Genomic DNA, 144,179 nt, shown 5'->3' with positions numbered 1-144,179 from the left:
AGCACAAAGGTTTTGGGGCCCCACCTGTGGCCCCCGTTTACCCCCACACTCGCTGCACTACAGCCCCCGGTTACCGACCGAGCCCTTAACACCAGTCAGGAAATCCTCCAGCAACTTTTCTTTTTCACGGTAAATCGTGAATGTGAGAAGGGCCGAAACGGACTGAACATACAGTCACGAATAGGAGAGACAGAAACCAGTGGCTGCAGAAATTTTGAATAAAATTGTCTCTTCCTTCGAGATAACACAACGCCACCCCCCCCTTTTTTTTCACTTTTTTCCTTTTTTTAAAATTTGAATTCCCACGGGCCAGTCCCACGGAGCTTATCTGCAAAAACAAGTCAGCAGATAAATGATGGAACTCGCCAATCTATTTGTATCTAGATCTGTTGCGATTGTAATTTTAATTTTTATTGCTCTATTTGATTTTTCCAAATAATTTCAATGTTTATCTAAACACAAAAAAACCCTGTAGCCTTCCTTCCTCCTAAAATAACCCTCTCGTATATCGCTCACACTTCATTTAAAACGAACGTAAAATATAAAAAGCGTATCTTTTATTGTTATTTTTGTACTTTAAAACACATCTATGTAACAATCTCCTTTTTTTTTTTTTTTCATAATTCTTACTGCTATTTTCTCCACAAACATATGTATTTCACCTACTAGTATTCTGGATCGAATATTTTCTGTTCAATTTCGGTACTTGAATTTGCCACAAAAGGGATGCTGTACTTAGGTAGTTCTTTGGGGGAAAAAAAATTATTTACTTTGGTTTTAAGTTTCTTTTCTTTCTTTGAACTTTAACACATGGCGTTTACAAACTGTATAAATACGTGCCACCAAACTGTAACCAAAAAAGAAAAAAAAATTACAAAAAAGTGGAATGGTTGCTGTAGAATATAGAATTAACTATAGACCAGAACTGGACAGAAGGAGCTGGATGGAAAGAAAATAGTAATTTTATTGTAAATTATTTACGTCTGAAGTTTCTAGGCAACTAGTCGAAAAAATAATGAATGAATCGAGCGCTGAGCCCTTGCTACTAACTTTTGTTCTGAATGTTTTGGATATTTGGATGTTTTGTATTTATGTGGTGAGAGTGAAATATATTATATCTATATGATGACGGAATTAGGTGTATTTTCGTCTTATATTTGTAGCACCCAAACTGCCTTCATTTAATACGTGCACTGCAAAAGAAAAGAAAAAAAAGCAACAAAACCCTATCTCTACGTAACCTTCCAGATTTTTTTCTTTTTTTATTAAATTTAATTTTTCATTTTGAGCGGGGGGCTGTGAGGTCCACTTCGTACAGGGTGATTTCCCTCCTGGGGCAGTTTGGGGCATTCCCAGTCCCGTGCTCAGCTCCAACCCAGCCTTTGTAGCTGGAGGAGATCAGCCTATGGGCCTGATCTCCTCCTGTGTCCGTGTCCGTGTCCATGTCCGTGGCAGTGCCAGTGCCCTGGAGCTGCCCAGCCTGCCAGGTGCCACCCAGGTCTCTGCCACCCCGTGCAGGGCACTGCTCACCTCCAAACCTCTCCTGCCTGTGGCAGGTGTCGGGCCTGGCAGGCACTTGTGGATGCACACACGTGTGTGTGTGTGACAACATATAGATGTACAGGCATATCTAAATATACATGCACAGCTTGTGTGCACAAATACGGGTATTTATCAGTGTTTTCTAAACAGCTCTTGCTTTCATTCTGATTGGCAGCCCAGCCCTGAGGGTCTCTGCTGGGCAGCCAGTGCAGGGCAGAACCCCTGGTTTCCAGGAGCCCCCTCAATGCCCTGGCTCCCCAGGCCAAGCCACCTGCGGCACCGTGGCACCTGCTCTCCCCACGCCTTCGACTTGGCCACGGGTCCCTGGTGTGGCCTCCACTGGGCTCTGCCATGAGCCCATTCCAGCCAAGGCAGATGCACTCCTCCAGATTAGGAGGGAAGGATGCAGTGGAGATTCTGATTTGGTTGGTTTTTCTATAAATTGTGTAGAAATGATCTGGGGAAGGGCAACCGGGGTGAAGGAGGGGATCCCAGGTGACATTTGAAGAGGTGACATTGAAACTGCTGGTCACGACTGGAAAACTTCAAGGGGAGGGGAGGGAAAAGCGTTGTTAAAAAGAAAAGAGCTGAATGTGACAAAACAGATCTGCCAGGGAGACCCGGAGGGAGAGGATAGTTTTCAGTTTCTGCCTTGCCTGCCTGGACTGCACAGCATCGCCCGCAGCCCCGGACAAAGAGGGGAGCCCTGGCCTGGGCTGTCTTTGCCAAGGAGGGAATTGTCACCTCTCAAACCCTCCCTGGGCTCCCCTGCCAAGCATGGGGCTGAGCTCTGTGATGAATTTGTCCTGTCCCACAGGACTTTCCTGCAGTTGAGATGGGGCCATTTCAGTGCCCAAATTTGCTGCTGCATCGTGAGCCATGGGAACAGCAGCACAAATGTGTTCTGCCAGAGCTGTCTCAGGTGCACTCATCTAAAAAGAGGATTTCCCTGCTACTTTCTTTAACCAGAGATTGCAGGAGCATTCCTGTCCCCTCACACAGGTGCCATAAGCCTGTTTTCCCTGGTCGCTGGCCTGATCTGCAGTCTCAGGGCTGGAGCTGTGGTCAGTGTAAGCTCTTTGCTCCTCTTGTAAGGCAGTTTAAGCCAGCATCAGGCTAAATTGCTGACACAATAGCAGAAATCCTTATTTTACAACTTTGTGGCCCTCAGTATACATGTGAAGAGCTAGACATTTTTATTCTTATTACTATTATTATTAATTATTTCTGAATATTTAAAAGGAAAAAAAAAAGGGATGTGCCATGAAGTGTGAAGTAGTCTTGTCTAAGAATTTGAGTAAAATAAATACTTCAGGAAATTTTCTTTTTTAAAATTTGTTGTCTCCTTCAAATTCCACCTGTCCCACACCTGTGTTGGAGGCTGCTTCTGGGCTGGGGTCAGAGCAAAAGCCAGAGGCTCTCCAGTACCATGCAGGGCTATCACACTCTTGTTTCAGTCTCTGCTTGTGACTCAGGCCAAAACCTTGGAGCCCTACAGGGAGGGAGGCAATTTCTTGTTTCCTTTGAAATTTTCAGCATCTCAAAAGCATGGGTTTCCCGAGAGCCAAAACACCCTGCTTTCTGCAAAACAGACTAAAATATGTTCATCTGCATTTCTGTAAAAAAGGAGGGAATAGCACCTGTGTCATTGCATAGGACAAGTTAAAAATCATTCATGCACTCACCTACATACATAGTGATGTCTGAATATAAAAAATGGTTTGGTTTTGGTTTGGTTGGTTTGGGTTTTTTTTTTTTTTTCCAGCCACACCAAAGCTATTCTGAAGCTGTGTGCTGCCCAGAGACACTGCTTGCTTGTTTTCACTGAAATGCTGAGTTTCATCCTACTGGAGCAATGAACACAAACCACCTTCCTGAAGCTATTTGCTGCTGAAAGGCTTTGCTGCATTTTGTGCTCTATTTTTATTTGTGCCCATCACTGGGGCATTAGAACTCAAACACAAATATTTGGCTTATGCAGAGGGAGCATGTGTGAGTGTGAGGGGCAGGCATATTTAGCAGGAAAGCAAATAAACCAAGTATAAATCTATATCTCACATGAAATTTTAAAGGAAATCACATAAGGATTTCTGTGGCAGGTGGACTTCCCCAAACTTTCCCTTAGCAGCAGCTACACATAGGGCTTGGGGTGAGCAAGGATTTGAAAAGATAGAGTGCAGCATGGGTTATTTAAATTTGTTCACCTGAACTCAAGGAATATTTTCACGGGTACATGGACAATATCTCTCTTCCTGTGGCTCTCAGGAAGGCAAAACTCCCAGGATCAGCTCCAGAACACCCAGGGAAAATACAATTCAATGTTAGCCAGGTAAACGTAGGGAAAAGAGGAATCAGTCTATTTAGAGGATTTTTTCAAAAGCATTTGCCCACCCACCAACATAGACCCTGCTTTATTTGCTGCTCCTCCATGTCCCTCATGCCAGGGACTAGTGCAGCCTCTGACCACTTTGTGTCCATTTGCAATCCTGTCATCAGCCTAAGATACACAACCTTGTGACATGTAAAAAAACCCACGAGGTTCCTGATTTACTTCAGAGTATTTAATTTCTTTTAAGGAAAGAAAAACACTTCCAAAGAATAACTCTTGAACAGAATCAAGTCACAGTCACCAGCAAGTGTTTAACAAAATTACGAGGGAAGCTAATGTGAAATCAATTGATGTGATGCTCTCTATGCAACAGTCACAATATAAACTGTGACCCCAGACCACATCTGTGGCCAAAGTGCTGGCTAGCAGGGGCTGACATGAAACATTTCTGATTCAGGTGTTAGAAGTCTCTAACAAGCAGTTTACTCCCCATCTTTCTGCTTCTAATAATTGCTGAGCAACTGGAGCACAGTATTTATTTATTTTCTTTCTGTATGTAGTTGTTTGTGTTTATCCTATTCTTCATCTCTGTGTAAGTGACTGATTGCAGTTTGAATGCTGTCTTAAACTTTTCTAGTGGTGTGAGTTCCACAGCCAACCACACACAAAACAAAATTTATTATATTTTGTATAAAAATTTTCTACTTTTTGTTAACATGAATAGTCCCAAGTTCTGTCATTAGAAGTAGCAAAACAGATGTTCCCACCTTCTGCAACCACGTCCTTTTTAATTCCTTTACCATTTTACCTTTTCTTTGTCTCCTTTCTACATGAACAATCAAAATAATTTAAGCTTATTTTCATACACAGTTCTTGCAGACTGTACTTAATAGAACTGTTTGCCAAGAGGTGCTGCCTTATTTTTTCTTGTTCTCCCTGTGAAAAAAGTAAAGTAATAAATTCCCAGAGCTTTTTTCTCTTCAACTATCTGCAGCCCATTCTTCTGTTTGATCTCCCTGCTGTGAGCAAGAATGAAAACATCGCACCAGTAAGGATTTGCCCAGAACACAAACCTTTACTTGGCACTTGGTGTCATTGCCAACATGAGGAAACTGGATCACAGGCCTAATCTGATGAGATGCCACAGCCTGGGCAAATTAAGCAGGTTTTTTATGTTTCAGCTGAAGAAGAAAACTAAGGAAAGAGATGTAGCAGAGGGCAAATAAAACAGCCCAATCCACACAAGGCGGGTCCACAAAATTTGTCACAGAACCAGGTACATCTACCTAGTAGAAACCTCTTCTTACAGCTGCCACAAATGAGTGGTTTGGATGCTTAAAGAAGCACATCCAAGGTATGGGCAAAGGCAGGGTTTAATATGAATTTGTGGAAATGCAACCTGACAGAATTTGATGGCAAGGTTCACTCTACTATTTACCACACAGGTTAAAGCATAAAAAGGAAGATCAAATTAGAAGCAATTTGAAATGTTTTATGTGGAACCTGGGAAAGCAAAAGCAGGTAAAGGTGTAAAGGATATGGATGCAAAGATAAGGGTGCAAAAGAGTTTAGCAGCACTTAATAATTGAATTCTTTAACATTTACAAAGTGATTCAGTAGGGCTTACTACAATTATAACACTGACTTAACCACAGATTTGAGATAGTAACATTCATACCATAATCAATTCACAGGCACACAGGTAAAATGATGTGTACACCTATTTCTATGGGTGTGAAGGTATCTACCAAAAATTCCCCTCAGGTTCAGTGAAATACACCAAATCCCTTTGCATTTCCTGACAGGCAAGGGTTTCACTTTGAGGAATGTAGAGATGCAGTGGGGGAGGAGGGGGGAATCAGCCTCAGCCTCACTGTCAGAGGCAGTTCTTTGAGTATCACATCCTTGAGGGCTTGGGAGCTCTGAGAGGTGCCCCAGCCAGAGGGAGGTGCTGGTGCAGCTGCTGCAGTCCAGGAGAACTCAAAGGGTGTCACTTAGACCCACTATTTATAGGGTCACAACGTGGTTAACTTTGGCCATCAGTAAGTTCCCCTCCTGACCATAATCCAAGTCAATAACTGCTGGGCTTTTTGTGTAGTTTCCCAGAGTGCTGTGACAACGGTACCGTTCCACCCAGGCTGCAATTCACAATGGTGCCACTCCACTCAGGCCACAGTTCAGGTAAGTGGCTTACCAGGGTTTAAAGGATAATTGCTCATCCTTTGTTTCTCACTTTGTTTGGGAAGCTGGTGTTTCTGGTACTTTCCACCTCTACCATGCAAGAGCTCCTGGTACAACCAGGGTGCCTTGTGGCTGGACTGGTTCGGTTAATGGACACCTCACCTGGTTCCATCAAGGCTTATCAGGAGCTTCTGAGATCACAGAGCAGGCCCAAGGATGAGGAAGGGGGAGTGGATGCACCACCACAACAATCCAGAAGTACATCACTGAAGGTGCATAAAAAAATGTCTGTGAGAGTGATGGAAAACCAAAGGGAAACAGGTTTTCCAGTTTTGTCCCAGAAATAAAAGAAAATGAATGCTAACACGAATTTGAATTTTTCCTAAGGTTGGTATCCTTTACATATGAGAAGATTTTCTATTAGTCTAGCTGCACAGGGATCAATCCCGCAAAAAATTTGCAAGGGAAATCTTGTGGAGTTCTTGATCTTCTAAATTCCCTCCCACAATTTTGTTTCTCTTATTTGGTGGACAAGTAGAAAGAAACTCATGCTGGCAAAGTATCAAGTTCGCAAGTCAGGAGCTGTGGCTCCAGGGATTCAGATTGGATATTGGGAAGAAAGACAGCCAGGACACAAAAGAGAAAAAAAGGTTACTGAGGTCACACCTGGAGACAAAAATGCTGTTAGAGAGAGAAGCAAGTGAAGGACAACCTGGTGTGTGCACAGAAGAATGGAAGGATGTCCTCATGGCTTAGCCCCTAGTCTGAAATTAAGAGGACAAATTCTCATTTTTGCCAGAATTTATGTCTGATTCTAAGAGCAGTGCTGGTCATTGGTCAGTGAGTTTCTATCTGCTCTGCCTCTGAAATAGGAATGCTGAGGCTCATCTAAACCTATTCAGAAGGAGGTGTGAGTATATACTTGTACTTAAATGAAGCTGAGGCAAAATTGTGCTCAAAAATTTAACAGCCACCACAGTGACTCCAATTCAATGTTTGCAGTTATTACCTCTTGTCAGCCCCAATCTTTCTTCCTTTCTCTATTTTCTTGCCTGGTCTCTAATTTAAACCTCTAAAGTGTGTCTACCGCTAGATTGTCATAATCTCCTTGAGGCCTCTAAACAATTCCATAAACCAAATCCTAAATGGAAATTAGAAACAGACAGGAGAATAAAGTGGCTGTTGCCATAAAGAGCTAAGGAGGGATAAATAGGCAATCCAAGGCAGCCTGAGTGCATGCTCCAAGATAATCTCTGTATTTCTTTGGACACAGCATGGTGAACATCCTCAAGATCAGCTGATCACTGAGATGAATTAGCAAATAAGAGCCCATTACATCAGGTGTTGAGGAGGACTTTAATTGTGTTCAGGCTCCAAATAGGAAACTTTATACCATGTCACAGCTGTTAAAACAACAGAGTCTTATGGAAACAGTCTTGGATTACTGGCCCCATGGAGTGAAACATTTTTAATGAAAGGGATTATGCTTATTATTTCTTAGTGCATTGTGTTTTGTTAGATATTTTTACTGTCATTATTATTATTTACCAAGCTAATTGATACATACACATACTTAACCATGTTTGCATGCATATTTAATACTTCCTTCCATTGGTGTAATTTGAATGTGATCATAGGGAAAAAAACATTAGATGCATGAATCAGTTGCCCTTTGTTAAGACTGGGATCATAAGAAAGTTAGTGAGTTTGCTTCTCACCCACTTGCCAAGTGTCCTACTGCCTTTAGCTGATGAAATTAGATCCTTTGTCATGTAGAGTTTAAACGGTGTTTTGTGAGAAGATGAACACCATAGAGTGACTGCCTTCAGTCTTAATATAGGCCATTTGTGTTCAGAATAAATTTTCTTTTTTATCAGAAGAGCCAAGTGGGGAAAAAATCCAGAGGAACTGATTTAAACCTTTAAACATGGAATTTGTCTGTTGCAAAGGGAAAGCACCAGACTTGTAAGTTGCATTTCCAGTTCATCTGTTAGTCTGTATTTCATTACAAATTTGAGCTCCTGAAGTTTCTAAGTAGAACTGTGGCAATCTGACTTAGTGGCAAAGCTCCTCAGGGAAATGCCTTGTACTGTATGCACACAAGCAAGGGCTAAGTTTTATGTATAAAAGAAGAAATGATCATCTAATCAGGTAGTAGAAACTTTTCTATGGCACATCTCAAGTTCCTTAGAAGTATGTTCAATGCTGAGAACAAATATGTGAAAGCTATTTGAGCAGATTGGATAAATGGGTGAAAGATGAAAAATCAATGAATATGGTACTTACTATGAAACAGAATGATAAGAAAGAAACCAGGTAAAAAAGAAATATTTTCACTCTGATGTAGGATCTTTAAATCCAGCTGCTCAGAATATGTCTATAGAAATCTCTCCCTGCAAATAGGAGGTTTGAGCATGTATTTACCTTCTGCGGGCTCTGTGGGCCAGTGAGAACTGTTTCTGTGATGGGATGGTGTGACTGTCTCAAAACTTCTTCATGAGCCAAACTTGCATGCATCTGGATACAATCAGTACGGAACATAAGGCTTGAGCTTTATTTCTGTCTTTTTATCCACAGCTAAGACAATTTTTCTAATGTTCTAGGTAAACTTCTGCACGTACTTGTTGGACCATCAGACCCATAAATAAAAGTGGAAAAATACAATGCAACACTCCAGAGCACCAGCTCAGCTAAAAAGGTCTCAAGGCATAACAATTTCAGTCAAATGGTCTCTTTCTGCAAGAGTGCCCTAAGTGCCAGTGATGCTACAAAAATGAATTAATAGCAACATCAATATGATTCCTAGGATACCTTTATGTGTAACTGCTCACGTTCAGAGAGCAACCTGCTCCCGATGCACGCCCAGTCGTGCCAGGTGGGCTGATGTGGGACCTCACCTTGTCTCCACAAGGTGCCTGATGAAGAAAGAGCCTTTTCTTCAGGCAGGGCTGCGGGCTGGGGCTTCCCCCGCGGGCGGCGGGGCGCGGCCGGGCTGGGCAGCGGGTCCCGGGGCCGCTCAGCACCGCGGACAGCGGCGGCCCCACCGCGGGGCTCCGCGGGGCTGCGGATGGAGAACCCGCCGCGGGGCTCCGGGAACGGGCTGCTGCACCCGCGGGGAATCGCTCCCCGCCCTTGCAGAGCAGTTCTGGAGTCTTTCCGGCCTCGACACTGGCATAGGAAGGAGTTTGATTGAAAGGATCTGAACGTCTCACAGAATGCATCTGGGATTGCAAGGCAGATCTTGATAAAACCAAAATGAGAGGTCAGGGGTGAGGTGTCATGTCATGAATTCCTTTAATCAGGAAAGAGAATTCAGGAAAGGCAAAATTGTTCCAACTGAAAGACTTGGTTGCTGCAACACCCTTTTGGTACCACAGCACACATCTTCACCCGGCAGGTTTGCCTGCTCAGTTCAGCCCTACAACTCTAACCACAGAGTGATCTTCCTCCTGCAGCTTTGTATGCTGAGCATGATGCCACACGGTAGGAAATATCCCTGTGGACAGCTGGGGTCAGCTGTCCCAGCTGTCCCCCTGCCAACTCACTGGTGGGGTGGGGTGAGGAGCAGAAAAGGCCTTGACTCTGTGCAAGCACCACTCAGCAGTAACAAAAACATCCCTGAATTACAAACACTGTTTTCATCACACATCCAAAACACGGTCCCAAAGCAACTACTATGAAGAAAATTTAGTCTACCATAGTCAAAACCAGCACACCATGTTTCTTAGCCTCTATAATCCAAATGTACATTAAACACAATTTTGCCTTGTCACAGTTAACTGGAGCAAGATCATTTCCCTGACATCACTTAAAAGATATTTCTAAGATCTGTAGGCGATCAGGGTCCTTATTTAAAAGCATTAAATGTTTTTTCCAGAACTATGGTTTCATGTCTGGGAAACTTCTATGAGAAAGTACAACTTTACAACAAATTCAGTGGGGCCAGAATGTGCAGACTTTGGTTGGTCATCAGAGAGTTCCATTTCTACCACTTTGTTCACTTGCTTTCCCTTTCTGCTCTGCTCCCACTCTCATTTAGTTTATGCTGTAAGATTTGCAGGTAGAAATTCTCCCCTGCTACGCATTTGCATAATTAGACCAGTCAATAAGCACTTCTTTCATATGAATAACAATAATAAATACCTTTTCAATCCTTAAGAATATAGTAAACAGTGAAAGGTCTAAAGCAACCTGTTTAAACCCTTTAAAGAACAGTAATGCTAGTTTATATTAAACTCAAGATAAATGATAATTTTCTACCTGATCATTTGTTTTCACAGTTTAGAGGGCAGATACACCCCTTTCTAGATGCATGTGGGTACATTAGCACTGTAAAATACTCCTACTAATATCTGTGGGACTATTTAATGAAAAAAAAAATTTCCAGAGTTCACCTGTTTGAGAGATTCCAAGAAGTTTAATACCTGGCTGTATGTGAAAACGTGTGCTTCTGCTAAAACAATCCTCAAAACTGCCTGCACTCCATAGCTAATTGGTGTGGATATGCAGATAACACAGAAAAAAATTCAGTGGCAAAGAAGGTTTTGCAATATCTGTCTGTGCTGGCTACAGCAGTGAGTATCCCAACAGCAGAGCAAATCCAGGGACCAAATTTCAGTTTAAAGCTGAATATTTTTGTCTTGTTACTCTGAACTTTATCACATAAGATTTAAAAGAAGAGACTAATGTAAACATCCAGATCAGGGATTTTTTTACATTTTCATAAAGAACTATCATGTATTTCATTGCAAGTTCTTGATGTGTAAAAATCAAGAGATCACAAGTACGAGAAAAAGAAGAAAAATCAATTCAACTTATGTAAAATAAATATGTCTGCATCAGAATAACAGGACAAGGGACTTCTGTGCTTTCAAGGTGTGCTTTGGTGGTTGGTAGTATTGTGGGGATTACCCAAGTGTGTAGGGGTTGAGTCTATTAACTCTTGGTAGCCTGGGATGGGAGACCAACCAAAAATACATCTTGCAACAATGCTAGTAGGCAACATTTTCAGTCTTGATTAATTCAAGAGTTAATCTCCTGGTGAACTCCTGCAGTAAATTCCTAGAACTGGTGAGTTTTGCACCGCAAAACAGTGCAGGACTTGAATTCGGCCCTTTCCATAGCTACAACTGCGAATGATTTCATTATTATAATTAATGTAATGCTATTTGGTCTATGTTGCTGTGTAAGAAATATTCAGCTTCATGTGCATAACGTCCTTTGAGAGAGGGAAAGAGGGAATTGCACAGGCAGCACCACGTTTTCATGGGTTATTTTGCAAATAAGCTTGTTGAAAAGAGTCAACAGTAGTGTTTTTTAAAATTATAGAGAAAGAAGAGATGTCCTTAACTGGATGGAAATAACTTACCAGCCTTATATGACCAGCTGTTTTTTATGGGGACAGTAAAATTTTAAAAAGAGAAGTTTGAAAATCTCTCAGTGGAGAATTTCTATGCTGTATCACAGAGATGCATTAGAGAAGGCTGGAGAGAAAGCAAAAGGATTTTGAAGCCTTCAAGTACAAGACACCATTTAGCCAGTACTTAATACTGGAGTGTGATCCCACAGCCCCATTTACCACAAATTCTTGCTGACTGTATTTGGCAGCATAGGGACTTTGGGGTCAGGGTGCTCACTTTACAGTTTTGCCTTTGGAGTCTCAGAAGTAAGGAAGCATTTCCAACCTTGAGCTTCAGAAAGAATTTAAGAAATGCACAAGAGAGCCAACTTTTAAATGAACTGGAAAGATTTTATGAGGACAGAAGATCAACAAATGACCAGGACTCCAACTGTGAAAGAAAATGTGAGAAACAAGCACCTCTTCTAGTGTGAAATTGGTCTAATTCTTGGGGCCTTTAGAGTGGCAGTATCAAACAACTGGCCAATATCATGTACACTTTCTGCCATCCACATGGCACCAACTCCATTACCACACTCTGTGAGGCAGTCAAATTTGCCACAGGTTTGTTTAACCCCTCATTTCAAAGTGGAGATGGAGACTTTTTTCCCCCCTCACCCAGGGCTAAATGTGTCTTTCTTAATGCACCTGGAAGCCAGTCTTAGCATGCACCTCAGTGCTGCACACAAGCAACTGCAGAAAAAACCTCATCCAGCCAGGAGCCAAACAAAGTGGTGTTGCCCTTGCACCTGATCTCAAAGGGGGTTAAAAGAGAGGTGGGGACAGAAATTTTTCATGGTGCTGGTAGAGATACAGGAAAGGGTAATTATTTTAAGTATACTGAATAAATTTTTTACAATGCAGGTTGTCAAAGAGTGGCACAGGTTGCCCATGGAGATGGTGGATGCTCTGTCCCTGGAAACATTCAAGGCCAGGTTCAATGAGGCTTTGAGCAACCTGGTCTAATGGAAAGTGTTCCTGCTTATTGCAGTGGGGTTGGACTCAATGGCCATTAAAGAGCCCTTCCAACCCAAACCAGTCTGTGATTCTATGATTGCTGGGTGGTGGGTGCATCAGTGGGCAGGCAACTACAGCTGCACCTTGAAAAAGGCACCAACCTCAACAAAGCTCCGAGCAAGCTGCTAAGCTGCTGACAACCAATATGGGGCTCACAAAAGGGATGAAGGCTGGAACACACTATTTAGACATCAGATGTATTTGGTGGGTTTCATTTGGAACATCTGACAATGCATTTTTATAGTTTTGGGGGGTTTCTAGGTGTGACTAATGAAACAAACTAGAATTTTGTCAAACTCAGCCATGAATGACGTTTCACAGATCTATCATGCTTCTCACCCTGCCCTGCTTTGCACCATCACCTGGAGGAATAGGTGTCACTGGGTCTGCTTGCTGGATCTGCCAGTGCTCCCAGTCTGTGCTTGTGTTGTTAAGACTTCAAACGAATCTGCTACTGCAAAAAATGCAGTCTGTAGAATAATTCCTCCTTGTCCCTGAGAAGAAGCTCCTCCTAGTCCAGCTGCTTTTACTGCTTCATTGACAGCACGCAAGAGGAGCACTTTGAGGTGTGTGTGAGTGGTTGTGTCTCTCTCTGGTGGGCAAGGGCAGGTAACACTGCTCCTCAGTAAACAGGGACACAGATTTGTTAAACCACTGCTCTGATGCCCTTGCCAACACCAATTCCTACCAGATCCCAGTTCACAAAGCAATATTGATCATCTTTCTGAAGGGTGGAATTTCCACAATGATATTGTTGAAGGAAGGAGGAACATTTTTTCGAGAAGAGGTATTTCAAGGAAAATAACCCTCCAAGAAGCATTCATTTTCAAATCAGTAATGCACAAGTATGGCTAACTCACAAAACAGCAGCCAGTTATATATGCAGATTTCAATGAGGCTTTTAGGAGAAACAATGGGGCTGGTTTTAAGGTGGTTGGCCTGTTGAAGTGCATTTCTCTGAATAGATACAATGCTGTAGCACTGAATGGATTCAATAGTGCTGTCTCAAACATGGCCAGGAGTGTCTGGAAGTGGGTGGAGGTAGAAAGAGCTAGTGGGACTCTTCTTATGACTGACTCAGGCTGCCTCCTCCAATCCTTTCTTTGCCCTGGCAGGGGCCACGGTTTCCTTCCCCTTTCCCTCTGTGACAAGTGTCCTTCTCTGCATGAACATTCCCCATCTGGAAATAATAGAATGAAATTTTTAAAAAAACGTGGGCTTAAAAAATTCGGGCATAACTTTGTCTGAACAAGATATCTGGGTTGCAGAAGACTCTCCTAAGGGGAGTGAGTAATATCATGGCACCTTGGCTGTTTGAAACTGGGAAGGAAAAATACATACACGGATAGAATATAATGTAGGAATCAATCCTGCCTTGGCCTCTGTAAGGAAAACAAGTGACCTTAATGATCTATTCTCTCTCTAGAGCACTCACAGAGAAAGCCGTGCTCGCTCCAATTCAGCTGTGTGCCCAGCACATAACACAATGGACCTCACTCCTCGGGAAGCTCTAAGTGCCACTGAAATACAAATAAACAAGTTCTGCACAAGATGGTGAGGGCACCAGCAGCCTACAAAAAGCAGCTCTTGGGGGCCACACGAAGACTTGGAGTGGGGGGCTGTGCAGCAGGAGCGTTTACGTAAGGAAGTTCACTTCCCTTGCTGAAGGATACACTTCAATTCAAAATGCATGCCTCCTTTTTGCCATTATAAATTTCACATGCACACTCCTATATATGTCAAAATAGAAACACAATGACTGCAAGCTTATGGGTGACACCACTGAACAATGCCATAAAATGCGATACATGAGGCAGAAATATATAAATAGCTGCAGGCCATGATCTGCTCTCAACTGTTTATGTGCTGCTCCATTAATACTAATAGGAGTTAAGTGTGCAGAATAAAGTGACAGCTATCGCCCCTCAGCTCTGCCAACAGTTCTTAAGGTCCAGCCAGCACTTCTTGGTGCTACACTGCCACTGGGCTCCAGGGAACAGCACAGTCCATCTGCTCTAACACCGTGTAAGGTATTTTTAAGATGCCTATCTCCAGTCTCACTATGAGCTCTTGTGACATGAAAGCAACAACAACAATAGTAACAGTACATTCTTGGTGTGCTTGTACCTTTTTCAGGAGAGTGGTTCTTTGACAGAGGTTTGAAATGGAAAATGATGCTAAAAAGTGGATTTGGGTGTTCTGAGAAATGTCCTTGAAGTTTTTCAGCTGAGAAAGCCACAGATGATACATGGCATAGGACTACCATGGCAGTATTATGTCCCAGACATCTCATTGTTTTGGGGTTTTCTGGGGGGAATGGTAATATTTTTTTTCTTTTTGGTGACATTGTCCATTACCTCTCTGGGTTCTGAGAAGGAAATTACAAACCCTGCAGGAACAGCTTTGGGACAGTCTGCTCTCCGGGCAGTTAAAGAAATGACAGTGATCCATTGAACTGGATAGTTTTCAGGGTGTGTCACTCTCTCTTTACCAAATTTCTAAAAGCCAGGCAGCTAAAATACTCCCAGTGGCATAGAGATGATGTTCAGCTAACCTCTCCTTCTAGCTATTTCTCTGTTCCTAGTCCACATTTTCCAAACAATTTTCCAATGTGTGTTGGAATAAATTTTTAAATACAGCTCACCCAAACTTCACTCCAGCCTCCACTGCTGGCAGCAGAAAGTTTCTATCAACTTCAGATGCATGGAATCAGGCCAGCTGCAAGAAGTTACCACCATGTGAACTACTTGAAACTTTTATTTCTCCTAAGGCTGAAACACACAAGTGTGTGTTCACATATGCAGAAAAAAGCATGCTTTGCTCTGTCTGATCCACCTAGGGACAGATCCCATTTGGGTATTTTGCACACTGGGGTATCCTTGCTCTGCTGCAGTTGGCAATGCGAGCACAGAGCTGAGGTGTGGATGGAGGTGGCCCTGCTGCTCCATTGCTGGTGATGTTCTTTGCTAGCCCCAGCTCAGCCCCACACCATCACAGTCCTGCAACCTTAGAGACTAGATTTTTATGCAAAAGCAAACAGAAACACTCGTGGGCTTGGGACACTGTGCAGACACCACTCCTTGAGGGATTCTCAGGGACCTCAAAGTAGAGAGATGCTGAGACAAGGCATTTACTGCGAAATAAAAACTAAAGTCAGACCTGCAAGGTAGATTTGTTTCTAATCCACAACTTAAAGGGAGTTATTTCTCCCTCTTGCCCCTACTGTGCTGCCCACTGTGCAGGCTGGGTACTTAGGCTTGGCTCTAGAAGCAGAACTTGAAGCTTACTGTGCCTTTTGAAAGAAAATATCTGAGGGTCTGTTATATCTCTTTATTAATAGGTTTTGACTAATCCTCTATTCATTGATGTCCATTATAAGATTATACAGCTAAAATTAAGTTAGTACATACTGTATGTCTACAATGAATTCGATAATTGTGTGTTTCCAAAGAAAAAAAATTGTTCAACAATTATGGCTGAGATCAGCAACTGGCATCACAGCCTTTGTTGAGTGAGAAATATTGCTGCAGTGTGGCAGCTTTTCTTTGCCTGTACAAGTTAAACCCCCAAATCCAGGTTGGTTGTGCTCTCTTGGAAGAAAGATTAAGAAGTGAGTAGCATGCACAGGGTGCAAACACGCATTTTGAGGAGGAATCAAAAGCCCCAAGCTGGCACCAGTGATTAATATGGTGGCAGGAGCTATTCTCAGAGAAGAGATGAATTAGCAGCTCAGTTCAAGGTTTGTTTCTATCAATTGGACTTGATAGATGGCAGCAGGTCAGGAAGGCCAAGCAGTCCAAGGCACTACTGTTTTTTTATGAGGAAGTACATTTATATGATGTTGAGTTACTTACTTTAGTTTATTTTGTATCCAGGGCCTATTATCAGGCTTGACTGATACAGAAGTCTTCCATGCTTATGAGATGAGAAGATGAAAATAGCACGCCTAGTGTATTCTTCCTGCCTGATCATTACCTAGGTAGGTAAAATCTGGTTATAGGTGCTTATATGAGGAACTCTGAGGAAGAGCAAAAGTTCAGCATAAAAATAGGCAGCTAAGTACAAAAACAAAGTTAATTTTTCCAAGAAAAGTCAATACATTATACTTCAGCTAGTTGCACACTGTGCTGAGCAGGTAGATTTTAAGAGTTTTACAGGACACCTGTTTATAACTATAATAGCTTTTTGGTTTTAAAATCTCTCCCCTGTTTTCACAAGTTTTCCAAAGTTACCCTGGTCCTGGCTGGCTGGTCCTGCCCTGCCTATCTTTGCTGCTTATAAAGCAATTCTCTTGGGGGTTGGCTTACCAAAACACACAGTCACCTCTGCAGCCCCCACTCAAGCAAAACTCATATTGACTCAACCACACTTCATAGAAATAAGGTCTGCAGAACCTGGCCTTCCCTCACAGCCAGAGTAATATGTCTCATTGAAAGGGGAATCACTGAAGGAGCTGCTCCAAAGAAGCCAACAATGACAACTTCCATCCCTCTGTCTTTATAGAGAGTGAAACTCTGCCCTCGTCAAAGTCAGGGACACAATTGACTTTGACGTACAGAACCAGAAATCTCACATTTTTAAAAGATTTGATATGATCTCTGCAGATGCCTACAAGAGCTGCAAGACCATCACAAATGATTTCCCTCTCTGAATATGATATATTGAGCTGACTCATGCCACTCACATTAGCTGTTTCTTCATAAATCCAATCTTCCATTTATGTCCCTGGTATATATATCAGACCTGAACAGGTGTGGATTTTATTTTCTTGCACTTAGTAATAGAAACTGATAACTCCCAGAGCAAAGGATGCTTTTAAGACAGTGCTTTCACACTTTAAGCTGGGGGCTCTGATGAAACATCATCTACCTTTTTCTCAGTTACTTTCTGCCACATAATATTTTGCTTTCATTCTAGATTTTTTGTTGGCAATTCAGGGGATGCAAAGCACCACAAGCTGGTTAAAGGGCCCCTTACAGAGAGAATTTCCCTTTGGAACAGTAGGTAAAGGCATTCCCTCCCAAACCCACACAGCCTCTGAGCAGTCAGCGAGCCTCCTATAAACCAGGGAAGAGCAAACAAGGAAAGAGAGGAGTGGATCAGACCAGGCAGCTCACTGGTGGAGCAGGTCTGGGGTCCTGCTCGGCATGGCCTGGGTGATATCTCCCTTTCACTCAGTTCCTCAGTGAGAGTGATACCTGCCTCATCCAAAGATAAAGGCTCTTACACTTCCTGAATTTAAAAAAAAACAAAAAACCCCAAAACAATAAAAAAAACCACCTCCCAAAACCAACAGTAAATTATGTGAGATTTAAATAAGAACTAACCATTTGGTACTTTGAGGCCTATATTTTAGGAATATAGCAAATGGGACATTGTTCACTAACAAGACAGCCTGGACTCAGCATTTAACCCCCTGTCACCGTGCTAGTGCTGGCAGTACCTCGAGACAGCCTGCCAAGGTAAGCCTACACAATTACTAGAGCTTAACTTTTATAGCCATAAAGTGTCAGATGGTGATTTGTGGTTCCAGAATTGCTCTAAATATTCTTTATTCTTGTCCTACCACTCCAAAATCTGGAGCAATTCAAAGCATTGCGGGTAGCTGGAGCTCCCAGTTTCCTTCCTCGTGATTGCACTGCCTCAATGAGATGTTGTTGCACTGTGTTTAACAGTAATGGTGAACACTAAATCCCTTGCTACATGCAGTATCTGGAGTGACATTCATGTAACAGCCATTCTGAATAGCAGATCAACTTGAAAAAAAAGGCAAATTCTTTCTTTCCTATATCCATGAAAAGAAAGAGAGATAAAGTCCTTTTATTTTATGTTACTTGCTATAAACTGGCCCAGCCTTCATAATCACACACAGAGACAGAGCAGAGGGGGATAAACACAAGTGATGTATGTCTCTGTTTGTAGAAAAGGGGGAGTACCAGAAAAACAACTAGGAAAAAATCCATTATGAAAATATTTTAAATTCTGTCAGCTTTTGCCTTTGTCAGGGAAGAAGTAAAATGCAGGAGAGCATGATATTAAGATGCCACTACCTAATAATTTCTTGATAATTGCCCTTCAAGAGCAAATGACAATGAAATGAGTAAGGTAGAGCTTTCACCCTCTCTATCCTGATTTAGGCAGTATGCTTTGGTACACACTTCCTTTGAGTAAACAGTACCTATAGTTACACAGGATCTATTCTCCCATTGATGTGCCAGGGATTTATGTAGGTGAGTCCCATTAATGTTAATGGAAGTTATGTGTGTAATTCCCCTTTTTCAGCAATGAGAGAATAGACCTTTATGTTTCTAAAGTAATTACAGCCTTAGCTCTGGCTAGGCTGTTCTCCCCACCCTCCCCCCTTTGATAACTTCCTTGCTTCCCTCCCCAGCATTGACTCTGGGAGAAAAAAAAGGGATAAATTCCTCCATTCAGAAAGGAAAATTGGAGAAATAGCTGAAAGGTGAAACAAATGTAACTAGATCCACTCATTGTGTGAAGGAAATGCAAATACAGGAAGCCAATCCACATCCACTACCTTTGCTGTGCTTTTGGGGACAGATGTAGATTGATTTTCCTTAAATTGTGTATTCACTGGGTATTCACTGTTTTCTGGGCATGTAGGTTATTTAGAGAGAACAAGGGTGGGTTTTTTGGTACTTCATTGTTAAGCAGTTTTAGAAAAAACGACACGTTTTGATGCTGCCAGACTTTTGCAGAAAAAGGTAAAGTGAATAGAGATTTTGGAGAAGGAACTATTGATTAACAAAAAACCACTCTTATTATCTGAATCTGAGCTGGGGGATGGTGTATCCCACGTGAGAGGTTTAACATTCTGGAGTTTTGTAAGACCCCCTTTAGGAGGTTTCTTAGCCCTGGGTTCAAGGCCAGCAGGTTTCAGAGTGTGTGCTGTATGTAGGGTCAAGCCCCCCCGACACCCCTCCTAGATTTTAAATATTATGTTTATGTTCTGTACCTGATTATGTGACAGATTATCTCTGAAAGCCATGTGCCAGCTTTTGTATTAAACCTCCTCATTTCTAAAACACAGATACCAGTGTTTTCCATTTAGAAAAGGACAGTAGAAGTTTATCTCATTGATATACCCAGAGTGTGCAGAGAACACCTGTAATATTTACTTGCTTGATCTTTCTAGGCATTTCTGACAATAAAATCATGGCAGCAATATTCTGCATCCTTCTGGAGAGATCAGGTTAGTTTTGCAGTGCTGCTGCCCCCATTTTGATCCCTGCCATTGCTCTCCAAAGATGGCCCAAGGCCCCTCACAAGGGATGGGGTGCAGTGGGGGTCCCTGCGTACCTGGCTCGGGCTGGGGGAGGACCCTCGAGGCTCTGTGCTTGCTGATTCTCTGGCTGCTGGTCCTGGTGTGCCTTTCTTCCCCCACCACAGCAGCTGGCATCACGCACAGCACGGCCCCTCCTTCCCAGCTGCCCGGGTTTGCCGGTTGCTGACATTCACAAAAAGAGGAACAAGGACATTTTTTGCACCCTGGAAATGTGCTGCCCTCCCCAGCTCTCTTCTGCCGGTGCCTCCAGCCAGCCTCGCTGCCAGAGACACGTTTAGAGTGAGTAGCATCCTTTGAGAGCCGGTGTAAACAGGTGTGAGTGTGCTTGTGATTTCCACCAATGTCCCTCAAAAGCCTCAGATGCAAATTCAAAAGCAAAAGCTGCAACTTTAGAAATTCCTGGAAGCTACGCAGCAGACAGCTCAAAGTTTGGTGGGTGCACCAACAGGGGCAAGGAATGCCACTGCATGCTCTCACTCCTTTTTCATTTTTTCCCTTTTGTTTAAATTCTTTGCTTCATCTTTATTTTCACAGTTGCTGCAGAATTCAAGGGGGACAGACGGGTGCCCATCAGGATCTGGCCCTCATTTAGGAATCCTTCTATTTTACTAATCTCCTGCAAAAGGAGTTATATTCTTGTGGTTCTCTGCCACCTGGCAGGGATAACAGAAAATATCCAACAGTTTCTTATAGGCTCACCCAGAGTTTAATACCCCTCCTGCCACATCAGGAGAAGAAAGGAGGAGTGGGTGGAAACTTTTTTAAAGTATCAAATCAGTCAAAATGCTGATTTATTTTCTTAAAAGCTTGGTGGAGATTAACCCCTGTGACATTTACAACACACATACATTAACTGGATTGAAATACCACTAGAGCTGTAAATCTGAGGGGGAGTGGAGGGAAATGATTGGAATGGGGAGAAAAAAAAAGTTTGACATATTCACTATACACTCACCTCCCGAAAGAGGATGGAGAGGTTTTCAGAGGCTGCTTCTTTCCCTGTTACTTTTTCTTACAGTGCAGCAATACTGAGGGGAAAGTACAGATTCACACACCACCAGCAGCAGCTCATCAGCAAGGCTTCATCTGAAAGCTCTCTCTGAGCAGCCCAGTGAGAAACATGAAGCATTTGGTGCTCTGGAGCATTTACTTTTCACTCCCCTTGAAAATAAATACTATTTTTTGAGGTTTCTAATGATCTGCTGTGGTTTTCAGGCACAGCCCTTTCTTTGAGGTAAGGTTTGTTTTCCGCTCTGACCCTGTGCAGTGCCAGAGAAGCTTGTGGAGCTGGGGGAGACACAGAGGGGTTTGCAGCAGGATTTTTTGGGTTAGTTTGTCCAGTCTCTTCTGCTGCCTCAATTCAGGCAACTTCTGGGCTGTTCTATATTGAGGACTTACACGGATGACCCTGGAACAAGCCCTGCTCACTTTACTCATGTGAATAATCAGTTCAGTTCAGGAGACAGCATGATTCACCTGAAGATGACTCAGAGACTGAAGTCTAGGTCTACAGAGTTGATTCTGATTATTTTTATTAAAGCTCCTCAAACAGGCCACCTTTTCAACCAGTGATGCTCTGTGCTTGCTGAGCAGCTCCTCCAGCACATCTTAGGGGGTGCACATGGAAACACTCACCCAAACCCTGCCTCCCTGAGTCCCTTTCAGTTTTTTCCTGCCTTTGCTTTCATTGCCAAGAAGTTATTTGAAACAGAAATAAACCCATGAAATAACCAAAATTATTAAAATACATCTGTATATTTAAAAAGACAAATATATTGTGGGAAAAGGAATGTTATCAGACTTTTTACACTGCATTGAAATTTTAACATTTCCCTTCATTTAACTTTTCCAATTCCAAGGGAAGATTTTCTAGCTTGATCAGCTTGTTTTTCATCCATTTTTAAGGTGTTTTTGTGGTCCCACCTTATTTCTGAGATATACCTTACCATACCATTTTCAAGCACCTGATCCAGAAAATGCCATGCCAGAGACAGAGTAATGTTATCACGACGAGAGCAGTGAATCAGCCATTCAAATCCAAAAGGCACCTTGAGATTACTGAACAAGATTAAATTCTGATAGCTACCCTTTCTTAACTTGGCACTAAAATATACTTATGCTTTTATATGAGCCTGGAAAATGCTAACAATGTGATTTGCAAACTTTAGATGCCCAGAAGTGCTGTAGGAGATCAGCAGGAGAAGGCAGCAGTTTTTGCTGTTCTCTCCAAATGGATACTCCACATTTCTTAGGCGCTTTGTGTTCGGGGGGTTGATTTGTTTGTTTTACAGTAATTGTGCAAGAATTATGTCTTTGTCTTACCTTCCAACTCTAACCATGGGCCCCTGTTCTTTGAGCAGAAAATCTCTGCTGATTAAGGAATCTAACATTTTATATGCCCTTTTTTCCCCCCCTTGTACTGCAAAAGCTCATGACAAAGTACATCTGAGCAGTTGTTCTTTGGTGAAAGAATTGCTACTGTAGCTTCCTTTCTGTGTACATTGGTGTGCTATGGAAGCTTTTATTACTGGGTTTTTGCATTCAACACCTTGAAACATTTCCATGAAAAGAGTCTCCTAAGTGTTTTGCCCTTTCCTAGAGCAGTATCTAATGAAAAGTAATCATTATGAGCAAATTCGGAGATGAAAATATACCAAAGATATCCTACTTAAAAACTTGCATTCTACAAGATCATAATAATACGCACAGACTGTATATCTCTCTACTTTATCAGGCTGTGGGAGGCAAACTCCTTTGACCTATGAAGTTGATCTGTGAACTGTGTCAAAAAATTCAAAACCTCACGGTTGAGGTTTGTGCATTCTATTAGCATAATTTACCACCCAAGCTGTAAATGTACACTTTGCACAATGGCATGCTGAACAGATAGCATTTTACAACTTCCTCAGGGGGAGTGTTTATATCTAACATTTCTTGTGTACATTTGATTATAAGTTTGCCATAATAGCTGCCTTTTTTCCCTTTTCCCGTCCTTCCCGTCCTCCCCCCTTCCCCTGCCCCCACCCTAGTTGCTCTGTAAGTACCTAATAGAAAATGTCCTCTCTCCTTCAGGTCCTGGATGCTTATTTGTGCCACATAATGGGCCAGCAGAATCCGTAGGGAAACTAACTTTGGTCTGGATTTGCCCACCTCCTCCTGAAGAGGACAGAAGAAGGGATGTCAGACCCTTGGGTTGCATTTGGGTTCCTTCAGCTCTCCGAAACAGAGTTTGTGCATTGGAAATAACAAAATGGAAGAAGCATCCAAACCTGAAGCTGAAATATAAGAAGATCTTGGCTTTTTTTTTTTCTTTTTGGATGTGTGTGTGTGTGTGTGTGTGTGTATGTGTAAAGGGTGTTTGTAGAGCTTACTTCATGGTTACTAAAGCTTTGTATGACCAATTCAGAATCAGCAAGATGATGTGTGCCATCCCCCCCCCTCTGCCGTAGCCCCTCTGGCTACACCCTCCCCTCGCTTTTTTTTTTTTTTTTTTTTTTTTTAATTCCTGAAATTAAAATGTGTTGGAATGCTCAGTGCTGCTTTTCACTCTCTTTTCAATGGGCCCTTTAGTTTTTCACACCAAGGTGTCCTTTGGGGTGCCAGGTCAGGCTACCAAAACAGCTTCTAGGAGGGGATTAGGACCAATTAACATCTTTGTACACAAAAGCCACTGGCAGCTGAACAGGCGGCCTGGTGGCCTGCTCGGGAGCTGCATTTTAAATAGGGGCCTTCTGTACTTGAGCTCAAGTGGGAAGAGGCGGAGAAAGTTTTTATTTATAATTGAAAATGCTGCTCCTGGATAAAGTCTAATGAAAGGCAGAGTGGTGTTCAAAAGTATCTAACAAATACCATTTGAATATTGGCCTTTATTGTATGATTTCCATCAAGGATAGCATAACAATATAGGCATTTCTCCTACATATTGAGATGAAGTGATTTTTCTTGTAGAGGAAAACAGCTTCATCCACACACTGCATTGGTCCTTCTGGTTCTCATTTCATGTTTTAAATTCAGCTTTACATTGAAGACGCCGGGTAGGATGGCTACTCAGGAGTGATATATTTCCATAAATCTGTTTTCTGCCCTTCATCTACCTGATCCACCAAAGCTCAAGTCCATGGGAAAAAAAAAAAAAAAAAGAGATAATTGAAGTATATGCATCAGGATGGAGGGGGGGAGTCCTACAGGGAATCACAGTGTTTCATATGAGTAAATTTGCATTTATAACCCTTGGGTTTGTGCAAAGAGGGAAAAAAATAAAGAGCTCCGAGTCTGAAGTGCTGAATTCAGCTGAGTCAGACCCCTGGCAAAGGTAATGGCCTTAGCAGCTTGGCCCTGGGTGCTTTGCACCTGACTTAATATCTTTACTTCTGCTCTGCTTTGTTTTCATTGCATATCACTTCTAAATCATCACTCCTGCAATCTGATCAGGCATTAAGGAAAGGCAAAGGGAAAGAAATATATGGTGTGAGAATTACTATGGTACGAAACCTAGCAATTTACAAGGGGTTGTAAGGGGGAGTTGTGTGAACTCACAGCAATGCCATAACACCTGCAATGAAACTGATTTCTGTGTTTTGAGGATGAGCTGCTTTCAAACACAATATTTCTAATCACTGCATAAGCATTCCTCCTCCCCCTTTCACAACAGTAATAACAGGACACTTTTGTGTACTTTTATCACTTGGATAGAAAAGTAATTTCTAGGAGTTTCCTGACTGTGTGTTTGGTAGGGGACAGATTCATGACAGGAAATAACAGCACAAATGTAATAAGTTCACCGGAGAAGCGGGTACTGACATCCTGACTGATATGATTTCAAATCAAGGAATTATAAGGTGGAAGGATGGTGCACAGAAGTTTCAGAGAGGTTTGCAAGTGACTGGCTGAAAGTAAATCAGACAGAGATCAGAACTTCAGTCAGCCTGTGCTGGCTTGGCCTCACTGGTGCACATGAAGGATGCAGTCTGCTAGAGCAGCACTGGAGTAGTCATTTGGCACTGTTTTATTCACATATTTTTGGTAAGCAACAAAAATATGGATTTCTCTCTGGGCTGACGTGAATAGAAAAACCCTAATCACGATCATTTTCAACCTCCTGGTTTATACAAATAAAGAGAGATTCCACTTAGCACGACGTTCTGCAGCAAACATTAATACACTCGCTATGTGTGGCTTTGCTCCTTCCTACCCTCTCTTTAGTTTCAGATACTGTATTGTATTTCTCCCGACATGTTGATTCTACCTAATGTTAAATGGTAATTGGCAGTAGTATAGGTGGGGAGAGAAACATTGTTATATTTTGTTCATTTTTCACACTTCAGCAGTTATTCCTTTCTCTCCATGGCTGTACGCTTATTAGTGTATGAAATGCAGGTGTGTGGGAAATGGCAAGCACACATTGACAGGTTATTTTGTTGGCCACTGCCTAATTAGTAGCATAGTGGATGCACCCTGCTAAGCTTTAGTGTGGTGCAGTAGAGCTGGTCTGTTCTAATTTCCTCACAGCTTTGATATTCAGCAAGAGATTGACGGTTAGCACAAAGAGCCAAAGCGCGACGGAGGCCTGCAGAAACAATGGCCCTTCTTGCTTGTAGACACCACAGATGTGAGAGAAAGCTGACTAAAAACAATTGGCCGACACTGTCTAATTGTCTCCAATGTCAGCATCATTAATGTTTTCCCATGTAAAAAGTAAAAGGCCAAGGTTGTATCCTCCCTTTATTTTGAGTCACATGATTATGTAACTTACTGAGATTCAGATTAAGTGTTAATTGTATTTGTGCAATAAAGAAACTGAAGCTACCTTGAATTTAATGAATATGTACTTAATTAATTTTGACAGCCTTTATCTTTATTACCTATTGAATAATCACAATCAGAATTAATAACATTTATAGGCAATTAAAATTACAGCCTATTTAATGATAATATATGTTTACATCTTTTGCTGAGATACAAATTATGAATACTTATTAGCAAAGAAGTTGTTTCCCTGCCAGGAGGGTTTCTTGTCTGTGTTAACAGCAACAAACAACAATAATCAGTTCAATGTGTAATAGTGCCTTTCACATCAGACAATCTCCCAAAGCACTGCACAAGGGCACATGAGAAAAGGCTTCGTGGAATTTAAAGGTAATCACTAAATGGCAAAAATTGTAGTGTGCCTGGAACAAATGCTTCAAAATTACATGCAATAAGACAAGGCCAACAACATTTGAGCAGTTTCAAAGCTTTATTTTCTCACAGAAAAAATAATGAGAATAAAAAGGGTCTATTGAGGATGCAACATCAAACTCCTTGCTGACCCACTAATACCAGACCAAAGATTCAGCAGCTACAAGACAGAATATCTTCACTGGTACCAGCATGGCTGAAAGCCTTTTGGCACTGAGATTTTACACAGAAATCCTAATTCCATGGTACTACAGCAGGAGCACAGACACAGCTCTGATTCTATCAGTGCCCACAAGAGTAGGCAGCTTGATGTGATACAGAGGAAATCATACAAATAAAGATGCTTTGGAACAGTGAGTCCTCTCTCCCACTGCCCAGGACTAGCAGGGAGTCATGGCAAAACTAAAAGAAAAAGGAAATAGGTTGTCCAAAGAAGGAAGGAGGATCCAGCCTGGGGTTTGACAGGTATAACTCAAACCACCAAATGCACCAGAGAGAACCCAGCTGGTGCATGTGCCCACAGAGATGCTGCACACACCTGCACACACACACCCACTGTATCAGTCTGCACAAGCCATTTTACTCTTTGAATGTTTGTTTTCTTAACATCTCTCCCTTGTCTTTGTCCCACCACACAGCCACTGTCCTCAGAGCTGCACAACTTTCACTAAGTACTGGGACTTTGCATAACCCAGCTCAGGAGAGAACTGGGTCTGATACCAGTGACCTATGAGAAGTAAGCAGCTATCTCACCAGGCCTGACCACATGGCAGTGTGATAAGTCCCCATGAAGCCAGGATTCAAAAGATGCATGTCCAGACTCTCATGCTCAGAATGAGCTTTGCTTTGCTTTCCCAATCTGCCATCCCTCAGTGCCCACCTTGGTTTTGAAGGGAGAAGCTTCTTTCTCACTTCTGGCCCCAAATCATCAGGCACAGCCACTTGAAAAACCTATGTCAGCAAAGTAATACTGAGTGCCTAAAATCTCAGTGCAGGAGAGAGCAGGGGGCTGGGTGATAGCTGGGTGACACCCATGTCTAAATCTCAATGCCCAACACATCGGCTGGTTTATGCTAATTAAAATAAACAGACCAAACCAAACCAAATAAAACCCCAAAACGCCAAACTAGTGAGCTAGTACACAGCCCTTGTGTTATTTCATGTATTTTGAAAGTTAAAAAGAAGCCCTAAAAATGCAAGTATTTCTGTCTCAAGCCACAGTGCCTAAGAAATACCAAGGGCCACCTCCAGTGTAGTGCAAATACGGCCCAGCAAGACGACCTAGCCCTGAGCAGCAAGGTTATAAGCCAGGCTGAACCTGTTGATCCTGGGGACAGTGATTTCTTCCTGGACTTCATCTCTTTATCAGCATAGATACAGCCTTTGTAACAACTTCTGAATAGTCAACCATTAGAAACCAGCACTGACTTCAAGGTAAGATTCTGCCAACTCCCTTCTTGCACAGGGAGACAAATAACCGGTTACTGCAGGGCATCGACAGAACAAATAAACAATACATCACTTTACAACAGCTACTGTGCATGAAATCATTATGTTATCTTATAAAATCAATCTCTATATATTGTGATGCTATTTGTTAAGTTGTGAAGGACATAAACAGTAGTTTCACAACCCTGATTGCCTGCTGCATTCTCTTTATTCCAATGCAAGATCTGCCTCTTAAAGCCCATAATTCATCAACTTTATCACACTTAAGACATTGACTTCTCTTTTCCATCAGGCATAAGGAAGTGAATCATTCATCCTTTATGCAGCTGTGTGCTCTTACAGGTTCTTTCTTAAAAAAAGTGTACTTGGTTGTATTTAAGATAATTGAGAGCTCAAAGACATGTTCCTTCAATCTAGGGTTGAACATTAACCTTTCCTGCACTGCAAAGCAGATGCAAGGAGGCTGTGCTACTCACAGAGCTACTTAGAAAGTGCAAACCAGGAGCAGATTCTGCCTGTAGCAGAAAGTGACCAGCGAGTCCAGGGTGTGTTTGACTTCTGCTGGAATGACAGCCAAAGGTGAGACCTTGCAGACTGTTTTACAACTGATTATATTCAGGAATTTGGGGGGGTTTACCCACTATAAAGGTGCTGGTGTTCAGTCCTAGCCAAGCAGTAAATTTTCAGTTATTGGCTGTATGATGTTTTTCTCTACATACCCAACAGTGTAATGTACTGCAGGGTGAGCATGCCTGAAAGCAAACACAGAGTGTCCAGAGGAGCTGAGACTGTGCCCCTGCATCTGTAAGTGAATACAAGACTCCCATTAAACTGGCAAGTTTGATGTATAGGCCAGTGATGAGAGCTGGAACTTGTCATACACCAGAAGTACTGGCCCATGGGGAGGGATGTGCCTTGGTGTCCAGCCATGGGACATCCCCAGTGCTCCCAGTGCTGCACAGGAAACACGGGTTAAGCACGGCCTGCAGCACAAATGCATTGGTTAAAGCACAGCAGTAGGCAACAGCTGATTGAGGAGAGCTGCCCAGCATTACTAGCCCAGCCACAACATTTGTTCTTGCTCTAGAAGACATTCCAATTATCCTTTTCTCAGATACCACCTACCTCAGAAGCCAGGATTCCTTTAATTGTGGTTTGCATTAACAAGTATGAGGTATCAGCTTGGTTTTCCTCAATTCATTTACTGGCAAAGGATAAACTACAGGGCTTTGCAACTTCCATGGCATTTTCTCTTCCTTGATGTGTCAGAGTAAGCAATGTACTACTGAATGACTTGTTTGAAGTGAAATTATGCCCTTATAAACTGCCCTTGTATTCCTCAAAGAGATTCAGTGGCTGCACAACACACCCTGTTATAGCCATACCTGACAACAAAATGACAGGTGGTGAGCACTTGGAAAAAAATAACGTGGTCTTAAAAAAAAAAAAAAATCACAGGTTTTGTCTGAAGTGTACATCTACAGAAAAAAGGTTTATTTTACTGCAGGACACTTTGAAGAAGTCTTTAGCAGTGTCTTCACCATCTGCATTGGGAGGCTCTGATCTCTAGATGTTGCTGCAGGATACAGCAGCTAGGAGCTTCTGCACCTAATGAATCCTATTGTTCTCCTTAAAAACCATTGGGATTTTTGCAATACACTGAATTTCCTACCAAAAGTACAAACTTTAAGCTATGTTTCAAAACCCAATCCTCCACAAGTACTCCCCTTACCTGTTTCCAGCGCCTATTTTATCTTTTCATTCAGTTTTTACCTGAATGGATTTTGTTTAACTTAATAAAAGGAAGTTTCAATAAATGGCCCTGTTTCATCCATTGCTATGGTACCCATCAGGGAGATCAATATATGAAATAAATCTCAGTAGAAATAAGGAGGCCAAAGAAAAAAAAGTAGGTGAGTTTTGCAGTTTCATTCATTCAGTCAGATAATGGTAGTCTGCAGTGATGTATGCAAGAACAACAGAATCGACTTGTAATCCATTATGAACCAAGGTGTTAGCTTTGCTGCATGGTCTTGTTTTCATTTTTTAAGACTTCCCAGTGGCTTTTAGTACTTTACATCTTCATTAAGGATTTTAAAAGCAAAGATCTTTGCTTACATTTAAAATACTTTCCTGGTGCTGTGATGAACACAACCACTTGCTAATGGATTTCTGAATGCCATTTTCATTATAATATTTTTATAAGACCCCTCTCTTCTTCTATTATTACATTTGCTTTTGTAAAGTGGTTTAGACTGCTCATCATGTACTTTGGGTCCTTTAAATATTGCTCCTGTTTACCATTATGGCCGATAGTTGGTGTTTTATTCATATAAGAATAAAGCCATAATCCAGTTTGTATTTGGCAGCTAAGTGAGTTTATGCAGAATTTACATTTATCCCCGGGATGGGTTAGGCCATCCTTCAGTATGAATCAGTAACACAGTTAACTTTAAACTATATACATGTAATACTGGCTGAGGCATTAGTCAATGCAGTCTTTCTATTTGTGAGTGCCCAGGGGATTCCATAATTCCATAAACTTGGCTGCATGGGATAAATGGTTATTTAGGGGAGCTGAAATACTGAGAGCTTCACTGGGGTCTGTCTATGAGCAAAGGGAGGATGGAGCCCTGCAGTGTCCCTGCCTGCCTAGAGACATGTGCTAAGAGCTGGCCCCTGCTCTGAGCAGCTGCCAAGACACAGTTGTCTCAGTTAAGGCATTTTTGGGTCATTCCCCGTCCCCAGGCAGGAAGATCTCCCACTCAGACATCCCTGCTGGTCTACAGATCTAAAGATGCCCTTTATTCAATCAATCAGACCACAAACCTGACTCCAGTCCAGCAAGACTCCACCAGCCCAAAAGCCTCTCCTGGGGCTGCTTTGCTCCAGCCTCTTGAGGCAGCCCTGCAGCTCAGGGGCTGAGAGCCCAAACCTCCCTGATCCACACAATGGCCAGGAGCTGTGAACAACTCCTCCACCACTGCTGGCCATGTTTGACTTTTGGTGGCTTCTCCAAGGTGTCCACTAACCACTTGAAAACAGTGTTAGATTCTCTCCTGACCTACTTCAAAACAAAGTGGGAAGGTAATTGAGCTGGTTAAAACACCAGTATTTCAACAGCAGGCTCTCTGTCACTGTCCTCTACTGCACTCATCTCTCTTGATTTAATTTCATGGGGGATAGAGCTGACTTTTGTTCCTTGGATATAGCTATCGAAGTTTATGTCAACAGAGATGCACTTGTACCTCAAGTAAGAATAATCTAAAATGAACATGGTTCCTGGCAGCCCAGGACACTGAGCAAACCTATGAGGAATGACTGCTGTAAATATCAGTAAAGTTGAGATACAGAAGTTTATTACAGAGCTCTTGCAATGTATTTTAACAAGTGTTTTTCAGTAATTTCTGCCCAAGTATGTCAACAAGCTGACATAGATGCTCAGGATTTGCTCCAATGGGTAGAAGTCAAGGAAAGAAAAACATTTCTTGGGCTTGATGAGTGTTATATTCTGCCTTAATGCATCTTTTAGCTGACCTGACAGAAATATTTCAGACCTGTATATCCTGAAAATCTTCTTTCAGTTCATCTGTGATATTTGTGCTGATAGCTCTCCTCTCTTGGACCAATGATAACAATGCTTTATAGAATTCCTGCATAGTTAAAAGCAGATGCTACCCTTATGAGGGTGATGAATCCCACACGTTTAATGTGCCAAAGCAAGGACAAAAGGGCCAGAGTCATGAGCTCAAGGTCTGCTGACAGGCAAAAGGAAATGGAAAAAACAGCAACAGAGGCAGTCTAATGATGGCACTGGTATTGCTTTCTTTAGAGCAGTCCCTGCATTATCTATTGAAGCTGACTATTTTTTGGTGGGGGGAATAGAGTGGAGAGGTTTAGCTGGTGTAGTGTCTGCAGGAGTTTTTATAGCAGTCAGGGTGATGAGCACAGGGTTCAGCTAGAGCTGGTCAGGTGCCATTGCAGTGCAAACAAACGGAATACACCCCTGAGCAATTCCAGGTAGGTAATCCCATAGCTCCAAAGAGTGGGTGGTGGGCATTATGAGCAGAGGGAAACTGGATCCTGAAGGGACCTGGCAAATACCTGATCAGTGCAATGCTGTCCATTGGCTGAGCTGCTGGAAGAAATGAAGAGGGCAGAAAGGCAGGGGGAGACAAAGTACACACCAGAAGGCTGATTTCCCATGCTAAATGCTGCCCACCCCAATGAAATCTCATTCCTGCTGGGAGTTGACCTTGTCTTTTGTTTGTTTGATATTTCCTCTGCTTCTCCCTTTTCCATACATTTCTGTCCAACTTGCATTACTTGACCATTTTCACACACCTTGAACTTGCTGCAGTTCCACTGAGGCAGTTGGCTTCCTCCCACACATCAGAGAACTGGAAAGCAATTGGTATTTTGAAGATATTTCCTCCTGAGCTCCTGATGGGAGGATGATTTTCTGTTGTTTGACAAAATCCAGTTGGTTTTTAACCTGGACCTCAAGGCTAAGATGTATTTCAAAAGTATTACTGAGAGACTAAGTGACCAGAGACAAGGACAGTAGAACATTAGAAAGAGCAGAGCTAGAAAATTTATATTTACTGAAAGTGTGGCTGGCTTTCATTAGCTCTGGATACACAGGAATGTGTTCTGGTGAAGCTGCATAAGAGATGAAATTGAAATTCAAACTGTTCATCTTTAGGTTGCTGGCTCAGACTGGGTCAAGATTTATTTGTTGATAAAATAAATCTAGCTTCTAGAAAGAGAGAGAAAGGTATCAGCATCTGTCAGCACTGGTAAATTGTATGAATGATTCGTGGATGGAATAATTTAGAGTGTCTTTTGACTGCAGTCTGTTGTTCCTCAGCAGAAAGAATGGAGACTAAATCACCATTGGTGCTTGCCAAGGACTTTATCAGATCTGGATGGGTCTGAGACTCATTACTGACTCTGACACTTGCATCAGAGCCAGGATTGGAGATCTCATAGACCTGCAGTGCCAGCTCTCCCCAGATGGGCAGCAATCCTCACTTCTGCAAGCTGCCTTAATTTTCAGACTCTTTCTACCAATGGATTTAGTCAGAGGATCGCCCTTACTTGCATAAAATAGAGCTGGTTCCTTTACAGAAGTAAAAGTTATTCATAAATGATAGGGCAGAACAGGCTGTTTAGACAAGCTTGGCAAGCTGGACCGTATCCCACGCAAAACACAATTGCCTGTGTTTTTCACTAACCACACCAGAATGCCTTCCTTACCAGATTAATAAGCACATGCTAGCTAAACAGACACCATTCTGAGGCACCATAGGAAGCAAAAATGTAAAAGCATTTTTTTGCCAAGCATTTGTTCCAAAGAAATCTGCTGTTCAATACAGACTGCCTGGTTTTGGCTCTTCTGATGCCTCTGGAGTGGCTAGGAGGCCTGTGGACGTGTTTGGTGGAAGGGAGAATGGTTTCTTCAAATACTGGTGTGGCTGTAGGTCAGTTCATTTAGTGGGAGGACTCAGAGCCAGGGTCGACGTGTTGGTGTAACATTTTTGCTACAAAGCCATTCCGTACCTATTTCAACAGCTAGGAAGGAAACATCTTGGAGCTGGTGGTGTTGCATAATCTGTAGGGATGAATCTCCTGTCTCACGTGAGCAGTGCCATAGGCATGGGAGATTTGATTTCAATAACAGCAGAGAGTGAAATGGCTCCATATCTTCCCCTCTCTGGAGGGGATGCAGCTGCTTGGACTTGTAGTTGTAATCCTGTCCTGAGACAGGAATGCGTGTTACAGCAGCCTGGCCTAATAGAGGGGTTAGTGCCCCCTTCACGGCATTCCCTTTTCCCTTCCTTCAGCCTGCACCTGCAGCTGCAAATTCCTGCTCCAGTGAAGAATTGTCAAGATTAGAACCTTTGTTTAGGGCACTCATACCCAAATCTTTTCTTTGGAAAGAGGAGCACCTGACAGGTCATCTTCAAAAGGGTAGTTGTTTAGGGTTTGACTTATAACACCACCTAGAGGTATTTCCTAATTTATAGCCTACTAAAACCTAGGGAGGGGAGGGACAGGAGGCAGGTATGGATAGTCTTCAGCTTCCCCCCAACATGAGTGATCATTTAGGATGAATTTTCCAGAGCCTGTCTCTGGGTTGTTCTGGCTCAGGCAGTGCAGAAGCTGCACTCTCCAGGATGACCCTGCCCCATCTCTTCTGCTGTTCTGCCTTGGCAAAACCAAAGCGTGAGGCCAAGAAGTCTCCTGGCCACCACAGGGATCCCTGGCTGGCTTTTTAGAGCTGCCACAAGGTGGTGAGGTGCTACAGCTTCCCAACCAAGCAGCAATAATTTGTTTTGATTTTTTTTTCCTCAAGGTACCAAAAATCAGTGGCAGTGTAACCACTGAAACAAACCCAAAATTCGGTTTTACTCAGAAACTTGCCACTGAATGCTTTAGTCCACATCATTATATTTTTGGCAATCCTATATAAAAAAGTAAATCTTACAAAAACATGTATGTGATGCAGCTTTGCAGTTAGTCTAAAAACTTTTACAGCAGGTACAGAAGTGCTTTGATTCCCATGCATCCGTATATAAATAATAGGTCTGAATCTTTGTAGGGAGTCTTCAAAAATTAGTCAGTTACAGGTTTGGGGTTTTTTTTAATTGTTCTATGGCTCTCTAATTGAGGACAGCCTTCCCTAAAGACAAGTTCACATACACCACCCACTAGCCCAATTTTTTCCAGTGCCTGAAGCCTTTGGCATTACGTATGAGATCATTCACTGAATGGTTTAAACACTGGTTTTCGTCAGTTCTCAGTGGCACTTAGCATCAGCACATCCCATTGGTAGCAACACCTTGGGAATTCAGGCCTTAAATGAAAGTAACTAAGGAAAGAAACACTATCTCTTCAGTTTCCTTATTTCAAGCATAAAATTTTTAAGATCAAAGCCAACCTATTCTGTGTGAATGCCTCTACAGTATTTCAGCTCAGGAATGCAAAAGCAGGATTATTATTTTATTTTTTTAAAGCATCCTGGCTGGATTTCTGTGCATCTCGTTTAAGTGGATGTACTGCAGAACAGCCTGATCTCTTCTGTGTCACCTTTTCTCTAAGGCTTCATCAAGTGCTGCCATTCACAGCCTGGATTGATTCAGAACTTTGCCTATGGAGGTGTGGGAGTGGCAGGAGAGACATCCTCAGGGAATGTCGGGACCTCCAGCCATCCCGGTGGGCTGAGTAAGACCCAGCACACAGTGACACACATCAGGGTGGTGGTTGGACGTGTGCTCCCCAGGGTGTGCTGAAACACAGGCTCAGAAATACTGCTTGAGTCACATTTTGCATATGCATTTTCTCTAAGATGGCCTGATAAGATTTTCATCTTATCAGGAGATGCTTGGTATAGCCAATGCAAATTGCATACTCATCTTCCTGCAGCAACAGAAGGAGAAAATATCAGAATAAGGGATTGGCTGTCTACTTTGGCTTCTAGAGCAAAGTGTAAGTGGCTACCATAGCAAAATGAAGCAGATTTTAATATTTCTTGCAGTTAGCAGATAATCAACAATGGCAAACATTGCTGTTTCACATGTAAGGCAACGTGGGGAGCTGATTAAAGTAGGAGTTGAAGATATCTTAGGCGTGGAGAAGTCTGCTGTAAACGTCCAGAGAGGTGCTCCAAATCACTTGAGCCTTACTTCAGCAAGAGCTTCTCAGTCCCTACAGAGCAGGGATGTGGCTCAGAGGCCAGAGCTGCAAGTCTGAATGAGGGAGTGAAGTCAAAAATACCCAGCACACATCAGATGACAAGCCTCTCATTCAGGGTTCCTCGGCTGAATGCGAGTGGCAGGGAACAACACAAGATGGCTCTGCTGAAGGCTGCAGTGGCACTGCCACGTTATTCACATGAGCTGCTTGCAGAATTTCTTGTCTCCTTTCCACCTTTTATCCTTGGGAATAGTGTTCTCAATGAACCTTTTCTTTTTAAAATGTTCCTCATTATCTAAATTGCTTTTTGTCTTTCAGTTATCACTGCCTCTTCTTGTAGGCGGTGTTCATAGGAACTTCTTCCAGGGAGAGAAAAATGATGAGTAACCCTTTGTTTGCCTTTCCATCTTCTCTTGATTTTAATAAGACATGAAAGGCAAAAATCGGAGACATCTGTTGTTTCTTTCAGCCATTTCCACTGAGACATTAGATAGCATTTCAAGCACTCAACTGACAAAACAACTCACCTAGTGAGAACACTCTGATTTATTAGATTGCTTTATTGCACTAGTTTTGTACAATGTACAAATTTTTTTTTCTCTGAGACTCCCTCCATTTTTTGCATAAAAGCATTTTCACATAGTTTTATGGTATTTTATTATATATGAGTGATGATAGGCTTGGTATTTGGAATGTGAAGGAAGTTAGTTAAAAATAATGCAATTAAGCCAACAAATAATTGACTGATCAGACCCAGAGATGTGGCTAATGCCTGATTTGCCATCTATTTTAATTAACAAACCTTAATGTAGAAAAATAATATGAATCAAAAGCACTGGCAGAGTGAGAATATCATGTATACTACTTCTGGTGATAGAAATAGCATACACTCTCATCCAAAGAATAGAGTAAACTTCATTTTGTTAAAATTGAGAATGATTTTAAACTCAAGATGGTTACTGGGAACCAGAGTGGAGAGCAGGATTTTTACCCTCAATGTCAGTCTTAGGAGGTATTGTATGACCTGTTTTGATAGAGAAGACACACTGGAGTGTCCTGCTGGCCAAAAGGCTCCGTGGGGGCAATCCCTTGTGGGTACATTGTACTCCATTTACACTGTCTGTGATTCTTGGTTTCAAACTCTAGTGGGAACTTGCAGCTTTTAGAAAGGCCATTTAATGCTGAGAAGCCACAGGCAAACCCCAGCTCCAGCTGACCAGTGGCTGAGGCCTCACACAAATGAGTTTTCCTGTGTAGGCTCCAAGAGCAGGGAGTCCTCTTAAATTTTAACATTTTGGGCCAAGTTTAGTACCAGCAAAACTCCACTGAGAGCAGTTTTTTATCTCTCCTGAGCAGCCCTTTATGAACTTCTCAGACTTTCTATTTCCATATTCATGACACAATTTCTTTATCCCTGTTTATCACATGGTCAGGAACAGTGCTTGTGTGAGCTATAGGAGCTGGCCTGTGGTACTGCAAATCAGCAAAATCAAGTGTTGCAAAGCATGTATTTCTCTGCTACCTGATGATGTACAGCTGGGCAAGTGGCAGAAAGTTTGTCTGATATTTTTAAGGAAATAAATTTGCTTACTCCTTGGTCCCTTTAATTCTGCCTTGCTGAAGGACTTCCAGAAATGCTGGTTAAGCTGGTGAGAATCCTTATGGCAATTTCGAGGTTTGTCTCTGTCCCCAGATTCTTACAAAGAACCCAATTTTCTGCTCACATGAATTGATAGAGTTCCACAGCACACAATAATGCCATGGTGATTTTTATCAGCAAAATACCTGGCATAATTATCTTAGTGTAGTAAGTGTGGTCAAGTGGTGTAATGTAATCCAACACCAGCTAAAGAATGCATGTGACAGCTTTGTTTTGCAAGAAGGGAGTAGAAAGGCTTGTTGGAAGGAGAGCCCAAATGCCTTTTAATTCAGGGAACTAGCATCTGACCCTAATTATGTAGAAAAACGGAGGTAGTGCAAGCACCAGAAAAGGGACAAGTCTGCATCAGGAACAAAAGCATCAACTGCTGTTGCGCTGTATGCAAAGTTCAACTGAGAGGGAGAGAGAGGCAGACAAAGTGGCTCCAGTTGGACATAAATACTAGATGGAAAGTGTGTTGAGGAAGCAGGGCAATGGGTAATTTTTCATAAGCTGCAAAATTGCTTAATAAAAGTGAAATGACTTGCCCTTTCTGTAGAAATTAATTATGACAGCAACTTTGCCGAGCAGCATAATAAAGATGTAGGCAAAATAACAGTGGCATTGAATTCAAAAGCTATGCATAATGAATGGTCTATGAAGATGCTTATGATCAGTACCAAAAGACCTTGACTGTTGTATAGTAACATACATAAGTTCCTAACTAACTGATTTTGCTATTTAGTTTGACATGATGTTAGTTGTTTATCAAAGAGCAAGGTATGAAATAGCACTGGAAGCTCCAGGAATAACTTACCTAGAAATAACTTTTTGCATTCAGTGACACTTCATCAGCTTTCAGTGTGCTGTTTCCCAAAGATTTCTCCCATCATAAACATCTGTCCACACCAAAATCAGATTATGTCTATGTTTCACCATGAAATTATGATCACAGAGACATTTGATCCTATATGGCTAAGGACTTGTTTTTTTTTTTTTTTTCTTTTTTTAATAGATCATCCCTTCCTCCTAGGGAAAAAGTAGACTTTTTTGCTATTGTCATTTACCATCACATAACACCTACTTGTTCAAAGATTCCTATACAACCTCTCTTCCTCTTTGCTCTGGCAGCCCAGTTAGCCAAATTGCTGCAGAATAAAGGAGGAGCACATAAAAGCCACTGCAACAACAGCCTCCCCAGTGATACTGGTGAATCAGAGTCCCCCACTTCAGGAAAGGGGTCTGGAAAGTGACTCTAACTCTCCAAAAACGTGGCATTTGTTTCTGACAGGTTGGAAGTACAAGAGATCTCACTAGTGAGCTATTTGTTATCTCTAAATATGTGTTCTTGCAGGCGCTGGCAGGTGTTCACACCTCAGTGGGTGAAATCCACCACCTGTCTATGCTTGAAGATAGAGGAAGCACCCATTTCAACCAAATTATATGAGGTGAGCATCCATAAAGTACAATGAACTGCTAGGAAGGGTGAGTAGATTTAATTTGCCTAGTTATATTTTGCAGTTGCAAATTTAATACCCAGGATTGTCAATTATGGTACAATTAGGGCATTTAAAAATATCAGGATAAATAATTCATCTTCCTCTGATTTATCCCCCAATCAATTTGTGCCTTTTTTCTGGGCAGAGACTGACATGTTTGCCATCCTAGATGGAGATGACTAGCAAAGATCACGCTAGTGTCTCTAATCAAATGGTTAAGTTTTTCAAATGAATCTGTATTATTTGAGGTTTTTTTATCATTAATCATACTTATACTCCAGTTTGAATGTGTGCTGATTAGTTAGTTGTCATCCTAGGGAGACAAGAAGTGCTTATATTTACCCTGATATATTATGCCGGTCATTATTCAGCACTGATTGGTTTGGTAGAAAAATATACATTACCTCAGCAAGAGAAGCTGCTTAGTCTTATTCATTGTGTTAATTAGATGCTCAAATAGCTATTGCCATGTCTTTTTTTTTTTTCCAATTTATTGATAGTTGTTTATCTGTGCGGTGATTATGTAGTTTATTTTATCTTGTCCCCCCACTTCCCATAAAATATGTCTGTTCTGAGAGTAGTAAACATATGGCTGCAGTCATGCCCTGAAGGTACGTTCAGCCTGCAGTCACAGCTGTTTCCACCAGGTAGCTCTCCTCAACAGGAGGGTGATGAATCCTCAGGAGTCAATTCAGGCTTTGCAGGGACTGATGGATTGCACTGCTTCTGAAGATAACTCCTTTCTCTCCCAACCAGAGGGGTCCACTGCTCCCTTCCTTGCTCTTTGTTGTTGGAGATGTTGGGGGTTTATTTATGTAGGAGAGGTAAGGCTGGCTTTGTATCGATTAAAAGGTCTGAGGAAATTTTATCCCAAAATGAGAAACAGGAATATACATATTTTAGATAGATAACAACCACATCAAACTCCTGACTGTAGTACCTATCTGATAAGGTACCAAAATATCTACTTCTGTATGCACAGTTATGAGTGTTGCTATGTTAAACAGCTAATTTATGAGAAAAAAAAAGTTTCTAAGGATTTATAGATACAGTTCACACTTTACCGTCTCTAGATGGTCCCAGGACAAAATCATTCATACATACGATAATTGTTTCAAATTTTATTATTCAAAATTTCAATTTCAAAATTCAAAACATATTGTTCTGTGAATTTCTAGCTCTTCACTCTGGATTCTATGAATTTAGGAGTTACATGACTAATCACTACAACCCGCTTCACTTTGTCATTCTGTGATATTTTTAACTTGCCAAGTCCATCATTTCAGTACTCATCAAAGTCCCATCCAAGAGGAGAACCATGAAAAAAAGTTGCAAAAATTATATGCATGCAGGTACAACAGCCTGAGTTACACACACATGTTGGGAATTGCTCCTTTGCATCAGCTTCAAGCACTAGTTAGAATAACAGGAGGTGTCCAATATCTCACTAAGATCTGTCCCAAAGTAAGACAAAGATTAAAATTCCAGTATTTCTTTTCCTCTTCCATTTTTTTGGTGTAATTATCCTACTTTATATGATTGATGGCTACTGTGAAATTGAGAATACCAGACGGATTCTCATCCATTGTAGCTGTGAATTGGTGGAATCTAAAGGTATGATGAATCCACCTGAATTATGGTCTCCCAAAGGACATGGATTATTAGTAGTAGAGTTAACTTTTCAGCTATCTCCTAACTTAGAAAAATATTAGCAACAATTGATTATTTATTATTATTATTACTACGACTACTACTACAGCTATTACTGTAATATTAATAATAAATAATACTATTGTAGTAACACCCATCCTACTCTTGCAATCAACACAAACAAGGAGAGCATTTGAAACAAGATCCTTGTTTTAAATGCTGGCTTTTCAAGGTACTGTAACTGGATGTAGATCTAAGTGAGTAAAAACAAAAAGAAAAATTATGAAGCCCCAATATAGAAATTATGGAAGTGAATTCTTTTGATGTGGACATATTACTTTGAGTAAATAAATAAAACAGTGGAAGAAATGACTTGCTGTCTTTGTGGATATCAAAGGGATTTTATGCCCTGTTCTAGCTGCATACAACAGACAGAACATTGTTGGAGGATGAAAATGTCCGGTGTCTTGGCACCGTGCAGGGATAAGCAACCCTACAATGACTCTCTTGCAAATCCTGCTATTACACTGCACAAAGGAAATCGTTTGGAAACGAAAGGGAATGATATCAGCAGTGGGAAGAGGCACTTGGAATGAGACCTGTGGCTGAAGGGAAGCCAACAAGGCAGCCCAAGAAAGGACACTAAAAAGTAAAACACTGGCAAAAGTGCTCTGACTTAAAGTGGGCGCTATTCAAAACCAAGGTCACCCCAGAGCTCCAAGGACCTAAATAGGACCTCTGTGTTCCTTCAAATGGAGGCATTTTGATGTGTGGCTTTATTTGTAGCTTTTACGTTCAGCTTCTGGTTACAGGCACAGATTCTGGTTGACTCTTTTCCACTAGGCTGAAAAGCCCTCAAGCATTGAAATTACCATAACCAAATAATTTGTTTCCTTTTTGCTCAGTTAAAAAGATCAAGGGTTTGAGGTCCCTCATTGCAAAGCACTCTCCTCAAACTTTAGGTCATTTTTCTTCTCTTGTGCTTTCTCTGTAAATTTTTCTGTACCATTTATTTAAGAACTGGATACAGAAAGTTTATTTTGGTCTTGTCAGTGTTACAGAAGAAACTTTTTACCCTGCTGTCAGCATACCCCAATTCTTTTGCTACAGTACCTTGCTGACAGCACTTACATAATTACTTGCACTTTGCCTCCCACTTCCTCTACAGAGCCTTCATTCTCCAAGGTCATTTCCCATTCTTTGCATATGATTAGGAGCATGAATTCGTAACTTTGCATTTGGTACAGTTAAAGGTGTTTTGTGCTGACTAGTTCAAAATAAGGTGACTAGCTTATGAACTTGACTCCTTTGCCTTACATGGGGCATACTAGGCTTCTGAGACATCAGCACAGCTCACATGGTTCTCCTGGCTTCTTTCCAGGACGCTACACACGTCATTAACTACCTCTAGGACAGAAAATGCTGTAAAGCACCAATATAGAATCTCTTCATGTTTTAAAGTTTTGCTAGGTCAAAATGGGAAAACTAGAGGACACTGTGTGGGAGGAAGGAGGCTGGAGGACTGTTTGTAGTAGGGTCTTTTTCCTTTCACTCTCAGGTATTTCTAACTAATGTTGCCACGTCTGTGTGTTCTGACCTGCCTGCCACAGGGATCGATGGGTGTTTGCCAAAGAAGGACGGAGGGAGGGAGGGAGGGAGGGAGGGAGGAGTATGAAATGTACCTTTGCCCATGCCAATGTGGAGATAGCTGCTGCTCAGCTGAGTGCTGCTGGAGCTCAGCAAAAAGCATAAACAGAAACAAACTCTGTGTTGCACTTACTGTCAGCCTTTGGATAAACTGGGTAAGGTAACCATTTTAATACAGAGATTATCACTGGATCCCCTCCTTTTTCAGAAAGGGATCATCAGACAATAGCAAAGAGAAGTGTGTTCTTCTGAGGTGAACACAGCAGGTCAAAGACCTCTGCCCTAATGTTGTTCCAAAGTTTCCTTAAAGTGCTGAACACTTGCATGCAGTTGTTTCCCTAGGATCCTCACAAACAGTAATGCAACCTTCCAGTTTCTTTTTTTAAACCTTTTAGCTTTCTTTGTACCAAGGCACTCAAACAGCAGCTTTATGTCCCTACCACTCCTCTGGGCCATGCAGGGATCCTCATTGGAAAGCTGCCCTATGCAAACTGTGCAAAAGGGTGTCTTAAAAATGCAGCACCACACTGACAGCTGTGTGGGGAGTGGAGCTGGAGGGCTTAATCCCAGCTCATGGGGGACTGACACTGTGGGAGACCCTGCCTGTGGTCTGCAGTGGGACCTGGACGGGCTGGATCCATGGGTGGAGACCAACAGTTTGAGGTTCAACAAGGCCAAGTGCAGAGTCCTGCACTTTGGCCACAACAACCCCCTGAAGTGCTGGGGGAAGAAGGGCTGGAAAGTGGCCCAGTGGAAATGGACCTGGGGGTGCTGGTCAACAGCCAAGAAGGCCAATGGCATCCTGGTCTATATCAGGAATAGTGTGGCAGCAGGACCAGGGAAGGGATTCTTCCCCTATACTCGGTACTGGTGAGGCTGCACGTTAAGCGCTATGTCCAGTTCCGGACCCCTCAATTCAGGAAGGACACTGAAGTGCTGGAGCGAGTCCAGGGAAGGGAAACAAAGCTGGAGGAGAAGCTGAGGGAGTTCAGCCTGGAGGATGCTCAGGGGAGACCTTCTCATTCTCTACAATTCCCTGAAGGGAGGCTGGAGCCAGGTGAGGGTCGGGCTCTGCTCCCAGGCAACCAGTGACAGGACAAGGGAACACAGTCTTAAGGCAGGGGAGGTTTAGATTGGACATTAGGAGGAATTTCTACACACAGAGGGTGACTACACATTAGAATGGGCTGCCCAGGGATGTGGCGGAATCACCATCCCTGGATGTGTTCAAGGAAAGACTGGACGTGACACTTGGTGCCACGGCGTGGTTGACGTGGATCTCTTCGGTCATAGGTTGGAGCCGACGATCTCAGAAGTCTATTCCAGCCGAAACGATCAGCGATTCCGCTCGCCGCCAGGCCGGCCGGGCTCGGGGTGTGTCCCGCCCGGCGGAGCTGCCCGCGGGCCGGGGCGGCCGTGCCCGCACCCGCACATGCTCACTGGGGCGCCGCGGGAGTCTGGGCATGTGCAGAGCGGAGCGGGCCGGGCCGCTCGCCGCGCCCGCCGCGCCCCGGGGCTGCGGCCGCCGCCGCCCGCCCGCTGCCAGGTGAAGCCGCGCTCGGTGGGGCGGAGCGCAGCGGGGCAGCCGCCGGCCCGTGGCGGCGGCGGTGGCGGGGCAGGATGAACAGCTCCGACGAGGAGAAGCAGCTGGAGCTCCTCGCCAGCCTGAAGGACCAAGGTAGGGGCGGGCGGCGCCGCCTCCGGCGCTGGAGAAAGCGGCTCCCCCCGCTCCGCCGCTGGCCCGGGCTCGGCCGGCGGGAGCGTGGCCGCCGCGGGGCGAGGGCTCCGCGCCCGGCGGGGGGACGTGGCGCGGCGGGGTGGGCGCGGCCTGGGCGTCCCCCGGCCCCGCTCCCAGGCCCCTTGCTCTGCCCGTGCAGAAGGGAAATAATAAAAGCCTTAATGAAATAAAGCAGGGGAGTGGAACGTGTTGGCTCTTCCCCATGTGGGCGCCCGCCCCGCAGGTGCCCGCTCTTGTCTGAAGATGGGTTGGATTGGATAATCTCGGAGGGCTTTTTCCAGCCCAGTTGATTGAGTGGCTCTGCGAGCCCGGCCGTCGCAGAGGCCGATGGCGAGGGCGGGAGGCGGCGGTGCCGCGGCACATGGGCCGTGGGTGCCTCGGCCCGGCCCTGCCCGCTCGGTGCTGCCCTGGCGGGGAGCTGGGTCCGAGCCCCGGCCGGGCTGCCGCAGGGCCCGCAGGACCGGACAGCTCCAGGCTGACAGTGTGTCCGCCTCGCTGTGCCTCCGCGGCGCTGAGCCTCGCGTGGAGCGCCGGGCTGTGCCTAACCTGGCAGCGTGTCTCATCTCCCGCTCCGTGCTGCAGGATCCGATCCCCACCCGACCCATCAAACAGCTGCAATGTCGGTCCTCATAAGCGAGCAAACTTCCCGCTGATAGCTCAGGGCTCGCCCTGGTGCACCATCAGTTTCTGTAGAGCTTTGGTAGTTCCATCCTGGCTGGTTTGGTGCTGGATGTGAGTCGCTTTCGGTGCTTTAGTAGAACAGTCCAGAATTTCAGCATGGTCAGTTTCATGAGTGCACAGTTTGACTCAGAAACTAAAACACTGTAATATTTAATCTTCTGCAAGAAGGCACGTGGAAAAGAGCTTGGGTGCTCATAAGCCATTTTTTTAACTCCCCTGTGGTCAGTCTGTCCCTGAGCCAGGTTGATCCAGCAGAGGTGCAGCCTTAGTTAGTCAGGTAGGCACATTCAAATGTTGGAAGATTTGTTTGAATTGTGAACATCTCCTTGTGCACCAAGTGGTCAGTGTTGCCTCCTGTGCCACAGCTTCATGTGCAGGAGGTGTGAAGGAGCCACTCTGGAATTCACAGCTGGAAATTCCCACAACTGAGCTCTCCTGGTCTCCTGTGAGCCTGGGATGAGCTATTTGGAAAGGACCTATTGGACAAAATTGTGTAAAAGAGTGAAATTACAGGGGTGTGATAAGTGCCCAATTTTCTGTCATTCATTCTGATCATAAATGCACTCCCTCACCTTTGCTGCATAGCAGAAGCTTTTCTTAACCAAGTTTCATCTGGATATTAATGGACTATTTATGACCTGCTTTGGCACTTTTTAGGTTTTTCTTAGACACTCAGCTTTGGAATTTCACGATTACCAGCAACACAAGTTAGATTCTGCCTTGGAAGGATTCAGTGGGTGTAAAACAATAATCTTACATCTGTGTGTTTTGATAATCTGAGACCAAAAAGTAAGGCTCAAAATCTGGTTCTCTTGCTAACTGACTGCTTCCCTCCAGTACTGTTGCCTCCAGAGGGCATTTGTTAAAATGACAACAATCAGTTGCAAAAAAGACAAGTTGGGTTATTATTTAAAGAAAACTGAGCCCATTGAAGTTGTTTAGAGCAGGGCTTCAGTTCTGCTCTCTGAAAGTCTTCTACACCAGTGGGCTGGGTATCCTTTAATGTCTAAGGAAATTTTACAGGACTAGAGGAATTAGTTCAAGGGAAAGTTACTGTAACTTGAGGACTGGGTGTCCCAGATCCACCTGAGCTGTTGAAATAGAAGCTGTACTTAGCAGACACAGTCCTGTAAGGCTCTGCTCTTGGTGGATGTTCATCCCTAAACACAGGAGTTCTAGTGTGTTCTTGTGATGCTAACATACACTTTTGTGATTATGTGGCTGGTGAGAAAGTTGTTTTAGGTAGGCAAAAAGTTAGCCCGTGGGAAAAAAAAACCTCTTCTGTTTTACATCTAAAACTGAGCAAAAAATATGGTAGCACACATAGTTAAATCAGTAGTTAAATTGTGTTAACTTGATGAGTCTGGTGCCTAGAGTAAAAAGCTCAAGCAATGAGAAGGTAATGAGAGAAATGAAATTATTCTAATAGTAAAATAAAACATATTGTTCCTGTAGGTAAGTAAAATTGCTTACTCTTTATATACTGTAAATTTGAATAGATAGTGTCCCCTCCATTCTTATTGATAACAAAACAAGACTATTTTAGATACCACCAACTTCCCTCAAGTAATTTTAGGATGGTCTGTTGAACAGAGTCTCTTAATTTTCCTGTTTATTGCTTCCAAATGTAGGCAACAGTATTATTTTAGAAAAAAATGCAGTTGCTGGAAGGATCTGCTTGATCTGAATATTTGGGGTAATGAGTATTGTCTTTATTTTGTTCAGAGTGCTGTATGGCTTCAGATTCCCGATGTGTAGTCGGATTTATGAGAAACACAGATTGGCTTGGAGAGGTTTCAGAAAACATTCCTTCAGTAGCCATTTCCTTGGTTTCTTTTTCAGGATGTGATTTTCTAGTCTTGAGAAACTTGCCTGGCACCAGGTAAATGAACTGTCTGAGAAATGTTGCCATAGGTAGAAGGGAAGGCAGATAGCAGCATGTGGCTGACTGCTGTCACATTTCAGCTGCTGCTTATACTTCTCCCAGCCAAGGTCAGGAGATTGAACCTGAGGCAGGTGTTTTGTAGCTGCCTGCTCAATGCTCAGTGGCAGCTGTGAGGCTCTCTGGGGCTTGGGCAAATTTGCTCTGCTGTTTGGCAGAGCTCTGAGCAGCAACAAGGACACTGAAGCCATCTGTGGGCAAGATTGCTTATCTTTCACCCATGCTGAATTTTCCAAGTCCTGTGGGTTAGACTCAGATACCTGATACTGATCATTCTTCAGCTTGCTCCATTACCGAGCTTAAGGTGAGCATCATGAAGAAACAAGATCTCTGTATTGATGATATTTTGGACTTTAAAGTGTTGTTTGAGTTTTAATCCTCAAACAGTTTTCTGAAATGGCTTGGTTTAATAAAGCAGATCTGCCATAAATAATACTATTGCCTAACTGTACTTTTAGTGATGTTTCCAATGGTGCACACTTCTATTCAACTTGCCTTATATTCCTATGGGTAAGAATTAAACACAAAACAATTTGGCAAACAAAACCTGGTTGGTTGAAGAACCTGAGGAATGGTAGCAAACTTGACTAACAGCTGAATCATAACAGTAGTTGATTACCTGCCTGGAAGATTGCCTTGTTTGGTTTTATTGGCACTGCTGGTACCTTGCCCTTAAAGACAGAGTCATCTTCTGCAATAGTCCCTTTTTTGTTCAGTTGAAAACAGGAGTCAGTGGTCAAAGTGTCTGGAGTTATAAACTGGGTAAAATTACACTTCAGCACTGCCACTGTCATAGCCACATTTCTGGTCACTTTGCTAAATTACAGTGGTTAACAACTGCTGTTAACCACACATATACTAAAGGTGTTTATGTTGCCTGGATTTTCTTCATTTTCGAAAGGTCTAACCTTGCTCTGTGTTTGTTGGCTGGGTTTGATGAGGTGTGATGATTTCCAGTCTCTAGTCCCAAACACTATGGCTCTGCATGCTTTTTTAAAAATTATGATCTATTTGATCTCTTAAAACTTTTTCTTATAATGTCAGCACCTTTGAATAAGGGAACATCATGTATCTTCTAAGGCACGGACTAGACTGCCAATCTGGCAGCAGTATCTCAGAGCAGTACCTTTTAAATGTTGCTATTGACAAGCTCCTAATGTCTGAAAAATTTATTCTTCTTTGTGGCAGGTGGGTAATTTTTATGGCCAGAGAAATTTCTTAGGACACCTTGTTGGCTGCCTTATTCCCCTGTGTAGTCATCTGCTCTACAACTTATTTTTTTCCCCATGTACCTGTGTGTATATCTTCATACACAGCAGCCATCATTCCCCAGCAGAACACATCTTGCTTGAATGTATTAATGTTTTTCCCACTTCAGTTTCTTGTATTGAACCCTATCTTATTTTCATGAACTTGTGAAGGCAAATCTTTTGGTGTGAACTTAGTGGTTGGTCTTTATCAGGCAGTGGCGTGTCTGGTTTCCCTGCCCTGTTTTTTCCAGGAAGCTGTAAGACTGCAAGATGCAAATTTGGGGTTTTATTAAAATAACTTGTACACACTTCCACAGATTTGAGTAAAATCAAGGTGTATGGGAGCACAGATGTAGGAGCTGACTTACACTATTTCTACCTAACAATTACCTTCATGTACTTAGGTGATTTTTATTTGTTTATTAACAACTGTTTGGTAATTGAGCCTTGTAAGTTTCAGCAAATGCAACTGATATGTGACCAAAAGCTTGTTTTGCCCATGTAAGCTTTAGGCCTGATAATAGTTTTATGTATTCTGAGTCATTGTAAAGTGATGAGTGTAATGCCATCCCATACATTCCCCTTTACAGGAGGAGGTGTTAAAAATGCTGCCCAGGCACATTTGGACATAGTTTGCATCTGGCTGGTGCTGCTAGTGCCATATTGCATCCTGTTGAAGTACTGATCACCTGGATTTGGTAGAAGGGATCTTTGAGCCTAAAGTGGGGAACAAGGGAAAAATTGATCCCTTTTGGCTTTTGTTTATCCTCTGACAGCACTTCACATGCACTCTGTGCATGTCGGAGGCCGTTGTTGTTTGAGAGTTTGCACAACGTTCTTGGCCTGATTCTTCCTATTCCATGTACACTGGGAGGAGGAATGTGGTGGCAGCAGCTCCATTAAAGCCTCTGGTGCTGACAGGGGTATTTCTGTCTCTAATGATATATCCAAAAAGGCAAGTGTTAGTTTACTTCTACCAACAAAACATGACTTGATCTGGATAGCTTGTTTCATCTTGAGCAGAGGACTTCTTGCACTGTCAGCTCTTTCTCTTGCCTGTACCAGTAAAGTCATGCCTGGTCCATGATATGGAAGCATAAACAGTGGAATGATACTTGCTTCCTTTGACAGCTCTACTTATTTTTTGATTAAATAAGTAGGTTTGAAGTGCAGAAGTGGCATTACTTATTGATTTGGCATGGAAGGGCTCTCAATCTACTTGAAGGCCACCCTGGTTTGCAATATAAATACTGAAGTATATATGCATGTAGCATTTTTAAAGTTTGGGGGTTTTTTTAATTTGTGGTTTTTAATATGTAGCTTTAGGAAAGGGGTAGATTAATTTTTTAATAAAAAGAGTAGGAAGAGTCACCACCTCACTCTGTGTAAATGAAGGTGTCTTTTCTGTGGTTCACTGTGAATTATAGTCATTATATACTTTTACCCTTATGGCCTTGTTTTAGTAATAAGTGCTTTTTAGCCACAGTAAGTACCTAATATATAAAACATCTAATTTAGATAATACTTACATTTTGTTAGCAAATTCAGGTTCGGGAGACACAGGTTCACAACTAAAAATCAAAAGACTAAGTTTTACAATTAAAGGAGCTTCTGCATACAAAGTTACCTACTTAATTTAATACTGATAAAGGGCATTGATATGTGCTTACAGGACAGTCCCTTCTGGCCAGCTGAGCTGTGGAGTGTGTAGTTGGTGCATAAGTGTGGTCATTGTTGTGAAGGAACATGCTGTGTTCACTCATGTTGGCTATTTTGGGGTTTTACCCTTTTACTGTAAGAAAGAGCAGGGCTGGCTGGGAATATGTTTTGGGTGGATTAAGAGCTATAGCCCAGAATATTCTGTTATTTATTTTCTCCTTCAGGGCTAATGATTCAGAGTTCTCTGTTCGTGGAGAACAGAAGAGAGCTGTTGAGGGTGGGGCAAATCTGTATTTACATTTTGCAGTCATTTGTAGAGTATTGAATGGAAAGAATGACTTTGCCTTAAAGGCGAGTGAACATGAGCAGTTTTCAAGTATGAGGGAGCTTGAATTGTATCTGTTGATACAGTTTTCACTCATTTTCTTGCATCTGGATGGTAGAAGTCTCTTCCCTTGTATTCCTGAAGGGAACAGGGAATGCTTGGCAGTGGAGCAGTCATGAAGAGGCACAGCCTTTGTGTTCCTGTGTAGGAAATACATTGTTTCACCAGCGTGGTTTCTTTTTTGTTTATCTACCTGTTGGTTTTTGTTTTGGTTTTTTTTTTCCTGCTTCTTGAGCATGGGAGGTGGGTAGGAATCTTGGGTACGTAAGGAGAAATGGGGACAAAGTAAAGGGATGGATGGGAGACCCTGGTTTTCCTGGTGCAGGGATCAGCTACTGTGCAGGTACCTATATATTGCATGAACCATTCTTTCTAGGATTGATCTGTAACCTGAGCCAGTGTGGGTTTGAAATTGTCACTGCAAACCAGTATATTCACCTTGTAATTTTTGAACTCAATCAATAAGATTGTTTAATTCTACATTGATCAAAATTGATTGTTTTGGGAGCTACCATCTTTTTCAGACACTTCCTAATTGCTTCAATTCTAGAAGGATATCCAGTTCATAAGATATTAATAGGCTATTAATGAAGTTTATGACCCATGTTATTTAAGAAGTCTGTGTAGACAAACAGAAGAGTTTTCAATTTAATCAAATGGAGAGCAAATTTGGGAAGAGGTACTGCTACATTAACTTTTTTCTTTTTTTTTCCATGTGTAGCTATTGGTGAATATGAAGAGCTTAGAGCAGAAAATAAGAAAACGAAAGAAGAGGTTTGTATATGTTGATTATTCATTTAATACTAAAAGGCTAAATACCAGAATACTGTGTTGACTGTGGCAAATTGTTGACTGCTTTTTTGAGTTCACTGTTACTTACTAATAATATTATTTGTACCTATGTTTTAAGGAGCAGTGAATGCAACTCTCACAACTATTCTGGCTGTCCCACTCCAGAAAAGTTCCTGTAGATATACTTTAAGTGATTGCTGCTTTACCAAGTTTGCCTGTGATTACAGTGAGAACAGACCAAGTCACGTGTTTAGATAAAATTGTTTCTCTTTGATCTAAGTCTTGTTTTATTGTAACTTCATTTGCACAGGGGACCTAATTACTGAAAAGAAAGAAAGAGAACAGCTTCCCTCAGCCAGCCCTTCTGAACATTCAGAATGTAGGAATATGATTTCTGAAGGTAGGGAGGAATGCAGGGGAGTCAATGCTACACTGTATTGTAAACAAAATTCTTCTTTCTCCACTGTGAGTGAGCTGAAGATGTAAGAAACCTGTTAGTTTTCATATCCCTGTTAGCTGCCAAGGCATGTATGTTTAATTCAGCTTCTTCTGAAGTCATTTTGGAAGAGTCATTTTTAGTTCCAAATGTTGCAATTCAAGGCTGTATTGAGAAGACCTTGTCCTTAACTCTTTTTTTATTATTAAAGAAAATTTGAAACTTATGTTCACTTATGATTGAGCAAAGATTTTATGTATTTCTACTGAGGTCAGCATACTGTTCTTCATTCCCTCCTATCCACTGACCTCCTTGTTTTCTTCACTTTGCTTGTTGCTGCATTCCTGTTCTGCTGTCCTTCACCAAAGTCTCAGATATCCCAGGAAATCTGTCCTCTGTCTTTGCTGTTTGGAAGAAATGCTCAGAAGAAAATGAGAATAAAACTGAGTTAGACCAAGATTCCATCCAGCCCAGAATCCTGTTTCTGACAGCGGAAAGGGAGGCCTGTAGGAGCATGTTTAACACCTGGGCAGGTTTCTCTTGCAGTTCTCCAAACCATTTGCAGCCTTGGAGCTTCCTCAGCTGGAAGTGATTTCAGCATCCTGCCCTCTGCTGCTCTCTTCCTTTAGTTTGTCCCATGCTGGCTGTTGGCTTCTGTCACATGTGGGGAGTGTCATGCCAGGACATGTGTACACCACATGAAAAACAGGCTCTGCAGCTTTGCCCTGAACCCAAGTCATATCAGCTTTGGTGTTTCTTCTGCAAAGCTTTGTTTAGCTTGGGAAGGAAGGACTGGGGAGACTTTCCTGAGCTACATTTTTTATTTAAGTTTTTTTTTTCTTCAAAGGGAATTTCAGTGAAAATTTTTATTTCTGAAATTGAGATGGAATGAGATGTTCTGAGGTTTCTTCCATTCTGCTCTTCTTGCTTCCTTGCTCCTCTCTCTCACAAGACTTCTTTCCTACAGCTGCATATCTCTAGCTGCTCCTGTGTGTTTCAGCTGGAGGCTGCTCTGAAGTTTTTCAGAATACTTGCATAACACCTGAAAATCCTCCAAGCTTGAGCACATGAGGATTACATTCCCAGCTGAGCAAATAAGTTAAACTCGTGCTCGGGGCTGGATTTACAGTTGTTACGCAAGTATTCTCCATCCAAAAACTCCATCCTGCAAGTTGGTGTGCTTGTGTGAGCAGTCATGGTTCATTGTTTAAGTGCTTGGGCTCAAGTGGTTAAGTGTGAGGCCCTCAGTGCATTTCCTCCACAAAAAAAAAAGAATCTACTGATAGAGAGTTCATGGTTATATTTGCTTCCAGTGCCATTACTGGAAGAAGCTGTTCCTTGTGTTACGGCCCTAATCCCAAAAGGTCTTTAGCACCTCTTGCTTTGTATCTTAGTTGGAGCTCTGCAGGATCAAACCTGCTACTGGAAAAATCTATCACAGACTTTCTCTGCCTGTGGGTCTGGGAAGTTGTGGGTGACTTCTGTTCAGTTTCTGCCACTGTCTGTCACTGTGAATGTAAGCAAATGGCTTCCTCTGTATCAATTGTGGTCACAGAATTGCATCGACAGGAGAATGAGAAGTTAATTTTTTTAGCAGGTGACTTGCAGACTGTTTGTGGAAAGTGCCACAGAGGAATTAAATAGCAGTCTGTGTGTATGTGCTTTTGATACACTTGGTGGAATATTTTCTAAGTCACTCTTATACTTGTATGGCTCTGAAAAATGAGCTGTGCATGCAGAAATTATCCTAGTTTCCATTAGACACAGGGAACTTGGTGGATAATTGGCAGCTAACTTAAGATATAATTTTAATTTTTGAAAATGTATGCTCTTTGTTCTGTATTTTTTCTTAAAATTAGGAAGTAAATTGACTTTTACGTGGGTTACTTTGTTCAAAGCACTGCTGCTTTAAAAGGATGCTAATAATCACAAAAATTCAGGAGCAAAATATGAGATCTTTGATCCACAGTGTCTGTTCCTCATTGCCTTGCAAAACTGCCAATTTGGAGACCACTGGTGGAGTCTCTGACAACATTTCCCCAGGTATTTTGTGTTAGTGTTTTTAAATACTTTCAGAAACAATGGAGCCAAAATGATACTGGCAGATTATGTCTCTTAGGTCACCTTTTCTTATTGATGTAACCAACAAAACATTCATACCAGCCCCCCAAAAATGCATAACTACCGTTCAGCTGCACACAAATGTGGGTGACTTAATATGCAGTTCTGACATATTCAGAGTCAGATCATGAATAAATATTTGACTACTTGCTAATCAGATAGAAATGACTCTGAACGCTGGTTTTGACAGTGTTTTGTCATGCTGCCAGTAGGGGGAAAAAAAAAGCAAGACAGCTATCCAAAACAGTAGGTGTAATACAGTATCTGTGTTACGTCATTCATGGTGTTTGCTCTGTTAAAACACACATATGCAGTGGGTTATGTGTTTTGTCACCTAGTGGGAATGGGGAAGGGATTCTGCCTTGATGACATGCTCATTGTTTCTGTAAGCAGGGTATTGCAAATGTCATTGGATACTTCAGAGCACTGCACCAAACTCACAGTTTTAGAACAAGCATTAAATCTGCATACATTTCACAATCTGTGTAAACGGGAAAGAATTGTGTCTTGTGTTGCTTAGCAATGGTTTAATTGACTATATGACTACTACGTGAGCTTCTTGCATCTTAATATCTGGACTGAACAATCTCCCTGTTGTTTTTGCCCTTTGAAGGCCTTTTACTGAATTCTGTGGGAGCTTATGTGCAAAATAGTTGGCAAAAAAGAAGCCTGCTAGTGGAGAATACACAAGAAACTAGAAATTAAAGTATTGCCTTGTATATTGGGTACCTAGAAGGCAAAAGTCTGAAAGGAGTGGGATTGACAAATCTTCTGAACTTGAACCAGCAAACATGAAGAATATATGGAGTTATTCACAAAATTAATTTTGGCAACTGGACTGTTAATTTCTAAAAATACAAATGCAATGTATTTTTACTGCTAAGAGATTATATTGACTCCTATAGCCAGTTCAGGACTGCAATATTGTCTGTTTACATTGTTGGGGTTTTTTTTAAGTGAGATAATGGTGGTATAAATATTATATTACTAATACTAGATATATTCAATAAAGTAGAATAAAAGCTTATTTTGCTTTGCAGAGAAGCTGGAACTCTTAATTAAGTTAAAGACAGAAAATTGACTGGCAATTCAGGAGTTACAAACTTCTTTATTTTTATTCAAGGGCACTCTTTAATATGGAGCTATCCCTTAACACTGACAAGGGCAAGCTTAGTAAGTACATGGAAACTGTTTCTCCTGAACAGTTGCATGTGCTTGAATGTGGAAAGTGAACAGCAGATTTTAGAGTAATGTTACACTATTTGCCTTCTAATATTTAGGAATAGTGATACTTTTGTCCATTAATGATTCTACTGTGTATGCTTCAAATTGCTTTTTTGAAAAGTGAGGTGATCATGAACTTCTAAGGCTTCTGTGGAGCATTTTATGAGCAGCTCATAGTTCTAAATTTTGATTTTTAAACTTTTGAGTTTTAAAGGTTAAGGGCAATTTATTTTAAAAGGTGACAGTATTTTTTACTATGAAACATAGTTTATAGGCTTTTTATTTTTGTGGAAATTTCAAATTTGGAACAGTTTAATTAGTTAGAGAGAATCTCATATTTTCCTAATTCTTAGAAGAGAAACAAGAGTATTTTTTACTATGAAACATAGTTTATAGGCTTTTTATTTTTGTAGAAATTTCAAATTTGGAACAGTTTAAGTAGTTAGAGAGAATCTCATATTTTCCTAATTCTTAGAAGAGAAACCAGGGTATTTTTTTGGAAGGACCTATAACAGCTCTGCTTGCATGGCTCTGATTGCAAGACAGAAGGCAAAGTGCTTTCCATTGATCATTTCAGCAAGGGCAGCAATCTCCCGCTCTCCTTTTCTTCCTCCTCTTTCATTCTGAAGCACAGTAGCAGCAAAAAGAAAGTATTGAGAAAGCTGCAACTGGGAGCAGGAATTGCTCTGCAGAGACCCAAGCCTGGAGACCCTGATTGTGCAGAGAAATGTCGCAGTTATGAGGAGAATAGTCAGCTTGCCGTGGTCCAAATGGAGCTCTCTCTGCAAATAGCACTCGAGGTGAAGTGGAATAGGTCATTTAACTTCCCCTTTCCCTGCACAGGGAAAGCTGCTGTGCCTTACAGCGTGCTGCCTGGAGGATTTTAAAAGGAGTTTTTCCTGTTGTTGGGATAGGGAGTGTGCTATGTCCTCTACATCAAGGTTTCCATCAGTAGGAAAGTGTCATTGGCGTCCTCAGGCAACAGATGAGATCCTTAAAATGCTAATGTTTCTGGGTTTTAAACTGACCACTAAAGGCATTTGCTCACTTAATGTGCAGTGGGCTGAAAGCTTGCAGTGTGCAGAAAAATCCGTGGGTGAAGTATGTCAGTGTGGCTGCAGTGTCTTTCTTGGGAAATAGAGGCAGCAGCAGCTCACACCAATTCCCCTCTTACAGCAGAACTGTGAACTGTGCTCTGCAGGAATAGCCAGAAACGCTTTCTGCATCTTTCACTGCCTTCTGCTCTTTGACTGCACTTCTGCCACAAAGGTAACACGCATTTTGACTGAGAAAACAGAGGGAGGGCAGTGAGCAGCAAGATTCATGCACAGATTTCCCTTCCCTAGCTCTCCTGTGCAAGATTCTCTTAACAGGTTCTTTGTTAACAGGGCCCCAGGAAACGGTGAGTCCTCGTCTGGCGCTGCTTGCTCAGCACGTCTTTGCTCCTTGTGCTCCTTGTTTCACAGTCCTTAGAGCAGCTGGTGACTGACCTGTCCCCCTACTCAGCCCCTGTCCCTTGAAGCCTCATCACCCCACTGCCATCAGAAGAGAGATTGCTTGTTGAGTGCAGCTCCTTTTGCTCCCCAGATATCCATCAGCTGCCTCTGAGGCAACACCAGTGGCATCCTCGCCTTGCCCAAGTGCAGATCCTTCTTTGAGTCTCATCCAAGGTCCTCTATAGCTGATAGAAGAGTTCTCTTGAATTTGGCTGCCTTTGAATCGGACTCTCCCCCTTCTTGTTGCTTAACAGCAGGCTCCTTTCCCAGCTAACTCAAAGTGGCTCCTCATGTGGAAAAACTGAAAATCGAGCAAAATCATTTCAGGGTTGTAGGTTTTTTTTCCCCCAGTTCTGTTCCAGTGGCCAGCATCCTTGTAATTGGAGTTGGACTGTAAGGAGCTCAGTCACACAGATCTCTTCCAGAAGTTAACTCATGGTCTTAGGTTGATTTTTTGCCGTGAACATGCCCAGCCGCATGTGAGGAAGGATGTGTGTGTAAGGCACCTTGTGTGCCAGTCATACTTCCCCCTGGGTCATGTGTTTTTCACACTGTGATTAATCACTGACTGTGTCTCTTGTGAATTTTACTCATTTCTTTGAGTTCTTTCATTGACTTACAGAATGGGTTTTCTTAGAGAACTTTATTTAACATCTGTTTTATTCTTTCTGTTTGAAGAAACCGTTCCATCGTAAGATCAGTGATTGCAGACCTGTGTAGTGTTAGCAATAACCACAAAATTAATAAAAATGGGGTGATGGGAACTCCTTAAAGCATGAAAATGAGTGTCATTCTCTCTACAAAGCCGAAGCTTTCCTCATGATGTTATGAAACTAAAAACAGCATGTCCCTGATAATTGGCTTTGAGGTTTTCCTTGCACATGGTAGGTATAGAAATGTAGGCCTCTTTCCTGAGTCTATTTGTGTTAAAGAAACTACACTTACAGCCTATTTTTGGCATGCAAAGTATTGCTTCTACTGTCAGTGTAACATGGATAACTGTTTATATCAGTTTTGGATAATGTGTCTCTTTAAAATATTTTCAGAATAGCTCTGAATTGGAACCTAAATCAAGTAGAGCATGCCGGTTTGGTTAGGAAATACTCTGAGTAGTGAATTTTTAATGCATAATTTCCATCGATCTTACATGGCTGAAGGGAAAAAGAAATGCTTTGATAGGCTTTTGTACATTGTTGTGCTGGCAATTGATCTTGGTTGATTTTACATGTTGTGACTGCTAATTAAGTAACTGGGATCAGTGTTTCATTTCAATTTTCTCTTCTACAGTGTGACAAAATCAAGCAAGAACGAGATGAGGCTGTCAAAAAGCTGGAGGAGTTTCAGAAAAGTAAGCTGATAATATCAGTGTGATTTTCTTGATGTAGACAATTATGAACATAATTCTGCATGCTCTACAGCAGTGTTAAGAATGCTGAGATTCGGGTCCATTTGCTGTTTCTTCTTCAAAGCTATGTTGAAGGAGCTAGTCCAGTGAGACTTTGTCCATATTCAGACTAAATGCTGTTACAGCATTTGTACTCTCTGGCACAGGTAGTCATCCTCAAGGTGCAAAGTGGTGAAAATACAGTGGTGCAAATGTGGCTCTGTCTCACCTGGATTCTGCAAGTGACTTTTGGAATGATGCATGCTTGAAGTGAGTGGGATTTGATGCTGTTGCTGAGATTCCTAATAATAATAATAATAATAATGGCAATTTTTTTCATGAAGGAGTAATAGTCCATTAAGCATAGACACACCAGGAAAGGTTTTTAGGACAAACTGCTCTCATGTGGTAATTTTTAGTGCAAGTTCTATCTTGTCTGGACTGTGAGAATGTCAATATTCAGTTTTACACTTTCATGGTAATGGTTCTATTGAAACCGTATGGTGTCTGGAAGCAACAAAGCACATCTAATGGGAGTGGAAGTATCCTAGTGGAATAGCTCCTTAGAAGAGACAATTACAATGGGATTGTGGTCTGTTATGTCTGGTTTGTGCCAGTACAGTGAACTGCACGGTGAAGCATCAGAAATGTGGATGAAGTTAATGCAGGAGAAGGAAATCACATGGTCTGTACTTCTGTGACTGTGTTAATAGAGGAATTCGCTCACTTCTGTTTTATAATAGTTGGTGTGATACAATTATGGAAAATAATCTAAAATCAACAGGAATTGTCTACTGCCTTAAATGATCTAGGTAACTGTTCTGTAAAGCAAGAATTTTCCCTAAGAAGGAAGTATAATTCCTCTGGAAAAACGGCTGCCTGTTTTGTTTTTGTTATGATATAAGGAATACTGGAGTGTGGCAGAAAATGTCAAGTAGTTAAGACTTAAAATTTGAGGTAATATTTGATGTTGTAAGATTTTATAGGTTTCTTTTATCTTCCTTTCACATTTTTAAAGGACATACCTTGTAAACATAGTGATAAAATGCCAGGAATATTAGGATTTTAAAGCAATAATAGAGCCCATTATTTAAACGACAATATAAAAGGCAATTATATTGATGAAGAGCTACATTGGCTTTGTGTCTGTGAATAAACTTGGCCTGTACTCAGCTTCTATTTGTTCTCCTGGCATAAACACATATTGTGTGTGATTCCAGTTTAATGGGGCCCCGTTTGTATGCCAAGCAGCTGCATTTTAGGCCCTATTGCGTGATTTCATAGCTCTCTGAAAATTGGTTCTATTGAGCACAAGAGATAGAAGGTGGTGGTGGGGGGGAAAGCTTCAACACACAATCATTTCTTTTCAATTGGAGCCAGCAAGGTTGATGACAACATGACCATTGTGTTATAATGATAAGACCACTAAGGATCTGTACCTCTCATCAAGGCTTTCACACAACAGCAGATACAATTTAATTCACTGCTCTGTCAGCAGTGCTGATACCATTATGCCGTCTGTCTCCACAGTTATAATCACTGTCCTCCGAGAAATGCAGTTGAAATGATCTTGAGCAGTCAAAGAAACTCTCAATTAAGGCTGCCACTTCCAATGTGTCAGATTGTGTCTTATGCACTTGGTACAATTTTCACTTCCAATCCTGTTTATTTACAATGTCTACCAGTAATTACGCTTAACATGTCATTTAGTGAGGGTGCCCCTGCCAAGGAGATTGTTGGGTGCTGCAGTACCATTGAGGGGGAGTTTCTCGCAGTCAATGCCATCAGCGGCTTTTAGTCCCTGATGGGATGCAGTAGTAATGTTGATAATGCAAGTATCGTGCTCATCAAGTCATAATTAGATGCCACTCAAATGTGCCACTTGTAATAACAGTGTTGATTCATGTTTTCTCGGTGACTGCAACTACTAATTAGTTAAGTGGTTTTTGGTTGGCCTGCATTTGCTGCGGATTATTATTACCCCTGAAAAAAACTGTCAAGGTTAGAGATGTTTCAGGCCACTTAGTGCTTCTTTATGAATATTAATATTGACATAATAAGAACTTTGGACAGACTTAGGAAATAATATATTTTTTGTATTTAATTTGGAAAGACTTTTTTCCCCTGAGTTAATCATAATTGCAGGTTAATTAAGTTTAAATGAACCAAGAGTAATCCCTAGTTCTGCCATGAGAGCCTGATCCTTGTTTCCTAACTTTAGCCTTGCTTGAGGCCATTAGATTCCTGTCTGTAAAATGGGAGCAGCTCTGTATCTCCACTGCTCCCTCATCCAGCCCAAAGCATCTCATTGCTGAGAGCTCCCAGGGCTCAGCAGAATAAAAACAGAAGAGATAGGATCATGTACCACCTAAAACTTTTCCTCTCTCAAATTAAATGTAGCAGCTGGTGTGACGCACTTGGAGCAGGTAATTTCTCCATAGTCAGGAGAAATGGAAATAAAAAAGACAACCAAAGAAAGAGGTCTGGTTTCTCTGCTGTTAGAAGACTTCATGTGAATATAGTTTTTAGACCAAGATTTACCAATAGGATCCCCCCTGCCTTTTCTTTTTTTGTAGATTTTGTGTCTTTCGTGCAGCTACTCAGCAAACCAATGTGTTGCTGGTTTCCTCTGGTAACAACAAAACTTTAACAATGAAACCTTCAGTTGATACTAAGTATAAAGCTGCATAAATAACAGTTGTTGATGGCCTCCTTCTTCCTATCCTGAAGTCCTGTTTTATAGTCATTAAGATGACCTCTGTGTATCAAAGAGGGCTGAAATAGCTCTTCAGTTTTTAGTCAAAACTCTTGGAAGAGGGCAAGGGGGCTCTTCTACCCAGTGGTATAAAATCACTAGGTTTTAAAGCTTATCTTGATGAAAAGGAAAGGAAATCCTATTAGGAAAAATCCTCTGTATTTACACTATATTTTCCAGCCTTGTTCCTGCTTCAAAGTGTTGTTCAGCTGCAAATAGCTCCTTTCCGTGCATTGAAATCCTGACACTGGGCTGAGAAGGAATCTGTGCCATGCAGTGACTTGCAGAATTATGGTCCAGGCTGCTGCTTAGGATGGATGAGAGTGCCAGGAGCCAAGGGGGAATTGCATCCATGAGCCTGAGAAATGGAAAAATTGTTCTTGGGTTTTCTGCTTTGCTCCCCTGTGCAGCCTTAAACCTGTCCCTTAGAAAAAGACTTTGAACACTACTAAAGTACATATGTACTGCTGGAAGTTAAGTGGAATGCAAGCCAAAATGTACCTATACTTTTACATTTTTTCTGACTTGCATTGGTTTCCTATGTTACAAAACAAGATTTGTTCCAGAACTTTTTGGTCACTCTTTTGCCTGGCTTTGACAGAGTGATGTGTACCCACAACTGCAATAGCAATTCTGTAGCTGCAGAGGAGAGATGTGTCTCTTGCTCCTCCAGCTGTAACATCAAGTGTAGTAGCACAGCCATACGTTCCAGATGCAGTCAGACAGCCCCATCTTGGCCCTGGTCTCAGGGAAGATTTTGTGAGTGTGTTGGAATCTATGTTGTGGACAGTGAAGGTAGGTGAGACCGTGGTGCTTATTTTAGGGCCAACTCAAGCACAGAGAGACTTCAAATAAGAAACGGACCAGAAGGTGAAAAGAAACTTTGTAATACTCCTGCATTAATCTTGCTGATTAAAAACATCAAGGATCCACTCTTCTGAAAATGTCATGATGGCAGTCTTAAGGGATAATCCTAAAGATCTCATTCTGATTCCTCAAGTGTTAGTGAAATACAGATGAGGAATGAGGATGGTCAGGAAGGGTCCTGCTGGTCTTCTGCTTCCATAAGTTTATGCTCAGTTCTGCAGTTGCTCTAATGCTGTAAACATGGCTTGAGAGAGTTGCTTAAAGAAACAAACCAAGTATTCAGTGCTCAAAACAGTTCCTGTCCATGCAGATTATCTAAGGCACTTGTATTTGAAATGCTTACATTGAAAGTTAGCAAAAGGAGATGTGCTGTTTCTGATCATGGGAGGCATGTGTAACTCTGGAAAACACTGACTAATTTTTGAACTCTTCCCTTAGTTTCTCACATGGTTATTGAGGAAGTAAACTGTATTCAGAACCATCTTGAAATTGAGAAGACGTGCCGTGAAAGTGCTGAGGCTTTGGCTTCTAAGGTGAGAAGAATCATGGTGATGCTGTTTTATCTGATCTATTTATTCACTCACCTATTTATCTCTTTATTTATTTAAAACTTGAGATTGTATGCATGACCCTTAATGTGTTTCTGTGTAATCTTGTGGAGTTGTGAAATAGTTTAGAAGTGGCAAAAAACTAAAAGCCAGATGCGAGATGCAAAACACCATTCCTGCCTTTAAAGAAAAAGAATACCCATTTTAATGTAGTTTCTGTTTTCATGGACCAGCATCCTGATCTCTAGTTTTCATATGCATTTAGGTTAAATGGAAAATAAGTTTTAGAACTCCTCTGTGTGAAAACAATAATGAGCATTTCAATGTCTAAATCAAATGGAAAAAGTCAACCACTGCATTACATTTCAGGTGATTGTTTATGAAAGCAAAGTGAGGGCAGGGGAAAGGTGACCTCCACTGCTCTGTTGATTGCGTCTAGTCTGATGAATTTAGCAAGTGTGTAATTTTCTATATTCCATCTCATCAGAAGTGCATTATTATTAAAGAATGTTTTTATCTCTCTTATATATTTTTGGTTGTGTAAAATGCATCTGAGCCACTTCATCAGAAAATGGATTACAGCAATTTTGAACCAAATTTCATTAGCAATGCTGACTGCCTTTTTTTTTTCCTTTCCCCCCGTCCCCCCCATCCCATTCCCTGCCCAAAGTACATCCTTAGATATGGTAAAAATCACACCAGCAAGAAATCACTTTAATTTAGATGCATTAGCAATGTACTTTCTGGAGGTATTTACTTAATTGTTTGCATAATGACACTATATTAGAATTCATAAGATAGACAATCAGCATATAAGCAAGAAAATGAACACATTTATGCAACTTGTCTTCTTCTCTGCACTTTCCCTGTAATGCACGTACAAGGGCAGTTCAAAGACTCTCTTTACTCCGTGGGGCTGTTTGTCGCTGTGAGCTGACTAAACCATGTGGGGTTCTTCACACCACTCTCCCCACTTGCTCACTTTCATTCTTTGGGAGTGAGATGAAAAAGATCCTTAGTAAATCTTGCCTAGTTGAAGGGCTGAGGGTAAGGGGGATCAAAGATGATGGCTTAGGTAAAAATTCAGGGTCACATGAACTGTACAGTGTATGTTTACTCTGAAGCTATATATTGGACTTCTGAAGTCAGTGTTGACTTTGACATGTAGTGTCTCATTAGTAGGAAATTGAGTCTCGTTCTTAAACCTGGGCACAGGGAATGCTTGGCTGGTTGGGTGGGCAGTCACCCTGACATTTACCTGAACACCCCTGAGGCTGTGCTGAGCTTACAGAGAGCTGCTGCTGGGGGTGTCTGGATGCAGGACAGTGAAGGAGATGATGGGAATTAAACATTTGCAGTGGCTTCGGTTCAATTTTTCCTGATCAAGACAGAGATGCCTTGCAGAATCTCTTCTGTACCATCCACCAACCAGTCATATGTTTAAGGATCCAACCTAAAGTGGTTTTTGACTTGTGGTCTGACCCATAAAGAATTGGTTTATGAGATGGCTTTCATTTCATGTATGTTGACTCTACAGTAATAACTCAAAAGAATTCTGAGATAATACTGCTGTGACTACGAATATAGTAGTGGTAGTATTTGTAGTTTATAAGCAAAATAGGGCATAAGAGAAGGTAAGAGTTTTTATTTAACCAGTTGATACAGCTGGGAAAACCAGGTGAGCTTTCAGGGACACAAACTCTTCTTCAGGTCATTCAGTTGGGACTCCTGACATGTTTAAAGGTGAGGAGCTGAAGCAGCTATCACAAAGCATGTGTAGCATTAAGTCAGCTTGATAGCTGGTTTGATTGATTTGAACCTACACAGTAGTAATTAAACAGAAGTACTAGAGAGGAAAAAAGGGCATGGATAAAGCATCATGTTGAATTCAAACCTCTCAGAGGAGAAGGTGGACAAGCATCCCATCTTCAAACCACTCTAATATTGGATGGAACATGTAATCTAAGGTTACTTTGTCTTCTTTGTTTGATACATCTTTTAATGATAAGGAAAAAAAAAGTTGACTTTTTTCCTTGCCCAGCGTCTTAAAGACAGACTAACTCGCTTCTTGCTGTTTGTCCTTCTCACCTTTCAGCTGAACAAAGAAAATAAGACCTTGAAAAGAATTAGCATGCTTTATATGGCCAAACTGGGCCCAGAAATTATCACTGAAGAGATTAACATTGATGAGGACGAATCATCCACGGATACAGAAGCTACCTCTGGATCATGCAATTCTGTGCACTGTCAGCAGCAAATAAAAGGTGAGTGTTGTTGCTGATCCTACACCACCACTCCAGGCAGAAGTTGTCTTAAGAACAGCAGTGTTGGTTTGGACCAGAGGCTGGTCTGGTTCCAAGTCATGCTTCTGGGAGTGGTCAGAATCAAAGGATTTCCAGGAATGACTAAGAACACGGTGGGCTGGTAAGTGTGTAACATAAATGGTGGGGGATATACAGCCTGCAGAGGAACTTAATGCAGTAGGAAAATGAGATCTACCCACCTAAGAGAGTTGAGTGCTACTGAGTCAGTAAAAGAAATATTTCCTAAGACCCTTAACAAAGTAAAAGTTAAGTAGAAGGACAAGGTCACTTTTAACTGCAATGTCATTATTTCAGAGCTTGTCAGCCAGGACTCTCCATTTCTGTTTCCATTATGTACCTTCATATGCACAAACTTCATTCATGTTCCAGAGCTATTACCAAACAAGCAGCTTAAAAAGGAACTGTTGTACTGGGTAAAACAGCAAAGCTTGAGAACATGGAAGTATATTAATAAGACAGATCTGTGGTTTTTTTTCAGAAATTTCTGGTTCTTTTTTGAAAGCCAGTTTATATTTCCATCATCCAAAATCAGCCTTATTTCTCATCTCTGTGATGAAATCATCATGATTTTATGTATTGTTGTGTCATAGTATCCAAAAAAGGGGAACACCCACATTCTGGATTGGGTGGCAGGAGAGATTAGGTGTTTAACTTCTTAAAAAAAAAAGCTTTCACTGTTTTTCAGACTGTAACTTAGAGTAGCAAATGATGTTTAAGTACAGATTTTCTGAACTTTCAGTATGACCTTGTTAATTGTTGTCTTTTTGAGTGCAGCAGCCACAATGAAGTGGTACAAAGTATCACTGAGGAAAAATGTGTACTGTAAAAATGCTTGTGGAACAATCCCACCCAAGAAATAAGGTGTCACAGTACCCTTCTATAATCAGCAGATTTATACCCTATAGATGTAGGAAAAGAGGCAGCAAATGGTGTGATGCACACCATGCAACCCATGTGAATGAGAAATAAGACTCTGGAATACCTCCTGCCTTTATTGGAGAAAGGTGTCAAGAGTACATTTAGAGAGCAAACGCTGGCAGCAGATCAGATGGGAGCATTTTTAGGAGGGTAGCAGGGTCAAACTAGAGAAATACTGTAGAAAGGCTCTGATGCATCTGCTTTCTGTCTTGATGAACAGTTCATTAAAGCATGAAAAGTGGTATTTAGGGGCTCTTCTAAGTCCTTTAGCCTTCTCACCATTCAAGAAAGTACTGAATGTTTCTTGGAATGCTTTCTTCCCTCCCACGACTTTTCTGTGAGGATACACGAATAAGGCAGTAAAATCTGAGGCTCTCTGTGGTATGTGGATATGCCTTCATCTCTGGATGGTGAGGTTGATATATGTGTTGTAAAACCAGAATTAATCCAGGTACCATGAATTTCAGTGAGACTTTTTTCCCCATAAATTTCTCTGGAGAGCACAAATCCTTAAAACGAACAATGTGTATCTTCTGGGAAAATGGGTCTTTTTATTTGCTTTAGAAACTGTGTGCCTTTGATTTAGAGGACAATAGATCTGAGGCTCCAGAACTGGGAAGGGGGGATGCTGGTGTAGAATGGACGTTTTCAAGATGTGAGACCAAACAGAGTGACATCCAGCATGTCATCATCATCTGCAATTGATTAGCCATAATTTTCTCAACCCATGGCTTGTGTTCAGTGAACAGCAGTGCTGTGAAATACTGGAAGCAGGTGGGGAATGAGAGTACTTACTGAAAGCTAATATATATCAATAAATTTTGATTTTTGTGGTGATTTTATGTTAACCTAAACCTTGATACATTATGTATGCAAACTGATCTCCTGTTAAGAAGTTATTATAATCAAATGTTTTATTCCATTGTGAATTTAATTTATTTCATATTTTAATAATTAAGGAACAAAAATTCTGAGGGGAAAATTACAAGCATTAGCTCTTCCATCAGTAAAGGTTATATTCTGACTCTGTTCACATAATGTTGCAAAGACTATAAATTGGCAGCTGTTCAGGACAATTTCTTCAGTGAAAACCTCCCAGATATTAACTGCCTGTTGTTTTGTTTATTTCCCTTGTGACAAGAACTCACGATCCAAAAAGAATTGAAGTGCATTAATTTGTTTTAAAGGATGCCTCTTAAAAATTACTTTCTGCTGCCTCCATACCAGAGTCTCTGTGATGTGACAGTCTCCTGAGCAGGACTGAGGACACTCTTCGGTGGCAGGATTGGCCCTGTTATAGCAGGAAATGAATCATTCAGAATGCAAATAAAGACAGCAGGACTGAACAAGGAGCTTACCTCAACAGAGTAAAGCTGAGACTGTGGCCCAGTTATAGATCTGTTACTTGACACTTATGCAAAGCTCATAAATTATTGAGGATGTTCCTTGATTACAACTGATGCTGGATACATAGTTCAGGTGTTTCATACTCAGCTGTACTTGCACTGCCATGACATTTCCTTTGTTGTTGTTTTTCGAATAAAATATATTCTTCATTTCCTTCCTCAAACTGCAGAGCTGCGAGATCAAATCGTATCTGTTCATGAGGAAAAGAAGACCTTGGCCATTGAACTGGAAAACCTGAGGTGCAAACTTGCAGAAGTAATTGAAGAAGTATGTATTGTACCATGGAAGGCGAGACCATGTTAGTGTGGAGTCGGTACTTTCTGTATCTTATTCTGCTAAAAATGCTCAGTTGTGAAGTTAATTGAATACTGTCTAATCTCAAGTCCTGCCAGTGATGGATCACTTAAGGCATGTCCCTGGAAGGGACCCTCTACGTCACAGTCCAGTCTGCCACTGTAGCTGGCACATGACTTCTCCTTGTCTGTTTGATCTGTTCTAATGCCCATATTACAACTGTCACCTCCCCTTCCTGACAGCCCCTCACCCTTCACAGCCTGCAGCTTCTTTGGATTTCCTGAAACCCGTAGATGTGTAAGAAATACTTCTGTGGGACTGTAGTTTAATCACTGGTGCTACTTCATTGAGTATATCCTTACGTTTAGCCATTGGCAGTGCTGTGTCATGGTAATTAGACCAGCAAATTGGCTTTTCAAGCCAGCAGAGTTTCATTCCTGCTTGAAAACTGGATAAGCCATGTACTGATGCAAATCAGGACTTAGTGGCTCTTCCTGTCTGTGCAACACTTGCATTCAGAAAGACACAGCTGACAGCACTTGGACAATAAACAGAGCCCAGGAAAAAAAAAAAAAACAAAAAAACCCAGGAGTCTGACTATATTAAAATGCAAACAGTCAAGTAATTTTTCAACCAGGTGCTATGGGACCTGATCCTGAAAGGTTCCAGAGATGTTATATTTGCAGCTGTGACTGGAACGTGCCATGGGAGGATTAGTTCATAACCCTTTTATGACATCTGTTATAACATATAAAATGCTTTCCATCCCTCTGGAAACCCCAGCATCAAGCCAAACCTAGGAAACAGAACTACTGACAGCAAAATACTGCTTGCATTATGTATGTGCTGTATGCCTTATGCCATTAACTAAAATGCTCTTGTTTTTGATGTGTTCTTTATACTTTTCTAGGTAAATAAGTTGAAAGAAGAAAAGGCTGTTTTGACAACTGAAGTTAATAAGCAACAAAAGCTGTTGGAAAAATGTAACAGAGGTGTGTGGTCACAGCAGGTTCTCTAAGAGTTTGCTACATCCTTTGCAGAAGCTTCAGAGCTTTTCTGTTGCAGTACAAAGAGTAGATTACAGAACAGTGACTGTGGTCCAGATCTGACACTCGACCTTGTTGCTGCAGGCACTGCATCAACACATGGACTGTGCCAGACTCTCTGTACTCCAGACAAATGTGACAATGTAAATAGCAGGTGTTACGTGAAAATAGGAAAACTTTTCCTGTGTGACACAAACAGCAAACGAGGGCAGGGGCACAGTCCCTCACAGAGATGGAGTTTGAACCTTTATCTCCTGTTTTCCTAAATAATTACACCAGTCTTCCTTTTAGTTGGGACACAGCTTATAATTTTGAAGGTCTAAAGACTTGGGAGCAACTTGTTTTGTTTTCAGAGGATGATTGGAAAAAGGCAGGAGTGCTAGAATGTAAGAAGTATGATTTTCAAATGATGAAAGAAAATCAGAAATTTTCCTTTACTGGAAAGAGAAGAGAGGTAAAACCAGGGCAGGGGAAGTCTAAAAGGAGATAGGGCTCAGAAAAGAAAAGCTTTTGCTTAATGAAGGTGAGTGCTTCTACATGAGTGATAGTTGACCCCAAAGAAGTTTAGAGGAGAGGGAAAAGGTTTTAGTGCCTTGGATTACTCTGCCCTTTCCTCTTGTTGCTTACTAAGCCTTAAGAAATTAAAAATTGTTTGGTAAAAGGCCTCACTGGGTATTTCACTTTTTTCTGAAGTGGAAGACAATGGGTCTGGCTGAGATATAGTAGGGCAAATCCTGTAAGCTTTCTCCAAGTGTCCATCTCTTACCCCTTCCATGTGTCTGCATTGCTTAAGCCTATGACAGGCAGTACTTGAAGGCTCTTAAAACACCAAACTTCAGAACAGCTGATTAAACAGTTTCGCTTGAAGCTTTTGATGGGGTAGTGTGGCAGATGAAAATTTTCTGAAATTTTTTCTTTTTTCTAAGCATTATCAAAAGAACAACCTCTGGTTTCACATGTGCCTGTTTTCCTGGAAGGAAGAGTTAAATTAAAGCAAGATTTGTTTGTATGCATGAAATGAGCTACCAAAGTATTCAATACCTCCTGTATCCTGTGTTTATGTGGCACTGTGTTGGAGCTGTGCACTGAGTGCATTTCAGTCAGAGTTGACGAATTTATCTTAAGTCTTTCTAAGTGTGTCATAGTTTGTTGGCTATTTTTGGTGTGTGTGGTTGGTTTTTGCTTATTTGCTTTTTTAAGTTAGCATCATTTTGTGAGTCAGGTGAGCTGGGATGTGTATCCCAGTGTCTAAATTACCACTGACTGTACCTACCTTTAAAAACTGTTATGCTCATCTCCAAACCAGATAAACAAATACACATTCCTCAAGAATAACATAATCCTTGGTAGATTCAGCAAAGCTCTTTTGAGGCAAAGAGAGGCAAAATATGGTCTGTGGTACTTAATGCCTGTTACTGGAGATTTTGAGTCTGAAAAGGAGGGGGAGTATTACTCTATTAAGAAGATCAGTAATTGTGCATATGTGTGGTGAGGTTTAAGAAAATATTGCAAAGAAGACTGTATGGAAATGTGAAACTAGGTCATGCTGTCAGTCTGGGATTCATGGTACTAGGGAATAGCAGCTTATCTGGGTAAATCAAACAGTAGTTCTTCTTTTGATCTGTTCCACTTTTATTTCTGATCTTCTTTTATTCTTATAAACAGTGTCTGTGCTGGCAGTAGAGGAGTATGAAGAGCTTCATGTAAACTTTGAGCTGGAAAAGAACCTGCGTAAGAAAGCAGAGTCATTTGCACAAGAGGTGAGTTGTCAAGGAAAAGGGATCTGGTAAAATGAAGACATGGTAACTGGGCAAAACCTTATCAGCTTGGATGACTTGAATTCAATTCCCAGCTCTCATCCAGCCCTACATATGACTTAGCCAACATCTGTATTTCATCCATAAAAACAGGTTTACTGTTTCAACAAGCATTTATGAAGCACTTTGGAATTATTCATGCAGTCTTACCCTATGTCCCTTTTCAAGGCAAGGCTTTAAATTTATAATGGGCTTAGTTAGCCACAATATTTCAATGTGGAATATGTAGTTGTTGGATCTGGGAGGGATTAGCTGCCTTTCTAGTGATATGTTTTGAAGACTGTGTTTTTCCTGAAAAATATGTGGACTCATAAAAAAGGTGTTGCAATAATACAGTATTAGTTGAGGGACACATATTCATTTTGAAAGATTGTATTGAAAGTACTTTTTGTAATTGAATAGCAAACTGACAGGCAAGAACTTAAGTACAATGCCAAAGAGATGCTGATTATTTACAAACAAATATATCTTGGATTTTGTCATAATTTAGTTGTTGCCTCTTACAGAATATGGGCCCCTGTTGGTGCAGACTGTCAGAGTGGCTGTTCACTTGAAGGCTTTCATTCCATAAATTTCTCTTATCCAAAATGAAATCATTATAATAATGAACTTCAGGCCTGCATTATTCTTCCATTTGTGTACCTGCTTGTCTTCCTTTGGTATCTTGCTACTCAGATTTTTAGAAAGCTTTCTAAAATACACAACCACATGACAACAAAGGCATTGCTGATTAGTGTTTGAGGAACCAGCATTTCAAATTACTTAAAAAACCTGTTATCATTGGCCTGGTTTCACACTGATGATGTCCTTTGAGTGACCTGAGACCTTAGAGACAGGCTCTGGGCCACCGCTGCATCCACAGCAGCGCAGCTTTCTGCTCGACTGAGGCCGTGTGAGCTTCCCCTCACATGGATTGTCACAAGGTCACAGCTGTGTTTTGAGAGCTAAGTTTTCTAGGATGTGCTTACAGTAGCTGAGTTTGGATTATGCTAAGGGTGTTCAGGGCTTTTCTGCTTGCTTTCGTTAGCCGCCTGTTTTCTGTCTCTATAAAACCAAAATTTCTGCTGGATTTTCCCTTGGATTTTGCAAAAGCCACAGTGCTTGGTTGTGATAAGCTGTGCAGTGTTGGGAGAAGGAAGAGCTTTGAGTAAAGGGCAACACTGCATGTTCAGTGCTTTGTTCTTGATTCGTTTGGAGCGCTTGGAGAAAGGAAATAGGCTCCAAGTAACATGGTTGTCACTGCAGCTGAAGAGTGGCACCTCTTAGTGTCCTGTATTAGTGTTTGAGATGTCTCAAACAGCCTAAATATGTGTTTTAGCTCAGTAAAATACAGAACCGTGGAGCTGCCTGTTTGGTGGTGGACACGTTGTCTGTCCAAGGGGCTGAACCACCTTAATTTTGCCTTCATGGTGTGGTTAGCCCATGCATTCAGACTCACCCCTTTCCCTTTCTCCATAGCATGGCTTCATTTTCTGTCTCTGTATTATGGCTGCCATGGGAGGGACTAGGGAAGTGGCTGCTGGGGGCTGCTTTTTGGAGGGATGCCCTTGGCCTCCTGCCCTTCTGACAGGTGAGGAGGATTTTCCACAGCTAAGGAGCACTTGGGAGTGCAGGTGTTGAGAGATAATGGGCAGGTGAGCCTGTGTGCAGAAGCGAGCACAGATGGGGGAGAGGAGAGACATGGAGCAAGAGAGGGAGGGAGCAGGCACATATAGGAGTGAGGGAACACTTGAAAATCAGAGCTTTTGATTAAAATAAAAAAAAAACCAACCCAGTACAGCTTTAATTATAGTCATGCTGCTGGCACCACCATAATATATATTTAATTAATCAAAAGTGATCCAACTTCAAACATTAGAATTCATGCTCTTTAGAGGTTCTAAAGAAACTGAGTAAATATTGTCAGCCGTGGTGTGGAGAGGGGGAAGGAAGAGGAGAGAGGGTTTGAAGTGAGTCACAATCCATTGTGAAAGGTACAGGAATCTGCATAAAAGAACTAAATAAATAGAATGTGTAAGGGGCGGAGGCATGGAAAAATCTGTACCTACCTGAATAAAACAGCGTTGTTAACACAGGAATCTTGGCAAGCTTAACCAGAATTCTAGTGTCAGGTTTTAAGAGACACTTTAGATCTCTCAGCTGTTTGTGGAGCAGTTTATAAGAAAACAAAGGAAGGCAGAGAGTATCTTGAAGGCCATTGCAATAATGTAGAGGTAGCCCTGAAAAGCACTCTCCCACAAAGATGAGCAAAATACAATACATGCAGCCAAAGCAAGCCAAGAGCAGGAGAACACGGTGTGAGAAGCAAATTGAAACTCTTAGTGATGTAAAAATCTCATGAGTTTAACAAAATAATCTTGCATAAGTGGTTTATTAAACATACATCCTGCCTTGCAGCAGTATTTTGTAAAGCGATGTTGTGGTTTAAGCCTAGCTGGGCAACTCAGCCCCACACAGTGACTTGCTCACCTTCCCCTGATAGGATGGGGGAGAGAATTGGAAGTTAAAATGTGAAAACTCATGGGTTGGGATAAAGACAGTTTCCTAAGTAAAGCTAAAGCTGCACACAAAAGCAAGGCAAAACAAGAAATTAATTCAGTGCTTCCCATGGGCTCAGCCTTCTCCAGGAAAGCTGGGCTCCACTGGGTACAACAGCCACTTGAGAAAACAAACACCATCACTCTGAATGTCCCCCTCTTCCTTCTTCTTCCCACAGCTTTACATGCAGAGCATGATGCCATGTGGCCTGGACTATCCCTGTGGTCAGTTGGGGTCAGCTGTCCTGGCTGTGTTCCCTCCCAGCTCCTTGTGCACCCCTGGATCACTCACTGGTGGGCTGGGTGAGGAGCAGAAAAGGCCTTGACTTTATGTAGGCACTGCTCAGCAATAATGAAAATATATTTCTATTATCAATGGTGTTTTCAGCACAAATCCAAAACACAGCTCCAAACCAGCTACCATGAAAAAAATCTACTCTTCCAGCCAAAACCAGCACAAGTGAACAGTTTATTATTTGTGTATGCTGGTGTAGAGGTAATCCTTGCACCAGAAGTTCTCTGGAAACCTCATGGAGAAGAAGCAGTGTGCTCTCAAAGTTGACATTGAGATGGTTTTTTCCTGTCCTCTGTATCTTGGACAAATAGAAATGAAGTGTCAAACTGCTGAGCAGTTTGTTGGGGTTCCTTTCACTTCTGAGGCTAGCGCAGGCTTTTGCTCAGAATGCACAACTGGGAAAAGAAAATGGTTCTCAAGTGTTTGTGGTAACCTGTAAAACAGTTTGCAGTTGAGAAGTTGAAAGGCTGCATTCAAAGGAACTATGATCCAGATGGATTAAAACAATTCAGTGAATCTCTAATGTGCCATCGTTCATCTTTCCATTGACTTTCTGTCCCGTGCTCATTGCTTACACCATCCTACAGCTGTTTGTGCTTCTAAGTAACTTGCACAACAAAATGTTTGCATTTAACTTGTTTTTTCTCAAAATACCTGCATCCCATACCTGGGCCAATGCACAGCTGACTTTACTTACTCTGCGACTCAGTCTTCCCATATTGAAAGATAAAAGGTGGCTGTGAACTTTAGGAAAATCATTGTCACTCTTAGCAAATGTCTGCACTACTCATGAGGTTGCATGCAATGAGTTCAGTTATCTTGATGGCATGAGCTCCCAAAGAACTCTTCCTTGGATACATTTGTGACCTTTAGGGTTAATTTGTGAGGACTTTTGCATTAACATGTTACATTTGTGAGTGGATGCTGCAAAACCAGCACTGAGAAGCAACTCCTTGCTTACAAGTGCCACACTCTGTGCTTTGCCAAGGGTAGTTCAACAGCAACTGGTATCTGAAAGTACTTAATTTTCAGTCCAGCTGACTGAACTGGATTTAATAATTAAAGAGACATGATAAGTAGTTAGTACTTGAATTCTCCTGAGCCTGGATGTTACCACTTTTGAAGCACAATTTAATGCTAATATGTTTCATCAAGCTTTTTCCCAGGAAGAGGCTTGGGGAATGGTAAGAGATGTAGGCTCTAGGAAACTCTTTGGTCTCTTTCTCTTTCCCCCCCATCTCTTTTTGTTCAGGCAATTAATCTATGGGGGGGGGAAGTGAAGATGTTTCCTCTTTTTTCATGAGGTGTATGATCTACTTCTGAATCTATTAGATGGTGTCTAAATGCTGTAAGGCTGTGAGCATTATAGAATGTATTAGTATTGGTTGTCTTGGTTTCTACCAAGACAGAAAGAAAGCTTCAGGAAATGAAGAAATAAATAAATAACAATAGAGATTATTTTTTCCCCTGTATTTTGGGCAGTTATGCCTCATAAGTAAAGAATGAGTGCTGTAGTTTGAGAAACCCTTTTACACAACAGGCTGGTAAAGTAAATAATGTTTCATTTTTAAGGAAGTCACATTGTTGATGGGAATTCAGTTTGCTCACACTCAAAAGTACAGGCTCCAAGCATCTCTGTGGTGAGAAGCAAATGATGGACAAAAAAGAGGCTTAACTCATCTACTCCAGTTCTCCCATTCTGAGTGAATTAGACCTCTTCTTCTGAGCCACAAAACTTCCTAGTGCTGCAGCTTGTAGCTCTTTAAAAACAGTCACTTCAGAAGCTGTCTGGCAATTAGCCAGGTAACTAAAACCAACTGTGTTGTATCTTTATTGGTCTGAAATATTACGAATCATCTACATGAGTGACTGTTGGCTGTCCATAGTATGCATATGTCCTTTTTCATGGTCACACTGCTCACTTTTCTGTAGCCATTTCAAAATCCAACTAGATTAGACTTTGACTCCTCTAAAGGAGTGTGTATATATATATATATTTTTTTTTTTTTTTTCCCTGAATAGCCATTGAACTAAAAACCATACCTGGAGTTGTATTGTAATCCTGAATTTAGAGCCACTTAGTGCCCTGTCAGGCCATAATCAGACATGATCACTGTGTCATCCCCATCACAGAAAATCCTTCAAATAGCCTGTTCTTTTGGGAAGATACAAGTACCTTGATCCTACCTCCTTGGGTCTTATTTGAGGTCTGAACACAAGATTGTAAGGCTTCAGGGTACACATAATGCCAAAGGCATCAGCTCCTGCAAACTGTGACCAATGTAAATGGTTCCCCCTCTGTGAGGATGACTCACTAATTCCTCTGTAGGTTGTGGAGGGGATGGGGCGGTGCTGCTGAGGATTGAAATAAGGACCAGCTGCTCAGTTGAGTGATCTTCTCTTTTCTGTTTGACACTTCCCAAGTTGGACTCTGCCTTGCTATTTACCTTTTTGTTATTCTATTTATAGAGGACAGCATGCCACTGATTTTTATTTTACTTTATGCAACTATTGATTACCCTACTAGAACAACACTTGCTGTATTGGGACATTTTTATCCCTTCAAACTGTAACTAAGACAAAAAAGTTATTGCTCACAGCAAATGCCCAAAGGATGTATAGATGGAAGTGTAGCCACACATGGATATTAAAGAATTTCCTTTATCATTGTTTTGCTCCTGGGAGAAGGGTTGGTTGGAAAGCACCCAGTTTTATCCTGAGCCTTGTTTGAACGAGGATCGGTGTTCCCAGGGACTTGACACTAATGGAGTTGCTTTCTAACTTTTTTAATGAGGAAGAATTCCTTTTTCAGTCCTGCTGTAAACAAAAAACAGCTGCAGTGAACGCTCTGTTGGGTAGGGGCTGGAGCAAGGGGCTGAGAATGAGGTATGGCCTCACTGAGGTCAAGGGAAAAACTTCTATTATTTTCACCCCCTTTTTCCCACCTCCCCAGTTCTTGTGAAAACTCTGCTGATGGAAAGTGGCCAGCTCCCAGATTTCCTGTATTTTGAAGCTTCTCTTTGTAAACTCAGGGAGAGAAAAATACATAACTGGTTTGCACAACGCTGGGAGATTTAAAAAATCAGACTGATATGTGTAAGCAAATAGTTTTTCTTTGTGACGTGCCTTTAGCTGCAGGTGTGGTTTTCAGTAGATTCCTGCACTATTGACTTGTGTTTCCAGCATTGATTGGGATGCTCTGCAGATAATTGTCTAGCAGGTGGCGAAGTCGGAACTAATCCATCAATTGGTTAAATTCCACCTAGTCCAAATAATCTTGTTAGTAGCTGTTTTGCCCTTTCAGCAGTCACTTTAATTAATATTCAGGGTTGTGCAGACAGTCAGGTTTCTGCCCTGCTGAACCAGGAATTGATTTTTTAAATTTTAAATTAGAATTAATTTTTAAGGGTCTTTTTTGTCCTGTGTCAAACACACAGAGCAGCCTCTCAAAAACTTTGAATCAGTACCACCATCTTGCTTGACAAGACTGTCCTGTCTAGCTTTGTCCCTTCCACTTAGAATATGTTGGCACTTAGAGAAATTGTGTAAGTAACTTCTGGGATGGATGGGACTCCCCATGAGAATTTGGTTCCCATGTGTTGATTGCAGCATTACCTTATAATCAAAACTTTTTTTTGTGGTGTTGAAGACACTTTCATATTTGTGAGCAGGAACATACTTGCAATATCATGAAAGCAATTTATAAAGCTGATTGAAAATGCAGGACTTGATGTGAAAGCTTCTGAGGGAAAAAGTTTTCATCCAGATCTTCAAAAGGATTTTTATCATTTTGTTGCAGAAGAACATGAAACAAAGTGAATATGAATTTTCTGCACTTGGTGAAGTATCTGCTCAAGTTGAAGAAATCAAGTTGCTGTACTTGATTTCTTCTTGTTTTGGCGGCTTTTTGCTCCCTCAGGCTGGAACAACTCTGGTTGGGTTTAGTGGCAGAAACTTGGTGAATAAAAATCTGGAATTGGTCACGTTAAACTATTTTTCAGATTCCAAAAAAAAAAATCCAGGTTTTCACTTTGCTTTGAAAGTTCACAGTGGGTAAACTGTGATGTTTGCTGAAGTTGGCTTCTGGAGAGAGGTTGTTTCTGTCAGGGTTAAATAACTTCTGTGAGTGACTTAACAGGAACACAGAAGACTTTGAGTCAGTATTGAGTTGTTTTGCAGTGACTTAGAGGCCTTTCTCAATATGATGGTCAAAGATGCTGTTTCTTTTAAGAATATAAAGTGTTAAATGAATTTGTTGCAATACAAAGGCAAACCTTTATGGATTGTTGTGGGTAGCTTTGATTCTGAAATTCTCTTGCCTTTGAACTGGTTTTGCCACAGCCCTACTAGTATAAGGTAACATAAGCATAAATGGGTTTGACTGGCAGAATGTGGGGACAGAGAGCTGATGTCCAGTGCACATTTGACTTTGCATTGTCAGCAGTTTGTTCCTGTTTGTTTTATAACAAAGTGTAGCACCAGCGCCTACGTTCATCATTTCCTCTCCATCAAATGCTTCCAGTCCTTTGCTGCCTGCCCCCATGGCACAGCTTTGCCCAGTGGAGTGTTCATTGCAGGTTTTATTGGCATTAGGGCTGCATCAATTGACTCCTCCTGGCACGCAGGGTCAGGCAGGCTGTGAGGGGAGTTAAAAGTTCAGCACGGTCAGTGGCCTTGTCGCTCTGTCTGCACAGCTACACTGGGAGCTGCTTGCTAGGAAGGCTCAGCTGAAGTGTCTGTGCAAAGAATGCTTGCCACAAACCTGCATCAGCTCATATCTGTTGAATATCCAAGTGTATTAAAAGAAATAAATCACAGGGCAGTGCAGTAGCACCAGACGGGAAAAAAACCATGTGCTTGTTGTATCCGTAGTTTTGGTTTGTGAATAAACAGGATGGGAATCTGAAAAGACATCATGGAACTTTTGTATATTTCTAATACTTTATTCTTAAAATATCTCCTTGCTTTTGCTGAGCTCAACAGCAAAACACAGCAGTGTTTTTGCAGTCCGAGGGAGTGCCTGCATTCTCAGGCTGTTCTCTGCTCTCCTGCCATAAGTGGCTCTGCTGACCTGTGCACACTCATGTGAAACCTCAGCATGACCCAGTCCCTGTTTCTGCTCTGAGAACAGGCACAGCTGAGTTTGTCGAGTGGAAGCCCGTGTTGCCTGGGGGCAAACCTCTACCTGAAAGAGATGTCAAGGTGCAGAATAAATACACCAGGATTTTTTTTGTCGGGAAGCAATCTTTTTTTTTCCTAGTTCCTAAACAGTCTGGGAGGAACAGATCTCGTAGGGAAACTGCATATGCTGACAGCTTCTGCACCTCTTAAGTGAAGCCTAGAGAAGTGTGTGATTTTTTTGTCAATGTCAGGTCTCTAGACCTTTTGATTTTTGCCCACCTCCCCCCAGTGTATTCATTTGCCACATCAAAAATATAACTTGGGAAGAGGAAGGAACCCAAGGATCAGAACTAAAAGGCTGAAATTGCCCTGAAAAGCCTTTTCCCAGGGCAAGTACATACACTGATTACACAGACATGGACTGAAATTCATTTCCTGAAGAAATGAATTTCCATCATTCACATATCCAGCTAACCCTCAAATAAGTGGGCTTTATGCCAAGGCTTGCAGAGGTGTTTGAGGAGATAGCCTGTGAATTCATAGATACTTTATCTTCCACCTAGAGTTCTTTTAATCTTTGCAGAGCTCCCAGAATGGGGCTCAGATTGTTCCCATTTCCAGGAAACAGAATTCACAGGTGTGTTTAAATTCTGAATGCTGCCAACATGTGGGTAATTGAGGTGTAGCAGTGGGTGGTTCTCAGCAAATACCTGGTTCCTTTCAGTGTGAGCTTAGCTCTCGTGAATTTTACTCTCAAACTTCCTTTCCCCTTCCTTCTCAGCTTCTTCCTCACTATTCCTACCACATTAACACAATGCTAATATCTCATTTTCTTTCCAATTGCCATTTTAGTATTAGACTGTGCCTGACTGTTGTTTTTGTCGGGGGTGGGCTTGTTTTGGCAGATGTTTATTGAACAAAACAAGATGAAAAGGCAGAGTCAGTTGCTTCTGCAAAATTCTGCTCCTGATCAACAGCTTTTGAAGGCTTTGGATGACAATGCTAAGCTAACCCACACATTAGAAGAAGAGAGGCTTCAACACCAGCAAAAGGTAAAACAGAATTTCTTTTAATCTCATGCAGAAGTCTTTGAAAACCTCCCGAATTTAAGGAGTGATATGTCTTTATTACATTCGGAATTACTTGAGATCATATCCCCTGTAAGAGCTTGGAGTTTAAGAACTAAATTTCAGAGAGAGTTGTGATTCCCTTCTTCTGGGTCACTGTTCAGACATGAGTACAGAGCTCTTGTGCCCGAAGGCGCTGGTTTAGGTAAGTATTTTATTCTGGGTGCCAGTAAAGTGCAATTACAAGCAGTAAGTCAGGTTCCATTAAGTGAAGAGATGACAGGAGAATGTTTTGGACATTGAGTAATACAAAGGGTGTCTTGGGGGGATAAGCAAGGAAGAACATGAGGTGAGAGGTAGGCAGTGCACAAGTGGTCTGGGTCTTGCTGAACAAATGGATGGGGGAAAGCCAGACATACTGGAGCAGGGAAGGGTAAGGTGAATCTGCAAAGTGGGGTGAGAGGATATAAACAAATGTATTCTCTGAAACTGGACTAGATCAAGCTCTTAACTGGGAGAAATCACCATTGCTTCCCAGGAAAGCCTGAAAATGAGCTTTCCTTTAGCCCTGAGGCCTGTTCCTAAAACTCTGGTAATAGAGCAATGCTAGGGATAGGAAACAATTCCTGTCCTTTCATCCATGCAGCAATACTGAGACTGTGTAATCTCAAATGACTCCAAATGAGTATTTTGGAAGAATAATTGCCAGTTCACAGAAAACCTCTGCATCTTTGGCTACTTTGAAGTCTAGAGCAAAATGTATATATTTAGGGAGCTGTGAAGTTACTGCTACTCTGCATCTGAATGCTGCCTCTGAATCCATAATATTCCATTCCATAATATTCCACTGGCATCTGCATGATTCGAGACAAGGGAGTTTAAATAATGAGCCTGTCAGTGGAAGCAGTAAGAGAACAAAAATGTCAATGTTCTCGTGCTTCAAATGAGGAAATGTTCTGAAATTAAATTCTAATTATGTGATAAAAACTCTATAAAAAGAAAGGGAACAATGTAGAGCTTAACCAGTTTGGAGCTAAAGACATATTTTAAAGAAGAGATAAAGCAAGTTGGGGTCATAACAGAAAATTCTGACATCTCTCAGAAGAATCTTTGCAGCTCTCATTAAAAAAATTTCCTTTTTCTGGGACTTGTGCTTCACTCCTATACTATAACATGATGTTTTCAGGCCTAACTGTTCTTAGTGGGTTATTTGCCAACAGGAGGGACAGAAAAAGCCTTTTATTGTGGTGAATGCTCTTGTTTGCCAACTGCAGATCAAAGAATTAGAAGAGCAGCTAGAGAATCAATCACTGCATAAGGAGATTAGTCGCCTTAAACAGCAACTAGAACTTTTGGAAGAAGATAAAAAAGAACTGGAGCTGAAGTGTCAGCATGCAGAAGAAAAAGCTAGAGACCTAAAGCACTCAGGTAAAATTGTGTAATAACTTCCATTTTAGGGGTAAAGTGTGTGTGTGGGGTGGTTGGTGCACATCTAATGGAATTATATGTGTTACATTTGAGACCCCAGAAGCTTTTGTGTAGCTGTGATCCAGACCTGTGCTTCACTAGACAAAGTACAGCAACTGCCTTAACTGCAGAACAGCTGTGTCCAAAATGTGTGTGAAGAAAGAACCTTGTAAAACTTCTGTAAGGAACAAAAATCCTGGTGTTAGGTTGCCCTGAGTCTTACAGGTGGATAAACATATGGAAATGGCTCTCTGTGTGAAAGACACAAAAGATGGTACCTGGAATTTAAAGGCACTCAGTTGATTTTTAATTTGTTTACATATTTAAAAGTAAGTGTAAACCACTGTGATTTTAATTCAAATCTGTCATTGCAAGAACAAAGAACCATGTCCACTTTGGAAATCATATTCTTACTTCTGCCATAACCTACTGTACACAGAACAATTGCTAAGGATTTTTGTAACTAAAAGAAATCCAAGACTTTTTTCCCTCTGTTTCTGCCCTTCCCCAGTTAATTACATTTGACAGCATTTCAAGTGCAGAAAAGTAATTTCCACATTTTAGGTCTGACATGAAAACAGGAGAGGAAAAAATCCATTCTGTCACCACCCAATTTTGACCATTTTTATGGGGAAAGCCCACACCATCAGTAAGACAGAGATAGGTCTGGAGGCTGAAATTGCCAATTTCTGTCATCTCTTGTTAGTTCATTCTCAAATACAACCTCAAATAGAGCATTGCAGAAATGGATAAAGTTTTCTCTGCTCTATCATTTTATATGAAGAATCCTGTATGAGGCAAAGTTTCAGTTTCAGTAGTAACTCAGGTTGGAGGTAATTGGTTTCATGGGAATCCTGCATTGCTCTTGGTAGAAAATGCCAAAAAATGGACTTCCAACAGTTGTGTGGTTTAGTCTTGTTTGTTCTTTAGTTAATTAGTAGGGTTTTTTTCTTAAACCATCAAAGCTGGTTTTTAGAGGAGATGAGAGAGCCCAAGAACTCACTGTGGTTTCTTTCATTGCTCTTGTGCAGTTGATGAACTTCAGAAGCGAGTCCAGCAGTCTGAAAATCCTGCTCCGCCCCCGCCGCCACCACCGCCCCCGCCTCTCCCTCCTCCTCCTCCCCCCAACCCCATTCGGTGAGTGCTCACACCCAGTGCTGCTCTGCAGAAGCAGAATTCCTTACATCAGCTGGCATCCAAGCAGGAAGAGTGTTTTTAAAGGAAAAAAGGCTTTCTCCACCTGTCTGGGGCTCCCGAGCAGCAGCACACGCTCAGGGCCCCACCTGCCCCCAGACTTAACACCCTGACCAATTTTGAACAGTGTCTGCCTTGCCAAGCCCAATAAATTGTCTAGACTGTGACTTTGGAGGAGGAGGGATACCTGTCTCCTCTAAATTTAGGAGATTATTTTTTTTTCTATTCACCTGATAGCTGTAATTACAGACCTGTGAAATGCTTTCTATTGCCAAGAAAACTCCTTTGAACCAAAGGATATGTTAGATTATTGTGTGTCCCTTCATGTCAGATACTGATGATGAAAATGCAGACTCCATTGAGTTCCCACAATTACTTTCATAAGTTAAAAAGGAGAGGAAAAAAAAAAAAAAGAAAGAAAATCACCACCCAGTCATCAAGCAGTTTTGGGCAAAATTACCAAAATTTGGCCTGATTTCTGCAAAGGACTATGAAAGAGCATAAGCAGTCTATGATGTATCAGACATTAGACCCAAATGAATTAAGTAAATACTAAAGGATGCTTAGTTAATTTCAGAAACCCAGCTAATCTCTTTATGTTGTCTGCTTAGTTTTAAGAATAAATGGACTTTGATGACAGTTTGCAACCTTCTGTATTAGAAGTGACATCCAGGAGTCTTGTAAACTACTGTGTTAAATGTATGAATAGATAGATTAGCAGGGAGAATTCATCCCTTTGTTCATCTTGCATTGTTTTTAGAAACTCAACATGTTCAGGAAGATTCTGTTTGGCCTTTTGCTTCTTTTATGTCCATTAACTCATTTGGCCTGCTTGCTTCTTTCTCACTGATGGGATAGCATGAATTAACTGTGTAGGGGTGTTGTGGGATTTTTTGTTTAAATTTATGCCCTTTACTGTTTGGAATAGGTAAAAGTATTAATTTTAAGCCCTGTAGTAGGAAAGTCAGACATCTTCCTCATGCACTATGACGTGTGTGTATAGAAGTTGTTTCAGGGCATAAGCACTGGGTGCTGTTTTTTTCTGGGACAGAGTTTTGACCCTTGATGGCAGGGATGTCACTCTGCTGTGTAAGGAATGATGTTCAGTAGGGAGTGACTGGCCTTACTGACACATCAGATGTGCACAGGAGCTTGTACTTGTTCTTGGAGATGAATCATTTACTGGTGTGGAGGTTTACGTTGTGACTATAGCGAGGGGGTAATTATTTGACACTGTAAGAAGATTACAAACCTGGAGATGGTGAGGAGATACTGATCACCATATTTAAGTGTCCTCTGGAGAACAATACTTCAACATCTACAGCTCTCCTTTCTGTTTATTATGCTGGAGCAGCTTCCATTTGTCATGTGTCACAATGAGACCCTGGCTTTTAATATTCAAATCTGGAGTGTTTTGATTTGTGCCTAATGTCTGTTAAAAAGAAATAAATTTCTCTGGTGCATTTTGATGGGAGGCATTGTGGGGGGTAATTCAGTGCATCTGCATTCAAGAACCATTAAATGAGTCTTTTGTAAGTGGCTGTATAATCAGGTATAAGCAAGCTGGTGGTGTGTTGTGTTCAGGCTGATCCAGGACAGAATGACAATCTCTGTTTCCTTTTCCCCCCAAGGTCTCTCATGTCAATGATTCGCAAGAGATCTCACTCCAACACCAACGTGAGCAAGAAGGAGAAACCTCCTCAGCAGGAGTCAGGTATGGCTCATCCCTTCTCAAGCCATGTGGGTTGTCCACTGGTACTGCAGGAAAAGCTGGTGGAAAGGAGCTGTGGATAAAGGTGGTGATTCAGATGCTTTTAATTGTCAGCATTAACTACAGCTGTCCGTGTCCCAGCACATTCCTCTGCCTTGCAGTCCAGAAATGGGATTGCAGCCCAGGAATATGTGCACCAAGATGGGAAGTGGTATCTTCAGTACTATAGCTTTGGTATTCCTGTGAGGAGTGGCTGAGGACTCTGGGCTTGTCTGCTTTGGAGAAGAGGAGGCTGAGGAGGGACTTTATTGCTCCCTACAGCTCCTGAGGGTGGGACAGGGAGAGGGAGGTGCTGAGCTCTTCTCCCTGGGATCCAGTGACAGGACACAGGGGAGTGGTTTAAAACTGCATCAAGGAATGCTTAGACTGGACATAAGGAAGCATTTATTTATGGTGAGAATGGTCAAATACTGGAACAAACTTCCCAGAGAGGTGGTTGGTGCCCCAAGTCTGTAGGTGTTTAAGTCCTTTAAGAACGTGCTCTTACTTTTGGGTAGCCCCAAAGGGGTCAGGCTGTCAGAGCAGATGGTCACTGCAGGGCCCTTCCAACTGAAACATTCTGTTGTATTCTACTGCAGATTTCCTTGAGATCCCAAGTAGATTTGCGTGGCCCTCATGGCCATCTCTGCCTCCACAACTGAACTGATCATCAGCATCCAATTTACTTTTTCCAAAAGGATTTCAGTATGAGCAGTCTTTGAGGCTGCAGGTCAAAAACCTCAAGGGAAGATCTAGCACTTGCTGTAACTGGAGAAAAGTTCTAATCTACCTGCTTGAGCTGCAGCATGTGCAGGGCTTTGTGCTTCCACAGGTTATTTGGAAGAGGCAGAAGACCAAACCTATGAGCGTTAAAAAGAGCAGGTTAAATTCAGCATAATACAGGGAAATTTCCAAATTTCCACATGGCAATTTCTTCTGTCCAGAGTCTCTCCACAGAGCTTGTTTGTTAAATATTTCAGTTTTCATCCCTCAATTCATATCTTGTGAAATTACCACTCAGAGTTGACTGTAGTTCTAATCCTTTAATAACACTGAAAACCTAAAACAAAACAGTCTTACACTAAGGTGGCTCTGCATGCAAAGTAACAGCTGAAATTGCATTTTATTGTTGTTAATGGAAGCTGGAAACTTAGTAGGTTGAGAACAGGAGTTAAGTACAGACTTAAAAATGACTGTGAGTGCCTGAAGAGTCAGAGCTAGTTAGACAGGCATTGCCAGTTAAATAACCAGGGGTTTTCTTGCTGTTTCTCTCTTCCTTCTGAAACAGCAGGAGTTTGTTTGTAGTGAATTGCTTAACTCATTTGCTGCCACTTAAACAAAGAAGGGAACCTGGCTGAAATTATAGGATATAACTGTTAAAAAAAACGCCTGCTGTTAGCAGACTAATGGTATGTAAGTCAGGCTGGATTGTTGCATGGAACCAACAGGCAGGAAGTGGGGGAAGGAAAGTATTACTCCTCCCATTTTTCAGGTGAGGAACTGAGAAATGGAGTGACTTGGGCAGGTCCCTGGGGGAATTTCTGGGAACTGGTTACCAGTCTGAGAGAAATAAGGTTCTTGGTGTGGATAAAATAGTTAGAGAAGTGACCTTGTACTGAGACCTCTGATGAAGAGTCAATCTTACCTTTTGGTAGAAGTCCAATTATGGTGCCTTGATTTATCAGGGTTCCTTACCCTGAAGCATCCTAGATGTTTTGATTACACCTTTTTGTTGAGACTGTCGCAAACAGTGATTGCAGGAAATACTATGAAATTCACTCTTAAGTTCTCTACTCCCCATTCTTTCATTGTTTATTAGCAAACTAACAGTTCTGACCTTTCTTCAATCACATATAAACTGCTTTTTCTCTTAATAGTTGAGCTGTTCTTAAAATAAAAATAAAAAAGGGAGAAAGTTCTATCTTGATCTAGTTATTATATCAAACTTGAGGCTTATTTTGACCCCTGTTAAGGACTTAAGATGAGTGATTTCTATCCCATTCCACCAATTATGCTTTTATATTTGAAGCAGCCTGTTTGTGAAATTAAAGCCTGACATTAAATCGGCTTAGAATACAGAAACCACATTTCTATGAATCATCAATAGTACCCTGACAAGTGAGAGAGCAGAAGTCTTTTTAAAATTCCTGTTATATAAGGTACAAGGTTGCAGCTTTGAATAGCATCAACCCTATTTCTCTATGTGTTTGCTTTAAGTGCTCTTCCCCCCTCCCCTTTTTAGTATGTTAAGGGTCTTTTGTTTTGTCATCCAGAATGCTGATAAGTTAACAGGTATTGTTTAGGTTCATCACAGAATCATGTCAGCTGAATATTTTAAAGTCCTCATACCAAATCTCTTGAAAAAGCACCCATTTTCATTTCATGGTATTTCAGTTTTTCCCTTTAACTTGATGCAGTGTTTTTTCAAGGGGTGAGTTTAGCTCAGTCTGAGGTGTTGGTGTGTTGTTCCAGCCAGGTTCTCAAACCCACTTGAAATGGGAGACATAATTGGGAATCACTGTCATGGGGCATTTGCAGCTTGTCCTGTGTCAGTGGAGCTGTGAATTCCTGCTGAGCCACAGAGGAAGCAAAACTCTGTTCTTTCAGTCCCTGGTGCTTCAACCTAGAGCACTGAGCTTTTGCAATTCCCAAACAGTTCCAGGAGCTTTATGTTTTTCAGGATGTGGGTCTGCTTCTGTCCAAGCTTCTGCAGTTTGGCATTTTGCAGAGTCAGGATCGCAGTGTAGGTTGGCATTTTAATCTTTAGGAGCCTGGGACAGCTGAGCTGATGGCAAAGGTCACTGTATCCAGAATGAGAACATGTTTTTTTTACTTTGTACCATTTTTCTGCAGTTCCTATCTGAAATGTGATCTGCTCTTTGACTTTCCTAGCAGGTGAAGAAGTTACAGATCTGAAGAGGCAAGCTGTGGAAGAAATGATGGACAGGATTAAAAAGGGAGTTCACCTGAGACCAGTCAACCAGTCAAGCAGGCCTAAAACAAAGGTTTGGAATAAGTAGCAGACCAATAATTTTAGCTAAGTACAGTAATTTACACTGAAAATAAACTCTTCTGTTGAATATTCACATGAATACATTTTCCTCCCCTCATTTACTTGGCTTGATTTTGGATAAAATGAATTAGAGGAGCATATACCTGAAGAACAGAAAAAAAAAGAAGGCAGCTGTAAGTAAATAAAGGCCAGTTTCTTGGACACAGAAAAGAAGCCTGTAAACAAACAGCTGCTAAGAAGCAAAAAGCACAGAGAGAATACCTGGAGTGGTTAAAGGAGATGATCAACAAGTAGGCTGTGATAGCACTTTTTTTTTCTTTTATGCAGCACTTACACCTAGTCCCTGAATGTGGCTACTATAGAGCATTGCTTACCTCCTTCACAAAAGCATAATCTTTATGTATAGTCTGTGATTCACAGTGCCAAGAGCTGAGGCTCTTCTCTTCGTCTGAGTAAGGAAATAGATGGAATGTTATCCCTGTGCCCACGGGAGGAGGGGGCAGAGGAAAGGCACACACCCCAGGCCTGTGCAGCAGCCCCTGTGTGAGGTCTGTCTGCAGGTGCAGAGTCTGTTCTGGGCTGTTTCTTGTGGCTTTTGACCAAATCCATGTGTTGTGTTTGTTTACAGCCAGAAACACCAAAGCCCTCTGAAAGTGCAATGAAAGAACTAAAAGGGATTCTGGTAAGAAAACTTGTATATTATATTCCATTTTCTTCTCATTGAGCTGACAGGGCCTTCTGTGCAAAATGTGGAACTTCTGCATTTTGGTTTGAAGCCTTAGAGCAGTTTTAGGGCAAATCCCCCAGTTCTACCTTTGATTTGACTTAAGGATGGTTTTGGTCTTGCTAGGAGAATTTGTTTTTGCACTCTGCTCTGGGTTTATGTGCTTCTGCCACTAGAAGGGATTTTATGGTGTGTGTCTGCCCTAGATCCTTTGGAAACTTTCCAAATACTCACAGTGGGGATGCTTAGGGAGGGAGAGGCAGCTGAGTATCTGTATCTAGTCCAAAGTAAAGCCCCTGGACTGCACATATAGTGAATGTAGAGTTCTCCTCATCAACTGCTGCCCTCTTTCCTGTGGCACCAAATTTCTTAGCATAGGTGAAGTCCAAATAAAGCAGTAGCTATGGTCTGTCTGGATTTATATGTAGAAAAAATTGATTCTGAATAGCTATCCACATAACCACTTCTCACAAAATAAAAACATGAGGCATGTTTGGTTCAGCTGAGAGCAATGTGCTAAGTTTGCTCCTGTTGTGTCCTTTACTCAAGTGTTGCATTGTTTGTTTTTAACCAGTTGCTTCTTTTGCACCAGAGCTAAAATTGTATCAGTCAGAAGGAGCTGCAGTTCTTGCTCCCTGACTTCTGTAAACCCTGAAGCTTCTCAAGTGTCATTTTGGCACATCGGGTGAAATTCTGCCAGTATTGAAGCAAAATACTTCACTTCCACTCTGCAGGAGGTGAAGCTAATCATTCTCATCATCCTGTGGGTAAACAGCTCTTGTAAAATCCAGTTCAGTGGTGTTTTGGGGGATGCAAGGCAGTACAGCAGAGTGTAGCCATAGCCTTTGCTGTGATTTAAAATCACCAGTGGGGCACCAGTGATGTGTTAAAGTTGCTGTTCTCCAATCATGTGAAAGCAAGGGAAGAAGGGAAGAAATGATCTAGAGAGTCACCAGACCTTAATGCTGAGCTCTAATTAGAGGGACACGTAATTAAATGTGGCGCTAAATAGGAAAGGAACGAAATGGAACTCTGAGACTGTGCTTTAATCAGAATTCCATAATTACAGGAATAGTGGGATGTGGTGTGCTGCTTGGACCAGTGAGGGTTGGACAGAGCCATCCTGCCCAAGGTCCTTTCGTTCTCTAATAGCTGTTTTATTTCTTCAGCACTGTGTCACTGGCACCAGGGGAGACTTGATTATGCACTTCAGAGGGAGCAGAGAGGAACCTGCAGGCACTGCACTTCGGTGTTGGGCTCGTTGCTTTTGAGCCTTTCAGGGTATTTGCAGTGCAAGACAAACTGTATAAAATGCAGCTCCAGTCTATTCTTGAGAGCAGTGATTATGCACAGTCAGACAACAAACATGGGGGTGGAATGTGATGGAGTAAACATTTGTTGTTCCTATGCTAATTATGCATTTTGTGTAGACCTCCATATAATTGTTACAAACAAACCACATTTATGTTGTGCAAATTCCAGAGTTTGAGTGGCTCCCTTTTTTAAGTTGCTTTTGTACATGTACATTTGTACAGATCTGGAGCATACTACTAATGAATAACCTGCTCAGTAAATTTCCAATGGTTTTGAAAGAAAATATTTCAACTTTTAGGCAAGAGTGAAGAATTAAGTTACTTTGCAGGGCTCTTGAAAGTAGCACAGCTTGTGCCACTGGAAGTGCTATTTTCTTTTGTCGTTGGCTATTTCTGCTCAGAAGTTATGTGCTCATCAACAAAAGATGTCAATAGAATGTTATCTATGGTCTGGAAAAATGCTATTTGAGTCTGACATGTTTTGGAAGACTGAATAAACAAGATTTCTGGGAAGACTCAAAAAGAGAATGAAATAGTATATGGGTACCAAATTTTCAGTTGCATTATAAACATTTTGGGTGAGTTTTACAATCAAGTGGGTTCTGATTCAGTAACTGACTGTTGTGGGTTGGGAAATGCATGCAGTATGCACTAAATGCATGTTTAAATTCCTGTAGGCAAGTTGGTTAGGTTTCAGGCTTTGCTTAAAGCCTCTTTTCCTCCCACTTTAAGAAAAATGCTCCTGGACCTGCAGCTTCACTGATTCTACATGCTAGCCTTGGCATAAGGCAGTAATAGCATTTATTTCTGTTCTGTATGTATAAAAAACTTTTTCAACTTGAGATCCAATTCTGTGCAAAAGAGAAACCTTGAAGTGTGTAGACATAGGGTCAGGTTTATGGCAGACCAGGTACACTATAGGATATAATCTGTTGCAGTTGTAGCTGATAAATACTGACTTTTGCAGACACATGTACACACCAGGGTGCAGCAACACAGGACCATGCTGAAATAGAAAACCCACTGGAGCAGTAACAGATGGATCTTTGGCTTTTTGCTAACAGAGGTTAATTATGTGCATGATAACTCGCTGGCAGTTTTTTAAGATCCTTTAAATGTTAAGATGGACAGAGTTGGCAGCTCCTTGCGAACATCAGAATTTGTTTATTAGTGATCCAGAGCATCCCTCTTATGCCTGCTATCACCCCACTAATGTGTAGTAAGTGTGGTTTATCCCCACTTTAAACCCAAGTAAGGGTGGGGTGGTGAGCTGATCCCAGATGCTCCTGTTGTACCTATGGAAGAGCTTGGCACGCTGCTCTAGAACTGCAGTGTGAAAGATTCTGAAAGTTGTGCATGTGAGCTGCTTGGCAAGGCATCATCTGTCCTCAGAGAGCTTCTCATGCCTGTTTCTTGCTCTAGGAAACGCTGAATAAATCCACCAGTTCCCGAAGCTTGAAGTCCCTTGAAACAGACAGTGGTGAAACAGAGCTGGAACGAGTCCTGCGACGCCGGAAAGTGACCACTGACCAGGACAGTGGCAGTAAGTGCTGGGCTCCTTGGGAGTCCTCTTCCTCTCCCTGCATTAAGTGACTCTTGAAGCTTTACATTCTGTTCCAGACCATTGCCATTGCAGCCATTATGGAGAACTCCACCTTCTTCTACCGTGACTCCCTTCCCTGTCTCACCTGTGGCTTTTGATCCCATTTTCTCCAGGAGATGCTTCTGTCAGGATTTTCTGCACACACAGACACATATACTCAGGTTCCTCTTTCCAGCCTGGAGCTCAGATGTTACTGCTGGAGATATTGCTCAAATCTACTGTGAAAATACTCTTGAAAGTAATGCTAGCCAGAGAAATGAGATTTGGGACTGGTGGTTTGAATTAATCTTCTCTGCAGACCAGGGGTCTGCAGTTTTTATGCTGTGCTTTACTGTAATCTTCTGTAAGAAACTGTTGACATTCTGCTTGGTTACAAACACAGCCTGTGCAAGTGTAGGTCCATGCCATAGTACATGCAGGTGGGGCTGGTTTGAATGTCACTGCAGAGTTTTATCTTGGACTTTGCAGACAGTTCACTGACTCCTCATTACTACCGAGAACAGGCTTTTCAGCCATCAGGTTGGGAGAGCACCAAAGTTGTGCCTGGTTAGGGCTGTGTGGGCAGCAGGACTTACCACCCCAGAAGGCAGGAGGATCAACCCAGCAAGTGCTGCCTGTGGTACAAGAAAAAGGCAAATCTTGGTGGGGAGAGCAGAAGCTGCAAATGTGGTATTTTGATACTCTCTTGCACTGGATGCTGTTCATTAAAATTCCATTTTGATTTCTGCACTTAGTTAGAGTTCTGCTCTGCTCTTGTGTTGTTTCTAGACCAATCTGGATAACGGAAGCATTAAACTTTCTTTGGATTCTAGGTCCCACTGGAATCTTGGCCACATCAGAATCAAAGTCTCTGCCTGTGCTGGGTTCGGGAGCCAGTGCCCCACAAGCAGCGTTGAACAAGAAGGATGTGGAGACAGAATTCACTTCCAAAGTACCCAACTCAGGTCCTGTCCCCAACCAGCCTAAGGGTGCTATGGGCTCCAAGCCTACTTTACAGTAAGTAGAATATGGATTTATAGATATATTGTAGAACAAGATGTGTTTAGCTGGTGTGTTTTGAAAGTGATTTAATATCAATTTTGGTTAACACAATAAATGTGCAGTCTGCAGCTGTTTACCACTGACTCCTCAATTAATTTTCAGTCTCATGTGAAAGGAGAAGTTAAATTCTCTGTAATGAAGTTCTTTCCCCCAAAACCTGTGGACGTTCTTAAAAAAAAGTTCCTCTTCTCACTTCTCAGTCCAAAAAAAAAAAACCTCAAGAGATTTCAAAAAAATAACAAGGTTGAGGGTTTATTCCATATCCTGAAGAGAAGAGGGATGATAGTTACATTGTTAAGTCTTGATTAAAAGTAGTTCTGGCAAATATTTTCAAAAATACAATCATGTGAGTCATCTTGGTCTATATGCTGGTGTGCAGGGCAGTTTCTGTTGAACCAAAACAAGTCCTGATTATTACTCAAAAATTTGTTGGCAAAAAATTTGAATTACCTTGAAATGTCATGATTAAGAAAAAAAAAATTAGTGCTGCATTGCACAGATGGGCAGCAGAATCTTTCATCACAGCAGATTGAAGACCTAAAACCAGCATCAGAGTTAAACTTACTTCAGCAATATTTATTTCAGATTCCCTGGAGGATTGGTTTGTTCTCCAACCATACCAGGCTCCTTTTGGAATTAGGCTGTGCACTTGCTTCGGTTCCCTTGCCAGATTGCTTGTCAGTTTGTCACTTCAAGAAAAGGAAATAGATGAGACAAATAAGATTGGCACAATATTGTACTTACGGCTAATTAAACCTCTGATTTCCCGCTCTGTCCATTAGAAAATACCACCAGTAGCAATTCTAGCAAGTCTCCATTGCTTTTTTCAGAGGAGCAAGTCATGACAAATGAGCTGAATATTCAGTTTGCATCTATTTTTATGAACTGATACTTCACTCTTACGCAGGTACTTCCATCCTTTATTTTTGAGTGGATGAAGAGCCCAATTTCCTTTTGTGCTCTACAGTTGTGTTTAATTCCTACTAAGACTTAAAAGCAGAATGCCTTTTTCATTCATAAGTATTTTCCCCTTTTATTTCATGTAAGTATCCTTAGAGGAAAGGTGATCATTTTAATTTAATCAGAAAGATGAAGATATGTTCAACAGTCAATTTTATTGAATAATACCTTTGCATTTTCTTGAACTCCTACCCTGACAGAAGGGTGAGGTTGTTCCTGAAAAATGTGTTTGTAGTTCGTGGATTTCTACTATTTTGAACAAACCAGAAAATACAAGCAACTCCTGCCACCTTTTGTGTACCTTTGTTCCACCGAACTAAGTGGAAATTGCATTTACAAGAAAGGAAATGAAATAATTGCAGGCCCCAAGGTCTCACAGAATGCGTGGTGAATTGACAGTGAAAAGGATCTTGTGTTGACAGTCACAGTTGTTATGTGTTATAAAAGCATATGTGAAGCTCAATTTATTTCTTAGCTTGCCTATTCAGTGACATCCTGAAAGACACATTTCACTTCAATTTACCCGTTTAAAGCATTAAAACAAATGTAGTGGGCCAGAGTCCTTCGTGCTGCAGGGCTTCCTTGCACTGAGCCACTGGTGTAAACCTGCTCGATGGGCAACACTCATCCTTAGGGATGGTTTTCCAGCAAGAGAGAAGGTGCTGGGGCTCTCCTGCTCTTGTTTGGCCAGGCTGGCAGGAGGAGCAGGGACAACCTGCAGGCCCCATGCCACGTTGCAGTGCAATTGCTTTCCTTTTCTCTCCTGGGTGCTGTTTGCAGCAGAGGGTGGCAGAAACAGCCTCCAGACTCCAAGGTGTGAAAGCACTGTTGGAAGCAGGTAGCAGAGGGAAGTTCATTTGGCCAGCAAGTCTGACAAGTGGGCTCTGTAGTTAGGGCAGTTTTCTCTGAGCTTCCCTGGAAGCAGCTTAGTTTGGATCAGCAGAGCACTTCTGAAGCAAATCTCACTGTTCTCTGCATTTGCTATGCTTTGATTGGTATTCTGGAGTGTTCTTAGTGCATCCTGTATCCCTGGATTCATTGGATGAGTGAAGCTAAACCACGGGATGTGGTCCAATCTTTTTGGGTGTCCTGGGGGGGCACAAGAGCTGGTTCAGTGAATTACCCTGAAATCTGCTCTGCAGCAGGGGCTGTTTCCCTCCATACTCTGCTCCTGTTCCACCACTCCATTCCCTAAAGTAGCCCCTGCTAACTGAACAGTGCCCTGCCTGGACTGCATACCCTACATGAGAAATCCTCTTCTCCTTCTTCATACCTGAGGTTAAAGGATGCAGCTCCCTCATCATTTGCAATTCCTTGAAATCTGACCAAGGTGTGACTTCTTCATCTGTTTGCAGCAGGTAGCAAACATTTCCCATCACAGGGGAGGACTGCATGTCTCATAATTACCAGGTGTTTCTTGCAGGGCAGGGTTTATTCTCTTTTCTTCACCTAGATTTTAATGTACAGCTTGCTACAGAAAACCTGAGTTTAGAACCTCTAGGTGAGGTGTCATTTCAGTGCAAGAGGTTCTTGTGTGTCTGGAGCCATTAAGGAGGTGGTTCAGAATGTGTGAAATTTTGCTGAGGTGGTGCTTAAGGGGGAGACATCAGTAATGTGTGTCCTGTAGGCAAACTGAGGCCTTACCTCAGTGTGCAGGTAACTTCCTCTGCAGATCTCTTCCCCAGTGTTTAACCCAGCATGAGTGTAATTCTGTGACAACTGCTTAGAAGAGGTGACAATTTATATTCCTTGGGAGCAAAGAGAGTTCCCGTAACCCCCTGCAGTGTGTAGGCACAGAAGGGAAAGGTGTGTCTGGCTCTGCCCCTGGGTTTTTGGTTGTTTGGTGGGGTTTTTTTCAGCACTTTGTAAACATTGTGTTTCTGGGGTGCAGAGTTCTCTGCTGACAGAGTGCACTACAGAGAGGGTTAGTGTTAATCTGATGATTTTATACAATTAAAGGATTTGTCCTCCCTCTCCCGGCTGTAATCTTAGTACCCCAAATCATCCACCAGCTCTGCAGGGAGCAGCTCAGCCTCAGCTGGGCTGAACTGCAAAGGTTTTCCAGTGCAGCTTGAACATGGGTAATTTGGTTTGAACAACAGATGAAGAAAATAATGGGATGTTCTGGAAGTTGGAGGTCTCCTCAGTTTTAATTGTTTTAAAAGCTACTGATAGATTTTTCTTAGCTTGTACTCTTTGTGTGCCTTCTCAGTGCAGGCAGAAGCTCTCCCAGATTCTTCATTTAAGTAAATTTTCTGATTTTTTGGGCTTTTTCAAAAAAAGTACCTGAAAATGGGAACAATTTCCATGCTAAAGATTGTCTGCAGTTCTGTTCTGCTGGCTGCTACGTTGACCACCTTTGTACTCAGCTGGATTTAGCAGGGGCATTCTGAAATGGAGAAGGTTTCTTGCACATCCTTCACAGATGTCTGGTGTTGCAGGTAGCACTGGTACTATCAGAGAAGGGAGCAAAGGGCTAATTCACCAGTGTCACTGTTTATATTCCCTGTAATCTCTGTTGGACAAATACTGGTAGTAGTGTGATGGAATTTTTTGTTCATTTGAGACTTTCAAAACTTGGAATTGGTGTATTTTTTACTGTTGCTCAATATTAGCCTGTGGTCTTCTCTGGCTTATTCTCCTGCCTTATCAAGAATTCTGAAATAATAGACACATCTGCCATTTTTGCTTTTGTTCTCGGTGAATATTGACATAAAATTCTGTTTTCTAATGGATGCATATTACAATGATTTTACAATGATTTCATGAATAGAGCACCAACCCAGGTTAAATAATGCCAAGATTCTAGTATTACCAGAGGAAACAAAGAAAATCCAAATCTCAGTTGACAAGCTGATCCTTAGTTTGTCCTTTTTACTCCTACTGTAAATTTTATGCAAAGGTCACAGCAGTGCTAGTTCACAGACTTTAGTAATCCTTTAGTATTTGCACGTTCTGTAGGTTCTGTAACTATATACACAGAACAGATTCCTTCTGATACTTTGACATAACAACATGGAACACTGCATATCCCATAGAATTAATCTCAAATGCATTCATCATCTAAATCTAAATTTCACAGTGCAGATTTTTTTGTGTTTAGTTATAAAAATATATGCAGACTTAACAACTGTGTGTGAATGAGTACAATAGAACTAGGGTCTCAATGTCTGGTTTAATATATAGTTGCACAAATAACAAGAATATTGATAACAGTATTAACAATCTTAATGAGGGAAGAGCTTTGCATAGAACTAAATGCAGATACCTTGGCTGGACAAAATTGAGTTGTTCAGAACTGTGGCAAACTGTCTTTACTCACTGCTTTTCCCAGCTTTATCTGTAGAAGTAGATGCTGTTTTTTGAAAAGGAGCACCAAAATTATATTCATTCTTCACACTGAAACATTCTGCTCTTGACAAACTGTTGAAAGTAAGCTGTGAATACCTGATAAATAGGGTTAATAATTTTTAACAATGCCTCAGCTGTAACAGCAGCATTGTCAGGCTGGTGCTGCACCAGTGTAAAGGATTTGAAGAAGGCAATACTAGTACAACAAAGTCAGATAGTAATTCTTATTTTTATGCTGCAAACACTGATTTAATCACCGGTTTTCTCCATTAAACTACTTTATATCGACATCTTTCATTTTTCTGTCCTTTGAAGGTGGTAAATATGATTGCCATTTTATCCATTTTTGTTATAAATGAAACAGACTTCAGAGCGTTTGGCTGTGCATCAGTTGTTGGAATGCTGCCATACACTAATGCAGACTCCCCACTGTGAGCCCAGTGGAGAATTATACTTTGATTCACCAGATTGTATTAAATAGTCCAGCTGTTGGGATTTGAAAGATAGTTACCTCCAAAGTGAAATAAAAATGAACTTGGCATTTATGGCTTTGACCATTTTTGCAGTGTTGGGCAATCAGCTTTTCAAAAGTAGCACTTTCTAAAATAACCCTCTTCTGGTTACACTGCTTTAAAAAGTTTAATTTGCTGTAACATTCAAAATACCCCGCCCTGTATTTTTCTGGAATGATTGGCAACTTCTGCATAAAATAAGCATTATTTTCCTTTTGAAATCACTAGCTTCTGATGATAATCAAATGAGTCTGAAACTGTATCTATTAGTGCCAATTTCTGCATTAATTAACTTATACCAAAGTTCTAATGTTAGAGACAATTCTTATAATTAAAGCTTGAACATGGAATTTCATTTGCCGTATCCAGCGCTGCAAGCTGAGTAAATTCTTCCTGAAATGGAAAGTGCAGCAACTGTTGTTTCTGTGATTATTTTCTTGGTTTTAAGCTGTTCATTTACTCTCTCCCCATCAGGTGGGAGCTGGTGCAGTCCCCACCCCATGTTCTAATTGTTGAGTGGGCTGACCTCTTTCTTCTTTGTCATTTTCTTTAGGACAAAGACTGTCACAATAAAGGGCAGTTCATGGCAGATGGATCCTGTAGCTGAATTTCTTTCTATGGCCTCCAGTTGATTCTACTTTTTCCTATCAAGGGTGCTGCCTTGCCAGTATGGAAGACTGTTCGTTATAAATGAGCATGAAAATTTAAAGGAAAAAAAGTAAAAGGGAGGAAGAAAAGACTCTGGACAAGCCAGTGCAGTGTGTGTAGGACCTTCCAGCACCAGGGATTTCAGCAGCTGCCCAGTTTGGGCTCTGTGGGTGTGGACAGTGCATCCATACTGATGTGTAAGGCCCTACTAAGGATGGGCAATGCAATGTGGCTGCCATCCCTGAGCCTGCCCGGCTCTGAGCCCACAGGCACTGGGCTGACAGGCTCTGGGAGGCTCAGGCTCTGGGAGGCTCAGGCTCTGGCATGCACGGTGCAGGAGGCACAAGCCTGTGCTCTCAGGCTCTCTGTCTGCCCTCCCAGCACGGTTAAGGTGGAACACCTCAATCTGCCACTTGTTCAGGCTGAGCATTCCCAGTGTTTGCCATGTTCTCTGCTGGTGCATTCCAGCTAATCTAAGGATTTGCCTGCATGTTTTCAACACCAGTACAAAGCTTTTGAATACAGACAAGTGCTTTTAGTGTTCATAGGCTGATGCCAGCTTTGACAAATAACCCAGGTGTCTCTGACCTTTCCTTCCTCCCCGCTCAGAGGCTTTTTATCCACACAAATCCCTGCACTGCAAACAATGGTGGTGTAGCCCCATTTCTACAGCACAGAGTGTGGGTTGAACACCCTCGAGAGTTCAGCAAAGCCAGTGGGTGAATTTCCAGAAATCATTAGCACTTGCTCCCAGTGAGACCAGCAGCAGCCAAGGGAACACCTACCTGGCTACTCTGTGCCTCAGAGTTGTGCAGTGCAGCCCCAAGTGGGTGGCTCTGGGATAGAGGTGTGGAGAAGCCATTTCTCGGTGCCTTGTTGAGTTCATTTTTCATCTTCCATGCTTGGCTTAACGAATGATCCAGGAGGGGGAATGTGACTGCTGCATTTTGTGCACTGCTGTCTGTACATAACAGCTGTTAAATCCATAAATGTATTTGTTAGCTTAGCAGACCTGTCTTGGTCATATGTGCTACTAATAGAAATGCTTTTCTGTGTTTTTATGCTCTTCTGAATATGTGAACTGTCATCTGTATTTATCTATTTATTCTTTTTCCTCTAGATCAACCAGTCACAAAGAACTTACAAGAAAAGCTTCGAGCAGTGAAAAAGAGACCGAATCTGTGGTAGTTTTAGATCCTGTGTCCACCAGTGGAGATCAAATGTCTGAAAACGCCCTGAACCAGAACAAAGTGAAAGAAGAGAAAACCAAGCCACCGCATAATGAAACTAATGCTGGGAAAATAAAAGAAACAGATAGTTCTAACTGTTAATTGTTACTCTGAAAGGCTGTAACTTTTGGGAATCATTATCTGGACATGTGAATTGCTTAGGTGTGTTACTAGGGGCTACAGTCTGTACTCCAGACAGAAATAATACAGATTGAAATGGTCTTTTGTATGCAGTTTTTGTTACATGCACTGAAGTGTTAAATAACTGTGTGTCACTCAAAATCCCTTTCCCATTTAATTTGCAGGTATGGTTATTAATTTCTTAGATAGTGTCAGTTACCTTTAAAAATTGATTTGAAAAGGCTTTTTTAACTCTTCTTTTATTGAGAAGATGCCTTGTTAAAGGTCTGTTCCAAAGCTTGCCAGAAGCCCCTTGCATCCCTCTTGAGCTGGACAGGTTTGGGTTAGACCCTGTAAGTGATTACACCCTCATCAGCTTCAGTATGGGAGGGGTGATACTAATTATTAATAAAAATGTGTTTAGACACATTGCTCTAAAAATATTTTGATATCCACTTAAACCAAGATCTTGTTGGTCCCCTGACTGCTGTTCCCACACAGGGAGGAAATGAAAAGCACAAGCACAACCCTTCTGTCTCAGATTCCCAGGGGACAGAGACTGAAAAGCAGAGGCAGTGCAGCATCTCATTGTGGTACCAAGATTTTTGGCAGTGATAGCCAGAGTCAGGGGTTTATGGGCTGGGACTGGTGCTCTCATTTGGGTTAAAAGCTTTCCAAAGGAGGACTTGCTCCTGGGTTTTGTTTCAATGTTACACAGCAGCTTTTGGAACTGCTGCAGCTGGAGTCTGTTTTTACTGCTGCACAAAAATAACTTGCCTTAGGCTCCAGTGGGCATGGGCTGCGTTTGGGATTGATTCTAGGACTGCAAGTTATTGGGAATCAGCGTTCTGAGAACTCCCAGTGCTAACAAATGAGCCCTTGCTTTGAACCTGGCACACACTGGTGGCATTAATTTCTTTATGAGGTGACACTTCAGGTGTCTGTGTTTGATAACACAAATCCCAGTTTCCCTCAGCCCTTATTTCCTATGACGACGGTGAGATAGGAACATCATTGATTTGCTCTACTGCCAATCCACATTCCATTGTAGTCTCTTTAAATTCAACACAGTATCTCATTCTTTTATAATGAACAAATGGAATCAGGGATTTGCCTAAAGATTGGTGTAACTGAAATTGGGTGGGCACGTACTTGAATGCACTTGGATTCTTTTTTATTTAATTATTTGAAACAGTGATAGTATTGAAGGATGAATGTTCTGAGTTTGTTGGTTTGGCTCTGCATGCAACTGTCTGGTGCTTTTCCTGAAAATAAAATGATAGTAATGAGTGTGGTGGTTTCACATCTATTTTGGTGGTTTTTGCATGTTTGCTACGAAAATCTTGGGCTTGATCTAATTACTGAATTACACACAGTTCATAAACTTGCGGAAATTTGTCTCTCATTGATATTTTCATTTCGTGGGGGCAGTTGGTTCTGGTTGTTAATTTTTCACTTATTTGTCTGTTACACTGAATTTAAAATGCAAAATTTCATATATGTATTTTTTCCTCAAATTATTGCTGCTGTATTATATGTTCAAATTTTCAAATTATACAAAACCGAGAAGTTTTTCAAGAAGCATTTCTTTTACTTAAACTGTTTTGTTACCTAGAACATAAATTATTTCTTTAACTTTTCATTGTTGCTTATTAAAAAGACTCCTGACAAGTTTCCCAGATCTTGTGGAATTGACTTGTTACTCTCTGCTTCCAACTGGAGCAGGCTTCCTACTGCCAGTCACAGCTCTGTGCCCAACATTTGGGGTTTGCACTGATGCACTTGTCTTGAGGGCTGTAACTGGAGCAAAATCTCCTTTGCAGGCTGGATCTCAGAGCACCATTGAGGGGGATGGGGGGATGGAGCAGCATAACAGTCAAGGCCTTTGTTTTTTTGTAAAATGTGGTGTTCTGGTTTGTTTTTTTTTTTTTACTGTTTGTCAACAGCTTGCTCTTTGTATCAAGGGAGAATCTGATTTTCTCAAAACAAACATTTAGTTTTGGACTTAACACAGCAGTATTTGTTTTGTCAATTTGTAAATGCAGCACAGAATTTTCAGACTATAGTCGCTGCTCAGTTAATTTCATTTCAGCTGAAGGCAATGATCCCTGGGAAAAGAGAAGCCAGTACTTGAAATCTCTTAGAGATATTTGGCTGAAATGCTTGAAAAGAAATGGATTAAGGAAAATTTAATATATGAGTTTCATACTAGAATGAAAATAAATTGATTTAGGAGTAGTTAATATATGAGTTTCTTAGTAAAATGTTTTTTCTTAGAGATTTATCCCAAAGTTAATGTGAGCTGCTGTAAGTCAGCTCCTATTCTCTGGGAGCTGAGCTGTGAACCTGCAGGGCTGGCTGAGAGCTGTGGAGGCAACTAATCCTGCTCTGGAGCAGGAAGCACATCAGGAAGTTGTTCTTCTGGCTGTGATTCTCCAGCAAAATCAATAAATTCAAGTTTTGCTTCACCTGAAACAGAAGAGAAAAAAGCAGCTCATGTTTGCTGTAATCGAGTTGTAATGTTCTCTGGTGCACAGAGATGTTTTCAAAATGTCACATGATTCTTACAAGAGTTGAAACACCTTTAAAAGTCTGGTCCATAGAAAGGAGCACTTTGATTACAGGATCAGGACATGGTGCACATCAGCCTGAGCTGGAATATGTATTGCATTCCTTTCTTCACTGATCATCTCACCTTGCTGCCTTATTTTTTTCCCTTCTGCACTGGTGCTCTTGCAGAGTTTCCATTAGCTGACTCTGCCTTGTCCCTACCCCAGCCTTGAGCAACCAGATGAAAGCCCCTGTCCCGGTGTTTCTCCCGTAACAGACCACAGTTACTGCCACTAACAGTTCTCCCTGGTTTTCCCAGCTCTGTGACTCTTTCTCCATCCCTGCCCTCACCCCCAGCTCCCTGTTTTGCCCCACACACGGTGCCCACGCCACCCTGAGTGCCTCTCAGCCCTGTGTCACCGCGAGCTGAAGGGGAGGCCCGGCTGGAGCAGGTCGCACACCCGTGCAGGTGAGCTGCTGGCACATCATCGCCACCGGGGCTGCTCTGAGCTACTCGCAGGAGAGCGGCAGGCAATGGGAGAGCCTGGATGCGATGCTCCTGAGCCCCGTGCAGGCCCCTCACACACTCCTGATGGGCCAGTGTCACCTCCCAGCCATGAGCCACTTAGAGTGCCCTCGGCACGGGCTCTCCTGTGTATTCCCAGCTCCAGCCCAGCCAAATGAAGAGCTTGGTATGCAGCTCAGACCTGCTCTCACTATTTCCCTGCTGTTGATTTAGGTACTGGATCTTATTTCTGCCAAATGATTAACGGTGTCGGGGATTGTTGCTGTTTCATTTCATCAGATATAGGTCTAAATATTTGTCAGACTCGAGAGCCTTTGTTTAGACTATACTATTTGAGGAGGGAATATATTAATACTGCTGAGGCAGTTAAAATTCATAGTTCTATAATTATCTGTCTTATTTTTGAAAAGCGCATTCTGTGAAACTACTTTCTTAGCAAAAAAGAAGAATTTGTGTCTGTGTTTCAATTTTTTGCAATGATTATTTATGAGCAAGGGGAAGATTTCAAAAAGCTCAAAATATTTTCAATAAAAAGAAATTTCAACTAAAAACTTTGTTCTATAGTGTGCATGTCAAGTGCTGCTACCCTATATGTAGAACACTGAAAATTATTACAAACAAGAGGGTAAAATGACTTAATTCTGCTTCGTGTTTCCTTTTCTTAGGCATAATACAATTCCTGCAAGCCTTTTCCTTCCTTTCTTCCTCTCCTTGTCTCTCTGCCTCCCCTTCAGATTGCTTGTCTTTATTCTGGCTTGATTGATACCTGAGCAAGTGAGAAGTGGCTCTAATGAACTGTTAAGCATTTAACAGTGCCTTGGTACAGAGTAAAAAGAAGATGCAGATCCTGAAACAGGCAGGCAGATGCATACAAGTGGCTACGGCTGAATGTGCATCGTCAGCTTGGGGTTTTCTTGGGTTTTATTTAAGGCTTACCCATGCAATTGTAGCTTTCCAAACACATTTTGCTGGAAATGTAACATACAAAAGAGGGTTGTGAAATGAAGTTTTGTTAGCAATATATGTTTAGGGCCTCGAGGGAGGTGGGGTATTTGGCCTAAAATTCCATTTTGGCAGGTTTTCGACACGTTATATGCATGGTTTTTTGTTTCGTTCCCTTTGCACCGTGGGCTTCAAGATTCTAACCAATTAATTCTGGAGAAAAAGCTTAATGTAGGCTACTCCTCAAGAAGGGGGCTCTATTTTAACATTCAGTAAACAGATAATCCATTAGGACAACAATATACATTGTGGCAAGTGCTATCCTAGGTTTTTTTTGTCAGCCCTTATTTACAGCCTTTTGATTTCCCTTCCCTCCTGGGGTGCAGTTTCAATCATTCTCCCTCCAATCTTTGTGCCCGTATTCATGGCAGGCTGAAAACAAAGTAAGAAAGAAGCTCGTACGCAGCGTTCCATTGGCGGCCAGTTCCTCCTCTATAGCCAGCAGCCGGTTGTATTTGGCCACCCTTTCTCCGCGGGAGAGACCTCCCAACTTGAGAAACCTGGCACCCAGACCAACAGCCTGCAACGAGAGAGGGCCCGTGGTAAAACTCCACACTCGGGGAAGTGAAGTCATTCCCAGTAATTCAACACGGTATCCTACGTCTAATTTAACACCCTCATCTCTCCACAGAGAGAAACGGGGGAAATAAAACCTCTCAGGGAGAGATTTGCCAGATACAAACAGTAAGTTTTGCTGGCACACGAAATGAAATTTTATTTGCAAAAGATTAAATATAGTAGTGTTAAGAATTTTTGCTTAAAATATTGTTACTACACAGGAATGTTTTAAGTAACTCGCATTTTTTTATAAACTAATGCAAGCAAATGGATCATAACACTTTTGAATATACTCCCTGCTTTGGCAAATTTCCTGTGTGTTCTCTTTAAACTCAAAAGAATAACCACTCTCTGTGGGGAAAAAAACCCCAACCCTCTAGAAAAAGCCCATTTTGTAAAATGTTGTTTCTTTCTCAAGCACAAAAAGGCTTTCTCCGTAAAAAATAGTACATGTTAAAAGCAGTATTTTGCAATTCTGCAGTTGAACAGCTTTCAGTACTTACCAGATCCACGAGGCTCTCATCTAAAGATTCTCCATCTGGACTTCCTAATATGGTAATATGTCTTTGACCTATATATAACGGGAGGGAAAACCTTCATTAGAGTGTATTTTATGTATTTGACACAGAAATTGTTTGGACCTCTCATTCTTTTTTTTACCCTTGGGCTATCCAAGCTTAAATACAAACAGGAGTAAAACCCACCTTACAAAAATGTAAACTATACTTGTTTGCTATGTTAAGATTCTGTTTTATTTTCAGATGGATAAGGGAACATCTAATATCCTGTCCTAGTCTCTGTCTCTCACTGATCTGTATGGTCAGGCTGTGCTATTTATTTTAAATGTGCTCCTCACTATAATAATGATTTTTCCTCTCTTTGAAAAAGAATTTACCATCCCAACTGAATGAAATCTCTTAGTTGCTATTTACTCGCTTTGATACAGCGATTCTGGGTGTTTTTAAGGAACAAGAAAAACACTAAGCTATATTAAATTTGTCCATCTATTCCTTGGGTATAAAAACGAATAAACAAAATGTGATACAAAGAGAAATCTTACATACGAAGCTGCCCAGGTTCTTAGTACTGTTACCACAAAGGCTCAATAATATGTAGTCAATAATCTATGTAAATGCAATTTTAAACAGTTTGTACTTGCTTTAATTTTTAAATTATTAATGCTAAAATCAATCAAAATTCAGATGAATTGAGATCACATCTCTTTTATTTTAATTCTGATATCTAACTTGGTATGCAGCATGACACTTAGCTGCAGTGTCAAAGGGCACCCACGTTCAAAACATTCAGTGTATTAACTGACTACAGTTGAAGCTTTGAATGCTGTTTTAAGCTCCTTGAGAGGGATCTGTGAATGAAAACTTGAATTTCAGTTTCTCCTGACAAGTGCTTTTTAACTTAGAAGTGTCAATAATTAAATAAAAAGATGTAATATTTACGGGTGTGGCTCGTAGGGTTTGGTTTCAGCCTTTCACCCCTCTACTCACCATCGAGAATTCCAGTAAGTTCTATGAGGTCTGACACCTTGGTTTGGTTAATGTATTTCAGGACAACACCACTGCACATTGCTATGTTTATGTTTTGGTCAGTTTTGAGTTTGGAAATATGTGTGGCAGCATCTTCAGCAATCAGGTAGCATTTGGAACCAAGGGCACAACAGATGCTACTCCACTGTTCTCTGTCCTGCATAAACAAATAAACAACTGGAGTTTAAACGGAACGAAAACCCTAGCAGAGGAGGTAAAATAAAAAATTAAATAATAATTTGGGTTTAATTATAAATATGCCCTTCATATAAACAAGTTACATTTTATACTGTATTTTAAATTTGTCTGCCTAAGAAAAACATACCACTTGGATTTTCCTTGGATTTTAAGATTTTGCTAGAAAACATAAATTTCAATCTGAAATTAACCAACACTATTTGCACGAAATATAGTTAAAAATATTTCAAATTAAATTAAGTGTAGGGATTTTCTATTTTGATTTCCTTCCTGAAATTTACTTCATTTTGATAGAATATAAAAAAAAAAAATTGTTTTATTCAAAGGACTCATTTTTGTGTTCACATTTTAAGTGTCATGGTTGTTTGAACATAAAATAATGAACAGGAGACATAGACTCAATGGCAGGACCCATAGGGAACAGCAGAATACAACGCTCTCTTTTCTAGCAAAGCTCCATTTTTCAGGGTCTTTGTTTCTTTATTTTAATGCATTGTCCACATGGTAGACGGTTCAGGCTAAATAAAGGACAAGGATATGTAAAGAATTCAAAAGAAGAAATGTATGAATTAATTTGCTTGCTTTGTGTCCACAGAAGACAACGTTCTCACATTAAAAACATTTCTCCTTCATAATTCTGCCAGTGGTTATTCTTGGTCTGTGGATCAGACAGATTTTTGTACCTGTCGACTTGAAATCAGCATCGGGGCCGTTCCTGTACGGATTTCAAGCCGGTGTGTAAAAGAAAATGAAGTTTTTGACACCTGAGCAAACGTTTAAATTTAAGCACCAACGTGGTCTGGTGTCTGGCAATGAATTATTGAATTGGTACCAGTACTAACCCTCAAAGATCTAATTATCTGGGGCAAAGATGTGGCATGGGTAAGCCCTGGAGATTTGGGAGGAGGAGGAGGAGGAAGAGGAGGAGAGGCATTTCTCTTAACTCTATACTCTGTTCCCAACTGCACTTCACTATCTGCTCTAATTTTCCTGCTGATTCTCATCTTGCAAATATTTTCCTTCACAAGAATTCCTAGAGAAGTTTTCAGCCCTGGCAGGAGTGGGGAATAACCTGGTGTTTTGGAACATGGTTTTTCAGAGAGTCAGACTGAAACAGTACAGGGAGGCAAGGCTAACAAGACTGAGGTAATACTAAACACAGTTATTCTGAAAATGAACTTTTAAAGTTCCAGCTAAGGACAAAATGAGATGGATTTTGAAGTTCATCAGTTTTAGAATTATTGATTCAGGCACTGGGCAGATTCACAAAGCCAACATCACTTTGCTTCTCCCTTCAATCACAGTCTTTGTGTTTTGTTCATGAAAATGAACTCCCTCTATGTATTTTTAAGAAGATAAAGTGCAATTTGACACTGAGAGCAAATTTTTATTAAGTTGTGCAACTGCAGAATCTTGGCCTACAATTGTAGGTTCTGCAGCAATTAAGTTTTATTCTTTTTTTCTAATACATGGAAATTTAACCTTATGTATAAATGTGTATATTTAATGTTATGCAATCTCTTTTATCCATCTGTAGTTTGATAACAAGTTTAATAGTATTGTGCTTTATTGCTGTAGTTGATTGGCCACACTAATTAACTTCTCTAACTTTGATAACAGAGGTAAATACAGGGTGTCTTACTCCCACTTCAAACATTCTGCCAAGCAATGTTGCCAAGTGACAGGACTTTAGTTATAAATGCCCATCACAAAGAATTGCAGCAATAGTGTTTTTTGGTGGTTTTTTGGCTGAACATACAACAATGTTCAAATATTTTCTTCTCCAGCATAATATAATATAATATAATATAATATAATATAATATAATATAATATAATATAATATAACAGAATATATATAATATTGCAATACAATATTGCATTACACATGACTTTTTGTAATACACTTGGATTTTACAGTTTTACCTTACAATTTGAATTGTACACATAAGGAGGGAAATGTAATAAAAATAACAGTGGTTTAGCAAGTAAAATCAAATAAAAGAGCAATTTCTTTTAATTCTTTAAAGTATGCATACTGACTGTATTCTGTTCATGACAGGATTACTTTCTATAAGAAATTATGTCAAAAATACAGAAAAATTTGGATATTGACAATAAAATATATTCAAATAAATTGTTAGATGCATTTTCTAGTGATATTTTTGTGCTTAAAGGCTTGAAAAACAGAAGCTTTGTATTTTACATGTTTTGTAAAAATGAGAAAAGCTCAGTGATACGCCACTGAACAGTATCATCAGTTTTTAAAGGACTGCACTGTGTCTTACCTCTTTTCTTAAGGGATCTATTAATGCAATAATAAAAGGAAAATTATTAATCATTTCCACATACATGGCAACCATTTCATCAGGACTTTTGAACGTTCCAGTGAGTATTTCGTATTTTCCTTTATCCTAGAAAGTAAAAAGCATAAAAGATGGGAAAGTAAGACCCTGAAAAGCAGGGTGTACACATTTCTGTTAAGGCAGTGGGCTGTGTGTGCTTCAGTGAGAAGGCATTCACTCATCTGCTTTACTCTGTGTCTGACTTGTCAGCACATTGTTACAGAAAACTCTGCCTAAAATGACACTGTGGGTTCCAGTGGGCTCATGCCAAAGTCTCTGAACAATGCCACTGCCAAAGGAAGAGAGATCTATTTCACCACTTTCTAGGCATCCCTGCCAGTTTGACACAATTATAGCATAAGGTTAGGAGTATTTGACATTTTTATTGAATATCACGTGAAAAAAAAAATCTCATTTTTCTCTTCAAAAAAAAAGGGGATTTATTTTCCTCATTTTCATAAAGAAAATATCACTGTGGCGTGTACCACCCTCAGTGCTCAAAACCAAGATACTTTCCCCTTTCAAAAAAAAAAAAAAAAAGACTAGTTTAAAATCACTATCATCATTCTGGGAATCACAAACTACAGCCTGGGAGGAATTTTAAGAACACATTGTAAAACTGTGCCAGGATATCCACTGCCTTAGTGACTTAAACAGTTCAATAACAGAAAGTTACAGAATTACTGATAATTCAGTGGTTAAGATTTTGCACATTCTGGTATAAGGATACAGATATCACAGCCAGGAGAGCAACTGCTTTCACAAAAGATATTGGTAATGGAAGCTTTGGCACTATAGAACACCCAAACACGGAAAAGCTCATGAGGTACTAAATGGAAATGGAAGCTTTTTTTCCTGCTTAGAGAAAAACCTGATTGATCTTGGAATAAGGGGCAAGAACTGTAAGACTTCATTGGGACATAAATAGATTTTGTCAAATAAAAACATTAAAAAATTAAAATAAAAAAATTAATGTTGATGCACAGTGAGATGGGCACTAATGTGTATATAAACATACCATAGTAAAAGTACATGGAAATGTTAGGATAATCAGAACAAAACAAGAGATGCAGCTTAATGTAATGGAAAAAAAGCAGATTCAACCAGAATTTATAAATGCAGAGATAATTCTTTCGGTTTGCTTGGTTAGTACTTAAAAAAAAATTGAGTTAGGATCTAGTAGGTGAGTTTCCAACATAATAATAAATAATGTTAACAAGAGCTACATTTCTTTTAAAACCCAAGAAAATAGATATTGAAAAATAACTTACATAATCCATTAATTGATGAGCAGCACAATTTATTGCTAAGTACATGTCTGTTCCTAGCTCCAGACCTGTATTTTTGCAAGCTGTTTGCATTAGGAGTAGCAGTTGTTCTAGATTATCATATCCTGTTGTCAGGCAGCCTAAGTGTGATATTCTTTTTAAGGGTGCTGGCTGAAAGCAAAACAAAAACAATCACTTTATTTACACACACATATATTATAAATATTTATATTCTTTTTTCATTGTCATTTCAGTCTGCATTTAGTCATCAAATTATAAATTTGTTCTCAGAAATCTCCTTGGCAGCTTTAAGGACAATTTTATAGCAGAGAGGGATTATGAAGTGCTAATGAGTAGAGAGCCAATAGTCCTTGGAAATATGTCTGGCCATGCAGATCTCAGTCTTGTGTGGTCAGTACTGGCTTACAAAATTATTTTAAAGGCACTCAACAACCACTGAGGTGTCATGAATGCTCTTGTGCTGTGGACCAATCCTTTGACACAAAAACATGTTCTGCTTTTTTAAATAGCTTTTACTCATTTATCCTCAACTACAACATTGATATTGACTCTATGGAGTGTTCCAAGACTTCTAGAAGAACAAATTTCATAGAAGGGAAGTACCTCCTGCCCAGCTGCATGCAGTTGTCTGCTTCAGGGACAGTATTCCTGGACATGAGCCTCAAGCAGAGTTACATTGAGCAAGTATTTCACATGTCCTTCTGTTGTCAGGTTTTTCGTAGGTTTTTCAAGTACTGATTTTTAACTGTAGGGTCTGGGAATTTTGGGTTATAAAGATGCAGCAACAGACAGCAAAAAAAGCTGAAGCCTTCGTGCACTTCAGATGGAGGTTAAATCTGCAGTTTCATGTGGTTTTCAACATGTCCATATGCTCTGCCTTGTTACATTCTATTAAAAGCACTTTTTATCTGTATAAAAAAATTTATCTGTCTATTTTTTACTTCCATAACCTAAATAAGCTCTTCTTCTTCACTGCCTACTTTGTAATTTCTTTCTTTTTTCCCTTACAAAAAAGTTCAAACTCACATGGTGCTTTTATCAGTTTTAAATTCAGTTTCACTACTCTCTCCTTTAGTTTTCTTCCACTGAAATAAAAGGAATTTTTTTCAGAGAATCTAATGCACTGTTTCCTTGTGCGTATCTCACAGAAATATTCTACTTTATGATTGCAGTACATATTGTGGTACTAATATGGAAACTACCCACCAGGAAAACATTGGCCAGCATCTTGATGAATTTTTTACTGTTTAAGCAACAATAAAATAGGAAAGCTTTTGTTCATCCTTTCTTTTTTATACTTCACAACAGTAATGATTTTCACCTGATAATATTTAAATCATCTCAGAATGAGGAGCAAAACCTGCATGGCATTTCCATCCCACTATGTGGAAAACTCATCAACAAACTACTGGTTTTGAAGGGATAAAAAAGATCATTTGAGTCATATAAAATACAGTCCTGTGCAATACTGTGAGTGCTGCCCTTTAGCTGCTGGTTTGTATCTGCCATTATCTATAACCTCAGACTGGACCTGGGAACTGAATGCAGCAGGATAAAGAGGGGAGTTATGCTCCCAGGGTTAGGGAACAGCACAGTCTGCAAGTCTTACAAGTAATAGTTTTATGGCCTACATGATCAAAAGGGCATTGTTCTCTGCTGGTGCTGCAAAATGTTCATTTGGATAAATTACCAGAATTCCTATATGAGAAAAATTACCAGATCCCAGAAATTTCCCCCTGTTTCCTCTACTGTCCCCCAGGAAGGGATGGTATAGTCAGAAGAATCTAAATTATTATGTAAAATATGAGCCTTTGGAATATTTAAGTCTTGCCTTGACCTTTCCAAAATGGTGATGTAGATTAATGCTTCCTTTCTTAAGAACATTTTGGTTCCCTGCTGCTGTTAATACCTTGTTGAAGGCTTAGAGTTAAAATCTCTTTTCTTACCGGAGCTTTCTTCCCTGAACTTTGTGCTTTTCCTTTCTTACTGTCTGCTTGTGGACCAGGCTGTTGGAGTGAAAGAAGAAAAATCAATTCCATGGAAAAATAAAAAGATGACAAAGACATCTCAGAAAGAAAAGAAAAGAAAAGATAAAAAGATTGACAGAATTTTGGTCAAAAGAGATTGTAAATATGTAAGTTAGGAAATAGCTTTATTTAATACTTTAATACTTTTATGCTGTGGTGGTTACTCATTTAAAATGTTTATTTCTATGTGGACATCTGTCCAACCATCATTTGGTTTTCAAGACATTCTCACCCATCAAAAATACAGGGGATCTTAGAAATGAGAATCTAGACTCTGTACTTGGAGAAACCCAACTACCTTGCTTTCCAAAAAGCCCATGCACACACCAAGACTTATTTACTACTACAGTAATAGTATTACCTTGAATAAAACTTGTTGCATGTGAGAGGTGTACCAAGATCAGAATATATATTGTATATTCCCTCTGATACTATTCACTCCGAGTATATTCCTTCAGGTAAACAGAAAGCCTTATGCTTAGGACAATATTTTGTTCTAAATGTTCTAATTTATTATCACCAAATGGCCAACGTTTTATTCATCTGTCAGAAAACAACATCTTCTGTTCTGTGTCATGAGCCTGTAACAGGCCAAGTGTTCCACAGGTATGTTTAAAAGGACAATGGTAGTAAAAAGATTAAATTAAGTACATCTCACTGTAAGAACACATTTTTATTGTACCATTTTGCCTGAAGGCTCCAACAGTCTTGTCATTTCTTTCTGAATATCCTGAATTCTTTCTATGCCCTGAAATTAAACAACAGTAATTTTCAAAAGGAAGTTATATTAATTCATATTAGCAAGTTAAATAAGAAGAGATATAACATTTATTCTAAATGCAGATTTTAATATAAGGTCTTAAAAAAAGCCCAAACCTTTAACTCAATCTCTCCACCCACAAAATGCAGACAAGTGTCCAACGACAAACAGTTAGTAGCAGTGGAATGAGAAGAAATATTTGACTGTGGGATGTCAAGGAAAGCAGTCTCTTCCCCAGAAGTATCCCTTCACAAATCTACCAAGTAAAAAATATATGGGTCTGCATTTATCGCTGAGAAATGCAAAGGTGATAATCCCTGTTCCCAGTTGTGACTCTGCTTAAGACTTCCTAAGATCTGACAAGACTGAGTGCATTTACCTTCAGAATACTTCCAGGAAGCAGGAAAAAAAAAATCACTGTCTTGATTTTAAACATTGGGGAACACTCCAATTAAATAAATTCATTGCTTTTAATGCAAGGCTCTTTTCCCTTTTCAGCTGAGCTGGTAAATGTTGAGTGCTAACTTTGTAAAGGACATTTCAGATTTTCTCAAACTGTGCCAGTAAAGGAATACTGAAGGGGGCAGAAGTCAGTCACAGCTGGCAACACCACAGGAAAAACAGCTTCGTGTTCTGCACTGCAGCAAACACCTTCCTCCTCTCCCATGGGCACTGGGAGGCATCCTGGCTTTGAATGGGGCAGAATTAGTGACCTTATTAACAGCTCCGGGGGACAACCCAGAAAAGTTAAAGGAAAAGCAAAAAGAAAGAGAATCGAGCTCAGCTATTTTTTCAGGTCACCAGCACACAAAGTAGAAATCACAGCCCTAATGAAGGCATCTTGTGCAGATACATTCTTTAATGCAACACATGGCTAAACAAAAAGAGAGAGGGCTGATCCCATCTGTCTCACACATCCTTCTTGCTCTTTGTATTCCCTTCTAGTGTCACAATTTCATTTTAGAGCAACTTATTCCCAAATATTTTATGCCTTCCTGTGAATTTGTTACAGCTTTTGTTATTTTGTATGCTATATCAAACAACTGCTAGTGTTTATAATCTACTAATGCAAAATCTATTATTGTGTAACACAATCCCTTGACATCTTCAATGCACTGATTTTTTCCTCTATATAAACATACATTTTCAAATTAAATCTTCATGGTTCTCCTTTTAAATCATCTTTTCACTTAATTTAATGTTATTAGTGTTAGAATTCTGCACTAACTACCATCTGTTAAAACTTTGGCCTTGCAAGCTAACAGAAAATGAAAAATATAGTTTGTAAGGACTATATTGAAAAGACCTGTATACTTATGTACATATGTGGTTAGTATGATGCTATAGAATACAAAAAAAAAAGGAAACAGTACCTGTTTGAGTGATAACTCAACTGGTGGTATAAGCATAACTTCTTTCACTAATTTCAGTTTCGTAGGTAAATTTTTTTCACAGTTCAACAGAGTAACCATTGGGAGTGGTAGAATCATTTCTTTAGGTGACTCCTGTAATTGGGAGTGCCAGGTGAAAATAAAAACGTAAAACTCAGAATGATTTCTAATATATTTTAGTTATGGTACAGGGGTCAAAACTGCTACAGGCAATGGTGCTAAGGGTGTATTCTATGAGGCAAATTAATAACACTGTCACAATTGGTTACGATAATTATGATAACTGGGATAAAATAAACAAAATTACAAAGCCACATGTACCTGATCATGTTTCAGCAGTGCAATATATAAATACAATGGGACATGGCTAATGGTGGCCCCAGCCTTTGCTATGGCAAGTGATGTTCCCCCAATGGCCAAGCTGCCACACAGCACTGGTTCAGCAGGTTCTGCAGGTGGGATGGGATTCTCTTCCACCAACACTTTCTTTACTACAAGAGAGAGAGTAGTAGCTAAATATTTCCTTGGTTCTAAACATATGCTTGTGGATCACAGTCATGTGAGTAAATATGATACTGTCATTTCAGTGTGTACTCAATGTATTAAAAACCAGTAATTAATTTTTTAAAAACTTCATTTTGTCAGCCATTTTATATGGAATGACCTTACAAGTAAGCACAGTATCTGTCCTCACTTTGTTTCAAATGCATTTCAAGTTTGTTTCTTTTGGAGATCTTTCAGCCACTGAAATATGTATTTTTATTTATCTGTATTTGAATCAAATAACATTATATCATTTTTCAGGTTCCTTTCAAAAGCATGTTTTCAGTATTCTTTATTGTGCTCCTTAAATGCTAGAATTTTGCATTAAAAAATGGAAGATTACATTATAACCTGATTGGGAGTACAAACACTTGATTTCTTCTAATAATGACTGTGAAAAAAGTTCAGGTCTATTACAACTGGAATTCCCAAAGAGAAAACAGGTCTTTTAAATATTACTTATTAAATTTTCATAAGAATTTATTTCCCTTTCAGATAAAATAACTTTTTCCAAAATGCAGTTCCCAAGCAGTTCCCACTAGCACTTACAGGGAGCACCTACTGAAGCTGCAATAAGTGGTCTGATTCCCAAAAATCACTGCACTGGGGACTGTTTTATATTGGCTCCAAATAGCCAGGCACTGAGTCTAACAGTAATATCACAGTCAATGTCACAATTAGTGAAAACATGTAATAGATCTATCAGCAGAAGCTTGACTGAAGTATCATATACACCACAGTGATATCTGGATGGACCTGACAACTGCAGAAGTTAAATTTCAGGTCAAAGGTGAATTTACTGTGCACACATCCAGCATATGAAGTGGGAGGTTTTTTTACTGACAGGGTATGATAATTGCAACTAAACTGATAATAATAATTTGCCAAAATTTTCTGCCTGTCCAACAAATGACAACAACCCTTTTTCCTCTGAGTTTAGTGTACAGATGGAGATAACATATGGGGTTTTTTTCCTTTGGGTTGTTTGGTTTTGGCCATGTTTTCTTATCTTGTTTTTCTAGTCTCTCACTATTTTTTCCTTTTTCCTCTAGTAGAATGTTTGCTTACTTCCTTTTACTCTATATACTATATACTCTATATACTCTTCATTCCCATCTCATCCCCTTCTTCCTTTCTCTTTTGCTTTTCTCTGTATTTCCTCCTTTTCTCAGTGTTAGAAGGAAACTTTCCTTCCTCCCTCTTTCAATTGTTTTCAACTTCTATCTTAATTCAATTTCCATTTTCCTGCTCAGTTCTGTGATTTCCTTTTCTTTCCTTATCATTCTCATTCTTATTCTTCATTTGCATCCTCCTCCATTCTTATTCCTCACTCTGAAGAATAATAACCTCCTGTCTAAACCAACTGTAAAACAAAGGCAGAAACTCCGTTCAACCAATACATGTGAATGATGAGGAAACTGTATTTTCCCCTCCCTCATTCTGCTGCTGAAACTGCTGTGATCAAAAAGGTCAGGAGAGAGTAACCAAACCCTCTGAATATGAGACAGGGTGTGTTTTAGGACCTTTATCAGTATCTGTATTGCAGAAAATATTGAAATTAAATTAAGTAAACCTGGTTTTCCTCCTTTTTTTTGCTTAGGTATTGGGGTTGAAGGGCATGAAGCAGGGGCAGCAGTAACTTTTGCTGCTTCTTCTTCCTCTCGCTTTTGAATTTCCTTTTTTTCTTCCACCTTTTTTGCAAAGTATTCACTGAAGGAAGAGGCATAAAAATTACTGGGTCAAAATACTGTTAGATGTGATAAGTAGACATGTGATACAGGCTAAAGAACATGCTAGGAGGTAGATTAAGTGCATGTATTTGAGCTTCTACCATAGATTCACTGTGTGAAGCTGGAAAGTCCATAAATTTATCATACAATTATTTTTGGTAGTCATCTGCAGCATTGATTAAAGAAAAATAACCAAAAGCAAGTATCCCAGACCTTAGCACATGCTTTGTAAATCACTCTGGTTTTAAAGTCAGCACTGAGAAGACAATCTGAGCATGAAGGGTTTATTTCCTTTGCATGGGTAGTAACAGATCCTGTTGTAACTTCATGCCATCCACCAGCCTGGCCCAGGTTGCTAAGCCAGCAGGTGAGCTGTACACTGGTTATTGTGTGGCTGCAAACTCAGGGCTGGCCGAATTTCAGTTACATGCATGAAGTGGAATCTTCACCCATGGGTCACAGAAAGCCAATTCAGGCAAACTGAGTACGTAAGATGCATAAAGTAGTGTAAACAATGCATTGAAATCTTATTTAGATTCACTTTCCAACCAAGTCCTTATTCTCCTTATGAAGGTTTTCTCAAATCTAGCCTATGTGGAAGGCAATTAGGTGTGTTTGCTACAGTCTGTGTTCAGTGTGCCAGCCCAAACCAGCATGACTTTTATATCCTAATTAAGAAAAGCAGGCAATAATGTAGTGCAATGGATCTGAAACAGACATGACATCCTAAAAATATTTTTAAAAATAGTAGAAAACATTGAATATTCTATATGTCTTTCATTAACAATGTAAATTAATGGTAAATATTTCAAATGTAATAATTTTTATAATATGCAGGACCTACCCAAGCATCTTATCAGCTTGACACTGGTCAGTAGACTCCACGTCTTTCAACATTGTGTTCAGTGATTCATTGACCCATTCCACAGCAGTATGAACAGAGTCCTTTCTTTCTTTCTCATCAGCTTCAATTGTTTCAGGTAAAGCATTTTCAGGTATTTGAGAATGAGAAGCCATTATAGTAGAACAAATCCTCTGCAAAAAAAATAAAAAAAACCCAAGCAACAAAACAATGTAAAAAGGTTTAAAAACACTATTTAATTTCTAACTTGGAAATGTCATTTGAAAGACTGAGAAGTATGTCCTTACCAACTCTACAAGTACCTATCTCCAAATCTATTTGCTCCACTTGTCTTTTCTCATCCAGCACCTTCTTTTGAGACTCTTATACTTTTTGGTAATTGCAGACATTATTCAAGTTTTTTGACCAAAATTTTAACTACATAAAGAGGCAAAAACCCTCTGGCAAATCTTCCTTATACATATATTATGCTACCAGAATAGAATGGAGTTATTTTAAGGACCATACAGTCATTAGCACACCTTTTATTGCAGCTGTTGGTAGCCTGTTGCACCATGATTCATCAGCATTCATGCTTAATGCCATCCCTCATGATCAGTTACTTCTGTCTTACTTAGATAATTTGAACCTATCTTTCTGTACTGATGAAGAATAAATGATATTAAGTAAATTCACTTAAGGAAGACATCATTTACAAATTTCCCACAGCTGGCTGCACTAACAGCATTAACTTTACACCCTGTGAATATCTATGAGGTTACATGTAATTCAAGAATTAAGTGAACCAGAGTTTAACCGAGGGAAAGTAGAAATAATTACTCCACAATAGCTAGAGCTGCAAAGATGTAACTTGCATATTTCAGGCTGGGGAAGAGATGAGCCATCAGTTCTGCACTGTAGGTGCTCAATGGCTATGTTTGACTTTGCTATCACCCACATCAACCTATTAGCTCAGTGTAAAAGAAATGCCTTCACCTATACTATTTTTCACCTGTACTGTATTTTTCTGAAAGAGTGTTACACAAAGAGAAATATAAGGGTCTGAAAATTAAAGAAAAAGGTGAAATGAAAGTGAACGTATAAGGTTAGTATGGGGTGAAAGGAAAACCTATATGATCACTAAGACAGAAAAAAAAATGAATATACAAAGATAGACTATCAGATCCCACTCATAAAATATTGTCTAATTCACAGGAAATAAAGTTGTCATAGTTGCTGCCACTAACTTTTCACAGCACCTTTTTTTTTTCCAAGTTACAACACTCAACTGTTGAGTCACAGGGATTTATATCTTATCATAGAGATGGAAAATAAAACATTCCTTGAGATGTGAGAAGAATAGTATAGTACCTCTCCCAGATATTGTCCTAGTAAAATAAATAAAACGAGAAGAAGCAGCTCATACCTTCTCATAGTTTTTAACTGTGCAGTATATTTCCACTTCTAATGTTGGCTGACCAACTCCATCAAGAACTTTTCTTCCAACCAATTTGCATATTACTGGTGCTTTTGAAAATTTAGAAAAGTAGTTAGCCTTAAATGAAGGAGAAAGAAGTCCATTAAAAGTCAATTTCCAGGCAAAGAGGCTTTTATTCCACGAAACATCTTTCAATCAAATCCACCACTGAACAAATCCATTATGGGTCCCTTCCAAATCAGCATATTCTATCCTTCTATGATTTATATGTTCCAGCAACCTTTGAGCCCTGTGAGAAAGGTGGAAACAAAGACTTCTGGTAAGTGGAGTTCTCTTTCTTCTTCCAACATGGTCTTTAATGGGCCTGATGAACTATCATAATTCAATATATTTGGGTCTCTGTTTGTAGTCAATAAACACCCACGTTGGTTTAGAAAAAGGATTACATTTTAACCTGAGGTTACTACATACTTCCCTACTAGTTTCATTATTTAATCTGGTATCGGAGAGTCATCAAACCACAGCTTGCCACATGGGAAAACTGCGAAACACTTAGAGCTACAAAGAGGAACATGCCAACTACCAAGCAAAGCAAGAAAAGTTGTTACCAGCTCCAGTCCCTTCCACTCACGATGGCAAAACACTTGGAGATGGAAAACAGTATAAGATAGAATGAAATATTTCAATTCCACAGCCACTCTCCCATCAAAGACCATACTAGAAATCATTTTTTTCTAAGAGTTGCTGGCAATTCCAGTACTGCCACTAATTGAGGTTTCATTAGGACTACTGTAAACAATATTTTGCCAAGTAGGAATAGGTAAAATTGGTCTGATTCTTAACCCTTCCAGTGCGGCCCATTTCCCTTTCATGAGCAGTTGCAGTGCAAACAGCACCCAGTCTCTTGCGGGCCCGAGAGCCATCACTGCTGAGCAGCGGTTTTGTTAAGGACAAACAGCAGTCCATCTGTGGACTACTTTGGTTTTTGTGTCGAGACAAGCAACTAGCAGGGACACGAAGCCCGGCTGCTGCGGACATGTACTTGGCGCAGCGTCCAAGTGCCACTGGCCACAAACACAGAATCACCGCAATCCTTGCGCGGGCCAGGGGGGAAACCACTGGATTGTCACCACTGACACGCCGAGCTCCTCGCTGCACCCCCTCGCCTGAGGGCAACGGCGCGAGCACGGCGGGCACCCACACGGCCCTCACGCCGCCTCTCGCCGGGACGCGAGGCCAGAAGAGGCGTCTCCCGCCCCGTCCGGCTGCTTCCCCGCCCCGCGCTACCAGCTCCCCGTAGAGATCCCCGGGGCGCAGCGGGAACAGGGTGTTCAGCGCCTCCTCCATCCGCTCCGGCACCCGGTGCCCTCGGTAATACTCAGCCGCCTCCCGCCGCAGCCGCCCCCGCCGCTCGCCCGCCTGCATGGCGGAGCCGCGGCCGCTGCCGGGCAACGGAGCCAGGGAGGGCCCGCCCCTTCCCCCGCTCCCTCAGCCCCGCGGCGGGACAGCGGCGCGTCGGGGCGCTCTGCCTGGGCCCCGCGTTCACGGGGCCCTGCTCCCTCAGGAGCACCCCGGGCTGGGAGCCGGAGTGGTTCGGTTGGGTCCGGTTTCCTCCTCAATGCCGCGGGGTGCTGGCGCTTCTCTCGGAGGGTGGTCATGGCCTTCGAAGTCAGGACGGCCCGAGCAAGCGCTCCTCGGTTTTAAAAGTCTCCGAGCAACAAAACTGTGCAAGATTATGGTCCTGAAAGAGGGACAGGATGTGGTTTGGGCAATGTCTGGTGGAGACGACGCTGCAAAACGCCCACAGTAACTCCTTTCAGCTCCTTTCAATGAAAAGAAACATTTCTGAACCTAAATGATCATTTTTAGTCTGCAATTTCCTACAAAAACTTTCACTTTTTTACACTGTTCACGGGTAATTTTGTTGAAGTAACTGAAAATGGAGATACTTAAAAGCTGTTAGCTGCACACTTCCCCAGCTCTAAAATCAATATGTGTGGACCTTTGCTCATTGTGTGCTCACTTCTCCAATGGGGTGATAATGAAGAAAAATCCCTAAGGAATCATTTTCTTTTCCTTTCACATCCTTTAGAAATACTATGGTAACTCTCCAGAGAGTTAAATCCTCTTTTCAAAAAGCTGTTTCCTCTGAAAAAGTTTCTAAACTGACCTGTTCTCTGAGGAGAGTGGGTAGCGAGTGCCTCATTAGATTTTTTTACTTCAGGAGGAGTTGATGTGGTGGATGGCTGCCCCTTTGGGCACATAACTGCTTCATAAGGGGCTTGTGCAGTCAGAGGGCTGGGTGGCAGCCAGATCAGTCAGTGCCAGATCTTTGTCACATGCACAGGCTTGCCCCAGAAAGCTCCAGTTCAGCTAAATATTCCTGGAAGAACAGGCTTCTGGAGGTAATGGTACTGGTGTGGTGGTCTCTGAGCACGATCCTATGCTGGGTGATACCACCCAATGTGAGAGCTGTGCCTTCTGATATATTTAAGTGCCTCTGTATCAGTTTCCCACCTTCTGGCCTTTAACAGGCTCTAAACAAAATGCATCATGAAGGAACATGTTGGAGATAACAGGGAGACTAGGGAAAATATAAGACTTCTCTGGAAGGAAATGGGAGAACTGATTGCCTAGGATATGAAGAAGGCTGATATACTGAATGACTCTTGTGCTTCTGTTCACTTGAAGTGTTCCAGCTACACCACCCAAGTCACAAAAGAAAAAGTGACGGACTGAGAGGACAAAGGGATAACAGTCTTGGTGGGTGAGAGAAGAGTAACTGATGTCATCTGCCTGGACTTATGCAAAGCATTTGCAACTGGCAGCACAACATCCTTTTCTCTAAATTGGAGAGATGGATTTGATGGATGGACCACTTCGTAGATAAGTATTACCACAGGCCTGGGCCTTAGGGTATATCAATCACTGTGTCCCGCAGCCATAGAGAGGAGGAGGAGAGAAGATCCAGCAGGCAGGAATTGTGCAGCAAGACTGATTTATTTAATTATTTTACAAACTCTTTTATAGACTTTTTTCTTCATGTCTAATTGGACAAAGGATCAACCACCCCTTGGGGGTGATTGGCTAAAATCCTACAACATCCATTGTCAAAATATTTTTCTACTATACCATAAACAAGACTTTTCAAGGTTGCAGGTGGCTTGGTTGTTTACATTCTCTGCTACCTCTTCTGTGAGAGAGAAAAGTCTCTCACGGACTTAGAAAATAGCAAGAAAATCCTCGCTAGCAGCATTTTTGTATCTACAGATAAGGAATTGGCTGGATGGTCACATGGAAAGTTTTGTGCTCAATGGCTCAGTGTCCAAGGGGAGAGCAGTGGCACAAGGCATCCTCAGGGGTCAGTGCTGGGGTTGGTGCTATTACACATCTTTGTTGGCGACACTGACAGTGGAACTGAAGCACCCCCAGCAAGTTTGCCAATCACCCTGAGCTGACTGGTGCAGTCAACATGCTGGAGGGAAGGGACATCCTCCAGAGGGACTTGGACACGCTTGAGAAGTGGACCCGTATCAACCTCATGAAGATACAAAAGGCAAGTACAATGTCCTGCAGCTGGGTCAGGGCAATCCCAAGCACAAACACAGGCTGGGCAGAGAATGTGTTATGACTGGATCAGGGAGAGATGCCTCTGCCCAAATTAAGGTGCAAATGAGACCATATGATGACAACATACAGATTTTATTTAACGTGGATTTTATTTAACAAGAATTGGGAAGGAGAGAGATAGAAAGAAATAGGAACTAGGTCTCAGAGAGAGAGAAAGACAGCAGAAGAGAATCTGTTGGAACTAGATGATCCATCTTTGAGGTCCTTCCCAAATTAAACCTTTCTGTGATGCTAGAGGATGTGTGGATGTGTATTTTAACTTGATATTATTGTTATAATAATAATAATTTGTTACTACGACTATTTAATCTTCTTCTTTAGCCACTTCCTATTCTTCTTCTGATCCCCATTCTTCTCCTTCTTCTTACTAATTACTTTTCCTCCTTTCTTCTTCTATACCAACTTATTCTTTTATGTATTTTTTCTTTGTGTTCTTTTCTTATTCTTATTCTTGTTCTTACTCTTCTTCTTCTTCTCATTTTCAATCTTATTTTAATTCTTATTCTTATGCCTTTTCCGATTCTTTTTCTTATTTTTTTTCTTTTTTTCCTCTTATTATTCTTATTAATTTTCCTATTCATATTCTTTTTCTCATTCTAATTCTCATTCTCTCATTCTCATTATTCCTTTTTTCTTTTTTCTTATTCTTATTCTTAATCCTATTCTTATTCTTATTCTTACTCTTTTTTCTTGTTTATATTCTTAAGCTTAATTCTTTTTCTTATTTACTAGCACTATTTCTTCATTTTCTTCATCTTTGTATTATTATTAGTCCTATTCCTATTCTTTTTCTTTTTGTGGATTTTTTGTGGGGTTTTTTTTTGTTGTTTTTTAGGTATTGGGGTATATTTTTCACTACTGCTACTATTTCATAAAGCCAACTTCCCTCTGTTTTGGAAGAATTGTTTGGTGAAGTCGTGCAGTGGAGTCCTGGGAGCAACACCTCCTGTCTGTGGCCATTCCTCATGGATAAAATCCCAAAGGATCAGCATGTAGTCCTTTCAGGATGAGAGGAAATGGCCTTGGATTCCAGCAGGGGAGGTTCAGATTAAATATTCCAAACAACTTTTCCCTGACAGAGTGGTCAGGAATTGATTGCAAGAAGTTGCTCAGGGAGGTGGTAGAGTCACTGTCTCTGGAAGTGTTCAAGTATTGTCTGGATGTGGCACTTGGGGACATGGTTTCAGGGTGATGATGGTGGTGCCAGGCTGAGGGTGGGACTGGATGACTTTCAAGGTCTCTTCCCACGCTGATGAGCCTCTGGCCTTCACCGCTGAGCCACGTGGCACCGAGTGTCCCGCATGGATACTGGTTTGAGGCTGGCCACACGGGTAATATTTGCCCTTGGGGAGCGTGGCTTGGGATGCTCCCAAGCAGCCGGGGATTGCTGAGGCTGCAGGGACATGTCCAGGCAAAGGCAGCCCGTGTGGCTCCCCCAGGACGTAGGGCAGGCTGCCGGCCAGCTGCCGTCCAGGGGGCCCGGGCTGGCGCCGGCCGCAGCCCTAATCCTCGGGCTGTGGCGCCAGGCAGGGGCAGCGGAACAGGCTGCGCAGCATCCGCAGCGCCCGCCCGAGGCGGGAGGGGCGTTTCTTGCGGGGACCCAGCTGCTGGCTGAGGGCCTGGGCTCCCAGGAGGGGAGGCGAGGCACAGAGCGGCACTTGGGGGCACGGCTCAGATGGCCCGTGCTCAACCCAGGCCTCGCGAGGGGCAGGCACTGGGAGCCTGCCTCCTGCCAAACCTCCCAGCTCTCTGTCTTCTTCACGGAGCTCCAGGAGGCTCACTCCATCCCACTCGTCCTCCTCCCGCGGCAAGGCCTTGTCCCCCACGTTCTGTTCCCAGCTGTCCTGCATCAGGTCGCGGTCACTGTCATTTTCCCAGCTGGACTGAGCTGAAGGTCTCTTGCCATTTCCTTTCGAAACCTCCTGGCCAACAGAGTCTTCCTCTTCAGAAAGCTCCTGGCCAATGGACTCTTCCCAATCAGACACTTCTTGGTAGCTCCCGACATCTCCATGGGACAGCTCATGCTCGCTGTATTCCTCCCAGTGAGAGAGATTCTGGGAGCTACCGACTTGTCCTTGAGAAAGGCCTTGTTCTGTGCCTTCTTCCCAGTCAGAAACTTCTAGGTAGCTGCTGGCTTCTCCTAGGGACAGCTCATCCGCAATGGATTCATCCCAGTCGGAGAGCTCGTGGTAGCTACCGGCTTCTTCTGGGGAGAGCTCCTGCTCAATGCAGGCTTCCCCTTGGAGCCCTTCCTGGTCATTGGTGGTTTCTTCCAGGGATAGCTCGTCCCCCGTGGATTCATCCCAGTCAGAGAGCTCGTGGTAGCTACCGGCTTCTTCTGGGGAGATCTCCTGCTCAATGCAGGCTTCCCCTTGGAGCCCTTCTTGGTCATTGGTGGTTTCTTCCAGGGACATGTCCTGCTCAATGCAGGCTTCCCCTTGGAACACATCCTGGTCGTTGCTGGCATATCCCGGGGACAGCTCCTGCTCAGTGCAGGCTTCCCCGTGGAACACGTCTTGGTTGTTCCTGTCTTCTTCTTGGGACAGCTCCTGCTCAATGCAGGCTTCTCCTTGGAGCTCTTCCTGGTCGTTTCTGGCTTCTTCCAGGGACAGTTCCTGCTCAATGCAGGCTTCCCCTTGGAACACATCCTGGTCATTGCTGGCATATCCAGGGGACACGTCCTGCTCAATGCAGGCTTCCCCTTGGACCACATCCTGGTCGTTTCTGGCATGTCCAGGGGGCAGCTCCTGCTCAATGCAGGCTTCCTCTTGGAGCCCTTCCTGGTCGTTTCTGGCTTCTTCCAGGGACAGTTCCTGCTCAATGCAGGCTTCCTCTTGGAGCCCTTCCTGGTAGTTTCTGGCTTCTTCCAGGGACAATTCCTGCTCAATGCAGGCTTCCCCTTGGAGCCCTTTCTGGTCATCAGTGGCTTCTTCCAGGGACAGTTCCTGCTCAATGCAGGCTTCCCCTTGGAACGCGTCCTGGTCGTTGCTGGCGTGTCTAGGGGGCAGCTCCTGCTCAATGCAGGCTTCCTCTTGGAGCCCTTCCTGGTCATTTCTGGCTTCTTCCAGGGTCAGTTCCTGCTCAATGCAGGCTTCTCCTTGGAGCCCTTTCTGGTCATTGGTGGCTTCTTCCAGGGACAATTCCTGCTCAATGCAGGCTTCCCCTTGGAACACATCCTGGTTGTTCCTGTCTTCTTCTCGGGACAGCTCCTGCTCATTGCAGGCTTCCCCTTGGAACGCATCCTGGCCATTGGTGGCTTCTTCTCGGGACAGCTCCTGCTCAATGCAGGCTTCCCCTTTGGAGCCTTCCTGGTATTTGTTGGTTTGTCCTTGGGACAGCTCTGTGTGTTCCTCATCCTCGCACTGAGAAAGCTCAAGCTCCCCAGCCGAGTCCCTGTCCTCAGTCTCTTTGTCTGCCAGGAGTGAGCCCCTGTCTGCCTCCTCCTGCTGCTCACTGAGGGCTTGGGCTCCCAGTGGGCTGGGCGAGGGGCTGGCGGTGCAGCAGGGGCTGTGCAGGGCAGAGATGGGGCTCTGTCGCTTTTGTTCTGGAGCGGCCGCTTCTAGTTCTGCAGCCGTGCTTTGCTCCAGGTCCCTCTGTTCCTCTGGCTGCTGGATTGATGCCTGGACCTCAAGCACGGCCTCTCGCACCACCTCATGGCTGATGTGCCACGCCAAGTCCAGCAGAGCCTGGCTGTAGCCTGGGGGGCTGCGTGGAGCAGGGACTGGGCTCTCTGTCGCTGCCGATGGCACCTCCTCCCTGAGGCCAGGAGAACCTGGTGCCTTTTCCACCTCGGCAGGCAGAGGCTCGGGGGGCTGCTCCTCCTCAGCAGCTGCAGCTGGAGCAGCAGCGGCTGCCAGCTCATCGTCTGTGGGACTCGCTGGGGCAGGAGAGGCGCCGGGCAGCTCACGGGCTGCCTCTCCTGCCACCTGGGTGCTCACGCTGCTGGGAGAGGCGGGCCCCTCCTGGGCATCCTCATCCTTCTCTGGGTACGAGGGTTTGTCCCAGGTCTTGCAACTGACACCTTCTGCCCATTGGGGCAGCCCCTGGCTGCTGACACTTCCTTCCCACTGGGGCAGCTTTTGGTCACTCCTGTCTTTTTCCCACTGGGGTAGCTCCTGGACACTGTAGTCTTTTCCTTGTGATAAGTCCTTGTCCTTGTTGTCTGGCACTTGGGGCAACTCTGCGTGTCTCTTGTCTCCTTCCCATTGGTACGTGTGCAGGTGGCCTCGCACATCTTCTTCCAAAGGAGACAGTTCCTGGTGTCCCTCCCCTTCCCACTGGGACAGCTCTTGGCACGACAGGTCTTCTTCCCACTGGGACAATTCTTGGCATATCTCATCCTCTTCCTCCCATGGGTACAGCTCCTGGACTGTCACGCTTTCTTCCCAGTTGTACAGCTCTTGCTGTGTGCCACGCCCCCACTGGACTTTCTCGCCTACCTCCCTCTGATGCAAATCTTGGTGTGTCACAACTCCCCATGGGGAAACTTCCTGGGTTGCCTCTTCTTCTTGCCCTTGGTAAAACTCTTGGATTGTCACTTCTTCCCAGAGGCAAGGTTCTGGGCTGCTAATGCCTCCCCACTGGGAAAGCTCTTGATCCGAGTCGTATTCCCACTCTTTGTCCATGTTGACAAAGGCCCCCTCCTCCTCAGCGTCCGACAGGGGCAGGCCTGAGCCGCCGCCTGCCCCCAGCCACTGCCCGCTGAGGGCCTGGTCTTGCAGCCAGCCGGGCAAGGGGCTGGGGTGCTGTGAGTTGGGCTTCACCTTGTCCTCCTTCGCGTCTGACGTTGTGCGGCGCACAGGGATCCCGGGAGCTGCTTCCTGCTGCGAGAGCGGCTCTGGCGGGACTGGGCTCCCCAGGGCTCTGCGTCCCTTAGATACCCCCTGGCAGGGCAGGGCGGGGCTCCACCGTGTCACAAAGGCCTCCGGGCACCACAATGTCCCGCATCATCCAGGGCCCTGACACAAGGCGCCTGTGTCACAAAGGGCCACACCTGGCACCCTTCTGACAGCTGAAGCCACTGGAAGGGGCATGGAGCAGCCCCCAGGCTTGCGGGCTTCTAGACCTTTGTTATGATGCCATCATTAAAATTGTCAGAAATGCTTCTGCCTGAATTAGGGTGCAAATGAGGCCATATGCCAAAGTCAGTAGTATGGGTTTTATTTAACAGTAAATGAGAGAAAGAGAGAAAGAGATAGAGAGCTAGAAAGAGAAAAAAATAGAAAAGAGAGGGGTAGACAGAGAGTGACAGAGACAGATGAGAAAACCTCAGCACTCCAAGGATGCCAATGGCATTGTGTTGATGCTCTCCATCAGGGCTTCTTGGCCATAAAGGTTCCCTGAAAACATGGAGTTGAGGGGATTGACATACATTTGGGCCAGGTGGGAACGCCCAGGTAGCTGCCCGGGTGGGGGGCAAGTTTGACACAGTCTCTTGCAACAGACTCTGGATCTGTTGCATCCCTTTGCATCGCGTGCGCTGCTCTGCTGCAAGGCCTCAGCAATGAGTCTGGGGAGTGCTTTGGGGGTCTTTGATGGATTATGACACCTGCTCGGCTGCCCCTCGTGTGAATTTCCCATGGATGTGGCCTTCCCAGGGTGGGGGGTTTTAGAGCTGAGCCAGTTTGTGTGAGGGAGGATGGGTGTTCAGTGCCTCTGACCAGAGGTTACGCCACAGCCCCAAAACTCTCCTCCTCCCTTCTTGGTTGTGAGGGAGCGTGTGCAAACCTGGCCTCAGCAGATGAGCCTGTGGGCTATGGCCTCCCCAGGCTGAATCCAGGCCAAGCTGATTTTCAGGACAGCTTCTGCGTTTGGCTTTCTTGTGGGTACATTCTCCTCCCTTAGCCTTGTTTCCTTGTCCCTAGACCAGAGGTAACTGAACAACTAATATCACCTTTGTGGTATCTCAAGTTCTGTTAGGCAGCTTAAGTCGCAGCCCAAAGCTGCAGTCAGGTGAAGGAGAGGTGGGCTTGGGTAGTCTCAGCCTCTTTATACAGTTTTGCCATAATGTGCAAAACTCCTTCATAACAATGTTTAAGTCATGACCCGTAACATTTCTGACAATCCTGATGTGCCCAGAGCCCCTGTGAGGCTTTGGACACAGTGCCACGTGACACCTCAAGCCCCACACCGCACAGCCCTGGCTTTGGAGGTTGGGCTATGCAGGGCAGGAGGAACTGGCCAGAAGGACGCAGCTGGGGAGCTGTGGCCAGTGGCTCCATGTCCAGGTGGAGGCTGGGGACGAGGGGTGTCCATCAGGGCTCTGGCCTTGGCCCTGGGGCTCTTGAATGGCTTCGCCAGTGACACGGAGAGTGGACGGAGCTCCCCCTCAGCACGGGGTTTGCAGGGGACAGGAAGCTGAGTGGGGCAGGGGCTGAGGAGAAGGACTTGGGGGTGCTGATGGAGGAGAAGCTCAGCGTGAGCCAGCAATCTGTGCTGCCAGCCCAAAAAGGCACCCATGGGCTGAGCTGCGTGGAAAGGAGCAAAGAGCTGCAGGTCAAGGGAGGTAATTGTGGCCCTCTAGTCCATTTTTTTGAGATCCCACGTGGAGCACACTAGATCTTTGTCTGGGGGCCCCTGGATAAGGGCTGTGGACCTGTTAGAATGAGTTCAGAGGAGAGCGACTGAGAGTTCCTAACAGGGTTGGAGAACCTCTGCTTTGAAGACAGGCTGGGAGCGTTAGTGTTGTTTAGCCTGGAGAACAGAAGACCCCAGGGAAACCTCAGAGCCCTTGCCAGTACCTAAAAGGGCCCCCTACAAGAATGATGGAGAGAGACTTTTCACAGGGATATGTAGTGATAGAAGAAAGGGCAATGGCCTTTAACTGAAACAGGTATGGATTAAATATCAGGAAGAAATTCTTTTCTGTGAGGCTGGTGAGGCATTGGCATAGGTTTCCCAGAGGCTCCGTGGATGCCCCCTCCCTGGAAGAGATAAATTTGTCAGGTTTGCCTGAAGTCAAACAATGAGATGAAAGCAGAGTGATACTCATTTAATAACCCTGCACTCTTTTAATAAAGTGCTGGAGATACTGGCAGGGATTCCCCTGAAGTATGTATCAGTTTTGTTTCCTGATCAGTGAATCTTGCATGAATTACCTATATGGCCATGTAATTTCCATTAACAGTAATAGTAATTGTAAGCATGTAGAAAATAGGGTGGCTTATCCTGTGATCCTCCCTATTATGAAGTAGTTAACTGATTAAGGTTAGGATACCACAAGCCACTTCATACCATCCGTGAACTCTCTGCAACCCCATTATCTTCATTAGGCTTGTGTGGGTGTAATTAATTGGTGTTTAGTTACCAGTTGTGTTGAATGAAAAGAATTTAGTTCTATTTCTCTTAGTTTTATTGGCCCCATGGTGCTAACAGGCTAAAGTGTAATTAAAAACTCTCTAATCAAACTATATGTAGCAAGAGCCAAGGAACAAACCCAGTGAGGAAAAGCCTGTGAATGGTGTAACTCTGGCCTTTGAAAAATAACTGGGTACAAATGACACCCTGTAGTAGTTCTTTTTTTTTGTTTGTTTTTAAACAGTCAAGACACTTAGATCAACATGTACATTAAAACCCCATCTGTATAATTGCAGTCAAGACATTCCTAGGGGCGACATAATATTTTGATGTCTTCTCAACAGATTTTTTCCCTCAAATCTTTTTAGACTGCCTCTTATTTTGAGTGCAGAGAGAAAGGGGTCGTGTTTCTTTTGAGAGCAACTGTGTGGAATTTTTTCTCACCTTGTGCCTTTATTGTAATTCTTGTGCTGGGAAACAAATTATGATCAGCTTTTCCTCATTTATGATACCATGTTGTGTGTGTTCCCTTTTTCACGTGCATCTCCTTCGAGTATAAATACGTGGTGCTAATCAGGCATGCTCTAAAGCCAAGTGTGATACCGCATGCTTAAGGGTCGCATGAAGGATTTGCTTTTTGCTGTTCTAAAATGCTGCCTTAAAGATATAAACTTGACCCTTAAATCAATTAAGATCATGGTCTCACTGCCATCTGTGTTCTTGTAGGATTTCACAGAAGAGTAATATGTGCTCATTCCGCTGATAAGAGCTTCTTTTGAGTCAGCTCTTAGTACATAAAAACTGCATGACATTTCCAATAAAATCAAGACTGTCTTTTTAGCTTGGTGATAACAAATTCTCTTCTACAGATTATTATTGCTTTTAAGGCATTTTAATTTTTTTTTAAAAAGGCTTTTTAAAGATTTTTCTTTTTACACTTAAAATGCTTCTGTAGTGTTTCTTCTTCATTCTTAATATTCTGTATTCTCTAAAGAATAAACTCCAGCAACAAAACTAAATACAACTTTATATATAAGATTAAACAAAAGATTCAGTTCTTGGACATGGCTGAACACAACATTTAGATTACAGTTTTAGTCTAGATAAAAACTTGCAAGAACTTAAGAAATATATATACTGCGTATTTGGAAATTTCTAATAATTATTTAAGCCTTCCCCCCACTCCCCCAGCACTATTATTTTAATTTCCCCAGTACTCATATAAGAGTTCATTTGCCTTGAGTAATCATTCTCCGCTCCAGTGGTTACTTCAAGTTGAGTGGGTTTTAGTACTAATTTCTTTCTAAAGTTTGAGGATCCTTCCTGTGGGTCTGTTCAGCTCCTGCTGTGAGAGGGTGAGCCTGGCCTTGTCCAAAGGAGCCTACTGAACTGCAGGGTGAGAGCTCATAGGCTTTGATTTATCATTCTAACTCCAAAGGTGATTCAGAACACACAGGATTTAAAGACAAGTTTTCGAGCTGAGCTTTAAGTTTACAGAACATTATCCTCAAATTTGTGTGATAGGTTTTGTAGTGTGTAGGTTTTTTTAACATAATGCACAGGTTATTGATAACTGCTAGGTTTAGTCTTGGGTATCAGGAATTTGCTACAGGATTTCTTTGTGCATGCATTTTGAAATAACTGTTGTGAACTTCAGGGCATTATTAAATCCTACGTAGCTCAAGAACCCTGATATGATGGATTACAGGCATTTTTGTCTGTGCAATGTCGATATCCTACTCTGAAATGTTAACACACAAATATATACAGAGTCTGAATGTTATCAGGCTCCGTGAAATTCATATTCAGTATTTCCCATTACATGAAAATGTGTGCTCATACATCAGTTACTGAATATGAGGTATTGACTTAATTTCAAAGAGCATGTGGCAATATGGCCGTAATACATTTATAGTACATAATACATAATACAATTGATACAAACTTGCAATCAAACTCAAAGATGAACATAGAGTTAAAAAATGGCAGACAGAACATTTATTACAATGGAATTACTCTTTTCAACCCATTTGTTGAAAAAAGAGACCTTTCTGAAAATAATTACTTCATAGTTTTTCAAAGGTTCTGAGCACTAAAGCACCTTTTTTTTTTGCAATACTCTCCATTCATTACTCTCCCTATAAAGAATTTTGCAGAAGGTATTTTTTGAATTCAAATTTTTTTAGCTTCACCCTTCAGGTTTTGCATCTTCTTTCTATATTGAATTAGAAATCTAAATTTGCTCAAGTATTGGAGAAGCAGCACTTGCAGTTCCAAAAGCAGAAATTTTTGGGGTGGTGGGAAGCAGTTTGTAGGTTGTGTTACTGGTTAGCAGAACAAAGTTTTACGTGACTGAGGAGTGAAGCCTGACTAGTGCAGGTGAACTGGTGATCTGTGGGGTACGTGAAAAATAAAGTTTGAGATCTTAGTTAAAAGTATATCATAGTTGAAGAAAATATCACGAGTGAGAAAGTGTTAACTGAGTTCTCAAGTTCTGTAACTTGTGGACAGATTTTAAGAGAAGCCTTTATGTTTCTTTCTAGGTGAAGAGAAGCTAGAAGCAGAACAGTTCAAGGAATTCAAATAAAAAGATATTTTTTACATTACAAAAGTGAGTTGCATTCCTGCATCCTCTTATTTTCTTGTTTTGGTTTGCAGTTTTGGTGTTTTGTTTGGTTTTTCTTTTTTTTCCTTAAACACATTTTTTTGGGGAACAAACTGAGTATGGAAGAAAAGGAAGAGTGGCATATTTTTCCCCATGGTATATCTCCTGATTTTTACAACCTTAATCACTTGGGGCATGTCTTGAACTTTTAACCTTCTTTCCCCAGCACTGATGCAGTGAATAATGGACTCTCCTGCTTGACACATAACTAGATTGCAGTTCAAAGTGGATGTCACAAGCACTATTGCACCATCTGGAGCAAAAGCTTGACTATCATTTCATGATAAGCCCATAAGATCATACGAACTTATAACTGACTTCATTTCTTCCATTTCACTAATTTAGATTTCTTTAATTCAAAATTACAGGGTTTTTTTTCCAAAAAACTTGTCTTCTGTTGTGGTGTTTTTTCACAACTCTGAAAAATTTTCAGATCTTTTTATGGAAGTCGTACAACATTTATAACCATTTTGATCCTTTTTTTGCTATAAACAAGGTTTAAATAATTCCCCTGGGGCTGGGGAAATGCTGCGCGAGCCGTGAAGGTAAAATTCCCTATTTTCCCCTAATTCTGTTATCTTTAATTGTTTTTTTCACTTCAATACTCATTTAGTTAATTTTAAAAAAAAGGAAATAGTGATCTTATAGAACTCTTAAAAAAATGCACATTTTGTGACTGTAAACTGAAAGCTTTTCAGTCTGACTTCTGAAGAACACAATCTTAACAGCTCCATATAAGACATTCAGATATATGTTTATATGACATCCAGCTGATGCAATGAAATATACCTGACTTTGTAGGAAAAGAATCTATTGACCTGCATTAGTGCTTGGAGCTTACTCATCTATAAGATACTGTTTTTATAATTTTTTTTGTACTGACAGAATCCTATTAGAAGCTCCTTGTGTGGCTTGTTTCAAAGCAGAAGGTTTTGAGTGAGCCTGTACACCTTTGACTTCCATTGAAAATCGGTGACACTTGTAAATCCATAGCATTTCTGACAGAAAGGCTGGAAATTACAGAGTTCTGTGACCATGAGGTCAGTCTGCTAGGTTTATAGTGTTTTGGAAGAGATGTGATTCCTGGAGCAATAACCAGGCATGGTGCATTCGCACAGAAAGGATTAGTTCAGATTTCATATACTCCTGTTTTCTAAAATTGAGCAGTGGCTGATACAAACATGCAAATAGTGAATGTTTCTAATGCAAAACCTAATGCAAAATTCGTATCTTCAAACGCTGATAAACGTGCTTCAAGATTCAAACACATATGGACAGAAGTAGAATTATTCTACTTCTGAATGTGACTTGATTTTGGAAAGTATTTTTGGTTCAAGAGAACAATTAATAACTCCTTTGTGGCACTGACCGCTCTCTTCAGCCCGGCCAGCAGCTGCAGTGTGCAGCAGGAGCGGGGAGCAGCCGAAGGCTCGAGGCTTTAAAGCTGCTCCTCTGGAGCTCAGCTCTGCCCCGGGGAGATGAAGGCCCAGGTGCTGTAGCTGTCAGCAGCCCCGACGAGGGAGAGGATAAAAAGGAGTGGGGAAGCTTGCCACGAGAAGCCGCACAAGCTCACGAGAGAGCATCCACAAAGGACACGAAACACGCGCAGAGCGACCATGCCCTATAAAGGGGGGTTGAGCAAGGGGCGTACCCCAACTAGGGACTAATAGGCGGATCAGGAGGGAGGGACGCTGGGGGGAAGGACTCACATCTGGCCCAATGGTCTTGGTGGGTGGAGGGAGAGGGGTCACATGCCCCAATGGGGCGTCGAGATTAGGGGATTTCCAAGAGGGGAGGTCTCCGAGGGGGCAGGGTCTCGGGGGATTGACGGGCACCATATAAGGGTAATTAGGGAGGGCTTTGGTGACAGGCACAGAACAGTCCAGAACTCCGGGAGGGGTTTTTGGATGATTGATAGGGAAGGAGCCTGAACAAGGGGAGGGGATAACCATTTTTGGGAGCACCGGGGGAGCGGCTTGGATCTGGGGCAGATCAACTGGGAATAGAAGTGGGGAAGGTCGGGACGAACCATTAGGGTACAAAGAACATACAAAAATTACAATAAAAACATCGCATCACCACACCCTTTGAAATAAATAGGGTAATTAACATTATGACTTTTAGAAGAAAATGCTGTTTAATGCTAACATAGTATTTCAGACTCCTAGAGCACAATTCAAATGAATTTTCACAAAACTTGTTCTTTCTTTTCTGAAGCTATCCTACGATGCAAATTACAGAATCACAAGCATTTAGGCTGGAAGAGTCCTTCTGAGATTATCTACTCCATCTCACCTGCTCAGGCCAGGTCCACTCAAGCAGGTTGCCCAGGACCCTGTGCAGTCAGGTTTGGAATATGTCCCCAGAGGGAGACTCCATAACCTCTCTGGGCCACCTGCTCCAGTGTTTGTGGCAAAAATTATATTCTTGTCTTACACTGAATGTGCTATTTTAAATTTGTGCCTATTGCTTCTTGTTTTGCCAGTGGGATGTACTGAGAGGAGTCCAGCTTTCTCCTCTTCATTCCCTCCTGTCAAGTATTTATACACACTGATGGGAGCCCCCAGAGCCTTCTCTTTCCCGACTGAAGAGTTCCAGCTATCTCAGCTTCTCCCATTATGAAGGACACTGCAGCCCTTTAATCCATCTTTGTGCCCTGCACAGGGCTCACTCCAGTAAGTCCTTGGCTTTCTTGCATTAATTGCACTGATGGAATTGCACAATCCTGTTTGGTTATGGTGTATTGATATGGTGTATTTCATTATGTTAGCGTAGGAAAAGTTATGGTTCAATGGAGCGTAACGGGAGTTGTGCTGAGGAATAGAATTCAGTGTCAGATTTCTGTCAGGTTGTATTGTTTATTAGAAAATATGCAGGTTATCCAGTGAAAATATTGCCTACTCGCATTCTGATAGGAATGTACCTTTATACAGATCTGCTGCTTTCTAATCTCCATTTCTTGCAAGCAGCTAATGAAACAGCAAGAGAGGAGGAGTGATAAAAAGAGGTTTTTGACAGAAGACCCTGTTGATCAGGAATAAGATAGTAAATTTGCATTTGTACATTTTCTGAAATGTATCTAAAGCAATGAGAAGCACAGTGTGTAAAACTCATTAGGCTTCAACCAGAAAACAATCACTACACCTAATATGCCCAAATATCCATCATAAAAATCATCACGTTCCTCAGCAAAGAAAGTGGGTATGTTTTTTGTCAATTGCTGATGTTTAGTGATTAAGCCAAGAGTAGTACCAAATGTACACAGTTGTCTTTGTCAGAGTGTAAAACCTTTAGGTTTTTTGACTGTGCTGGTTTGTTAATTCCCAGTTACCTGCTCCATGCATGGGGAGAGAAGCAGTCCATCATACACAGACTAGAATGTTCTGTGTAGAAGTAGGTGACACAATGAAATTATTTTGAGGAGTGCTTACTAAAAGTTAAATGGTATCCTGGCACTTAAAGCTTAAATGCACAAAGGGCTATTGGATCATCCACTCTTCATCTCCTGTGTATATCAAGCATATGATCTACAAGTTGAAAGGCTTTTAGGCTTAAATCTGAGATGGATTACTGCCTGCTTGCAGCAAAATATCTTAATAAACAGCATGGCTCTCTATTGTGTTTTAATTCTACCCATATTCTGTGAACACAGGAACATCTTCAATTCCCTGGCTCCTTGTCAGAAGAGAGCAGAGCTTTTCTTTTTTGTTTCCTGCTTATGAATGGTCATTTTTTCAGGACTGTCATGAAGTGTTTGTGAAGCTACTGCACTAGTCTGCCCTGTAATGGGAGTTCATTCAAAGGCCAAGTTGTTTCAGGACAAGCATCAGTAGCAATTACCAGTTCGAGCTTTTCTCTAGAAGTGTGAGTTTTTGTCAAGGGCTCCAGAGTCAGACTGCCTAAGCTTCAGACACAAAGAGAGATCAGTTACTCTCAGTTTCCTGTATCATAGTTCTTCATGTTAAAATTTTGGGTAGAATTTCAACTTTAATTTTTACAAACACGTCATGGCACTGTTTAAAAAAATTGTGCCTCTTGCAATGATCAAGTTTTCAAACCATACTCATGAAAAGAGTAAGAGGAAATTCTATTTTATATGTCTGATGAATCCTTTTACTTCACTGCTACAAAACTTATCATCCAGCAAAAGCTTCAAAGTAATTCAGAATAAGTTATAAAACGGACGTCAGAAATCAGTGCTTAGTTTAATTAGATACCTACACTATAATTAATTCAGATTTTCAGGGAGCAAGTCCTACCGCATGTAGCTTTATATAGCAACACGTAACCATGAAATTAGCTCTAAAATAGTGTTCAGTTTCTGAAATATCCAATGTATAAACAAGTTGTACATCTGGCTCTCTACATAGTTAAACTAGTGTAAGTTTGGTTGAATAATATTGTAAGATTGGGGCCTGCATCTCTCCAGATATCAGCCACTGATTTGGGTGCTCGTAATCCAGTGATGCTACAAAAAACAACTGTCATATAGTTGATGCCATGAAGATTTTTTGCCTTTTCTTTTATACCCCTGTTATACCTTTTTACAACTTCTTTATTCTTAGTGCTTTTTGCCTACATTCTTGGACTTGTTTGTCAAGCTAGGAGACTCAACATCTTAGAAGCTTTGTAGTTAGGGATCAGAAAGCCCCAGACCCCAAGGTCCTCTCCAGAACACATTCTGTAAACTCAGAACCATCCACGGGAAGGTTCCTTGGGGAGGGGGGCTCATTCGAGCCTCTGATTGGGGAATTTTGGATAGATATGCTAATTAGTAAGACCTATAATGTTATACCAGATCTTTTGGGGTGTGCATTGTGGTGCGCATTTTGGTGCATTCGACCTGGACATGGTGCACCTGGGGATCCTTGAAGTGGATACCAAGGTGGGATCCCTTTTTCCCTTCTAACCGTGTTTGACTCTTGATTTTAAGACCAAAGAAAGGGCATCATAGTTGCCTATGTTGGAGTTCCTCTCCAAAGAATAAGGAATTTCCCTATGTTGGTTCCTCAGCAACTCAGCATATGAATAGCCTGTAATGATCCAGCTGCTGATTCAGCTCTCTACTCTTTTCACAGAACTCTAAGAAGCTTTCCAATGCTGTTTATTCTTTATGAAATATACAGTAAAAAGAATTGATGGCTATGGCTATGTGATGGTGTATTATTGTTGACAGTGCACATACAGCATAGGAAAAATGGGAAATGGAAAAGGATAAAGGATGAGGTTTTGTGCAGTTTTTTCAATTGTGCTCTGAGTAAATTTTTGTATGTGTGGATTCTTTCTTGCTTATTTTGCACTGTCAGTCAAATAAATGCAGATCTTGATGTTGTACAAAATCTCTAGAGCCTGTATACTTTAGTGATAAAAAGCATTATCATGCATTATCAAAAGCATGTGTCTGTGGGTGTGCTCTTGAATTGTTCATCAGGGAGTAACATCACGTGGCTTTTGGCAGTGACAGTGTGTGTTTCAGGTGAAGAAGTGAATTAAACAGCAGCCCAAACTATTTTTGGCGTTTTAATTGTACTTAAATTTGACGTGCAATATCTAAATTACCTTCTCTTGGTATATTACTTTTCTATCAGCTGTCACTTCACCTCAGAAACTTTTGTATGCAGTCAATACTTTAAGATTAAATTTTAAGGTTAAAAAGGAATTGCATTAGTTTGGTTTCTAGAAATGGAATAGGAATTGGGGAAAATGCAAACCAGGCAATTCTGTAATATTGTCTTCCAAAGCTGAAGTAAATGTGAGAAATGCTTCCTTATGTGAATTGAGGTGTGTATGTTTACATTGTTTAGGTTGTTTTAAAAGTCATGAAAATATAAAGTATGCTCAAAATGTTGCTTATAAAGTAAGATCAACCAGGGGATCTGGCCACTGCAAACTTGCTAAATATACACACAGATAGGTACATATATAGGAGCTGCCTCTTTTTCACCTCCTTGTTCTTGAACTTCACTAAGAGCTTTAAATTGCTCTGACATTTTCAGCAAAGGAAGTAATAGTTGTTGCTGAGCAGTATTCTACAGGCAATTATCTTATCTGATTGTTGGAGCAATCCCCACTAGAAAGGAACCAATGCGATCAAGTTAAATCATTACAGAAAGGCAAGAGAAACAGAGGGAGGAACAAATGGAGGGAAAAGGGGCTCATCTCATTAACGGGTGCCTGTGCTGCAGGGCTCAGAACAGCAGACAATGAAGTTAGCCTGTAAGACAAAGCTGTGCAGTTGCCTCCTGTAGCTGTTGACAGGTCTGAATCCTCTCTTCCAGAGGCTATTGTGGCTATAGTGCGAGGCACCTGCAGAAAATGTGCCAAAACCAGGCAGGGAGCACTGGCTTTTCAATAAGCTGTCACCTCTCTCTCCCTTCACCCACCCCTCAAGTTCCCAGCGGGAGAGGAGAAGCCATACTGAAGAACTTGACTGGAAAACAGTCATGTGATGGGAAAAGGGGTCACATATAGACACTTTACAGTTTCCAACTTTCTGAGCCTTGTATGATTCAGCTTTCTGGGCAATTCCTGAAAAATTTTTTTTTTTTTTTTTTCTATACTGCTTTTAAACTAAAAACCTGCATCATGGGGATAGACAAGTCACCAGATGCATATCATTAGCAAATAAATTTGTAAAATATCTATCTCATCTTATTTCTGCTCTAGAAAGAAAGACATGCATTTTGTTTTTGTTAATTCACTGGTGAAAATTATTTCAATGCTGACAAAATGACCTGCTCACTTGCTGTCACAGCTGAGTCAAAAGATCAAGCCAGGATTCTTACATGCATTTTTAAACTTAGTATTGAGCTTTAGAGATCTGTATCTAGAATTCCATGTTGTTCCAAAGGCTACGCACACTTGTTTAAAAAGAGAATGCAAACACTCATTTGTGCATAGATGCACACACAAAGAGAGTAGAATTTACATGACATAATCTATAGATCCCAAAGCATTTACAAAAGAGAAACAAGTGATACACAATACAATTGCTTGCCACCCACTGACCCATACCCAGCCCATCTTCCAGCAGTGACCGGTGCTCCTGGCCAACTTCCCCCAGTTCTTTGGTGTGGAATTTCCCTTTGGCACGTCAGGGTCATACCCTGGCCAAGGTTCCTCACAACTTCTGGATCACCTCTTTACTGGCAGAGCATGAGAAACTGAAAGTCCTTGACTTAGGGTAAGCACCACTTAGCAACAACTAACAACATCAGTGTATTATCAACATTAGTCTCCTGTTAAATCCAAAATACAGCACTGTGCCAGCTACTAGGAAGAAATTGAGCTTTATCCCAGCCCAGACCAGGAGAGATGCATAGCTAAGTTTTGAGTTTGTTTTTTTCCTGATACGGTGTGTATGTGGCTTGGAAACAGTCAGGGACCAGAATTTCTGGGTAGGCCAATGTGTGATAAAATGACAACATTGTTATTTCATTTTTAAAAATGTGGTTCTGAGAAAAAGGATAAACTTCCATGGGCTTCAGAGCAAGACTGATGAGTTGGGTTTTGAACCAACATCTTCAGTATCTGAGTCCCAAATCATGGGAGATCTATTTTAATCTCTTCTTACATTTGTGCCTTATTGAGAAGGCATAAGTGATAGGCTATGTAGCTAGAATGTAATAGAATGATTTCTTAACAAATGAAAACATCTTTTCTTTGGTGGAACAAAAGTGTTTCTGGTAACATATGACTGCTATAGACTGAGGGAGAAAATTCCAATATCTGGGGTACTATGGTCTTTATCCGGCCTAAGAAATTAGCCCTAGTGCTGAATTTGGAGCTGAATTCTTCCATTGGAGGAAGAAGAAGAGAATGGGCTCAAAGAAAATAAAAGTAGCCTGCACTGGGGCATGTTCATAGGAAACAGACATAAAATAGCAGAGGGCTGTACACCTTTCCGAGTTCTGTCCAGTTCTTTATTAGGAAGTATGTTTGTAATAATTTAATTTTCATATGTCTCTTATCTCCCAAATCTGCGCCAGTTTTTTGGGCAGATATTGATAAATTATGGAAACTCTTTAGTTAAATAACCTGCAGAAAAAAAGGAGTACTAATAAACTGCCTCAAGGCTGCATGCTCTTCTGTATGAATAAATAACTTTTCACAGATAAAGTGCTGCTAGTGGGGACTTAATTAAGGTAGGTTGCTACTATGCTTGAGTGGTATTTTTTGGTAATCTTCTGTCAAAGGTAATGTGCAATGACTAAAGAAATTACAAAGAAAGAGGAGGACAGTATATTCTTAGCTGTTCATTCTTTTACACTGCTGTAGTATTTGATAGCTGTGGCAAAGGGTTGCAGGCTTACTGGATTAGGCACCTATTCTTGGATGTAACAGAAAAGAAAAAGAACACAATGAATACACTTCGAACAATCAGATGAACATGTGATTTGTATCTCTGTGCTCTGGGGTGGGTTATGCCTGCTTTCCCTTTCAGACGTCCCCTTAGGCATGTTGCAGGTAGGATTGCATTTACTGTTTGTTCACTCACCAACACGCTTCCCAAAAGACAAGAGTTTGTGTCTGATTGTTTAAGACCTTACTTCTGCTTTGAACATGTCTCGTTCCCTTCGAAAAACAGTCCCTACCTCCCCATCCCCCTTTAGAGAAAACAAGTGAACTATTCATGCAAAAAAGTGTGTGTGTGGTTGGGAGAGTGGGGGGCGTGCAGTGCCACCGACAAACCCTATTGAAATGCATTGGCTGTTCATTTACATTCACACTTTTTTTAATAAAAATGTTAACTAATGATGTTAAATGCTTTGCCAAAGGTCCTGGCGGGTCAGTTGCCGAAGTGCCATTTCTGCCTAATTAGGGCTCTTGTGGCAGCCCAGGGGCCTCCTGATGCAGTGGGTGACAAGCCGGGAGCTGACAGCTTCAATCGGCTCCTACAGGAAGGTTGGACTGGTCATGTTTTCTAACTCAGCCAGGTGTTAGCTGAATGTAGGGGGGGTCTTGGCCAGACCTGAGCATTCGTTTGATCTTCCTTTCTTTCACTTGCTCTATTTTGAGCTCTTCCCTTTGCCTGTCCCATCTTGTGTCAAGGTCAAGAATGAGCTTGACTAAATCAGCAATTTCATTTATCTCTGGGAGATCATTAGCAGCCCTTCTCCCTCCCCTCCCCAAATAAACCTTAGGCACTGGTGCAGAAACAGCACAGGTTCCAGAAGCCAGGCACTGGGCAGTCCAGATATGGAAAGGAAAAGGAATAAAAGCAGATCCTTCCATAAATAATATCCCTTCTACTTCTTCATTGCAAACCTGTTCCTTATTATTAACGTATATTAAATAAACACTCTGAGTAACCCTCAAAAACATAAAATGCTTCTACAGTCACAATTAAAAGCCTAGAACATGTTTAAAATTTTATTTCATCACTACTGTAGAAAAAATAGTTTCTTAAAAATAGCAAGGAGAGTAGAGTAAATAAAGTTTTCCTTTGACTTCACCTGTTTCTTAGTAGCACACTGACCATTTTCATATGTGGCCACATGCTTTGGAACAGTTGGCCAGTTTTAGGAGTCTTGAAAATTGGATCACAAACTTATTGGAGAATTGGCTTTTTAAAATGTAAATCCCCACTTAGTTAGTCAATAGCACTTTGACTTCAGTTGAGTTATGTTAATTTATGTTAACTGAGAAAATAGCCCTTAAAACATAAACACATTGCTGACCATTGTAAAAATAAGTCAGGATTTTTAAACTGGTTTACCCAGAAATGGCACAAAGCATTAGATTGATGAAGGGTAAAATAATTTAATGTATTTCTTTAATGTAAGGTGAATATAATTTCCAGAAAGTGTCTGGTTTATAGATCTTACAACTAAGACTTGTTACTCCTAAAATTAGGCTGATTAATTTAACCATTCTCCATTTACATAAAAGTCACTATGTGCAGGAATTGCTTTGGCCTCTGTGGAATGAAACCACTGTTGCAGTCAAAGGCAGCAGCTGGATAATAACAGACAACTGGTTAATAATACTCAATAATATTAAGGGCAGGAAACAATAAAGGAAATTATATCACTTGATAGTTTTAGCCATAATGTAATGATAGGGCGTGTAGGGTTTTTTTAAACAGGAAGACTAAAATAGGAAACAGTTGCATCCCATCTTATTAATGATGTTAAACACTTCCTTTTTTTTTTTTTTAAATTTTTTTTTTTGCCCTTATCTCTGATCCAAGAGACAGTTCAAAAAACATTCCACTCTGGAGACAACAAATACTCTTCTGTTGCATTCAGCAGAATTGAATAAGAAATTGAAGAAACTGACGAAAAGACATGTACAGACAGGAAGAATTATGCTCTTGTGCAGAAATCTGCTCAGAGCAATTGCTCTTGCTGCCACAAGGTAGATCTGAGTGTTGTTCAGAAGTGGAACTTTAGACTGGAGCTGTGTGTTCAGAGTAGTCATGACCTTGGGGATACAGTGTGTGTTAGCAGTCCTTCCTGCTCTCTCCCACTCAGAGGAAGGTAGTGCCAGTCACCTTCTTAATAGAGTCTCTTTAATTCTTTTGCAGTTTAGGGCAGGAACAAGCTGTGAGGCCTGACGAATGACCCATGAATCCAGTGAAGATTCACCCACTGACCTGCACTTAGCAGTGAATCAGGGCTTTAATGATTCTATATTTTTCCGCTCTTTTCATGTTTTCAATCTTTTATTTCTATTTTCATATCAGATCAGTAGAATCCATCTGTTAAAGCTAAATACAGTGACATGAGGTCTGAAAAGGTCAGGAGCAGAACAGATTTCTTTCCTCCAGATGGAAGCTTTAAAACAACAACAGGGAATAATTACATATAAATGCAAGAATGGTCAGGTAACTGATCGGATTTTATCTGCCTGATCCTTGCCTGATGCGAATAGAAGATCGACCTGTCCCTGAACTCTCTTGGCAGCTCCACGGAATGACTTAAACGAGATCAGCTAAAACGATTATACTGGATGGGTTTTAATGATTAGTCAAACCAATTTATCAGCTTGTTTCTCATTGGTACTTTCATTCCACCACAATACACTGGCTGACTTTACAGAGTGGCTGCATCTTGTTGACAAAACAATTTAGAATCTTGGAGGTACAGCTTTTGAGTTTAACTGAGAAGTCACTTGATAAAATACCTGTGCATGTGACATGTATGTTGAGGTACAGCAGCACTAGGCAGTCACTGAGTTAAGCTGATGGAATTCTTGACTTCTTAAGAATGATTTTTTGGCAATGTTAGGTTAAAAAGTTGGAACACTAACACCAAAACAGGCTGAAGCCTTTCAAGCTCACACAAACATCCCCTGTAATAAAGACAGAGTTAAATATGAAAATTTAAAAAAAAAAAAAAAAAACCAAACAAAAAACCAGTCTAAATATTCTCATCCTGATCCTGAGTATCTGGAAAGATGAAAATAAAAAACCCATAGTGCTTTATTGTGTTCATCTAAACTTTAGGGGGTCTGTTGAGGAAAGAGGATATTTGAGCTGAACATAATAGAGCAAATTCCAGAATGATTAGAGACTGTGACGTCTAATTAATTAGCTTTTGTGGTAGCTAATTAAGTGGTCAAGAGTAGTATATGAGGCAATAAAATCTGCTTCTAGTATTTAGCAGAGCCAATGGTTATTTATAGGGCACTGATCATGATGTAATTCTATTGTACTGCAAAACTTGCATAGAAACATGTTCATTAATATGGCTTAAGATTTGTAATATTTTTAATAATGTGAATAACAGTTAAGCCCATGGAAAAGTCTCCTAGTGAATACTTGGGCAAAATTACCATCTATGCAATGTTCTAAATTATTCTCACAGATAGTGATCCTTGGGATGTAAAATTCTACTTCCCATCAGTAAAATAAGCAGGCAGAAAAAAATTGCTTCATAAGAGCAAAGATGGGAATTTTCTGCTATTTTTAGTAGCTTCATGTTTTTTCCATCCATCTATCTATCTATCTATCTATCTATCTATCTATCTATCTATGGAACCAGGCTTATCTCTAGGATTACTTCTGTGATTTCTGACTCTAAAATTCTGGGGTTTTTCTAGTGCTTCCCTGGTGTTTAACACTGCAAAGGCAATAAGACTTGTGAATATAAAACAACATCGTATCTCCAGGACTTTTCTAAGATTGCTTAGGATATCACTGTCAAATCCTTGACATAATTTTTAAATTTCTTGCAAATATCCAGTAAGCTGAAAACAGTGGATATTAGTGAAATATGACTGAAAGCAATTTAGATGTCTGTGTTGACTACTGACTGTTGATTAGTCATCTCAGTTTTTATTTTTGTGTAATAACATGAAAACTGCATCAATTCCTGCAAGTGCCACCTTACCTGACATCAGGATACAGATGGGTACAGATAAACCCTGGGTACAGATAAACAGTTCTGGCATCCAAATTTAGTCTCCTGCAGAATAAATGGAAAGAAGGAGATTCTGACTTAGTTGTTCATCCTTAAACTTCTTGAGGACAGCCAGGTCAGATACCCCAGGCCCCCTGCTCTCTCAGAAGGATTTCTTCATGCAGAACAGCAGATTTCAGCAGGGTTTAGTGTCTTCATGTTTGAACACATGTGAAATGTGATACCAACCCTTACCTTTTCCATACAAACACTTTCCCAAATTTGTACGGTTTTTCATTTCTCTGTCCATTCCAGAAACCCCACAACGTTCCCTTTTCACTTATCTTTTTATTGAGACCTTCTGCAACCTGTGGTAACAAATTTCTTTTTTTTCCTTCTTTTTCTATTATTCACACCTAAAGGCTCGTACTGTATCTCCAAACCTCTCTGATAGATTCCATAGAGAAGAAAATGGTTCAGGGAAAAAAATCTTTGAATGCATTTTTTGAAAAATATTGTTACTAAAGTGTCCTAGGGTGATGTTATGAAGCCTCTTTATTCCTTAACCGTCTGCTTAATGCCCAAGGACGCTGTGCCTTTAAGATGGACTCCAGAGTGTTTCCTCCTGAAGTTTTGTCTCAAAAACCGAGACATAAAGCTACCTTAAAACTCCCTGCAGGTTTAATGAGAGTGCCTGTTAAATTTTCTGGGTATAGAAGAGTAATTTGCTAAACAAAATCTGTGCAATCATACCTTAGTTGCTTGTCTTTTTTATCTTTTAAACTTCAGAATAAATGAAAAATCGATCTGTATGGTCACCAAAACATTAAATTGTCTTATCTGTCACTTGTTCAACATCAGCTTCTTAAAAGGGAAAACAACAATCACAATCAGTAGTTTCTCAGTGCCTAGAAGAAAATAGAAGCTATAAATGGACAGATGAATTATGTGCTTCCAGTGGTTTTCAAGGGAAGCATTTACTGAGGGAGAAAATTGTTTTAATCTTATAACAACTAAGGAGTGTAGAGTTTGTAAAAACATGGAACACCTACACATAAACTAAATTTTTGTTGCATAGGAACAAATACAAAATAGCTTTCAACAGAAGTGGTTGGGGAAACAAGCTCTTTCATTGTTTGGCATGCTATTTTATATCTTTAACAAATCTCTGTGAAGCACTCAGGGAAACCTAAATACAGTGGGTTGGTTGAGTGTTCAGCCTTTACAGTATTTAAGAAAAATAAAGTGTGAATCTTCTTTTAACTGGAAATAAATATAAAGTCGTGGGGTGTGTATCTTTTCTTTCTTTATTTCGAAAGAGTGGAGGAAATTAATAGGAGGAAGTAGTTTCAACCCCAAACACAGAGCAGCCTCTGCATCCTTTTCATTTCCCTGTCCTGTGTTTATTTCTAGATTTTGCTAAGGATCCACTGAAGCAAAATACAGAGCTGCAAACCTGCCAGTAGGAGACATTCATCTCATCTTTTTTGATTAATTAATCCTGGCCATTAGAACACCCTTTCCATCCTTGTTTTTTCTTGTCCATCTGTTTTAGGATCAATAGCAGAATGAAACCAAAAAAAATTTTGGGAGGGAAAAAATCAGAAAGCTTTCAGGAACTAAATTGTTTATTCTCTCTGCGGGAAACTAAGTAAATAATGTACTGGACATCCAGAATAACATAGATTATCAGTTAATAAAAACAGAAACATAATATCTGAATGCTATGTAATTATGAGAAGGTAGCAAAAGTCATCCTTAAAATTAAGCTGTTTTTTGACTGAAAATCTAGAAGCCAGGTAAGGCTAAATAGAGATGCCCCTTTTATCACCATTGTAATGTGCTGCACAGTGTAATAATGAGATTTTTTAGAGGCTGCCCTTTGTGCAGGTGTGGAAGGACTGATTAACTCAATAGGAGTACTGGGAGGAGAAGGGAAGAAGGGGAGAGAAGGTTGCTGGCGACTGGGAAGTGAGGCTGTTCCTTTGGGCTTAGCTCCCATGTGTGCAGAGCAGGGAACACAAAGGCAACCAGATATTTAAAACTTTGACTTTTGCACAAGGTGGCTCATCTGCCAAACCCTTCCAATAACATTTTCCCTTCTAAGTGGAGGCATGGGGATGCATTACTCAAAGCTGAGTAATGCCCAGGAAATGCAGATCCCATTCTTTCTTCCACTGATGTCAAAGTAGATGTCTAAGATCAACTATCAGAACTGTGAGCAAAATTAAGAAAGAAGAAGTGAACTGGTGGGAATTTTTTTAGAAGGGGTGCTTTGCTCTGGAGAACTTAAGGTTTTCTAAGCTCTTCTTGCATGGAGGTTACAACTTTACACATAGAAAAATGCCAGGCAATTTCCCATCTGCTTCTGCTTTGTTTTAGTGAAGCCACATTGTGGGAGGTGCCTCAGACTCCACCAGTACAATCACTTTGAAGAAAAAGTTTCTTCAGGGTTAGTGAAATAACAATGGCAAACCCACTTGTAGCTGGTGGTAGCACATGGAAAGGCAGCAAGTGGAATGTAATGAGTGAAATATGGCAAATGAAGTTATGGGAACAGGAAGGCTCCAGTTCTTGGGTGGAACCTGACAACTGAGGATTCAGATCTTGTGTGGAATTCTGAAAGCTGATTTTCCTCCTGAATATCTGGATTCATTTGACCATAGGAAGAAGGAGGGTGAACAGTATCTTCAGGGGCTAATATTTATTTCACTTTGATCAGCAATAGCAGTCAGCAGCAGTAGCTGAAAATGCTACAAGTAGAGAGGAAAATGCTTAGAGAAAGCAGATACCCATTGTGTTCTGCAGAATAGTATTGTGGACAGACTGCTGTTGAAGGTTAAGCATAATCAATGTCTCCTCTGAATATGGGTACAGTTTTGTCACACACTGAGGGGGTTATTAATACACCTGTCTTTGAACATACTCTAAATTCTTGAAGT

At 41.4% G+C, this 144,179-nt stretch overlaps 2 protein-coding genes across 5 annotated transcripts; one reads left to right on the top strand and one right to left on the bottom strand.

Annotated features, from left to right (window-relative positions):
• The first annotated feature begins 43,038 nt into the window (after positions 1-43,038).
• SHTN1 (shootin 1) lies at positions 43,039-97,851 on the top strand. 4 transcript variants are annotated; one of them, XM_069020119.1, is made up of 18 exons: positions 46,021-46,197; positions 49,909-49,961; positions 50,290-50,379; positions 56,544-56,604; positions 60,701-60,795; positions 62,906-63,074; positions 65,629-65,726; positions 66,664-66,745; positions 68,465-68,559; positions 77,475-77,621; positions 78,911-79,064; positions 80,135-80,240; positions 81,929-82,011; positions 84,940-85,052; positions 85,689-85,742; positions 88,520-88,640; positions 89,513-89,696; positions 96,333-97,851. In XM_069020119.1, exons 5-18 carry the CDS (start codon positions 60,709-60,711, stop codon positions 96,541-96,543), a joined length of 1,704 nt encoding a protein of 567 aa, XP_068876220.1. In that variant the 5' UTR covers positions 46,021-46,197; positions 49,909-49,961; positions 50,290-50,379; positions 56,544-56,604; positions 60,701-60,708; the 3' UTR covers positions 96,544-97,851. The 4 variants fall into 4 exon arrangements, with proteins under 4 accessions (XP_068876218.1, XP_068876217.1, XP_068876220.1 ...); XM_069020117.1 differs by lacking the exons at positions 46,021-46,197; positions 50,290-50,379 and adding an exon at positions 43,039-43,210 and having other exon boundaries at positions 84,943-85,052; XM_069020116.1 differs by lacking the exons at positions 46,021-46,197; positions 50,290-50,379 and adding an exon at positions 43,039-43,210.
• Positions 97,852-97,945: 94 nt separating this feature from the next.
• Positions 97,946-116,727, bottom strand: ENO4 (enolase 4). The gene is made up of 14 exons (XM_069020121.1): positions 116,590-116,727; positions 115,291-115,419; positions 113,868-114,058; positions 112,867-113,003; positions 111,072-111,241; positions 110,733-110,864; positions 109,282-109,347; positions 108,519-108,578; positions 106,555-106,722; positions 105,227-105,352; positions 102,703-102,898; positions 101,701-101,768; positions 101,042-101,159; positions 97,946-99,030 (listed from the first exon to the last, which is right to left on the bottom strand). Exons 1-14 carry the CDS (start codon positions 116,725-116,727, stop codon positions 98,939-98,941), a joined length of 1,791 nt encoding a protein of 596 aa, XP_068876222.1. The 3' UTR covers positions 97,946-98,938.
• Between the last annotated feature and the right edge of the window lie 27,452 nt (positions 116,728-144,179).

This window comes from Aphelocoma coerulescens, chromosome 6 (assembly GCF_041296385.1).
Source record: "Aphelocoma coerulescens isolate FSJ_1873_10779 chromosome 6, UR_Acoe_1.0, whole genome shotgun sequence".
In the NCBI taxonomy this organism is placed as follows: domain Eukaryota; kingdom Metazoa; phylum Chordata; class Aves; order Passeriformes; family Corvidae; genus Aphelocoma; species Aphelocoma coerulescens.
Note: the sequence above shows the minus strand (reverse complement) of the source record. Positions and strands in the feature narration are given on the sequence as shown.

Bases quoted from the DNA above. Each gene is read 5' to 3' on its own strand.
- ENO4 (XM_069020121.1), bottom strand. From the start codon at position 116,727: ATGCAGGCGGGCGAGCGGCGGGGGCGGCTGCGGCGGGAGGCGGCTGAG. The intron at 105,353-106,554 runs GTAAGTTATTTT...TTTACTTTCTAG, and splicing joins CTCATCAATTAATGGATTAT to GATAAAGGAAAATACGAAAT. The intron at 102,899-105,226 runs GTAAGACACAGT...TTGTTTATGCAG, and splicing joins TAGATCCCTTAAGAAAAGAG to GACAGAGAACAGTGGAGTAG.
- SHTN1 (XM_069020116.1), top strand. From the start codon at position 43,153: ATGAACAGCTCCGACGAGGAGAAGCAGCTGGAGCTCCTCGCCAGCCTG. The intron at 66,746-68,464 runs GTGTGTGGTCAC...TCTTATAAACAG, and splicing joins GTTGGAAAAATGTAACAGAG to TGTCTGTGCTGGCAGTAGAG. The intron at 79,065-80,134 runs GTAAAATTGTGT...GCTCTTGTGCAG, and splicing joins TAGAGACCTAAAGCACTCAG to TTGATGAACTTCAGAAGCGA.